Consider the following 141,410-nt stretch of genomic DNA (forward strand, 5'->3'; position numbering starts at 1 on the left):
CCAGTTCCTGGGGACTCCTTGGAGGCTGGGACCCCCTGGGGCCCCCTGCAAAGCCTGGTCCATAACTCAGCTTTTTCAGAACAGGAATGGCGGTACCTTCCCTTCCCTCTCCACATTCCCACCTCCATTCATACAGGAGAATTCCTGTACTTGAGGGGACAACAGATCCAGGAGGGACACAAGGGTCCTCAAAGTGGGGAAACAGTTCCCTCCACGGTGTTCACACACACATCGGGCCTGGACTGGGAGAGGATCCGGGAACTTGGGATTCTCCTCCCACAACTGTTTTTATTCCTCACCGTAACAGGGTGTGGTGGGGAGTCCAGTCCAGAGTCCAGTGCTCTGTCCTGTTCTACTTTCACTTCCACAGTGGCTGGTTGGGGTGGGGTGAGGTGGTAGCCTTCTACTAAGAACCAGTTCCCGGGGACCCTTTGGGGGCTGGGACCCCCTGCAGAGCCTGGTCCATAACTCAGCTCTGTAAGGCTCCTGCATCCCTGCCCAGATGCTGGAGATGACAAATGGAGACACAGGAAACATCCCAAAGCTCCTGCTGACCTTTGACCTCCGTTCCCAAACCACCAACTCTCAGGTCAGTGTCCTGCAGCTGTAAATGCCCAGGAGATCCTGGCCAAGGGGCTGGAGCCCTGATCCCACTGCCCATGTTGGAATGAAGAGCAGATTCAGGCTGTCTCTCTGACTCACCCTGAGGGACAGAGACTGTGAGTTGTCTGGCATGGATGTGGGAGTGTTGGGGATTGATATCTGGGTGCCTGGGGTATGAAAGTTGGTTTGGGACATTTGGTGACACATGTGACAGGAAGCTGATCTGTACCAGTGTCAGATCCAAGAGTCTTCCACTGCTTTGTGCCTCACCTCCCAGCCTTGGTCGGGCTCTCTGATGGTGAGTGACAGGTTTTGAATGAGCCACTGTTTTCTCTCTGTGGCCCCAGAGATGGAGAACATGGCAGGATTGCCAGAATCCTTCGCATCCAGGTTCCTCATCATCCTCCTCTTCCTCCAGCTGTTCACAATGGGTTCAGGTAGGAATTTCTTCCCCATTTCACTACCCCATAAGGATGTCTCAGAGGGAGAAAATAAATTCCCCCAAGGGTGACCAGTGTGAATGTTTCTCTCAGAGATCACAGCCGAGGGGATTGTATTTCCTCTCAGTCAATCAAGTGTATTAATTGAACACTTACCATGTGCAAAGCTCTGTCCTAAGCACTTGGGAGAGTATAACAGAGTTGGTAGACACTTTCCTTGCCCACAAAGAGCTTACAGCCTAGAGGGGGAGATGGACATTGAAATAACTAAATGAATTACAGATATGTACATAAATTTTGCGGGGCTGGGGGTGAGATTAATAAACGTGGCAAATCTAAATGGAAGAGTGATGCACAAGGGAATGGGAGGAGGGAAAATGAGGGCTTTATTGGGAAAGGCTTCTTGGAGGAAATGTGCTTTTAATAAGCCTTTGAAATCAGGGAGAGTAATCATCTATCAGATATGAAGGGGAAGGGGGTTCCAGGCCAGAGGCAGAATGCGGGTGAGAGTTTGGTAGTGAGATTGAGGTACAGTGAGTAGGTGGGCATTAAAGGAGTGAAGTGTGCAAGCTGGATTATGGAAGGAAATCAGGAAGGTAAGGTAGGAAAGGGCAAGCTGATTGAATGTTTTAAAGCTGATGGTAAGGAGTTTCTGCTTGACATGGAGGTGGAGGGGCATCTACTGGAGGTTCCTGAGCAGTGGGGAAACATGGAAGGAACATTTTTGTAGAAAAATGATTGGGGCAACAGAGCCAAGTAGGACTGAAGTGGGCAGTGACAGAAGGCAGGGAGGTCAGCAAAGAGGCTGATGCAGTAATCATGGCTGGATAGGATGAGTGCTTAGATTAAAGTGGTAGCAGTTTGGGTGGGGAGGAAAGGGTGGATTTTAGAAATGTTGCAAAGGTTGCACTGACAGGATTTGGTGATATATTGAATATGTGTGTGGAATGAGAAAGCTGTGTTGAGAATAATGCCAAGATTATGGGTTTGTGAGATAGGGAGGATGGTGTTGTTGTTTACAGTGATGGGAAAGTCAGTGGGAGGACAGGGTTTGGATGCGAAGATAAGGAGCTCTGTTTTGGGCATCTTAAGTGTGCGGTATCTGTGGGACATCCAAATAGAAATGTCCTGGAGGCAGGAGGAAATGTGAGATTGCAGAGAAGGAAAGAGATCAGGGCTGGAGATGGAGATTTGGGAGTCATCTGCATGGAGATGGTAGTTGAAGCCATGGGAGCAAATGAATTATCCAAGGGACTGGGTATAGATGAAGAATAGAAGGAGACTGGAAATTCTGAGGCCTTCAGGGAGCAGTCAGCGGGCAGCTCTGTCCTTCATCTGGAGATATGTGTCTCCCCCTCCCACCAAAGCCGCAGTCCCAGAACATTTCTGACAGTCCCTCTCTCTCTCTGTTACAGCTCAGTTTTCTGTGATTGGACCTGTTGAGCCTGTCCTGGCCTTGGAGGGGGGAGACGCTGAGATGACCTGTCACCTGAACACTAAGGAAAGTGCTGAGTTTATGGAGGTGAGGTGGTTCCGATCCCAGCCCTCTAACCTTGTGCACTTATACTACAAAGGAAAGGATCTGTGTGGAGAGCAGATGAAGGAGTATCAAGGGAGGACGGAGTTGGTGACAGACGCAATAGATTACGGGAGTGTGGCCATAAGAATACGCAATGTCAGAGTCTCTGATGAAGGAAACTATCACTGCTCTTTCTATGACGACTTTCATGATGACAAAGCCCTTCTGGAGCTGCAGGTGGTTGGTGAGTGGCTATTTTTTTATTTTGACCAGTGGAGGATTTTTCTCTCTCATTCTTATGCAGTCTTACAGACATTCCTGTCCTTACCCAGAATCCCTTACAGTTTCAGCACTCTACAAGGTCCACTCGTTCTGCCCAGAGTCCTATTCTTGTTGCCCCCAACCCCGTACTGGTCCACAGGCAGCACTGCCCGGTGCAGTATTTCCATGGAACATTTTCAGTGGGTCCTGGATCTGTTTCTGGACTGGATTCAAGGTGGAGGGAATGATCGTCTCTTGGATATGAAATGGCAGGGCATCCCAGACCGGAGGCAGGACACGGGTGAGAGATTGGCGGTGAGACAGATGACATCAAGGTTTGAGGAGTCACGTCATTAATGAGTTACTAGATCTTGAATTCCTTGTAGGCATGGATATTGTGTCTATGAAGTCTCTCTTACTATATTTTCCCATCATCATCATCAATCGTATTTATTGAGCACTTACTATGTGCAGAGCACTGTACTAAGCGCTTGGGTAGTTAATACAGTGCTCTTCACTCAGTAAATTCCATTGATTGATTTATTGATAACAGGTGCTTTATCCCCATTCTATAGATAAGGTAATTGAGGTATGGAGAAGTTAAGTAACTTGTCCAAGGTCACACAGCAGGCTAGTAATCGATTCAGGATTAGAACCTAGGTCCTTTGACTCTCTGACTAATGTTCTTTCGACTAGGCCATGTTTCTCTATGGGTTTTCATTAATTCATTCTTTCACTGGTATTTATTGAGCACTTACTGTGTGGACAGCATTGTATTAATTGCTTGAGAGAGTACAATATGACAAACCAGATGCATTCCCTGCCCACATCAAGCTTTTCAAGAGAGGTTTGTGAGCATCACACACTCTGTCATACCCCCCATCCCACACACACATACACACTTGAGTTTTGAAGGGGGAACAGGTCTGGAAGGGGGCAAGGGTCAGGGAAGCAGAAAATGGAGGTATGGAATTAGGTTGCGAGGGAATTTGGGTCCAGGCCAAGGTAAGAACAGAGTACAGGTCTCCTCCCCCTCCCACCCTTCTCCCTCTGGTGAGAAACCCTGGCTGGCTGCACTGCTCCCCCTCTTCCTGCTCCTTCCATGGGGGATGCACTGGTGTACGCACGAGATAATCAGGTCCCATATGGGAAGTAGCATGGCCTAACGGCAACGGCATGGGCTTGGGAGTCAGAGGTTGGGGGTTCTAATCCTGACTTGTCTACTGTGTGACCCTGGGCAACTTACTTCACTTCTCTGTGCCTCAGTTACCTCATCTGTAAAATGGGATGAAGAATGGGAGCCTCATATGGGACAGGGACTGTGTCCAACCTGATTACCTTGTATCTATCCCAGTGCTTAGAACAGTGCTTGGCACATAGGAAGGGCTTAACGTATACCATTATTATTATTATTATTATTAATATCACATGGGATCACATTCTAAGTAAGCAGCGTGGCTCAGTGGAAAGAGCCCAGGCTTTGGAGTCAGAGGTCATGGGTTTAAATCCCGGCTCTGCCACTTGTCAGCTGTGTGACTCTGGGAAAGTCACTTCACTTCTCTGGGCCTCAGTTACCTCATCTGTAAAAGAGGGTTAAGACTGTGAGACCCACGTGGGACAACCTGATCACCTTGTAACCGTCCCAGCACTTAGAACGATGCTTTGCACATAGTAACCGCTTAATAAATGACATTATTATTATTATTAAGTAGGAGAGAGCACAAGTATTTAATCCTCATGTTGCAGAGGGGGGAACTGAGGCACAGAGAAGGTAAGTGATTTGTCCAAGGTCAGACAGAAGACGCGTGGTGGAGTCCAGATTAGAATCCAGGTTATCTGATTCTTAGGTTTGTGCTCTTTCCCCTCTGCTCTGCTGCTTCTCCTGTGCCGGCAGAAAGAATCGAAGCCCAAGAATGGGGATAAGGTGAGCAAGACCTCCAACCGAGGGCACTGGGCTCTCCCTGGGGAATCACAAGAGACTCTTTCTCCTCAATGACTCCCCATCACCTCACCCCAGGGAGGCTTGGCCTGGGAAAGTCTTGCTGTTTGTCCTTCCCTATAGTGTTGTCTGTGCTCCCCAAGCCACTGGGCTCCCAGCCCCGCACCCCACCTTCCTCTGCACACAGGAAGGGAGACCAGGGGTCAGTGTCTCTGCTCTGGGCTCTCAGCATGACCTGGAGCAAAGACACAGTGAAGACCTGGGGCCCCTGGTCACGCCTCCTCCTGTGTGGTTCTAACTCTTGCAGAACTATGGGAAAGGCCAAACTTGCCCCATGATTCCCTCTGATGATATTTTTGGGAATTCTATTTCAGCTCCCCTCTTCCCGACTGCTTTGTCTTTGATGGTGGCCCTGGGAGTGACCCTCTCTGTGCTGGGACTGCTCATCGCTGGGGGTCTTTATCTCTCCTGGAAACAGCACAGGGACAAAGGTAAAGGAGCGAGAATATTTCAGAGACATCTTCCTTGTGACAGGGAAGACAGTAGACCAGACAGGGAGGGGAAAGACAGAGAGGTCAGAGGTCAATGCCCCCACATACCTGGAAAAGACAGATCCCCCCCCCCCCCCGCCAACCTCACACACATGACCCTCAACCTGACATTTTCCCCAGAGAATGGATCAACTGATCCTGTATCTGTGCCAACTGTTACTCATGGGGGTGGGAAGGCAATAGGGAGTAGAAACCCCAGCCCCTGCTGATTGAGCTCAGACTGGAACCCACCATCTCCCTTACATTTTTTGCTGTCCCCCCAGCCCCCACCAAGTGCAACCACAATCGCAGAGGAGCTGGGAGATCAGTTTTGAGAAAGGTCGACGGGTCACAATCAACAAACCCTTCCTGGAGATTTCAGGGACAATGGTCACCATTCCTGGTCCATGGATCCTTCTCTGGGCAGTGGGGATTCTTTCTGCAGGTCATTCATTCATTCATTCATATTCATTGAGCGCTTACTGTGTGCAGAGCACTGTACTAAGCACTTGGGAAGTACATGTTGGCAACATATAGAGACGGTCCCTACCCAACAACGAGCTCACAGTCTAGAAGGGGGAGACAACAAAACAAAACATGTAGACAGGTGTCAAAATCATTAGAATAAATAGAATTATAACTTTATGGACACCATCATTAACAAAATATATAGAATAGTAAATATGTACAAGTAAAATAGAGTAATAAATCTGTACAAATATATACAAGTGCTGTCGGGAGGGGAAGGAGGCAGGGCAGGGGGGATGGGAGGAGGAGAGGAAAAAGGGGGCTCAGTCTAGGAAGGCCTCCTGGAGGAGGTGAGCTCTCAGTAGGGCTTTGAAGGGAGGAAGAGAGCTAGCTTGGTGGATGTGCGGAGGGAGGGCATTCCAGGCCAGGGGGAGGATGTGGGCTGGGGGTCGACGGCGGTACAGGTGAGAACAGCCACAGTGAGGAGGTTAGCGGCAGAGGAGCAGAGGGTGTGGGCTGGGCTGTAGGAGAGAAGGGAGGTGAGGTAGGAGCAGGGGAGGTGATGGAGATTCTTGAAGCCGAGAGTGAGGAGTTTTTGCTTGATTCATAGGTTGATAGGCAACCACTGGAGATTTTTGAGGAGGGGAGTGACATGCCCAGTGTGTTTCTGTACAAAGATCATCCGGGCAGCAGAGTGAAGTATAGACTGAAGCGGGGAGAGACAGGAGGATGGGAGATCAGAGAGGAAGCTGATGCAGTAATCCAGTTGGGATGGGATGAGAGATTGAACAAGCAAGGAAGCGGTTTGGTTGGACAGGAAAGGGTGGATCTCGGCGATGTTGTGGAGGTGAGACCTGCAGGTTTTGGTGACGGATTGGATGTGTGGGGTGAATGAGAGAGTGGAGTCGGGTCCAGTCCCCTGCCACATGTCCCAGAAACTGACTCCTCAACCCCATTTCATTCCCCTGCAATCCACCCCCAGTTCTCCTGTTCCGGAGGGTCTCTGACTTATTTGTTCCTTTTCAGAGAAACTCCAGAGGGCGCTCAGTAAGTTCTGTATTTCTTCCATTTTTGTCAGTTTTCTCATGTTGATGTTTGTGTTCCCTCCACCAGCCCTGTGACGTCTCCTCTCTCTGTTCCCTTGCAGGGTGGAATTTGTTCCAATTATACGAGGGTAAGTGACCCTGAAATTCTCTGGGGTCCCTGAAGCCCAAACCCAGGGCCATAGCAAGATCCCTCGGTGGCCTCCTCCTTCTCCCCTACCTCTTCCTCCCTGCTGCTGTCAGGGGCCCCAGGAGCCACCTGGAATGGCTGGACTAGAGTAGGGGGGGACACAGGGGAGGTGAAGGCCGAGGCTGGGTCCGGAGCCGGGCGCGATGCTGTCACCATCCGTGTCCTGTCCAGAGGGAGGAGCATGTGTCCGTTCCCCAGGGGGCTCCTTGGTCCCCGCCGCCCCCTCCGGGCAGCCCTCCCGGTGTCCACGGAGGGGCCGCTCCCGCGCTCCGCCCCGCCCGCTCCTCTCCCCGCGGGCCCCAACACTCACACACATGCTCTGTCCGCAGCCAACATCACTCTCGATCCAGACACGGCTTATCGCTTTCTCGTCCTGTCCGAGGATCAGAAACGGGTGATGCATGGAGACACAGAGCAGGACCTGCCCGACAACCCGGAAAGATTCAATCATGATTCCTGTGTGCTGGGCCGCGAGCGCTTCACCTCCGGGAGACATTGCTGGGGGGTGGAGGTGGGAGACAGGGATTGTTGGGATGTAGGGGTTTGTAAGGAGAATGTGAGGAGAAAAGGGGCGATCTCGGAATCACCTGAGCATGGATTCTGGGCTGTGGAGAAAGATGAGGGTGAATACCGGGTTCTCACTTCTCCCCGCACCCGTCTCCCCCTGAGCACAGCCCCCAGCCGGGTGGTGGTTTTCCTGGACTACGAGGCTGGAGACGTCTCCTTCTACAGTGGCACTGACGGATCCCACATCTACACTTTCCCCCGCGCCGACTTCTCGGGGACTCTCCGACCTTTCTTCTACCTTTGGTCTCAGGATCCAACCCCTCTGACCATCTGCCGAGTGCCCAGTGGGGCTGGGGGAGACCCGGTCCCTGCCACCTCTCAAGACACCTCAGTGACTCCCCCAGAGAAGAATCCAGACTCAGCCACTGTAGATGGGGATCGCCTCCCTGAGTCTGATGCCCTATTGCTCCCCCCCCAACCCCAGCCGATCCTCCCACCCCTTAGAGACCTAATACTCAGCCGTTGATTTCTGACCCCTTCAGGTCTTCGTCCCCTCCTAGGGTTGCAGCTGCTGGTGTCCCCAGCTCCTCTACTGTGGAATGGGCGGGGAGGAAGAAGCAAATGTGGAAAATTGTGTGAGGAAAACCCAGCAGGATTTCGTAGCAGCTTGGAGAAACAGCATGTCCTTATGAGCAGAGGGCCTGAGAATCGGAGGATCTGGGTTCGAATCCCTGGTCGACCACTGTCTGTTTGTGACCTTGAGCGAGTCATTTCACTTCTCTGGGCCTTAGTTACTTCATTTATAAAATGTGGATAAAGACTGTGAGCTAAGGGGGGGCATGCACTGTGTACAACCAGATTATCGTGTATAATAATAATTTTTGTACTTGTTAATTGTTTATTGTGTGCCAAGTACTGTTCTAAGTACTGGATTATATACAAGTTACTCTGGTTGGACACAGTCCCTATTCCACAAAGGGCTCACAGTCTAAGTAGAGAAGCAGCGTGGCCTAGTGAAAAGAGTGTGGCCTGGGAATCAGAAGGACCTGGGTCTAATCCCTGCTCCACCACTTGTCTGCTGTGTGACCTTGGGCAAGTCACTTCACTTCTTTATGCCTCAGTTAACACATCTGTAAAGTGGGAATGAGACTGGGAGCCATATGTGGGACAGGTACTATGTCCATCCCAGTTATCTCGCATCTGCTCTATCCACTACGCCATGCTGCTTTGGCTGCTGCTGCTGCTGCTGCTACCCTAGCAACAGCTGTCATTCATAGCCCTCCCTCATCATCTAACTGGACCCTTAAATGATCCAACACACAGATGGCAGCTGGGTCTGTGTTTTAGTGAAAAGGTGATGATGGTTGGAGGCGGGTGGTTAACAGTGAGTTGATTCCAAATCCATTCAATGGATATTTATCTAAATTAAAGGCAGAATTTAAAATCAGAAAGCTTATTTGCTTTCCTTTCACAGATTTGACCTACATTCTCTTATGAGATCAGGCCAAACTCTAGAGCTAAACATACCTGAGGCTATATTTTGTCCAAGCACTGAGAAATGCCAGAATTAAACAAAATATCAGCAGTAATTGCTGTTAGGTCATTATTAGATTTTACACTCCTTGGGGGCAAGGAACACATCTTTTACTTCTATTTTATGTTTTCCAAGCACTTAGAACGAAGCTCTGTACACCTTAGGGGCTCTGCTCAATAAATGCTGATGGCAGTGATGATGACCTAATTTAAATATGTGCTTAATAGTACACTATGGTCTGAGAAAATAAATGTGCATTTTATTGCATTTGCTATACCAGTAAAAACATAACAACTTGAATTTTCACTCTGCATGTTGCACTGTTGCATTGCAGGTAGATGGGCTATGTCTGTCCATTTGTGCCTCAGGTTTATTTATACTTTGTTAATCAAAGCTGGTTTAGGGTAAGCTTATTTTTTTGGCCAAATTGTAGGTCTCAAAAATAGACAGAACTTTCTTTTTAAGGTGCCTCCATTCTGGTCTACATACCACATTGATACTGCTTCGTCTCACTCATTCATTCATCCAGTTGTATTTACCGAGCACTTACTGTGTGCAGAACACTGTACAAAGCACTTCACTGTGGGCAGGGAGTGTGTCTACCAACTCTGTTACACTATGCTCTCCTAAGCACTAAGTACAGTGCTTGACATTTGGTAATCACTCAATAAATATGATTGATTGGCGAAACTGCTTATTCGATGTGTAGATTGCCGGTGCTTCTTGGGCACTAGTGAAACTGCTCAAGAAGCCAGATGTTGTTTTGACAGGTCAAGCATCAGAATCTTGCAAAGGATTGGGCACCACCATGTTTGATGAGAAACATTATGGTACCAACTTGGTTCTTACCCAGGTAACTGTCTCACCTCTCACCTCTGATCCCATGCTCATACACTTTTTGCCTGGAGCTCCCTCTCCTTTCATATAGTCTCAAAAGCACAGCTCTCTTCCATTTTTAAAGCCCCCTGAAATCCCACCTCCTCCAGAAGGCTTTCCCTGGTGAATTTCTTCTCAGCACTTACACACCCAAAGTCACCTGTATTACTTATGCATATACAAGTTTATTTACTCTACTTTTCATGTGTCTACGTCCATCTTTCCATTCCCTTCTAACTTCCCATCTGTAAATAATTTTGTTTCTGTTTCCCCTACTCGAATGATCTTCGAGAGCAGGATCATGTCTTGTAATTCTACTCTTTCTTCCAAACACTATTGTTATCTGGCCTCTCAAGGAAAATAGTGGCCTTCTTGATTTGTTTTCTACCTGTGTTGGTGCATGAGACAATATACTGCTTTAGCAGGAGAATTCATTGACAGCTTTCAGCTTTCTTGGCCCGTGTATACCATTTCCCAAGTGCAAGTTGATGCATAACCTCAGTGAATCTCAAATTTACTATCCATCCGTGGCATTATTTAGGTCTAGAAAATGGGATTTTATTATTTTCACGTTTTGTATAAGTGTACTTTCAGTAGTCACTGACGTCCAGTAGCTCCCGGTTGACTATCTCTGGGAGTTTGCTGCTATGTACAGACACCAATTTTTATGACCACTATTACATCTTCAAGTGGGACTGAATAAAATATTTAGCATCAGTCCCTAGTGGAAAACTACTTGATGGTGATGTTGATGATAATGATGGTATTTATTAAGTGTTAATTGTGTGTCAAGCACTGTTCTAAGCACAGGGGTAGACACAAGACCATCAGTTTGGAGAGAGTCCCTGTCCCATGTGGGGTTTACAGTCCCAATCCCCATTTTACAGATGAGGCAACTGAGGCACAGAGAATAATATTAATGATAATGATTGTGGTATTTATTAAGTGCTTACTGTGTGCCAGGCATTGTACTAAGCGCTGGGGTGGATACAAGCAAATCAGGTTGGACACAGTCCCTGTCCCACATGGGGCTCACAGTCTGATTCCCCATTTTACAGATGAGGTAATTGAGGCCCAGAGGAGTGAAGTGACTTGCCCAAGGTCATACAGCAGACAAGTGGATTGGAACTCATGACCTTCTGAGTCCCAGGCCCCTGCTCTATCCACTACACCATGCTGCTTTCGCCCAAGGACACACAGCAGACAAGTGGTGGAGCTGGAAAAGAAGCATAATGTAGTGGATAGAGTATGGGCCTGGGATTCAGAAGGTCATAATAATAATAATAATAGCATTTATTAAGCGCTTACTATGTGAAAAGCACTGTTCTAAGCACTGGGGAGGTTACAAGGTGAACAGGTTGTCCCACGTGGAACTCACAGTCTTAATCCCCATTTTCCAGATGAGGTAACTGAGGCACAGAGAAGTTAAGTGACTTGCCCAAAGTCACACAGCTGACATGTGGCAGAGGCCGGATTTGAACTCATGACCTCTGACTCCAAAGCCCATGATCTTTCCACTGAGCCACGCTGCTTCTGGGTTCTAATATCAGCTCTGCCATTTGTCGGCTGTGTGACCTTGGGCTAGTCATTTCATTACTCTGTGCCTCAGTTACTTCGTCTGTAGAATGGGGATTTAGACTGTGAGACCCTCATGAGACAAGGACTGTGTCCAGCCCAATTTGCTTCTATCCACTCCAGTGCTTAGTACAGTGCCTGGCATACAGTAAGCACTTAACAAATACCACTATTATCATTATTATCATTTTATTATTATTAAGTAGGAGGGAGTAGGATTAATCCTCATTTTATAGATGAGGAAACTGAGGCCCAGATAAAGTAAGTGGTTTGTCCAAGGTAACACAGCAGACACATGGCAGAGCTGGGATTAGAACCCATGTCCATCTACCCCCCAGCATTTAGTACAGTACCTGGTACACGAAAACTACCTAATAAATATCATAAAAAGAATGGCGGGCCCGAAATAAGAGGAAGAAGACAGAGAGCAGACAAAGATGACACCGAGGTTGGGAGCTTCTGGAAACTGGTGATCAGGGGATTGCAGCTGCCCAGCAACCTAACATAATGATAATAATAATCATAATAATAGTAAGGGAAATTGTGGTATTTGTTAAACAGTTACTAGGGGCCAAGTCATCTGTATTACTTATGCATATATCAATTGACTTACTCTACTTTTCATGTTTCTATGTCCACTTAGTTTCTAAGTCACTTAACTTCTCCATGGCTCAGTTACCTCATCTGTGAAATGGGGATTAAGACTGTGAGCCTTATGTGGATCATGGACTGGGTCCAACCTGATTATCTTGTATCTACCCCAGCCCTTAGTACTGTGCCTGGCACACAGTAACTCTTCCAACTGCCTCTGGGGAGTCCTGCCAGTGATTGATAACACATTGAAATGCCACCTTTCTGTCGGAGGGTGGTTCCCACCAGGGTCAAGTCCTGGAACTGATCCTGCAAAAGGAACTTCAGGTCCTGGTGAGGAGAGCCTGGCTGCCACCAAACAGCAGAGAATCTGCCCTCCTGCCGGGGCTGCCGGCTGTGACAGCCCAGGGAGGACCTGGGCTGGTGAGTCTGAGAGGACCCTGCCCTCCGGGGCTGGAGCCGAATTCTGGGGTAACTCTCCTGGAAACTGGAGGGGCATGGGGGTAACCGCAGGATGTAGAGGGCCATGTGCAGGGTAGATGGGAATTGTCTTGAGGGCTGCCCCTTCCCCAGGACAGGTAGAGGTAGGGTGGCTGGAATAGGGGGTGCCCACAGGAACAGAGTGGAGGGGAAAGATCCAACACCCCACACTCCCTAAACTGGGTGGGCTCTCTCCTCCCCCTGACATTGACCACAGTCCTGGGTTGTTCCTGTAGCCTCCAGTCCACGCTGCCCTCATGAGGGTTGAGGGAGGGGAGGAAGGTTGGGTAATATGGGGGATGGTGGGAAGCAGGGAGAAGAAGAGATGGGGGAAAGACCCTTACTTGGCCCCATGAACCTGATCCTGCTGTCCCCAGAATAGGGAGGGTGGGTCCCTCTCCTCCCCCTCCTCCCCTCCCCCACAGAAATGCTCACCCATTCTCAGTTGGGGCACGGGGAGGCAAGAGGCATAATACCCAGGCTGACCCACTATCCAACCCCAGCTTCCTCCCCCACCCTGGGGGCTTCTGGGAACCAGTTGAGTGGTCTGGGGAGACAGTGGGAAGGCTGGAGAGGGAACAGGCAGAAGGAAGGGGCTGTCCAGAGGGGCCAGAGTCCAGTGTCCTCCTGCACCTCAGTTACCTCTGGTAGCCCTCAGAGGGCAGGAGTTGGGTGAGGGAAGGGTAGCATAGGGGTGCAGAGAAAAACAAAGCATCTGTTGACCACACTGATGACCCCAGCCCCACACTACCAGGGAGACCTGGAGGGAGCCATGGAGAAGAAGGACGGGCAGAGGGGCAGAAAGATCAAGGTGCGAAGCTGTATTGTTGCCCACCATCCTCTTGGGGCAATGGGGAAAGAAGAGGGGGGAATTTGGCTGTACTTAGGGGACCCTTGGATTCTGAATCCGGTTGAAACTCATTACCCACTTTTTGCCCAGAAAGGCACCGGGCAGACAGACTCCAGAGCTTGGGGTTAAATGATCCTGACTCTCCCCATCAAAGCCTTCCTGCCCCCAGGAGAACCTTGCCTCGATCCCTGCTTGGCGTGGAAGGAGTGTGGCCTAATGGAAAGAGCCGGGCCAGGGGATCAGGAGAGCTGGGATCTAATCCTGGCTCCACTACTTGCCTGCTGTGTTACCTTGGGCAAGTCACTTCATTTCTCTGGGTCTCAGTTTTCACATTTGTACAAAGGGGATAAGATAACTTTTCTCCCTCCCCATCAGACTGTGACCCTATGAGGGACAGGGATTGTGTCCAATAATAATAATAATGATGATGATATTTTTCTGATCTCTTTATTGGATATCTACCCCAGTACTTACTGCAGTAAATGCTTAACAAATATCACAATTATTATTATTATTATTATCATTAAGGTCCCTTAATGACAGTGTGCAAATGTTGCTGCAGGTGGAACCATGTTCTGGAAGGTTTGTGGGTGCTGGACTCTCTTGTTTCTTCCCTGTTTTTAAAACCCCCTGCTTCCAGTAACTACCAGATGGGAAATTTAAGTGATTTGCTCAAGATCACACAGCAGACAAGTGGGAGAGCCTGGATTAGAACCCAGTTTCTTGTTTTCCCCTCCACAAAGCTCATTGTGGGCAGGGAACATTTCTATTAACTCGGCTATATGGAACTCTCCCAAGCATTCAGTACAGTGCTTTGCACACAGTAAGCACTCAATAAATAGGATTGATTGATCAATCCAGCAACTTGGTATTCTCCTCCTTCATTCATTTCTATTCCTCAGCATCACAGGGAGTGGTGGGGATTCCAGACCAGAGCCCATTTCTTGTCCTGTTCTACTTTCCCTTCCATAGTGACTGTTTGGGGAAGGGAAAAGTAGCAGCATTCTGCTAAGAACCAGTGAACTGGTGGGCCCCTTGTTGTCTGAGACCCTCTGCAGGCCCCGGTTCACATCTCAGCCCTGCAAGGCTCCCTCACCCCTGCCCGTCCTCTAGAGATGTCAGATGGAGGCAAGGGAACTGTAACAGAGCCCCTGCTGACCTTTGGCCTTTGATCCACCTCCATATCAAACAAAAACTCCTTCACCATTGGCTTTGAAGCACCCCATCACCTCGACCCCTCCTACATCACCTGACTTCTTTCCTTCTACAACCCATTCCACACACTTTGTTCCTCTGTAGCTAACCTTCTTACTATGAGTCGATCTTGCCTATCTTGCCACCGACCCCTGGCCCAAGTTCTACACCTTGACTGGCATGTGTTCCCTCCTCAAACCCTCCAGACAATTACTCTCCCACCCCCTTCAAAAAACTACTGAAGGCACATCTCCTCCAAGAGGCCTCCCCAGACTAAAGGCCCACTTTACCTCATCTCCCACTCCCTTCTGTGTTGCCCTGACTTGCTCCCTTTGCTCTTCCCCTCTCTCCCTGCCCCACAGCACTTGTGTATGTATCCGTAATTTTATTTATTTATATTGGTGTCTGTTTATATGAATTGATGTCTGTCTCCTCACCTCTAAACTGTGAGCTCGTTGTGGGTAGGGACTGTCACTCTTTATTGCTGTATTGCACTTTCCCCAGTGCTTAGTACAGTGCTCTGCACACAGTAAGTGCTCAATAAATATGATTAAATGAATTAAGTGAATGAATGAGTGAATGATCTCAAATCACCAACTCCCAGGTCAGTATTCTGTAGCTCTCAGTGTCCAGGAGATCCCGGTTGAGGTGCCCGTGTCAGAGCGAAGAGCAGATCCAGGTCATCTCCTTCACTCATTCTGAGGGACAGAGACAGTGAATGGTCTGGGGGAAGGTGGGGCATGTTGGGTGTTGGGGTGGAGGTTTAGTTTGGGACCGCTGGTGTCACATGTGACAGGAATCTCTTCTGTACAGATGTCAGGTCCTGGAACATCCCGCTACTGTGTGCCCCATGCCCCAGCCCCTGCCTGGCTCTCAAATGGCCACCATTGTCTCTCTATGGCCCCAGTGATGAAGAAGATGGCAGTTTTCCCAGAATCCTTCACATCAAGATTCCTCGTCTCCTTCCTCTTTCTCCAGCTGCTCACAATAGGTTCAGGTAGGAGTTTCTTTTCCATTTCATTGTTCCTTGGGGTTATCACAGAGAGAGAGAAGAGATCTCCCATGGGATGCCAGTGTGAACATTTCTTTCCATAGATCAGAGCTGAGGGGATTGATTGTAGAGAAGCAGCATGGCTCAGTGGAAAGAGCAAGGGCTTTGGAGTCAGAGGTCATGGGTTCAAATCCCGGCTCTGCCAACTGTCAGCTGTGTGACTTTGGGCAAGTCACTTAACTTCTCTGTGCCTCAGTTACCTCATCTGTAAAATGGGGATTAAAACTGTGAGCCCCCTGTGGGACAACCTGATCACTTTGTAACTTCCCCAGCGCTTAGAACAGTGCTTTGCACATAGTAAGCGCTTAACAAATACCATCATTATTATTATTATTGTATCTTTCTTCAATCAGTGGTGTTAATTGAGCACTTACTGTGTGCAAGGCACCGTAGTAAGCACTTGGGAGAGGACACTATAACAGAGTTGGTAGACATATTCTTTGCCCACAAGGAGCTTAGAGTCTAGAGAGGGAGACAGACATTAAAATAAAGAAATGAATGGCAAGTATGTACACAATTGATGGGGGGGCTGAGGGTGGGGAGAATAATTGGTGCAAATCCTTATGAGGAAGGGAATGATAGGAGAGGATAGGAGGGCTTGGTCAAAGAAAGCTTCTTGGAGGAAATGTGCTTTTAATAAGGCTTTGGGAAGTGGGGCCAGTGATCATCTGAGAGATGTGAAGGAGAACGTGGGCAATGGTTCGGTGGAGAGACTGAGGTATAGTGAGGTGGTTGGCATTACAGGAGCAAAGTGTGCAGACTGGGTTATAGTTGGATATCAGAAAGGTAGGGTAGGAGGGATGAGCTGACAGGGCTTTGAAACAGATGGTAAATTGTTTCTGCTTGGTTGTTACCAAACCATTGCCCACGTTCTCCTTCACATCTCTCAGATGATCACTGGCCCCACTTCCCAAAGCCTTATTAAAAGCACATTTCCTCCAAGAAGCTTTCTTTGACCAAGCCCTCCTATCCTCTCCTATCTCGGTAAGTGGGTAAGTTCTCGGTAAGTGGGGAAACAGTGACTAAATGTTTTTTTGTAGAAAAATCATTCATGTAGAGAAGCAGCATGGCTCAATGGAAAGAGCACGGGCTTTGGAGTAAGAGGTCATGGGTTCAAATCCCTGCTCTGCCAATTGTCGGATGTGTGACTTTGGGCAAGTCACTTAACTTCTCTGTGCCTCAGTTACCTCATCTGTAAAATGGGGATTAAGACTGTGACAACCTGATCCCCTTGTAACCTCCCCAGTGTTTAGAACAGTGCTTTGCACATTGTAAGCACTTAATAAATGCCATTATTATTATTATTATTATGTAGCAGAGTGAAGTATGGACTGAAGTGGAGAGAAACAGGAAGGAGGGAAGTTGGCCAAGAGGCTGATGTGGTAATCAAGGTGGGATAGGAGAAACGCTTGGATTAATTTGGTAGCAGTTTGGTTGGATTTTAGCAGTCTTGTGAAGGATGAACTGACAGGATTTGGTAACAGATTAAATATATGTGTTGAAAGAGGGAGATGGGTTGAGGGTAATGCCAAGTTCATGGACTTGTGAGAGGCAGGATGGTTTACAATGGTTTACAGTTTACAATGATGGGAAAGTCAAGGGGAGGACAAGATTTGGGTGGGAAGATAAGGAGCTCTGATTTGGACATGTTAAGTTTGAGTTATCTTTGGGTCATCTAAGTAGAGATGTCCTGAAGGGAGGAAGAAATGTAAGATTGTAGAGAAAGAGAGAGATCAAGGCTGGAGATGGAGATTTAGGGATTGTCTGCACGGAGCTGGTAGTTGAAGCCATGGAAGCAAATGAGTTCTCCAAGGGACTGGGTGTAGATGGAGAATAGAAGGGAACCAGATACCCCATGGTCCTTCAGAGGACAGTCAGGGAGCAGGTCTGCCCTAACCTTAGGGATGTGTCTCCTCCTCCCAGCAAATCCCCAGTTCCAGCTCCTCTCTCACTGTCTCTCTTTGTTACAGCTCAGTTTGTTGTGATTGGACCTGCTGAACCCATCCTGGCCTTGGAAGGGGGAGATGCTGAATTACTTTGTCACCTGAACCCTAAGCAGAGTGCTGAGTTCATGGTGGTGAGATGGTTCCGATCCCAGCCATCTAACGTCCTACACCTGTATGGGAATGGAGAGGAGCTATTTGGAGAGCAGATGGAGGATTATCGAGGGAGGACGGAGTTGGTGACAGATGCCATGGATTATGGAAGTGTGGCTGTGAGATTACACAATGTCAAAGCCTCCGACGAGGGAAAGTATCACTGCTCTTTCTATGATGGCCTGCAAGACAACCTAGCCCCTCTGGAGCTGCAGGTGGTTGGTGAGTGGCTGGTTTTTCATAGTGACCAATGGAGGATTTTTCTCTCTCATTATTACATAGCCTCACAGATAGTCCTGGCCTTACCCAGAATCCCTTACAGCTTCAGCACTCTACAGTGTCCACTCTTCATTCATTCATTCAATCATATTTATTGAGTGCTTACTGTGTGCAAAGCACTGTACTAAGTGCTTGGGAGAGTACAGTATAACAATAAACAGCTACTTTCCCTACTCTCCACTCTTCTTGCTCAAGGTCCTGTCCTACTGCCCCCAACCCCCTGCTAGCCCACAGGCAGCATTGCCCAATGCAGCGCTTCCATGTAACATTTTTCATGGGTCAGTCTCTTCCTGGGTCTGTTTCCAGACTAGATTCCTGTGATTTTGAATAGCCTGGGGCTAAGATACGGTGCAAGACAGGACACCCCCTCTCACCTGCTGGACAGGATTTTCCCAGGAAACATTCATGTTTTCTAATGAATAAATAAATAATGGTGGTATTTGTTAAGCGCTTATTATGTGTCAAGCACTGTTCTAAGCACTAGGGTAGATACAAGGTAATCAGGTTGTCCCACGTGTGGCTCACAGTCTTAACCTCCATTTTATAGATGTGGTAACTGAGGCACAGAGAAGTTAAGTGACTTGCCCAAAGTCAAACAGCTGACAAGTGGTGGAGCTGGGATTAGAACCCATGACCTCTGATTCCCAAGCCCGTGCTCTTTCCACTAAGCCACGCTGTTTCCCATGGAGGGACCTCTCCTGATGAGGGGCAGGGTTGAGGCAGGACCTGGTTTTGGTGGTCCCAGCTTAATCTGATTGGGATGGGGCAAGGCCCCTCTGGGTCTGGATATGCTCCATCATATATGGACTGGTCAGGGGTCACATGGAGTCAGGGAGGGTTTGGTGGAGGTGGGGTAAGGTGAGGTCAGGTTGGTTGGGGAAGGGTCTATGGGGGAAGGGACAATAGGAGTAGTAATAATACTAAAAATAATAATAATAAAATTTGCATTTATTAGGTGCTTACTATTTGCCAAGCACTTTACCAAGCCCTGTGGTAGATAACATTGGGTAGGGACCGTCTCTATATGTTGCCAACTTGCACTTCCCAAGCGCTTAGTACAGTGCTCTGCACACAGTAAGCGCTCAATAAATACAATTGAATGAATGAATGAATGAATAACAGCATAAGCAGATCAACAAAATCTGTCTCCCACATGGCTTCCCTGTTTCAAGTTGGATAGAAGGAGAGGTTTTAAGGCTCTCAATCAACTCTCCCTTTCCTACCCAGAAACAGAGGATAGAAAATGGGCTTGGAAGTCAGAAGGGCCTGGATTCTAATCCCAGTCCACCAGTTGTCTACTTGTCTACCTTGGGCAAGTCACATAACTTCTCTTTGCCTCAGTTACTTCATCTTTAAAATGGGGATTAAAACTGTGAGCCCAATGTGGGACAGGGACTGTGTTCAACCCCTAGAACCTGGCCCTTCTCCTCCATATTGGCTTACCCAAAGAGTGTAGCTTAAAAAATGGAATGATAATGATATATTATCTATCATTCTATTTATCTATTCTGATGCTATTGATGCCTCATTTTGTTGTCTGTTTTCTCCTTCTAGACTGTGAACCCATTATTGGGTAGGGGTTGTCTCTATCTGTTGCTGAATTGTACTTTCCAAGTGCTTAGTACAGTGCTTTGCACACAGTAAGTGCTCAGTAATGAATGAATGAATGATAAGCTTGTATCTACCCCAGCACTTAGAAAAGAGCCTGAAACATAGTAAACACTTAACACATACAATTATTATTATTATTACTCACTTTCCTCCTCAAATGCCAACCTACTCTATATAACTCAATCCTGTCCCTCTTGATGTCGCCCAATGTTCGTGTCATCCCTCCCTATTCATTTTTATAGAACTCCCTCCGTATTCGTTATTATTATTATTACTGTTGTTATTATTACTATTATTGTTGTTAAGCACATACTACCTGCAAAGAGCTGTTCTAAGCACTAACATAGATAGATACAAGGCTATTAGGCTTAGGCTGGACACAGTCCCTGTCCTGCATGCGGCTCACAGCCTACATAGGAGAGAGTAGGATTTATTCTGCATTTTATAGATGAGGGAACTGAGGCACAGAGAATTCAAGTGAGTTGCCCAAGGTCACACAGCAGACAAGTGGTGGATCCAGAATTAGCATCCAGGTTCTCTGTTCCCAGGCTCGCCTTCTTTCCCCTAGGATGCGACCTTAATAATGCTTTAAAGGTGGAGAGTGGTGGTCTGGCTTATATGGAGGGGGAGAGAGTTCCAGGCTAAGGGGAGGATGTGAGAAAGGGATTGGCAGCAAGATATTCATTCGTTCATTCATTCAGTTAAGGGATTGTCACTATTTATTACTGTATCATCCTTTTCCAAGTGCTTAGCACAGTGCCCTGCACATTCACTGCAAGTCACCCCCTTCCTCAAAAATCTCCAGTGGTTGCCTATCAACCTCCATATCGAACAAAAACTCCTCACTCTTGGCTTTAGAGCTCTCCATCACCTTGCCCCTTCCTCCCTGATGCTGTTTACTTGGTTTGATGTCTGTCTCTTTGCCCTCTAGACTGTAAGCCTGTTGTGAGTGGGGATTGTCTCTCTTTATTGCTGTATTTAATGTACTGTCCAAGCGCTTAGGACAGTGCTCTGCACACAGTAAGCATTCATTAAATACAATTGAATGAATGAATGTCTCCTCCCACACAACTCTAACTCCCCCAGACCCTGGGAAAAGGCTGGAATTGCCCCATGTTTGCCGCTGATGATATTTTTGGGAATTCTATTTCAGCTCCCCTCTTCCCGACGGCTCTGTCCTTGATGGTGGCCCTGGGTGTGACCCTCCCTGTGCTGGGACTGCTTATCGCTGGGGGTCTTTTTCTCAACTGGAAACAGCACAGATACAAAGGTAAAGAAGACAGAATATTCCCGTAACATCCCCATTACTCAGGGAAAGGCAGGAGTCTAGATGAGGAAGGGAAAGACAGGTCAGAGGTCAGAGCTCCCAAATTCCCAGGAAAGACAGGTCCCCAACCTCACACACACGACCCATAACTTGACATTGTTTCCCCCAGAGAAATGACCAACCGACTCCTGTGTCCATGCCAATGGTCACTCATGGGGGTGGGGAGACAATAAGGAGTAGAAACCCTTACTCCAATGACCAGAACCAACCACTCACCTTGCACTTTCTACTGCCACCCTCAATCTCCCCAGAGCAGCCGCAATCTGAGCGGAGGCGGGAGAGACGTGAGCTCTGGGAAACACCGACTGGTCACAAACAACGGGCTCTTCCTGGAGATTCCGAGGACAATGATCACCATTCCTGATCCACGGATCATTCCCTGAGCAGTAGGGATTCTTTCTGTGGGGCCAGTCCCCTGCCACATATCCGAGAAGCTAACCCCTCCAACCTCATTTCAACCCCTGCCAGCCCACCCCCAGTTCTCCCATTCCGGAGGGTCCCTGACTTATTTCTGTTCATTTTCAGAGAAACTCCTGTTGGAACTCAGTAAGTTCTGTGTTTCTTCCATTTCTGTCATTTTCTCACGTTGGTGTTCGCGTTCTCTCCATCAACCTGGTGACGTCTCCTCTCTCTGTTTTCTTTGCAGGGCAGACACTGGTAGAGTTACGCCCCAGTAAGTAACCCTAACAAGCTCTGTGATTTCTGCTCCTTCCCACCTCGGGGGTCCTGGCCCTCCTTGGCTCCCACCCTGAGGCCCAGACTCAGGACCTTGTCCGAGCCTTCGGGCAGGTTCTGTGTGAGCGCGGCAGTACCCGGGGGGTCCCGCGGGGAAGGGGCCACAGCTCCGGAGCGGCCCCCTCGACTCCCCCCCGGGGGGCTCCTCTGTCCCTGCCGCCCCCTCCGGGCAGCCCTCCTGGTGTCTGCGGCGGGGCCGCTCCCAGGCTCTGGCTCTGAGCCCCCAACGCTCACCCACACACTCTGTCCACAGCCCATATCGTTCTCGATCCCGACACGGCGCATCCCCTGCTGGTCCTGTCGGAGGATTGGACACGGGTGACACTGCAAGACACCTGGCAGAAGCTGCCCAACAACCCGGACAGATTCACTGGTTCTACCAGTGTGCTGGGCCGCCAGCGCTTCAACTCCGGGAGACATTGCTGGGCGGTGGAGGTCGGAGAGAAAAAAATTTGGTATCTGGGGGTTTGCAGGGAAAATGTGAGGAGAGCAGGGGGAATCTCAGTGTCACCTGCGGATGGATTCTGGACCGTGAAGAAAGAGGAAGTTGAATACTGGGCGCTCACCTCCCCTCGCGTCTTTCTCCCCCTGACCACACCCCCTAGCCGGGTGGTGGTTTACCTGGACTACGAGGCTGGAGACGTCTCCTTCTTCAGTGGCACTGACGGATCCCACATCTACACTTTCCCCCGCACTGCCTTCTCTGGAGCCCTCCGACCTTTCTTCTGGCTTTGGTCTCGTGATCCAACCCCCCTGACCATCTGCCCTGTGCCCAGTGGGGCTGGGGGAGACCCGATTCCTGTCCCCTCTCAAGACACCTAAGTGACCCCCCTCCTCCCAGGGGTGGGACCAGCCTCAGCTGCTGGGGAGTGGGATCCCCTCCCTGGGGCCGATGCCTCATTACTCCCTCCACCCCACCCCAGTCCATCCCTAGGGTCCCTCCTGCCCCTTATGGAGCTGCCCAGCCCCTGCTCTCTGACCCCTTCAGTTCTTCCGCCCCTCCTAGGGTTGCAGCTGCTTATGTCCCTGGCTCCTCTGCTGCTCCCCCAGGGCAGGCCCAGGCTGGGGATCTGTGTCTACCACTGCTCTTGGTGCAGAGAGAGTGTCCTTGCTGTGGGCAGTAAAGCAGCCGCTGTGACTCTGGTCCATCAGTGGAGGTTTCCCAAGTGCCACTGCCCCTCCTGCTGCTGCCACCTCCCCTGGACCCTGAACTCCGAGAGCAGAGGGGCAGCTCGCCTCCACCACCACAATGTTTGGAGGCTCCGATTCTCCCCACTCCTCCACTCATGGCGGTGGGACAGCTTGGAGCTTCGGTCTGTCAGTCAGTCCATCGTATTTATTGAGTGCTAATTGTGTGCAGAGCATTGTATTAACTGCTTGGGGGACTACAATATAACTATATAACTGACACATACCCTCCCCACAGCTAGCTTACAGTCTAGAGGGGGAGACAGACAATGTAAATAAATGAATTATGGATACATACATAAGTACTATGGAACTGGTGGGGGGCAGGGATGCATAAACAGAGCAATCTCAGCATTTAGTGCAGTGCTCGGCACATAGAAAGCACATAACAAATACTATTTAAAAAAAAACAAAGTGACAGACCTAAAGTGGGAAGAAGAAGACAGAGAGCAGACAAAGATCACACCAAGGTTGTGAGTTTCTGGAAGGTGGTGACTGGGGAACAATTGTTGCTCACTTACCTTGCACAATAATAACAATGGTAATAATAAAATAATAATAATAAGTACAACTGTGGTATTCATTAAGAGCTTACTAGGTGCTAAGTACAGATAAGTAGCATGGCCTCGTGGATAGGGCACAGGGTTGGGAGTTAGATTGGGGTACTGATCACCTCTTTGCCACTACTGTGTGACTTTGGGCAAACCATATAACCATATGCCTCAGTAATCTCATCTGTAAAATGGGGATTAAGACTGTGAACCCCATGTGGGACAAAGACGGTGTCTATCTTGATTAGCTTAGTACAGTGCCTGGCACATAGTAAGTGCTTTACAAATATCCTTTTTTTTAAAAAAAAAAAAAAACACTGTTATAAGTGCTGGAGCAAATCCAGTCCAATCAGGTTTGACACAGTCCCTACCCCACCTGTAGGTCATAACCATCTCTCTCCACCCCAGACGGTTGGCTGTTGTTATCATCCATGCATTCACAGAGAAGCTTGAGATTGTCAGGTTGGCACTCCCTCTCACTCTTCCCTTTGCCTGTCCCCCACCCCTTCCCCCCCCTCCTGTTCCCCAACCCCTTCCTCCATTGTTCTCCCATCTCCCCTTTCCTCCCAACTCTGATCAGCACTTTGCCATTCCTCCAGCCCTAAACGTGCCACTTATTTCCCTTCTACAACTCTGCCTGAAAATTCCTCTGCATCCTTGTGCTCTCATTGGCGCTCATTTTCTCTACGCGTTTGGTGTTTCTGTATTCACCCTTTCCTCATGTGCCCATCACTGTTCCCATCCCTTTCCAGCTGGAAGCACTGCTCAACAACACCTGGGAAAGCAGTGTGGCCTAGTGGAGAGAGCCCAGGCCTGGGAGCCAGAGGACCTGGGTTCTAGTTACTGCTCCACTACATACCCACTGTGAGACCTTGGGCAAGTCACTTCACTTTTCTGGGCCTCAGTTACCTCAACTGTATGATGGGTTTAAAACTGAGGGCCCCATGTGGGATATGGACAGTGTCCAAGTTAATTATCTTCCTCCTACCCCTGGCTTAGTGATTTTCTGACATGTAGTAAACACTTAACAAATACCATCACAATATTTGGAATCCTCTTGGGCTTCCAAGTTCTTCTTAAACCCTACTAACGGTTCTTGGTGGAAGCTCTGCCTATAAGGTGGTTAGGCTTGCATCCTGTGGTATATAAGTGGAGGAAGGAGGCAGATTCAGCCCTCGGAACCCCCCCGTTGACTCCAGAATTCCCAGTGGGGGAAAGACCCTGAGAATTAGGGAGTGGATTTGGGGTTGCAATAGGGAAGACAGATGAGGGAAGAGGTAAAAAATATCTGGCAGACTCGTCGAGGAGAGATGAGAATTTTAAAGAGAGACGGGAGGGGAAGGAGAAGACCTGGGCGTGGTTCATGGGTGGAGTGTCTGTGGAGCTCCCTCAGCTCATCTGGGATGAAATGATAACTCTGCTTTGTGGCCAAATAAAATTTAGACATTTACAAATAAAATTCAGACTTGTTACTTTTGATCCTTTTGAAATACTCTAACTCTCCAAAGGCAGATCCTTTGCACACTTCACTCTTCTAATGCCAAGCTACGCACTCTACCTCAGAATCATCTATCTTGCGATCAACTTCTCACCAATGTCTTGCCTCTGGCCTGGAAAGTCTGCCCTCTTCATATCCGACAGTTCGTCTCCCTCCCTTCGAAACCTTACTGAAAGAACCTCTCCTTTAAGAGACCTTCCCTAACTAAGCCCTCATTTCCTTTTTCCCCCTTTTCCTTCTGTGTCACCCTGACTTGCTCCCTTTATTCACCCCATGTTCCCGCCAGCCCCTCAACACTTATGTCAATATATATAATTTCTTTATAAAAATGTCTGTCTCCTCCTTTAGACTGATTGATCACTGAGGGCAGGGAATGTGTTCTATTGTAGTGTTGTAGTCTCCCACGTGAGAAGCACCATTCACTAGTGGATAGAGCATGGGTCTGGGAGTCAGAAGAGCTGGGTTCTAGCTTCTCTGTGCCTCAGTTACCTCATCTGTAAAATGGGGATTGAGGCTGTGAGCCCCATGTGGGGCCAGTCTGAAACACTTGTATCTCACTCTAAGCTTAGTACAGTGGCTCACACATAGGAAGCACTTAACAAACACCATAATTGTTCATTATTATGATTATCTGATATCTACTCCAGTGCTTAGTACAGTGACTGGCACATAATAAGCTTTTAACAAATACCATTAAAAAAGCACTTTAGTACAGTGCTCTGCACATAGTAAGTGCTCAATAAATACAACTGACACTGACTGACTGATTCCTACTTAGAGGCACAAGAAATCATCCTTTTATGCATACTGCAATCTAGGCTTTATATTTGTGGTACAGATAACTTATGATTCAGGCAGATCTCTCCCTCCCAAGCCATGGGCTCCTTCCCTCACACTTGCCTGGGGGAGCAGGAGGACAGAGGGATCCAGCTGGGGTGCATGTTGGCTGGATGGTCCCTGGAGCCCCAGGTGTGATGGACAGATGCCAGGGGAGAGACAGTCTCTGTCCAAATTCCAATCTGGCAATGGCCTGTTTGGTGTGGTGGCATCCATGATCATCCGAGAAGGCTCTGTGGATACCATGTCCTGCTCCGTCCAGAATGCCCTCCTCAGACAGGAGAAGGGGACAGGGATTTCCACAGGAAATCCCCCAGAAATGGAGAATTCCATGGGGAAAGTCCTGGCCAGTATACCCCTGGCCCAGTGGTGATGGAGGGGAAGCAGACTCGCCTTGACTCCATGAGGATTCTGTTTTGGCAGGAACTGGCCAAGCACAGCAGGGGTGGAATCAGGGAGAAGCCAGAAATTCAAACAAAGAACAAGGCCCTTCCCTTCTTCCCCAGTCCTTGGATGGAGATGGGGAAAGAGGAGCTGGGGATCATGGCATATAGTGACTGAATGAAGAGACCATTTTGTCTCCTCCTCCCCATAGCAGGAAGAAGAGTGGAGGCTTCACTGTGTTTTCTTTTAGACTGTGAGCCCACTTTTAGACTGTGAGCCCACCTTTTAGACTGTGAGCCCACCTTTTAGACTGTGAGCCCACTGTTGGGTAGGGACTGTCTCTATGTGATGCCAATTTGTACTTCCCAAGCGCTTAGTACAGTGCTCTGCACATAGTAAGCGCTCAATAAATACGATTGATTGATTCTGGGGACACTCGGGATATCTGGGTGCAGAGACACAGGTTGGACCTGAAGCCCTCTCTCAGAAGGCTCCCCTCCCCTCTCCCTCCTCCTCACCTTCTAGAAGGGCTGTAGTCCTCTCCAACTCCTTGGGATCACACTCATCACTGAATGCGACTCTTGTGAATTCCTCAGCAGAGCCCTTCTTCCCAAAAACTAATCTCTGAAAGAGAGCTACAATTGTGATCCTCTCAATTCTGGGATTTTTCATTTTTCTAATGGTATTTGTTAAGTGCTTACTATGTGCCAGGCAGTGTACTAAACTCTTGGGTAGACACAAGTTAATCAGGTTCGACACAATTAATGTTCCACATCAGGGTCACAGTCTTAATCCCCATTTTACAGGTGAGGTAACTGAGGCACAGAGAAGTGAAGTGACTTGCCCAAGGTGACACAGAAGACAAGTAGTGGAGCTAGGATTAGAATAAGGATCCTCTGACTCCGATGCCCATGCCCCTTCCACTGTGCCATGTTTAGTCTCATAATCGCTGTCTGTATGACTTTTATTTGGTTGTTCCATTATTAACTCCAGGGCAGCTGACAAACGAGGATGAAGCAGGAGAAAATGAAGAGACTGCAACGCAAAGAGGCAAAGAAGGAATCTAATCCTTTCTGGTTAAGCCTGACTCCTTTATATTGTCAGCCCATCAATTATCCTTTACACGAACATGGATATTGATTGATTAATTTATCTATTTATTTTTGACATTTCGGCTCTCCCCAACTGTCAAAGACCTTCTGAAATCCCACCTCCTCCAGGAGTTTTTCTCTGATTAATTTTTCTTCTCCCCAGTTCACATCCTCCAAACTATCAGCTCAGCACACTGGTACTCACAACTTACTTACTTCCCTGTACCTGGAAATTATTTCAGTGTCTTTCTCCCCCATTAAAATGTAATTTCTTTGAGGATAGAGATAGTGTCTATTAATACTAGTGTGCATTTCCCAGCAATTAGTACAGTATGATGCCCAGGATAATCTCTCATTAACATCATTTATTGATGGATTGATATTGTACACAACAATTTATGTAATGGCATGGCCCTTAAGAGCTTACTGTGTGCCAAGCACTGTTCTAAGAACAGGGGTAGATGCAACCTAATCAGGTTGGACACTGTCCTTGTCCCACATGGGGCTCAGAGTATAGGAAAGCAGTGTGGCTTAGTGGAAAGAGCACGGGCTTGGGAGTCAGAGGACGTGGGTTCTAATCCCAACTCTGCCACTTACGAACTGTGTGACTTTGGGCAAGTCACTTAACTTCTCTGTGCCTCAGTTACCTCATCTGTAAAATGAGGATTAAGACTGTGAGCCCCACATGGGACAACCTGATTATCTTGTATCTACTCTAGTGCTTAGAACAGTTCTTGGCACATAATAAGTGCTTAGCAAATACCACAGTCATTATTATAATTTAATATACTCTATCATTCAATTTTGAACAATACCAGTTCATTGGTTTCCCTCTCAGTCTTCCAACTGCCTCGGGTGAGTTCTGCCAGTGGCCGATAAGACATTCAAATGCGGCCTTTCTTTTGGAGGGTGGTGCCCTTCAACACCAAGTGTTGGAACTGATCTTGGAGAAGCAGCTTCAGGGCTCAGTGAGGTGAGCCTGACTAGCCACCAAATAACGGAGAATCTGCCCTTCTGTCGGGGCTGCCGGCTTTGACGGCCCAGGGAGGAGTCGGGCTGGTGAGTCTGGGGGTATCCTGCTCTCAGGGGTGGGAGCTGAATTCTGGGGAAATTCTCCTGGACATTGGACAGGAGTAGGTGTGAGTACAGGATGTAGAGGGGCATGGGGGGTGGGAGATGTTATGAAGGCAGCCCCAGCCCCAGAACAGCTAGAGGAAGGGATGGCTGGGTTGGGGGTGCCCACAAGGAGGGATTGGAGGGGAAAGATAGAATATCCCAAACTCCCTGGAAAGTCAGTCAGTCAATCATATTTATAGAGCACTTACTGTGTGCAAAGCACTTTACTAAGCACTTGGGAGAATACAATAACAGACATATTCCCTGCCCACAAAGAGCTTAGAGTCTAGAGGGGGAGACAGACATTAATATAAATAAATTACAGAATTAATAAGGCGGGGGGGAGTCAGGGTGACACAGAAGGGAATTGAAGGTAAGGAAAAGAGGGCCTAGTCAGGGAAGGCCTCTTGGATGAGATATGCGTTCAGTAAGGCTTTGAAGTGGGGGAAAGTAATTGTCTGTTGGATATGAAGAGGGAGGGCAGTCCAGGCCAGAGGTAAGACGTGGGCAAGACATTGGTGGTGAGATAGAAGAGATCGAGGTACATTGAGAAGTTAATATTAGAGGAGTGAAGTGTGTGGGCAGGGTTATAGTAGGAGATTAGCGAGGTGAGGTAGGAGGGGGCAGCATGATTGAGTGTTTTAAAGTCGATGGTGAGGAGTTTCTGTGTGATACAGAGGTGGATGGGTAACCACTGGAAGTTCTTGAGGAGTGGGTGAACATGTCCTGAACGTTTCTGTAGAAAAATTATCCGGCAGCAGCGTGAAGTATGGACTGAAGTGGGGAGAGAAAGGAGGCTGAGAGGTCAGCAAGGAGGCTGATACACTAATCAAGGTGGGGTAATATAAGTCATTGGATTATCATTATAAGTAATAATAATAATAATAATGGTATTTGTTAAACACTTAACTAAGTGCCAGGCATTCTACTAAGAGCTGGGGTGGATACAAGCAGATAGGGTTGGACATAGTCCCTGTCCCACCTGGGGCTCACAGTTTCAATCCCCATTTTACAGATGAGGGAACTGAGGCCCAAATAAGTGAATTGACTTGCCCAAGGTCACACAGCAGACAAGTGGCAGAGCCGGGATTAGATTCCATGACCTTCTGACTCCCAGGCCTGTGCTCTATTCACTACAGCATGTGACAACCCAGGGAGGAGTCGAGCTGGTGATTCTTGGGGGACCCTGCTGTTGGAGAGGGACCTGAATTCTGGGGAAATTATTCTGGACAGAGGTGGTGGGGTAGGGGCCTGCACAGGATGTAGAGGGCAATGTGGGGGGATGGGAGATGTCCTGAGAACTGCCCCTCCCCCAGAAGTACGAGGTGGCTGGGGTTGGGGTACTCTCAGGAAGGGGGCAGAAGGGAAAGACTGAACACCCCAAACTCCCTGGAATGGGTAGAGTCTCTCCTCCTCTACCCATTAACCCCAATCCCTGGATTGTTCTGGTAGCCCCCTACCTGTACTCCTCCTGACCCCTGAATAGGGAGGGCTGGTCCTTCCTTTACCCCACAGAAGTCCTCACCCTGTGCCTGGGGAAGCAGGAGGCAGAGAACCCAGGCTGACCCACTGTCCAGCCTCAGCTTCCTCCCCAACCTGCTGGGGGAGGGTGAGTGGTCTGGGGAGACAGCAGGCAACTGGGGAGAGAACAATCAGAAGAGGGAGGCTGTGGAGAGGGGCTGGGGGCCATCAACCCCCTGCCCCTCTATTCCCACCTGAAGACTTCAGAGGGGAGTAGTGGATGGGGGAGGGAACATGAGGGTGGGGAACTGAGAGGAAAGAGGGAGCATTCACACACTGCAGTGCTGACCCCAGATCCACGAAGTTGAGGAGTCCTGGAGGGAGCTGCAGAGAAGCAGGGCCAGTAAAGGGGCAGTAAGGTCAAGGTGTGAAGTTATACTGTTACTCACCATCCTCTGGGGCACAGGGGAAGAGGAGGGGTGATATAACTGCACAGAGGGAACCAATGGATGCTGGAACCTGACAAAACTCATTGTCCATATTGAAGCCCAGAAAAGCAACTGTCAGACAGACTCCAGAGCCTGGAGTTTAATCATCCTGATTCTCCCCATCCCAGCCTTCCTGCTCCCAGGGGAATCTTCCCTTGAATCCAGCTGGGCATGGGCAGGGGACAGGAGGAACCCAGGTCTTCAAGTCAGAAGAACTGGATCTAATCCTGGCTCCACCACTTTCCTACTGTGTTACTTTGGGCAAATCACTTCACTTCTCAGGGCCTCAGTTTTCACATTTGAAAAATAGGGATAAGATAACTTTTCTCCTTGTCCATTAAAGTGTGAGCCCTGGGTGGGACACAGACTGTGTCCAATTTGACTACAGGGTGTCTATGTCAGTATTTAGTGCAATACACTTAGTGTTTTATAAATTTCATTATTATTGTTGTAGTTACTATTATTATTACTATTAGCTCTCAGTAAACATGTGCAGGGACTGCTGCATTTGGTACGATGTTGTCAAGGGGGCTGGGCCCTCCCCCTTCTTTTTCACTCTCCCACACCCCCAAACTGCCCCCATCACTCTGGCCTCACACTGGTCTGGGGAAGGCGGGGTGGGGATGGGGACAGAGGAGGGAGTTCTCCCTTGGTGGATGTGTTCTCCCTTGGAGAACTCAAACACTCCCATAAGCTTCAACTAATAATAATAACAATAATAATAATAATAATAATAATAATAATAATAATAATGACATTTATTAAGCGCTTACTATGTGCAAAGCACTGTTCTAAGCGCTGGGGAGGTTACAAAGTGATCAGGTTGTCCCACAGAGGGTTCACAGTCTTAAACCCCATTTTACAGATGAGGTAACTGAGGCCCAGAGAAGAGAAGTGACTTGCCCAAAGTCACACAGCTGACAATTGGCAGAGCCGGGATTTGAACCCATGACCTCTGACTCCAAAGCCTGCGCTCCTTCCATTGAGCCACGCTGCTTCTACCACCTCTATGCAAATGATTCCCAAATCTCCATCTCCAGCTCTGATCTCTCTCCCTCTCTGCAGTCTCACATTTCTTCCTGCCTTCAAGTCATGTCTACCTGGATGTCCTGCTGATACCTGAGACTTAACATGTCCAAAACAAAAAAACTCTTTTTCTTCCCACACTAACCCTGTGTCCCCGCTGACCTTCCCACCACTGTAGACAGCACCACCATCCTTCCTAACTCACAAGCCTGTAACCTTGATGTTATCCTTGATCCTCTCTTTCATTCCGCACATGTATTTAATCTATCACTAAATCCTGTTGGTTCAACCTTCACAATGCTGCCAAAAATCCCTCCTTTCCTTTCCATCCAAACTGCTACCTTGTTAATCCAAGCACTTATCCTATGCCGCCTTGATTACTGTATCAGCCACCTTGCTGACCTCCCAGCCTTCTGTCTCTCCCCACTCCAGTCCATTCTTAATTCTGCCACCTGTATCATTTTTCTACAGAAACATTCAGTCCATGTTTCCCCACTCCTTAAAAACCTCCAGTGGTTGCCCACCCACCACCTCATCAAACAGAAACTCCTTACCATCAGCTTTAAAGCACTCAGTCACCTTGCCCCCTTCTACTTCACCTTGATACTCTCCTACTATAACCCAGCCTGCACCTTTCACTCACCTAATGCTAACCTTCTCACTGCATCTCAATCTCGTCTATCTTGCCGCCGACCTCTTGCCCACATCCTGGCTCTGGGCTGGAATGCCCTTCCTCTTCTTATCCGACAGACAATTACTCTCCTGATCCTGGATCCTCCCCTACTCTTGTCCCAACTGGGTCCATTATGGCTGCCGAGGACCCGGGAGGGACTCAGGGGTCCTCAAAGTGGGGAAACAGTTCTTACCATGGGGTTCACATGGATCTAGTCTGGGTCCAGGAGAGGAGGATCCTCCCACCATCATTTTTATTATTCAACAAAACAGAGTGCAGTGGGGAGTCCAATCCAGAGTCCAGCCCTCAACCTGTCCTACTTTCACTTCTACAGTGGCTGGTTGGGGCAGGGTGATGTGGTAGGAGTCTACTAAGAACCAGTTCCCAGGGTCCCCTTGGGGGCTGGGACCCCTTGAAGTGCCCAGTCCACAACTCAGCCCTGCAAGGCTCCCACACCCCTGCTCCGACACCGGAGATGCAAGATGGAGACAAAGGAAACCTCCCAATCCTTCTGCTGACATTTGACTGCTAATCTCAAACCACCAACTCTCAGGTCATTGTCCTGAAGCTGTGAAGGTCCAGGAGATCCTGGCCAAAAGGACGGAGCTCTGACCCTCCTGCCTGTGTTGAAGTGAAGAGCAGATTCAGGTCACCTCCCTTACTCTGAGGGACAGAGACTGGGAGAGGTCTGGGATGGGAGGGGGTGTTGGGGATTTATATCTGGGTGCCTGGGGCAAGAAAGTTGGTTTGGTGACACACGAGACAGGAAACTGACCTGGACCAATGTCAGGTCCAGGAGTCTTCCACTACTGTGTGTCTCATGTCCCAGCGCCTGTCTAGCTCTCCGATGGTTAGTGACAGGTATTGACTGAGCCACCATTTTCTCTCCATGGCCCCAGTGATGAAGAAAATGGCAGGTTTCCCAGAATCCTTCATGTCCAGATTCCTCCTCCTCCTCCTCCAGCTGCTCACACTGGGTTCAGGTAGGTGTTTCTGTTTTATTTCACTGCCCCTTGGGAATGTCTTAGAGGGAGAGAAGAAATTCCCTGTGAAACACCAGTGTGAATGTTTCTCTCCAGAGATCAGAGCTGAGAGGATTGTATGTCCTCTCAATCAATCAGTAGAATTAATTGAGCACTTACTGTGTGCAAGACACTGTAGTAACTTCTTGGGAGAGTACAATGTAACAGAGTTGGTAGACACATTCCTTGCTCACAAGGAATTTACAGTCTTGAGGGAGAGACAGACATTAGTATGAATAAATTAATTGCAAAGATGTATATAAGTGCTGTGAGGCAGAGGGTGGGAAGAATAAAGGATGCAAATCCAAGTGCAAAAGTGATACAGAAGGGAATGGGAGGAGAGGAAATGAGGGCTTGGCCAGGGAGAGCCTCTTGCAGGAAACGTGCTTTTAATAAGTCTTTGAAATCAGGGAGAGTGATCATCTGTCAGATATGAAGGGGAAGGGGATTCCAGGCCAGAGGCAGAGGGAGGGTGAGGGGTCGGTGGGGAGATAGATGAGATTGAGGTACAGCGAGTAAATTGACACTAGAGGAGCAAAGTGTACAGACTGGGTTGCAGTAGGGAATCAGGAAAGTAAGGGAGGTGGGGGCAAGCTTATTTTAAAACTGATGGTGAGAAGTTTCTGCTTGATATGGTGGTGGATGGGCAAACACAGGAGATTCTTGAGGAGTGTGGAAACATGGACTGAATGTTTTTGTAGAAAAATGATCTGAGAAGCAGAGTGAAGTATGACTGCAGTGGGGTGAGACAGGAGGCAGGGAGGTTAGCAAGGAGGCTGATGCAGTAATCACAGCAGGATAGGATAGGTGCTTGGATTAATGTAGTAGCAATTTGGGTGCAGGGGAAAGGGTGAATTTGTGAAGATTGAACTGGCAGAATCTGGTGACACATTGAATATGTACATTGAATGAGAGAGACTTGTCAAGGATAATGCCAAGTGAGACAGGGAGGATAGTGGTCCTGTTTACAGTGATGGGAAAGTCGGGGGAAGACAGGATTTGGGTGGGGAAGATAAGGAGTTCTGTTTCAGAATGTTAAATTTGAGTATATGTGGGACATCCAAGTCAAGATGTCCTGAAGGCAGGAGAAATGTGAGATTACATTTGATTACAATCAATAAATATGATTGATTGATTGATTGATTGATTGATTACAAAGAAGGAGAGAGATCAGTCAGGCAGTCAGTCAGTCAATCATTTTTCTGGAGTGCTTACTGTGCAAAGAGCACTGTACTAAGCACTTGGGAGAGTACAATATAATAATAGACACATTCTCTGCCTACAACAAGCTTACAGCCCAGGAAGGGAGGCAGACAGTAATATAAATGAATAAATTACAGACAAGTACATAAGTGCTTTGGGACTGGGAAGGGAGATGAATAAAGGGAGCATGACTGGGAAGGGAGATGAATAAAGGGAGCATGACTGGGAAGGGAGATGAATAAAGGGAGCATGTCAAGGCAGTGTAGAAGTGAGTGGGAGAAGAGGGCTTAGTTGGGGAAGGCCTCTTGGAGGAGATGTGCTTTCAATAAGGCTTTGAAGTAGTAGAGAGTAATCATCTGTCAGATATGAGGAGGAAGGGCTTTCCAGGCCAGAGGCAGGAGATGAGGGAGAGGTCGGCGGTGACATAGGCGAAATCTAGGTACAGTGAGAGGTGTGATGCCTGTTTACTTGTTTTGATATCTGTCTCCCCCTTCTAGACTGTGAGCCTGTTGTTGGGTAGGGACCATCTCTATATGTTGCCAGCTTGTACTTCCCAAGCGCTCAGTACAGTGTTCTGCACACAGTAAGCACTCAATAAATACAATTGAATGAATGAGTGAATGAATGCTCTGCACACAGTAAGTGCTCAATAAATACGACTGAATGAATGAATGAATTAATTAATGAAAGTGTGCAGGCTGGGTTGTAGTAGGAGAGTAGTGAGGTAAGGTAGGAGGAGGCAAGGTAATTGAGTGCTTTAAAGGCAATAGTGTGGTGTTTCCGTTTGATGCAGAGTTGGATGGGCAACCACTGGAGTTTCTTGAGGAATGAGGAAACGGCCTGAAGATTAGGGCTGGAAATGTAGATTTGGGAATCATCTGCATGGAGATGGTAGTTGAAAGCCATGGAAGAGAATGAGTTTTCCAAGGGAGTGGGTATAGATGGAAAATAGAACAGGACTGGATACCCCTGAGGTTGGTTTCACCTTCACAACTTCACTAAAATCTGCCCTTTCCTGTCCATCCAAACTGCTAATCTAATCAGTTATCCTATCCTGCCTTGATTACTATATCAGCCTCCTTGCTGACCTCCCAGCCTCCTATCTTGCCCCGCTCCAGTCCTTACTTCACTTTGGTGACTAGATCATTTTTTACAAAAACATTCAGGACATGTTTCGCCTCAAGAAACTCCAGTGGTTTCCCATCCACCTCTGCAACAAACACTGCTCACCACTGGCTTTAAAGCACTCAATTAACTTGCCCCTCCCTACCTCACCCCGCTACTCTCTTACTAAAACCCAGCCCACACGCTTCATTCCTCTAATGCTAACTTCTTACCACAACTCAATCTCGTCTATTTTGCCTCTGTGCCCTCATCCACATCCTGCCTCTGGCCTGGAACTTCCTTTCTCCTCAAATCTGACAATTATTCTCCCCCTCTTCAAAGTCTTATTGAAGGTACATCTCCTCCAAGAGGCCTTCCCTGACTAAACCCTCCTTTCCTCTTCTCCCACTCCCATCTGCATCACCTTGATTTGCTCCCTTCATTCATCCTTCCTTCCAGCCTCACAGCGCTTATGTCCATATCTGAAATGTATTTATTTATATTCATGTCTGTCTCCCCCTCTAGACTGTAAGCTCATTGTGGGCAAGAAACATGTTCATTTATTGTTATATTGTACTTATCCAAGTGCTAAGTACAATGCTCTGCACACAGTAATCGCTCAATAAATATGATTGAATGAATGAATGGAATGAATGAAAGATCTACCTTCCCCTGGTAGGGGTGTCCCCCCCCTCCCACCAAGCCACGGCTCCAACTCCTCTCTGACTGTTTCCCTTTGTTACAGCTCAGTTTTCTGTGATTGGACCAGCTGAGCCCATCCTGGCGTTGGAGGGGGGAGATGCTGAGATGTCCTGTCACCTGAACACTAAGGAGAGTGCTGAGGACATGGAGGTGAGGTGGTTCCGATCCCAGCTTCCTAACATTGTGCACCTGTACCAGAATGGAAAGGACCAGTTTGGAAAGCAGATGGAGGAGTATCGAGGGAGGACAGAGTTGGTGAAAGATGCCATGGATTATGGGAGCGTGACTTTGAGAATACACCATGTCAGAATCTCTGATGCGGGAAACTATCACTGCATTTTCATTGATGGCAGGGGGTATGATGACGAAGCCCCTCTGGAGCTGCAGGTGGTTGGTGAGTGGCTGGTTGTTCATTGTGACCAATGGAGGATTTTTTACTCCCATTCTAAGGCAGCCTCTCATACAGTCCTGTTCTTACCCAGAATCCCTTACAGCTTCAGGAATCTACAATATCCGTTCATCTTTCCCAGAGTCATATCCTACTGCCTCCAACCCCTTGCTAGTCCACAGACAGCACGGCCTCGATCACTGTTTCCATGGGTCAGACTCTTCCTGCGTTGGTTTGCAGACTGGATTCCTGTGATTTTCAATAGCATGGTGCTAAGACGGATCTCAGGGCAGTACACCTCACTCTCACCTACTGGGCAGGCTTTTCCCAGGACACATTCATGTTTTCTAATGTTAGGGTCTCTCCTGACCCAGGGACTGTCAGGGTCGGAGCAGGACTCTGTTTTAGTGGTCCCAGCACAGTCTAGTTGGGATGGGGCAGGGCCCCTTTTGGGTCTGGTTATGCTCCATCATTGCGGGGACCAGTCAGGGGTCACATCAAAAGAAGTAAACAGGCATCAATATAAATAAATATAATTATAGATATATACACAACAAAACAAGTAAACAGGCAGTGAGTCACTAATAATAATAATAATAATGATAGCATTTATTAAGCACTTACTATGTGCAAAGCACTGTTCTAAGCACTGGGAAGGTTACAGAGTGATCAGGTTGTCCCACGGGGGGCTCACAATCTTCATCCCCATTTTACAGATGAGGTAACTGAGGCACAGAGAAGTTAAGTGACTTGCCCAAAGTCACACAGTTGACAGTTGGCGGAGCCAGGATTTGAACCCATGACCTCTGACTCCAAAGCCCGGCCTCTTTCCACTGAGCCACGCTGCTCCCTGTGAGCAGCGTGTATTATTAGACTGTGAGTTTCTTGTAGGCATGGATCCTGTCTATGAACTCTATTGTACTATACTTTTCCAAGTACTTAATACAGTCCTCTGCATTCAGAAAGTACTCAGTAAATACCACTGACTGATATATTGATAATAGTTGTTTTATCCCCATTTTATAGATGAGCTAATTGAGGTACAGAGACATTAAGTAACTTGTCAAAGGTCACAAAGCAGGATCCAGGATTAGAATCCAGTTCCTCTGACACACAGCCTCATGCTCTTTCCATTATGCCTCTCTTCTCCATTGGTTACCAGCAGAGGTTTGTGAGCATCACACACTCTGTCATACAAACACAAACACATATACATGCATACAAACTTGAGCAATGAAAGAGGAACAGTCTGAGTGGGGGCTCAGGTCATGGAAGCAGAAAATGGAGGTATGGAGTGAGGTTGGGAAAGAATTTGGGGTCCAGGCCAAGGTAGCAACAGAGTTCAGGACTCTCCTCACCCCTCCTGCCCTTCTCCCCCTAGTTAGAATCCCTGGGTGCTGCACTGCTGCTCCTCGCCCCACTCCTTTCCCAAAGGAAGCACTGGCAGGGTGGACACAGACAGCGGGAGCACCAGGGGAAGAGATATTTTCTTGGTTCCATGGGGATCCTGTACTGGAGGAAACAGTCAAAGTCCGAGAATGGGGAAAAGGGAAGTGAGACTCTCATGTTGAGCACACAGCTCTTCTTGGGGAATCACAAGAGTCTCTTTCTCCTCCCCAAACCCACTGCCCCCCTCACCACAGCCCAGTCTGGCCAGGGAAACTCTTGACCTTTGTCCTTCCGTAAAGTGCTCTTGGTGCTACTCAAATCACTGGGGTGCCAGCCCTGCACCTCCTCCTTCTCCCAGACACAGGAGGGGAGACCAGGGGTCACTGCCCCTGCTCTGGGCTCTCAGCATGTCCTGGAGCAGAGACACAGTGAGGAACTGGGACCCCTGGTCATTCCTCCCCCAGAGCCCAGGAAAAGGCCATACTTGCCTCACGTTTCCCTCTGATGGTATTTTGGGGATTTCTATTTCAGCTCCCCTCTTCCCGACGGCTTTATCCTTGAAGGTGGCCCTGGGTGTGAACCTCCCCGTGTTGGGACTGCTGATCGCTGGGGGCCTTTATCTCATCTGGAAACAGCACAGGGACAAAGGTAAAGGAGTGAGAATGTTTCTGAGACATCATCCTTGTAGGAGGGGAAAGGCAGTAGACCAGACAGACAAGGGAAAGAGAAGTCAGGGGTCACTGCCCCCAGTTGCCTGGCAAAGACAGATCTCCAACCTCACACACACAACCCATAACCTGACATTTCCCCCAGAGGAAGGACCAACCAACCCTGTGTCTGTGCCAACTGTTATTCATGGGGGTGGGGAGACAATAGGGAGTAGAGACCCCGGCTCCCGCTGATCTAGTTCAGACTGCAGCCCACTAATGCCCTTGCATTTTCCTATTGCCACCCCCAGTCCCCAGTGCAGCCACAATCCCAGCAGAGGGGGGAGACCTGAGCTCCGGGAAATGCAAACTCAACACAATCAACAGGCTCTTCCTGGAGATTCTGGGGACAGTGGTTACCATTCCTGATCTGTGGATCATTCCCTGGGAAGTGGGAGTCTTTCAGAGGGTCCAGTCCGCTGCCACATGCCCCAGAAACTAAACTCCTCCAACCCCATTTCATCCCCTGCCAGCCAACCCCCAGTTCTTCCCTTCTCGAGGGTCCCTAACTTATTTTTGTTGCTTTTCAGAGAAACTCCTGATCGAGCTCGGTAAGTTCTGTTTCTCCCACTTCTGTCAGTTTACTCAATTTGGGGTTTGTGTCCTCTCCACCAGGCCCATGACGTCCCCTCTCTCTCTCTTTCCTTGCAGGGTGGAGCCGGGCCCAGATACACCAGAGTAAGTGACCCTGACATTCTTTGTGGTGCCTTCTCCCTCCCACCTCGGGGGTCGTGGCCCTTCCCATCTCCATCCTTAAGAGACTGACCCAGGGCCATTCCCAGATTCTTCTGCGACCTCCTCCTCCTCCCCCTATTTCTTTCCCTCCTCTTTCTCCTCCTCCCTGGTGCTGTCAGGAGCCCCAGAAGCCTCCTGGAATGGCTGGACCAGAATAGGGGGGCACAGGGGAATTGAAGCCCCAGGCAGGAACTGAGGATCGTCAGCAGAGACCCCAGGGGTCCTGAGCCCTGGGGGCGGGGAGGAGCGATGACGTTGTATGCGGTGTTTTGCGGGGGAGGGGCGAGTCCTGGGTGAGCGAGGCGGGGCCACAGCCCCAGAGGGCCGATCCCTGCCGCTCAGAACGGTCCAGTCCAGCCGAGGGGGTGTCGTTCCCCCCCCCCATCTCCCCGGGGGGGCTTCTCGGTCCCCGCCGCCCCCTCCGGGCAGCCCTCCGGGGCTCCTCTCCGCCCGCTCTTCTGTCCGCAGCCCCCAACGCTCACACACACGCTCTGTCCGCAGCCAACGTCACTCTCCATCCAGACACGGCGCATCCTTATCTCGTCCTGTCCGAGGATCAGAAACGGGTGACAATGGGACACACACTTCAGGACCTGCCCTCCAACCCGGACAGATTCAGTCGTTCTCCCTGTGTGCTGGGCCGCCAGGGCTTCACCTTCGGGAGACACTGCTGGGAGGTGGAGGTGGGACAAGCGACTGTGTGGTACGTGGGGGTTTGTAGGGAAAATGTGTGGAGAAAAGAGTGGATCTCAGCGACCCCTGCGTATGGATTCTGGACCTTGGAGAAAGATGGAGATAGATACTGGGCCCGCACTTCTCCCCTCACCCGTCTCCCCCTGACCAGAGCCCCCCTCCGGGTGGTGGTTTACCTGGACTACGAGGCTGGAGACGTCTCCTTCTACAGTGGCACTGACGGATCCCACATCTACACTTTCCCCCGCGCCGCCTTCTCGGGGACCCTCCGACCTTTCTTCCACCTTTATCGCATCGATGACTCCCTGACCATCTGCCCTGTGCCCGATGGGGCTGAGGAAAGCCATGTCGTCCCCCCGCCAGGGAGACCCCAGTGACCTCCCCCCCCCCCCCCCAAGGGGTGGGACCAGCCTCAGCCCCTGGGGATGGGGTTCCCCTCCCTGGGGACGATGCCCCATTGCACCCCCCCCCCTCCCCAGCCCAGCCCCAGGGTCCCTCCTGCCCCTTAGGGAGCCGCCCGGCCCCTGCCCTCTGCTCCCTGCAGCTCCCCGGCCCCTCCCAGGGCTGCAGCTCCCTGTGTCCCCGCCTCCTCCGCTGTGGAATGGGTGGGGAGGAAGAAGAATGGGGAAAATAGTGTGAGGAAAAGCCAGCAGGATTTAGTGGCAGCGTGGAGAACCGGTGTGGCCTTATGAGCAACGGGTCAGAGGATCAGCGTTCGAATCCCCACCAACCGTTTTGTGACCTTGGCACTTCTCTGTGCCTCAGTTAACTCATTTGTAAAATGTGGATAAAGACTGAGCTCCATGTGGGACTTGCACTGCGTCCAACCTGTTTATCCTGTATGATCATAATTTTGGTACTTGTCAAGTGCCAACTCTGTGCCTAGCACTGTTCTAAGCAATGGGGTAGATACAAGTTAATCAGGTTGGACACAGTCCCTGATCCACACAGGGCTCACAGTGTAAGTCGAGAAGCAGTGGGGCCTAGCAGAAAGATTATGAGTCTGGGAATCAGAAGGACCTGGGTTCTAATTCCTGCTCTGCCACTTCTCTGCTGTGTGACCTTGGGCAAGTCACTTCACCTCTTTGCACCTCAGTTAATTTATCTATAAAATGGGAATGAGACTGGGAGCCCTATGTGGGATGGGAACTATATCCAGCCCAATTATCTTGCATCTAACCTAGCGCTTAGTACAGTTCTTGGCACATAGTAAGCGCTTTAAAAACCCCCACTATTACAGAAGCAACGAGGCTTAGTGGATAAAGCATGGGCCTGGGAGTCAGAAGGACCTGAGTTCTAATCCAGCCTCTGCCACATGTCTGCTGTGTGACCTCGGGCAAGTTCACTTCACTTCTTTGTGCTTCAGTGATCTCCTCTGTAAAATAGGGATAAGAGTAATAACGATTATCGTGGTATTTGTTAAATATGTACTGTGTGCCAGGCACTGTACTAAAGGCTGGGGTGGATACAAGCAAATTGAGTTGGACGCAGTCCCTGTCCCGTGTGGGGCACACAATCTCAATCCCCATTTTACAGCAGTATGGCTCAGTGGAAAGAGCATGGGCTTGGGAGTCAGAGGACGTGAGTTCTAATTCCGGCTCTGCCACTTGACTGCTGTGTGGCCTCGGGCAAGTCACAACTTCTCTGGGCCTCAGTTACCTCATCTGTAAAATGGGGATTAAGACTTTGAGCCCCATGTGGGACAACTTGATTACCTTGTTTCTACCCCACTGCTTAGAACAGTGCTTGGCACAAAGTAAGTGCTTAACAAATACCATCATTATTTTTATTATCATTTCACAGATGAGGTAACTGAGGCCCAAAGAAGTGAATAACAATAATAATAATTGTGGAATTTGTTAAGCGCTTACTGTGTGCAAGACACTGTACTAAGCACTGGGATGGATTCGAGCAACTCAGTTGGACACAGTCCCTGTCCCATATGGGGCTCACAGTTTCAGTCCCCATTTTACAGAAGAGGAAACTGAGGCACAGAAAGGTGAAATGATTGGCCTAAGGTCACACAGCAGATACGTGGTGGAGCCAGAACTAGAACGCTTGTCCTTCTGAGACCCAGGCTTGGGCTCTGTCCACTACGCCATGCTGCTTTGGCTGTTGCTGCTGCTACCTAACAACAGCTTCCATTCTCATCCTTCCCACATCAGCTAACTGGACCCTCAAATGATCCAGTACACAGATGGGAGCTCAATCCATGTTTTAGTGTAAGGTGATGATGGGGGATTAACGGTGAGTTCGTTCCTATTCCATTCAGGATATTTAGCTAAATTAAAGGCAGAATTTAAAATCAGAAAGTTTATTTTCTTCACTTTCACAGATCTGACCTACGTTCTCTTATGAGATCAGGCTAAACTCAAGAGCTGAACATACCCGAGGCAATATTTTGTCCAAGCACTGAGAAATGCCAGAATTAAACAAAATATCAGCAGCACTTGCTGTTAGGTCATTATTAGATTTTGCTTTCCTTGGGGACAAGGACTGCATCTTTTAGTTCTATTTTATGTTTTACAAGCATTTAGAACAAAGCTCTGTACACCATAGGGACTCGGCTCAATAACTGCTGATGACAATGATGAGGACCTCATTTAAATGTATACACAATAATAAAATATGGTTTAAGAAAATAAATGTGCCTTTTACTGTATTTGCTACACTAATAAAAATATGACAACTTTTGTTTTCACTCTGCTGTTGCATTGCTACATTGCAAGTAGATGGGCTATGTCAGCCCATTTCTGCCTCAAGGTCTATTTGTGAAATGTTGATCAAAGCTGGTTTAGGATGAGGTTACTTTTTTGGCCAAATTTTAGGTCTCAAGAATCGAGGGAGCTTTCTTTCAAAGGTGTCCGCATTCTCGGCTACATACCACATTGATGCAGCTTCATCTCATCCATTTATTCAGTTGTATTTATTGAGCGCTTATTGTGTGTAGAGCACTGTACAAAGTGCTTCCTCATGGCCAGGGAAAGTGTCTACCAACTCCATTACATTGTACTCACCTAAGTGTTTAGTTTAGTGCTTGGCACACGGTAAGCGCTCAATAAATACGATTGATTGATGAAACTGCTTATTAGAATTTGATGTGTAGAGTGCTTTCTGGGCACTAGCAAAACTGCTCAAGAAGCCAGATGTTGTCTTTGATAGGTCGAGCATCAGAATCATGGGAAGGATTGGGCACCATCACATTTGGTGAGAAACACAATGGTACTAACTTCATTCTTACCCAAGTAACCTTCTCACGGTATCTCGTTCTCATCTCCCTCACCTCTGATCCCATGGTCACACACTTTAGCAAAACGGCATGGCATAGTGGATTGAGCAGAGGCCTGGGAGTTGGAAGGTCATGGGTTCTAATCCCTATTCACCATTGTCTGCTGTGTGATCATGCGCAAGTCACTTCACTTCTCTGTGCCTCAGTTCCATCATCTGTAAAATGGGGATTGAGACTGTGAGCCCCACATGGGACAGGTCCAATCCAATTTGCTTGTATCCATCCCAACACTTAGTACAGTGCCTAGAACATAGTAAGTGCTTAACAAACACAATTATTATTATTATTATTATTATTATTATTCAGTTTTTCCTGGAGCTGCCCCTCCCTTTGTACAATAATAATAATGGCATTTATTAACTGCTTACTACATGCAAAGCACTGTTCTAAGCGCTGGGGAGGTTGCAAGGTGATCAGGTTAATCCCCATTTTACAGATGACATCACCGAGGCACAGAGAAGTTAAGTGACTTGCCCAGAGTCACACAGCTGACAATTGGCAGAGCTGGGATTTGAACCCATGATCTCTGACTCCAAAGCCTGGGCTCTTTCCACTGAGCCACGCTGCCAAACCACAGCTCCCTTCCATTTTTAAAGCCCCTTGAAATCCCACCTCCTCCAGGAGGCTTTCCCTGATGAATATTTCTTCTCAGCACTTACACACTCAAAGTCACCTGTAGTACTTATGCATATACTAATTTATTTACTCTACTTTTCGTGTTTCTCTGTCCATCTTTCCATTCTCTTCTAACTTCTCAAATGTAAATAATTTTGTTTGTTTCCCCTACTCAATTGATCTTTGAGGGTAGGATCACATCTTCTCATTCTACTCTTTCTTCCAAACACTATTGTTATCTCGCCTCTTGAAGAAAATGGTGGTCTTCCTGATGTGTTTTCTACCCGTGTTAGTACATGAGATGATACACTGGTTCAGCAGGAGAATTCATTGACAGCTTTTGGCTTTCTTAGCATGTGTATACCATTTCCCAAGTACAAGTTGGTGCATAACCTCAATGTATTTCAAGTTTACTACCATCCACGACATTACTTAGATCTACCAAATGGGTTTGTATTATTTTCACATTTTGTATAAGTGTACTTTCAGCCATCATTGATGTCCAGTAGCTCCTGGTTGACTATCTCTGGGAGTTTGCTGCTATGTACAGACACCTGTTTTTATGACTATTGTTATATCTTAGTATAGTGCTCTGTGTACAATCAGCGCTCAATAAGTACGATTGAATGAATCTTCAAGTGGGGCTCGATAAAATATCAGTCCCTAGTGGCACACTATTTGATGATGATGATGATGATGATGATGATGGTATTTGTTAAGTGCTTACTGTGTGTCAAGCACTTTCTATACCCAGGGGTAGACACAAGGTCATCAGTTTGGAGGCAGTCCCTGTCCCACATGGGCTCACAGTCCCAATCCCCATTTTATAGATGAGGCAACTGAGGCACAGAGAATAATAACAATAATAATAATGATTGCGGTATTTATTAAGCATTCAGCTGTGTGCCAGGCACTGTACTAAGTGCTGGGGTGGATACAAGCAAATCAGGTTGGACACAGTCCTGTCCCACATGGGGCTCACAGTCTCATTCCTCATTTTACATATGAGGTAACTGAAGCTCAGAGAAGTGAAGTGACTTTCCCAAAGTTACACAGCAGACAAGTGGCAGAGCAGGGATTTGAACCCATCACCTTCTGAGTTCCAGGTCCCTGGTCTATCCACTACAGCATGCTGCTTCTGCCCAAGGAGACAGCAGACAAGTAGTGGAGCTGCAGAAACTGCATGGTATAGTGGATAGAGTATGGGCTTGGGAGTCAAAAGGTCATGGGTTCTAATCCCAGTTTTGCCATTTCTCTGCTGTGTGACCTTGGGCAAGTCATTTCATTTCTCTGTGCCTCAGTTACTTCATCTGTAAAATGGGCTTTCAGACCACGAGCCCTACACGAGACAGGGACTGTGTCCAGCCCGATTTGCTTGTATTCACCCCAGATGGAGAAACTAACAAGACTGAATCATAATCACTGCTACAGACAAAACTTGACCTTCCGTTATACTTTGCCATCTCCTCCTCGCCTCCCTCCCTCCAATCAATCAATCAGTTGAATTTATTACTGTTACTATCACTGTGTGCCAAGCAATGTACAAGCACTTAGGAAAGTACCATCTAACAGAGTTGGTAGGCAAGTTGGCTACCCACAAGGAGTTTATAGTCTAGAAGTCTAGAGAAGCAGCATGGCTCAGTGGAAAGAGCACGGGCTTTGGAGTCAAAGGTCATGGGTTCAAATCCCAGCTCCACCAATTGTCAGCTGTGTGACCTTGGGCAAGTCACTTAACTTCTCTGGGCCTCACTTACCTCATCTGGAAAATGGGGATTAAGACTGTGAGCCCCATGTGGGACAACCTGATCACCTTGTAACCTCCCCAGTGCTTAGAACAGTGCTTTGCACATAGTAAGCACTTAATAAATGCCATTATTATTATTATTATTATTATTATTATTATTAATAATATTATTAGAAGGGGAGAAAATGTTGGCACTTTAGAGATAGAAAAAAACTCTCCCGGAACTGTGGGAGTGCTTGGCACTGTTGTCCACCCTAGCCACATACTCCAGAAGAAACAGGCACTGACTGCATTTTCCCTAAAGGCTTAGCATAACAGACTCCACTGTATGCAGGGTTTAACAGGATATGTGAGGAATAGGTGCCGGCCCCGCAGAAGATACTGTAATGGGGAGGCCTGACACTGATCAAAGCGGCTACGCCGTGTCCAAAACAACCCCATCCTGTATGGGCGATGACTCCTCATAACATTTCCTGACAACAGGGTGCCAAAGTTTCACACGCCCGGGAATTCTTTGTGTAGCTCAGATGGGGAAGCAAATAAAAGGGAAGAAGTGGCTGGGATTGGGGCTGTTCGTCCCTCGTACCTCTCAGGAGGTGAACGGGCGAGCAGTCAGCTTTCCTACCTCTACTGCTGTATCTGAACTCATGTCTCCGAATCATTTTACCTATCTGCGTCACCACCTTGGGTTCTCAAACCCTGCAGCCGATTTACACCAGGTAACTTGTCGATAACAGCACCAAATGTGGATTTCCTTTTTCCAGAAAGTAGAGCCCCAGAGAGTTTGTGAAATTCTGCCTGCACCAGGTGACTCCTCCTTGGAGGTCACAGGGCAGCAGGGCAGCCTAACTGACACACAAACTTGGCAAACAAGCTGCATTTACTGTTCACCAGTTTCCCTTTCATTTTCCTAACACTGTCGGTGAGTTCTGCCCAGTGACTGATGAGACATTCAAATGCTGCCTTTCTGTTGGAGGATGTATCCATACGAGTCAATTTTTCCAACTGATCCTGCCCAAGGAACTTCAGTCCCTGGAGAGGTGATCCTGGCTGCCACCAAACCATGGAAAATCTACCCTGCTGCAGGGGCAGCTGGCTGTGACAGCCCAGGGAGGAGTCGGGCTGGTGAGTCTAGGGGGACCCTTTTCTTGGGGAGGGACCTGAATTTTGGGGAAATTCTTCTGGACTGAGGAGGTGGAGTAGGGATATTAACAGGATGTAGAGGGTGATGTGGGGGGATGGGAAATGTCCTGAGGGCTACGCCTCCCCAGAACAAGTAGAAGTAGGGGGTGCTAGGGTTGGGGGTGCCCTCAAGAAGGGTGTGGGAGGGAGAGACTTAACCCCCCAAACTCCTTGGAATGGGTAGGGTCTCTACACCCCCACCCATTGACTCCAATCCCTGGACTGTTCTGGTTGCCAAATACCCGTAATCCTCCTGAACCCTGAATAGGGAGGGCTGGTCCTTCCTTTCCCCCACAGAACTCCTCACCTCGGGAAGCAGGAGGCAGAGAACCTAGGCTGACCTACCGCCCAGCCCCGGTTTCCTCCTCAACCTGCTAGGGGTGGGCATGCGGTCTGGGGAAACAGCAGGGCGTCTGGGGAGGGAACAAGAACAAGCTGTGGAGAGGGGCCAGGGTCCATCATCCCCCTGCCCCTCTATTCCCACCTGAGACTTCAGAGGGCAGTGGTGGTTGGGGGACAGAACTTGGGGCTGGGGAGCTAAGAGGAAAGAAGGAGCATCCACAGACCACACTGCTGACCCCAGGCCCAGGCGGTTGAGGGATCCTGTAGGAAGCTGCAGAGAAATAGGGCAGGTAGAGGGGCAGAAAGATCAAGGTGTGAAGTTGTGTTGTTACCCACCGTACTCTGGGGCACAGGGGAAGGAGAGGGAGAAATTGACTGCACATAGGGAACCTGTTGAGGCAGGATCCTGGCAAACTTGTTGCCCATAGTAAAGCCCAGAAAGGCACTGGGCAGTCATCTTGATTCTCCCCCTCCCAGCCTTCCTGCCCCCAGGGGAACCTTCCCTGTACTCCTGCTGGGCACTGGGACAGTGTGGCCTAGTGGGAAGAGCCCAGGTCAGCCAGTCAGGAGGCCCAGATCTAATCCAGGCTCCACCACTTACCTGCTTTGTTACCTTGGGCAAGTCACTTCAATTCTCTGTGCTTCAGTTTTCTCATTTGAAAAATGGGGAGAAGGTAACTTTTCTCTTTCTCCACAAATGGTGAGCCCTATGTGGGACAGAGATGGTGTCCAGTCTGACTATAGAATATCTACCTCTATCTAGTGCAGTCCACATATTAAGTACTTTACACATTTTATTGTTATTATCACCCAGTAAATGTGTGCAGGGGCTGCTGCAGATAGTACTGTGTTATTGAGGGTGCAGGGTCCTCCCCCTTTTTGTCTGCCTTCCCACCCTCCAAACCTGCCCCCGACACCCCGGCCTTGACTGGTCTGGGGAAGGTGGGGTGGGGATGGAGCTGGAGGTGGGGATTTGGCTTTAACTACCACCTCTATGTGGATGATTACCAAATCTATACCTCCAGTCCTGATCTTTCTCCCTCTCTGCTGTCTCACATTTTCTCCTGCCTTCAAGACATCTCTACCTGGATGTCCATCTGACACCTCAAACTTAATATGTTCAAAACAGAAAACTCTTTATCTTCCCCAACAAACCCTGACCTCCCACTGACTTTCCCATCACTGTAGGCCTCACCACAATCCTTCCTATCTCAAAAGCTGGATGTCAACCTTGACTTCTGTCTCTCATTCAATTCACATATTCAATCTATCACTAAAGCTTGTCGGTTCAACCTTCATGACACTGCTAAAATCCATCCTTTTCTCTCCACCCAAACTGTTACCATGTTAATCCAAGCATTTACCCTACCCTGCCTTGATTACTGTATCAGCCTTCTTGCTGACCTCCCTGCCTCCTGTTTCTCCCCACTCCAGCCCAGACATCACTCTGATGCCTGGATCATTTTTCTACAAAACCATTCAGTCCATATTTCCCCACTCCTCAAGAACCTCCAGTAGGTTACCATCCACCCCTGTGTCAAACAGAAGCTCCTTACCATCGGCTTTAAAGCACTCAATCACCTTGCCCCCTCCTACCTCACTTTGCTGCTCTCCTCCTATAACCCATACCACACACTTCGCTCCTCTAATGCCTACCTTCTCACTGTACCTCAACCTCATCTATCTTGCCCCAGATTTCTTGACCTGTCTCTGGCCTGGAAAGCCCTCCCTCTTCATATCCAACAGACAATTACTCACCCTTACTTCAAAGGCTTATTGAAGGCACATCTCCTCCAGTAGGCCTTCCCTGACTTAGCCCTAATTTCCTCTTTTCCCACTCCCTTCTGTGTCATCCAGACTTGCTTCTTTTATTCACCACCTCCACCCCAAGTCCCACAGTACCTATATAAATACGCCTAATTTATTTATATTAATGTCTGTCTCTCCCTCTAGACTGTAAGCCCTTTGTGGGCAGGGAATAAGTCTGTTACATTCTTGTGTTGTCATCTCCCAAGCACTTAGTACAGTGCCCAATAAACAGTAAGCACTCAATAAATATGCTTGATTGCTTGATTGACTGATTGGAGCTGGGGCATCCCCTTCTTCTCCCCCTCTTGGGTTAGTAACATTGTGGGGTTAGAGGGATCTGTTGGGGGATTAAGCTTGGCCTCACCCATCCCTGTTCTGGGCACCAAGGGGGCTAAGGAATCTGGCACATTGTGGAGTTGGGGGAATCTTATTCCTTTCTCTCCTCCTCTTGCCTCCCCACCCCTTCCACCCTGACTAATACTTCTGGGGGTCAGGGGCACAGGGGAGGTGGAAGGAAAAAGGGGGTTGGGGGGCAGTGGCAATGCCCCAACTCTAACTTTCCCAGAACAGGGATGGTGGTCTCTTCCCTTCCCTCTCCACACCCCCACTTCCATTGTTGAGGATAATCTCTGTACTCACGGGGACCCTGGCTTCTCCCACATTCCCTGCCCAGCTGGTGTCTGTCATGGATGCCGGGACCCCGCAAGGACACGAAGGTCCTCAAAGTGGGGAAACAGTTCCCACCACATGGTTCACACAGGTCCGGTCTGGGTCTGGAAGAAGATCCAGAAACTGGAGAGTCTCCTCCCACAACTGTTTTTATTGCTGACTGTAATAGGGCGTGGAGGGGAATCTAGTCCAGAGTCCAGTCCCCGCTCTGTTCTACATTCACTTCCACAGTGGCTGCTTGGGGCAGGGTGAGGTGGTAGTATTTTACCAAGAACCAGTTCACGGGCACCCCTTGGAGGCTGGGACCCCTTATAATAATAATGATGGTATTTGTTAAGTGCTTACTATGTGCCAAGCACTGTTCTAAGTGCTGGGGTAGATACAGGGTGATCAGGTTGTCCCACATAGGGCTCACACTTTTAATCCCCATTTTACAAATGAGGTAACTGAGGCCCAGAGAAGTTAAGTGACTTGCCCAAGGACACACAGCAGACCAGTGGTTGAGGTGGGGTTAGAACCCACATCCTCTGATTGCCAAGCCCGCTCTCTTTCCAATAAGCCACCCCTTGAAATGCCCAGTCCATCACTCGGCTCTGCAAGACTCCTGCACCCCTGCCCAGACTCTGGAGATGCTGAATGGGGACAAAGGAAGTATTCCAAAGCTCTTGTTGATCTTTGACCTCTGTTCTCAAACCACCAACTCACAGGTGTACCGCAGCTGTAAATTTCCCAGGAGATCCTGGCCAAGGGGCTGCAACCCTGACCCAGCTGCCCATGTTGAAGCGAAGAACAGATTTTGGTCATCTCCCTGACCACCCAGAGGGACAGAGACTGTAAGTTGTCTGTCAGAGAGTGGGTGGTGGTAGGGAGGGGGTGTTGGGGATTGGTATTTGGGGGCCTGGGGTAAGAAAGTTTGTTTTGGATATTTGGTGACACATGTGACAAGAAGCTGATGTGTACCGGTGTCAGGTACGGGAGTCTCCCACTGCTGTGTGCCTCATGTTCCAGCCTTGGCCTGGCTTTCAGATGGTGAGTGACAGGTTTTGACTGAGCCGCTCTTGTCTCTCTATGGCCCCAGTGATGAAGAACATGGCAGGTTCTCAGAATCCTTCACATCCAAGCTCTTCGTCATCCTCCTCTTTCTCCAGCTGCTCACAATGGGTTCAGGTAGGAATTTCTTCCCCATTTCATGGTCTCATGAGGACATCTCAGAGGGATAAAATAAATCTCCAGCGGGTCATCAGTGTGACTGTTTCTCTCAGTGATCAGAGTCGAGGGGATAACATGTCCTCACAATCAATCATGTTCTTATTGAGCACTTATTCTGTGCAGAGCACTGTACTAAGCGCTTGGGAGAGTATGGTATGACAGAGTTAGTAGACACATTCCTTGTCCACAAATTGGTTACAGTCTAGAGGGGGAGACAGGCATTAAAATTAAATAGATGAATTATGGATATTATGTAATATCCATATTACTCTATTACTCTATTTATTACTCTATTTATTTTACTTGTACATATTTCCTATTCTATTTATTTTGTTAATGATGTGCATCTAGCTTTATTTCTATTTATTCTGATGACTTGACACCTGTCCACATGTTTTGTTTTGTTGTCTGTCTCCCCCTTCTAGATTGTGAGCCCGTTGTTGGGAAGGGACTGTCTCTATATGTTGCCAACTTGTACTTGCTCTGCATACAGTAAGCGCTCAATAAATACGATTGAATGAATGAATTAATGTAATAAATGAACTAGGGTAAGTGCTGTGGGGTTGAGGGTGGGATTAATGAAGGTGGCAAATCCAAGTGCAAGAGTGACACAGAAGAGAATGGGAGGAGAGAAAATAAGGCCTTGTTGGGGAAGGCCTCTTGGAGGAAATATGTTTTTAATAAGTCTTTGAAAGCAGGGGGCTTGATCATCTGTAAAATGTGAAGGGGAAGGGGGTTCCAGACCAGAGGCAGAATGTGGGCCAGGGTTTGGTGGTAAGATTGGGGTACAGTGAGTAGACTGGTATTAGAGGAGCGAAGTGTGCAGGCTGGCTTGTAGTAGGAAATCAGGAAGGTACTGTAGGAGAGGGCGAGCTGATTGAATGTTTTAAAGCTGATGGTAAGGAGGTTCTGTTTCACCTGTAGATGGATGGGCATCTATTGGAGGTTTTTGAGGAGTGGAGAAACATGGACTAAATGCTTTTGTAGAAAAATAATCCGGGCAGCAGAGGGAAGTATGGACTACAGTGGGGAGAGACAGAGAGGTCATCAAGGAGGCTGATGCAGTAATCAAGGGGGGATAGGTTAAGTGGTTGGATCACTTTGGTAGCAGTTGGGATGGAGAAGAAAGTGCAGATTTTAGCAATGTTATGAAGGTTGAACTAACAGGGTTTGGTGACAAATTAAATATATGTGTACAATGAGAGAGATATATTGAGGATAATGCTAAGTTACATACTTGTGTGACAAGGAGGATGGTGGGGAGGATGATGGGGCTGTTTACAGTGATGGGAAAGTCAGGAGGAGGACAGGGTTGGAGTGGGAAGACAAGTTTTTTTTTAATGTTAAGTTTGAGGTATCTGCGGGACATCCAAGTAGAGATGTCCTGAAGGCAGGAGAAAATGTGAGATTGCAGAGAAGGGGAGAGATAAGGGCTGGAGATGAAGATTTGGGAATCTTTTGCATGGAGATGGTACTTGAAGCCATGAGAGTGAATGAGTTCTCCAAGGGAGTGGGTGTAGATGGAGACTAGAAGGGGACCAGAAGCTCTAGGGCCTTAAGAGGACAGACAGGGAACAGCTCTGCCCTTCCTCTGGAGACTTGTGTCCCCCTCTCATTCAACCAATCAATCAATCAATCGTATTTATTGGGCACTTACTATGGGCAGAGCACAGTACTAAGTGCTTGGGAAGTACAAATTGGCAACATATAGAGACAGTCCCTACCCAACAGTGGGCTCACAGTCTAAAAAGGGGAGACAGAGAACAAAACCAAACATACTAACAAAATAAAATAAATAGAATAGATATGTACAAATAAAATAAATAAATAAATAGAGTAATAAATATGTACAACCATATATACATATATACAGGTGCTGTGGGGAAGGGAAGGAGGTAAGATGGGGGGATGGAGAGGGGGACGAGGGGGAGAGGAAGGAAGGGGCTCAGTCTGGGAAGGCCTCCTGGAGGAGGTGAGCTCTCAGCAGAGCCTTATTCATTCATTCATTCAATCATATTTATTGAGCGCTTACTGTGTGCAGAGCACCGTACTAAGGCTTGGGAAGTACAAGTTGGCAACATACAGAGACGGTCCCTACCCAACAGCAGGCTCACAGTCTAGAAGGGGGAGACAGACCACAAAACAAGGCATATTAACAAAATAAAATAAATAGAATAAATATGCACAAATAAAATAGAGTAATAAATACATACAAACATATATACATATATACAGGTGCTGTGGGGAGGGGAAGGAGGTAAGGCCGGGGGGATGGGGAGGGGGTTGGGGGAGAGGAAGAAGGCGGCTCAGTCTGGGAAGGCCTCCTGGAGGAGATGAGCTCTCAGTAGGGCTTTGAAGGGAGGAAGAGAGCTAACTTGGCGGATATGCGGAGGGAGGGCATTCCAGGCCAGGGGGAATGAGCCCCAGTACCAGCTCCTCTCTGACAGTCTGTCATTGTTACAGCTCAGTTTTTTGTTATTGGACCTGCTGAGCCCATCCTGGCTTTGGAGGGGGGAGATGCTGAAATCCTCTGTCACCTGAACACTAAGGAAAGCGCTGAGGACATGGAGGTGAGATGGTTCCGGTCCCATCCCTCTAACATCGTGCATCTGTATGAGTACGGAGAAGAACAGTTTGGAAGGCAGATGGATGAGTATCGAGGGAGGACAGAGTTGGTGAAAGACGCCATAGATTACGGGAGTGTGGCTGTAAGAATACGCAATGTCAGAGTCTCTGATGAGGGAAAGTATCACTGCTTTTTCTATGATGGCATTTACGATGAAGAAGCCACTCTGGAGCTGCAAGTGGTTGGTGAGTGTCTGCTTTTTCATTGTGACTAGTGGAGGATTTTTCTCTCTCATTCCTTCACAACTTCATAGACAGCCCTGTCCTTACCCAGAATCCCTTTCAGCTTCAGGGTTCTACAGTGTCCACTCCTCTTGCTCAGAGTCCTATCCAAGCTGCCTCCAACCCCGTGTTGATCCACAGGCAGCACTGCTCGGTGCAGTATTTCCCTCAAACATTTTCCATGGATCAGCCTCTTCCCCGGTCAGTTTCCGGACTGGATTCCCGTGATCCTGTATACCTTGGGGCTAAGATAAGGCTCAGGGCAAGGCACTCCCCTCTCACCGGCTGGACAGGTTTTTCCCAAGAAACATTTATGTTTTCTGATGTTGGGTTCTCTCTTGATTCAGAGGCTATGCAGGGTTGGGGCAGGACCCTGTTCTGGTGGTTCCAGCCCAGTCTGGTTAGGATGAGGCATGGCCATACGTGGGCCAGCTTACATTCCATTTTTATTTTTTAAAAGTATTTATAAGCACTTACTAACTGTATGACCTCGGGCAAGTCACTTCACTTCTCTGTGCCTCAGTTACCTCATCTGTAAAATGGGGATTGTGACTACGAGCCCCACGTGGGACAAGGATTGTGTCCAACAAGATTTACTTGTAGTCACCCCAGCGCTTAGAACATTGTCTGGCACATAGTAAGCACATAAAAAATACAACTATTATTATTATTGTTATTATTACCCAGACTTCCTACCCATCCATTTTGCTCCTCCAACGCCAACCTACTCACTGTACTTTGATTGTGTGCCTCTCACTGTCACCTCTTGTTCATGTCATCCCTTCTCCCTGGAATTCCCTCCCTACTCTTTATCATTATCATTATTATTACTATTGTTACATTTATACATTGTCCGCTCCTCCGCTGCTAATCTCCTCACCGTACCTCGTTCTCGCCTGTCCCGCCATCGACCCCCGGCCCATGTCATCCCCCGGGCCTGGAATGCCCTCCCTCTGCCCATCCGCCAAGCTAGCTCTCTTCCTCCCTTCAAGGCCCTATTGAGAGCTCACCTCCTCCAGGAGGCCTTCCCAGACTGAGCCCCTTCCTTCCTCTCCCCCTCGTCCCCCTCTCCATCCCCCCTTCTTACCTCCTTCCCTTCCCCACAGCACCTCTATATATGTATATATGTTTGTACATATTTATTACTCTATTTATTTATTTATTTATTTATTTTACTTTACATATCTATTCTATTTATTTTATTTTGTTAGTATGTTTGGTTTTGTTCTCTGTCTTCCCCTTTTAGACTGTGAGCCCACTGTTGGGTAGGGACTGTCTCTATATGTTGCCAATTTGTACTTCCCGAGTGCTTAGTACAGTGCTCTGCACATAGTAAGCGCTCAATAAATACGATTGATGATGATGATGATGATGATATTTGATAAGCCCTGATGCACCCCGAAGGAGCAGGTTTGTCCTTGAGCACTTAGATCCAGGAATGGAAGACTAAAACAAACAGACTCACTGAGTTTTGCTACTAAAGCCACGACTTTAATGCATAAACCTATGAGAAAGCTATGGCTATGGCTTTAATGCATAAACCTATGAAAAAAAGCTATGGTTTTAAAATCTATAAACCTAAGAAAAAGCTATGAATCCAATAAACAAAACATGCCCAAACCTTGAACAAAAGTATTACATCCCCCAGGGTCCCAAAAGCAAAGTTACCCAAACCTGGAACAAAAGGTATTACACTCCCCTAGGTTCTCAATGTCTTGCCCCACCACTGAGCAGTTCATGCGCATCCATGAAACTCTATACCAGATGGAGAGATCCTCGAACTCCTTTGCCTCTCTAGTTCTCAGTGGGTCCTTTTCGGAGCTTCGGGCCAGGCATCGCCGGGTCAGCTGAGCACACTCTGGGCTGTACTAGCCTCCGCTCCGGGTTGCAAGGGCAGCAGTTAGCCCAGGTGCACAGGGCTTTTATTGCAGAGGGGGCGTGGAAGTAGAAGCTGGGCATTTGTATTCCCCTGACCAACCGGGCAAGTAAATCATATCACTGCCATGTTTTGGAACAGATTATCTCCCTGCAACGTGAAACATTAAAGCTTCTTCCGCATGACCACTAATCACAGGCAGGGTGGACACAGGGAGTGGAAGCCTGAGGGGAAACAGTTTTTTCCTGTTCCATGAGGATCCTGTGGTGTAATAAAAACAATTTTGGTATTTTTTAAGTGCTTACTTTGTGCCAAGCACTTTACTGTTAGACTGTGAGCCCCCAGAGGGACATGAACTGGATTTAATTCTCAACTGTGTATCCTCTTCCATTCATTCATTCAATCATATTTATTGAGTGCTTACTGAGTGCAGAGCACTGTACTAAGCGCTTGCAAAATACAATACAGCAATGAAGAGAGACAATCCCTGCCCACAATGGGCTCACAGTCTAGAGGGAGGGAGACAGACATCAATACAAGTAAACAGGCATCAGTATAAATAAATAGAATTATAGATATACACATATATACACAAGTGCTGTGGGGCGGGGAGGTGGGGGGAGAGCAAAAGGAGCAAGTCATGGTGACGCGGAAGGGACGGGGAACTGAGGAAAAGTGGGGCTTAGTCTGGGAAGGCCTATTGAAGGAGGTGCGCCTTCAGTAGGGCTTTGAAGTGGGGAAGAGTGATTGGTGGATTTGAGGAGGGTGGGCCTTCCAGGCCAGAGGTAAGATGTGAGCCAGAGGTTGGCGGTAAGACAGGCGAGATCGAGGCACAGTGAGAAGGTTAGCCCCAGAGGAGCAGAATGTGTGGGCTCGGATGTAGAAGGAGAGAAGGGAGGTGAGGTAGGAGGTGGCAAGGTGATGGAGAGCCCTAAAGCTTCCAGTGCTTAGTACAGCGCTCTGAACCCAGTAAGCTCTTAATAAATACTGCTCCTATAATCCCTGGGGTACATACAAGATAATCAAGTCCCGCATGGGGCTCACATTCAAATTAGGAGGAAGAACAAGTATTTAATCCCCATTTTGCAGCTAGGGAACTGAGGCACAGAGAAGTTAAATGACTTTCCCAAGGTCACACAACAGACAAGTGGTAGAGTCCGGATTAGAACCCAGGTTCTCTGATTCCGAGGTCCATGCTCTTTCCCCTCTACCACATTGCTTCTCCTCTGCAGACAGAAATAATTAAAACCCAAGAATAGAGATGAGGGGAGTGAGACCCTCCAACAGAGAACACAGCACTTTCCCTGGGGAATCACGAGAGGCTCCTTTTCCTCCCTGACTCCCCCGTTGCCTCACCCCAACCTGGCTTTTGTCTTTCCCCCCAGTAGTCTCTGTGCTATCCAAACCACTGTGTCCCCAGAGACAGGAGGGAAGACCAGGGGTCACTGCCCATGCTGTGGGCTCTCAGTATGTTCTAGAGCAGAGACACAGCAAGGACCTGGGCCCCTGGTCATGCCTCCCCCCGCCATGCCACTCTAACTCCCCCAGAGTTATTTAGAGGGCCATACTTGCCCCATTTTCCCTCTGATGATATTTTTGGGAATTCTATTTCAGCTCCCCTCTTCCCGACAGCTTTCTCCTTGATGGTGGCCTTGGGTGTGACCCTCCCTGTGCTGGGACTGCTCATCGCTGGGGGTCTCTATTATCTCATCCGGAAACACCCCAGGGACAAAGGTAAAGCAGCGAGAATATTTCTGAAATATCTTCCTCGTGGCAGGGAAAGGCAGTAGACCAGACTGGGAAGGGAAAGACAGGTCAGAGGTCAGTACCCCCAGATACCTGGCAGAGACAGACCTCCAACACTGCACACACAACCCACAGCCTGACATTGTGTTTCCCCCAGAGAAAGGACCAACCGACCCTGTGTCTGTATAACCTGTCACTCATGGGGATGGGGAGAAAATGGGGAGTAGAAACTCCAGCCCTTGATCTAGTTCTGACTGGAGCCCATCAATACCCTTGTATTTTTCTGCAGTTCCCCTAGTACCCCCAGGGCAGCCACAATCCCAGTGGAGCAGGGAAACCTGAGCTCTGGGAAATCCCGACTAGTTACAACCAACAGGTTCTTCCTGGAGATTCCGGGGACAATGGTCACCATTCCTGATCCATGGATCACTCCCTGTGCAGTGAGGAGTGTTTCTGAAGGGCCAGTCCCCTGCTGCATGTCATAAAAACCAACTCCTCCAAATCCCTTTCATCCCTGCTAGCTCACCCCCGGTTCTGTTGTGGAGGGTCCCTGACTTATTTCTGTTCCTTTTCAGAGACACTCCTGATCATGCTCAGTAAGTTCTGTGTTTCTTTAACTTCAGTCATTGTCTCATACTGGTGTTCGTGTCCATTTCATCAGCCCAAGTGACGTCTCCTTTCTCGGTTCTCTTTGCAGGGCAGACGCTGGTAGAGTTACGCCCCAGTAAGTGACCCTAACATGCCTTGTAATATCGGCTCCCTCCCACCTCGGGGTCTGGCCCTCCTTGGCTTCTGTCCTGAGGCCCAGTCCCAAGGCCCTTCCCAGAACTCTTTGTGGCTTCTTCTCCCTTCATTCATTCAGTCGTATTTACTGAGCTTTTACTGTGTGCAAAGCACTGTACTAAGCGCTTGGGAAAGTACACTATATCATCAGACACATTCCCCGCCCACCACTCCTCCCACTCTTCTTTCTCCTCCCTCTCCTACTCCTCCCTGCTGCTGGCAGGGGCCCCAGGAACCTCTTGGAATGGCTGGATCAGAGTTGGGAGGGGGGTCACAGTGGAGGTGAAGGCCGAGGCCAGAATGGGGGCTCCCCAACGGAGGCCGGGTGAGGCCGGGTCCGGATGCCGGGGCTCTTCGGTCCCCGCTGCCCCCGCCGGGCAGCCCTCCTGGTGTCCACGGAGGGGCCGCTCCCGAGCTCCGCCCCGCCCGCTCCTCTGCCCGTGGCCCCCAGTGCTCACACATACGCTCTGTCCGCAGCCAACGTCACTCTCCATCCAGACACGGCGCATCGCTATCTCATCCTGTCCGAGGATCGGAAACGGGTGACACTGACATTCACATGGCAGGAACTGCCCGACAACCCGGACAGATTCACTGATAGTTACTGCGTGCTGGGCCGCGAGCGCTTCAGTTCAGGGAGACATTGCTGGGAGGTGGAGGTGGGAAGAGCTAATGTCTGGTATCTGGGGGTTTGTATGGAAAATGTGAGGAGAAAAGGGGCGATCTCGGAGTCACCTGCAGATGGATTCTGGGCTGTGAAGAAAGATGGAAATGGATACTGGGCGCTCACCTCTCCAACCGTCCCTCTCCCTCTGACCACAGCCCCCCTCCGGGTGGTGGTTTACCTGGACTATGAGGCTGGAGACGTCTCCTTCTATAGTGGCACTGACGGATCCCACATCTACACTTTCCCCCAAGCCGCCTTCTCGGGGACCCTCCTACCTTTCTTCCACCTTCATGGCTTCTATGGCTCCCTGACCATCTGCCCTGTGCCCGGTGGGGCTGGGGAAAACCCCATTCCTGTCCCTGCCCCCGCCAGAGAGACTCCAATGACCGCCCCAGGAGTGGGACCAGCCTCAGCCACTGGAGATGGGGATCCCCTCCCTGGGGCTGATGCCCCATTGCTCGCCGCCCAGCCCAGCTCAGGGGTCCCTCCTGCCCCTTAGGGAGCCGCCTGGCCCCTGCCCTCTGACCCCTGTATCTCTCCATCCGCTCCCAGGGCTGCAGCTGCCTAAGTGCCCTCCTTCTCTGCTGTGGAATGAGTGGGGAGGAAGGAGTGAATGGGGAAAACAGTGTGAGGAAAAGCCAGCAGGATTTAGTGGCAGCATGGAGAAGCAGCATGGCCCTATGATCAATGGGTCCGAAAGTCAGAGGATCTGGGTTCGAATCCCCACTCAGCCACTGCCCGTTTTGTTACCTTGGGTAAGTCACTTCTCTATGCCTCAGTTAACTCATTTATAAAATGTGGATAAAGACTGAGCACCATGTGGGACATGCACTGTGTCCAACCTGATTATCTTGTATGATCATAATTTTAGTACTTGTTAAGCACGTACTCTGTGCCAAGCACTGTTCTAAGCAATGGGGTGGATACAAGTTAATCAGGTTGAACACAGTCCCTGTTCCACACAGGGCTCACAGTCTAAGTAGAGAAGCAGCGTGGCCTAGTAGAAATTTTATGGGTCTGGGAATCAGAACTACCTGGGTTCAAATTCCTGCTCTGCCACTTCACTGATGTGTGACCTTGGGTAAGTCACTTCACTTCTTTGCACCTCAGTTAATTTATCTGTAAAATGGGAATGAGACTGGGAGCCCTATATGGGACGGGGACTATAGGTTAAGTAACTTGCCCAAGGTCACATAGCAGACATATGGCGGAGCCGGGATTAGAACCCATGACCTCTGACTCTCAAGCCCTTGTTCTTTCCACTGTGCCACGCTGCTTCCCACTGCTTAACAAATACCATCATTATTGTTATTATCATTTCACAGATGAGGTAACTGAGGCCCAAAGAAGTGAATAACAATAATAATAATTGCGGCATTTGTTAAGTGCTTACTGTGTGCAAGACACTGTACTAAGCGCTGGGGTGGATTCAAGCAACTCAGTTGGTCACAGTCCCTGTCCCATATGGGGCTCACAGTCTCAGTCCCCATTTTACAGGAGAGGAAACTGAGGCACAGAAAGGTGGAATGATAGGCCCAAGGTCACACAGCAGGTATGTGGTAGAGACAGAACTAGAACGCTTGTCCTTCTGAGACCCAGGCTTGGGCTCTGTCCACTATGCCATGCTGCTTTGGCTGTTGCTGTTGCTACCTAACAGCTTTCACTCTCATCCCTCCCGGATCATCTAACTGGACCCTTAAATGATCCAATACACAGATAGGAACTCGATCCATGTTTTAGTGATAAGGTGATGATGGGAGATAAACGGTGAGTTGGTTCCTGTTCCATTCAATGGATATTTATCTAAATTAAAGGCAGAATTTAAAATCAGAAAGTTTTTCTTCCCTTTCACAGATTTGACCTACATTCTCTTATGAGATCAGGCCAAAATCAAGAGCCATACCCGAGGCTATATTTTGTCCAAGCACTGAGAAATGCCAGAATTAAACAAAATATCAGCAGCAATTGCTGTTAGGTCATTATTAGATTTTACACTCCTTGGGGACAAAGACTGGATCTTTTAGTTCTAGTTCTATTTTATGTTTTATAAACATTTAGAACAAAAGTCTGTACACCATAGGGACCCTGCTCAATAAATGCTTATGACAATGATGGAGACTCACTTAAATATATGTGCAATAATAAAATATGGTCTAAGAAAATAAATATGTATTTTACTGTATTTGCTACACTAATAAAAATATGACAACTTTTGATTTCACTCTGCTGTTGCATTGCTACATTGCAGGTAGATGGGCTGTGTCAGCCCATTTCTGCCTCAAGGTCTATTTGTAAAATGTAAATCAAAGCTGGTTTAGGATAAGCTTGTCTGTCTCCCCCTTCTAGACTGTGAGGCCGTTGTTGGGTGGAGACCATCTCTATATGTTGCCAACTTGTACTTCCGAAGTGCTTAGTACAGTGCTCTGCACACAGTAAGCGCTCAATAAATATGATTGAATGAATTAATGTGTATATATCTATAATTCTATTTATCTACTTTGATGCTATTAATGCCTGTCTACTTGTTTTGTTTGGTTGTCTCCCCCTTCTAGACTGTGAGCCTGATGTTGGGTAGGGATTGTCTCTACTTGTTGCTGAAATGTACTTCCCAAGCACTTAGTACAGTGCTCTGCACACAATAAGCACTCAATAAATATAATTGAATGAATGAATGTGCAAGCATGGGCTTGGGAGTCAGAGGACGTGGGTTCTAATCCCAGCCCAGCCACTTGTCAGCTGTATGACTTTGGGCAAGTCACTTAACTTCTCTGTGCCTCAGTTACCTCATCTGTAAAATGGGGATTAAAACTGTGAGACCCACATGGGACAACCTGATTACCTTGTATCTACCCCAGCGCCTAGAACAGTGCTTGTCACATTGTAAGTGCTTAACAAATACCATCATTATTATTAGAATATATAATTGAATATACTCTATTATTTCATTTTGAACAATTTCTGTTCATCGCTTACCCTCTCACTCTTCTAACTGCCTCGGGTGAGTTCTACCAGTGGCGGATAAGACGTTCAAATGTCACCTTTCTTTCGAAGGGTGGTGCCCTTCAATGTCAAGTGTTGGAACGATCCTGGAGAAGGAACTTCAGGTCCTGGTGAGGTGAGCCTGACCAACCACCAAATAATGGAGAATCTGCCCTTCTTCCGGGGCTGCCGGCTTTGACGGCCCAGGGAAGAGTCAGGCTGGTGAGTCTGGGGGGACCCTGCTCTCAGGGGTGGGAGCTGAATTCTGGGGAAGTTCTCCTGGACATTGGACAGGAGTAGGTGTGAGTACAGGATGTAGAAGGCTTTGGGGGGTGGTGGGAGGGGTGAGAGATGTTATGAAGGTGGCCCCTGCCCCAGAACAGCTAGAGGAAGGGATGCAGGCTGGGTTGGGGGTGACCACAAGAAGATTGGAGGGGAAAGATAGAACATCCCAAACTCCCTGGAATGTTAGTCCATCATATTTATTGAGCACTTACTGTACGCAGCCCACTTTACTAACCACTTGGGGCAATACAATAACAGACATATTCCCTGCCCACAACCAGCTTAGAGTCTAGAGGGGGAGACAGACATTAGTATAAATGAATTACAGATATGTACACGAATGCTGTGGGGCTGGAAGGGAGGATGAATAAGGGGAGGAAGTCAAGGTGATATAGAAGGGAATTGAAGATAAGGAAAAGAGGGCTTAGGAAAGGCCTCTTGGATGAGATATGGGTTCAGTAAGGCTTTGAAGTGCGGGAGAGTAATTGTCTGTTGGATATGAAGAGGGAGGGCACTCCAGGCCAGAGGTAAGATGTGGGCAAAGCGTTGGTGGTGAGAGAGAAGAGACTGAGGTACAGTGAGAAGTTAGTATTTAGAGGAGTGAAGTGTTTGGGTTGGGTTGTTGTAGGAGATTAGTGAGGTGAGGTAGGAGAGGGCAGCATGATTGAGTGTTTTAAAGCCAATGGTGAGGAGTTTCTATTTGATATGGGGGTGGATGTGTAACCATTGGAGGTTCTTGAGGAGTGGGGGAACATATCCTGAACATTTGTGTAGAAAAATGATCCGGTCAGCAGAGTGAAGTATGGACTGGAGTGGGGAGAGACAGGAGATTGAGAGGTCAGCAAGAAGGCTGATACAGTAATAAAGGTAGGGTAATATAAGTGATTGGATTAATGTGGTAGGAGTTCGGATGGAGAGGAAAGGGCAGATTTTAGCGATGGTGTGGGGGTCATCATCATCATCATCATCATCAATCGTATTTATTGAGCGCTTACTATGTGCAGAGCACTGTACTAAGCGCTTGGGAAGTACAAATTGGCAACATATAGAGACAGTCCCTACCCAACAGTGGGCTCACAGTCTAAAAGGGGGAGACAGAGAACAAAACCAAACATACTAACAAAATAAAATAAATAGAATAGATATGTACAAATAAAATAAATAAATAAATAAATAAATAGAGTAATAAATATGTACAAACATATATACATATATACAGGTGCTGTGGGGAAGGGAAGGAGGTAAGATGGGGGGGATGGAGAGGGGGACGAGGGGGAGAGGGGGAAACTGACAGGATTTAGTGATGGAATCAAGGCAAGATTGGATAAAAATTTCATGGAGAAGGGGGTGGTCTACAGAGCTGAAGGAAGCTGAGAGGTCCAGGAGGATTTGGATAGAGAAGAAGCTGTCAGATTTGGCAAGAAGAAGGTCACTGGTGACCATAGCGAGGGCTGCTTTATTTGAGTGTTGGGGATCTGTCCCAAGGTGACCCTTGGGTACCAGCCATCTCAAGGTCTATGCTATCTCGGGGCCACCTGAGCCAGCAGGCGGAACTCGGAAGTGAGGGTGGTATACCGCCCCCACACTCAAAACTGCTAGATTGACAGCACAAGCTGGTAATACAGAAGGTGTCCCTCGCCCCCATGCCAACCAAACTAGGTATGGAGGAGGGAGAGGGCAGAGATTGGATAAACTAAGGCTGGAAGCTGGAATGGCCTAGGAGCACAGGTGATAAATACCTGCAGCCTCTGGACCTCTATGCAGAGGATGGAGACTTGCAGCAGATGGCTGCAGGGTGCCTCTGTCCAGAGAGTGAGAAGCCTGCTCTGCCTGCACCAAGTGAAGAGCCCTGGGTTGGGGAAGTGTCCCGTCCGCTCGTGGGACTGGAAGCCAGGAGCTTCGCCATGGGTCTGTGACAAATGAATGGATTCCTCCCAAATGGAAAATCCTCGTGGGTGGGAGCTAGGGGCTTCCCCCACAGGTATGTAACTCAAGCGGATTCCTCCAGAGTGGGAAGTGCACCTGAGTGCAAACAAACTAAAGGAGTTCCACCTGGATGGGACCTGGGGGTTCTGCCACGTGTGAGTAATGTATACGTTTGTTCTCTAATATTGCTAATTGATTACATTCCTCCTGAAAGGGAAGTTCAATCCATCGTGCCTAAAAAATTAAATAATTCAATTCGCTTCACGGAATAAGTTTTATATAAAACTCAGGCTTTCCATCCCCAGCCTCCCTCTCTCTCTCTCTCGCCACACCGATTACTGAATGAACCTGTCTCCGGACGACGGGTGACATAAATGGCGACGAGGGTGGGATCGGCGATAGGAGACAGAGAGTCAAGAGGGCTGTTTGAATTCCTCGCGGATCAGGGATGGAAACCCCCGAGATGGGACAGCCGCTGGGTGGAGGACCACTGGGAGGACCCTGCCAATCTGGTGAGGGAATTTTGTGATTGGCAGGAGGCTACACAAATCAGGAGAAAGAAAGGAAAGACCGCCCTCCTCAGTCTCCTAGCAACGGTGCTGCAGGCCACCGCCCAGGACCGCTGACGATGGCGGCAGGAAAGGGCAGACCTAGAGGCAAAACTAAAGGAACGTGACACGAAATGCCTCTTACTGCAGACAGCGGTGGAGGTAAAAATGCAGCAGGCGATCTTTATAGAGAAAAATTGGCACCCCGGGTGGCTAAAGAGTTAGAAGAACGGAGGAAACTTCTTATAACTGAGCAGGAGGTCAAGCGAGTCATAATAATAATAATAATGGCATTTATTGAGTGCTTACTATGTGCAAAGCATTGTTCTAAGCGCTGGGGAGGTTACAAGGTGATCAGGTTGTCCCACGGGGGGCTCACAGTCTTAATCCCCATTTTGCAGATGAGGTAACTGAGGCACAGAGAAGTTAAGTGACTTGCCCAAAGTCACACAGCTGACAATTGGCAGAGCCAGGATTTGAACCCATGACCTCTGACTCCAAAACCCGGGCTCTTTCCACTGAGCCACACTGCTTCTCCTACTCAGAGCTGGGTGGGAAGAATTCCTCCGAGGAGGAGAAGGGGGATCCAGATCCCTTACCACAACTGGAACTGCCTTCTTCCCCGCGGGATTGGGAGGTGTCCCCGCAGAACCCCTGGGGGCAGCCCCAACCCCTCTACCCTATTATCAAGGAAGAGTGGAATCCTAAGGGAAAGGTCACCGCCCAAACTACAAGCTTCACAGCCACTGAGCTCAGGCAGCTCTCTAGAGAGTTTTCCTGGGGAACCGATGATAGGCTGGCTGGCCAAGGTATGGAAGGGAGCAGCCGCCCAGGTGGACCTAAGCCCAAATGAAACCAGCCACCTGGATTTGGGCCCAGGGGTGGATGTGACCCACACTCACACTCAAGGTCAAACCCTCTGGACCCTCGTGGTACATTGGGCCTGGACAGTCCCCCAGAGTGAACAGGGAAGGGCTGGTACCCTCCGGTGGACCGACTCCGCTACATTAAACTAGCATCTCCTGGTGCTTGGAATTGAACAACTCCTGGATGAGAGGGAGAAAACTCAGGAACCTAGTCCCTGGTCCTTCCCCACCCAAGAGGGCCTACTTCACGCAATAGTAATGGGTGCACCCCCAGGGCCTGAACGCGGGCTGGCCTACCGTTTGAGGGATAGGGCTACTGGGGTACAAACCTGGAGCACTTCGGCCAATGTGGTCAACAGTGACTGATCCCTATTCCAGTCCCCTGAGGTGCTGATTACCCGGCGTCTAGCAGCTATGATCAGGAAAGGCCTGGGATTCAGGAGGAAAAAGCCAGTTCCAACGAATACTAAAAGGGACACCCACCGACCCCCCACAGCAGGTGGGCTCAGGAAGATTGGGCCCAGGAGAATGGGTGGCCATGTGGCGGGAGGTAAGGGAGAAGGACTTTCCTATGGATGAACTGGATGGGCTGCCCACCCATATCCTGAAGCTGCTCACTCAGGAAAGTAGACCAATGGCCCCAACCACCACGGAGCTGGGAAACAAGAAAGGGGATCTGCCAAGCCTGGCCAATGGACGGCGGCCGTGGCCCTCTTACAACCCGAGTGCTCCCCGCATATGACCGTCCTAGTACATGATCATCAGGAAGTCTCCTTCCCGGTAGACACCAGGGCCCAGATATCTATGATTAGGAATGATGCTTGGCAAGGGGGCCAACCATCAATTATGGGAAATGTTGCCATATTTGGGGTCACCGGGAAATGGGGGACCCTCCCCCTCACCCAAGCACCCAGCTGCTTGCAAGAATTTTACAAGGCCTGGGGGTAGGAAACTTAACCAATTTGCCTTCAGGACTAGAACTATCAGTTTGGAAGATCAAAGGGGAATTCCTTTGAGAGAAGGCATCACCCTCCAGCAAAGAGTTCCATCAGGTCTGACCTCCCCAAAGTCACTCCCCCACCTCCAACCCCCCGGCTCTCAACACTCTCTGCTACTCTCCCATCCTTCCCAGCAGTATCCTCAGAGGAGCTCTACTCCCTCCTCTCTAGTGCTACTCCGGCCACCTGTGCTTCTGACCCCATTCCCTCTCATCTCATGAAATCTCTTGCTCCATCCCTTCTCCCCTCCTTAACTTCCATTTTCAACCGCTCACTCTCCACTGGTTCCTTCCCCTCTGCCTTCAAACATGCCCATGTCTCTCCCATCCTAAAAAAACCCTCTCTTGACCCCACCTCACCTTCTAGTTATCATTCTAGTTCTAGTTATCGCCCTATCTCCCTCCTACCATTCCTTTCCAAACTCCTTGAATGAGTCGTCTACACGCACTGCCTCAAATTCCTCATTGCCAACTCTCTCCTCGACCCCCTCCAATCTGGCTTCCGTCCCCTACGTTCCACGGAAACTACCTCCTCAAAGGTCACCAATGACCTCCTGCTTGCCAAATCCAACGGCTCCTACTCTATCCTAATCCAGGATAGTGTCTACCAATCAATCTGCGCATCAGGCAGAAACTCCTCACCCTCAGCTTCAAGGCTCTACATCACCTCGCCCCCTCCTACCTCACCTCCCTTCTCTCCTCCTACAGCCCAGTCCGCACCCTCCGCTCCTCCACCGCTGATCTCCTCACCGTACCTCGCTCTCGCCTGTCCCGCCATCGACCCCCGGCCCATGTCATCCCCCGGGCCTGGAATGCCCTCCCTCTGCCCATCCGCCAAGCTAGCTCTCTTCCTCCCTTCAAGGCCCTGCTGAGAGCTCACCTCCTCCAGGAGGCCTTCCCAGACTGAGCCCCTTCCTTCCTCTCCCCCTCGTCCCCCTCTCCATCCCCCCATCTTACCTCCTTCCCTTCCCCACAGCACCTGTATATATGTATATATGTTTGTACATATTTTTTTACTCTATTTATTTATTTATTTAATTTATTTGTACATATCTATTCTATTTATTTTATTTTGTTAGTATGTTTGGTTTTGTTCTCTGTCTCCCCCTTTTAGACTGGGAGCCCACTGTTGGGTAGGGACTGTCTCTATATGTTGCCAATTTGTACTTCCCAAGCGCTTAGTACAGTGCTCTGCACATAGTAAGTGCTCAATAAATACGATTGATGATGATGATGATGATGGAGGTCATGGGGCAGCTGGGCAGCCTAACTGACATCCAGACTCGGCAAACAAGCTGCATTTCCTTTATAGCAGTTTCCCTTTCGTTTTCCTAACTGCTTCGGTGAGTTCTGCCCAGTGACTGATGAGACATTCAAATGCCGCCTTTCTATTGGAGGGTGGTATCCATACCAGTCCATTTTTGCAACTGATCCTGCACAAGGAACTTCAGTTCCTGGATAGGTGATTCTGTCTACCACTAAACCATGGAGAATCTGCCCTGCTGCCGGGGCTGCCGGCTGTGACAGCCCAGGGAGGAGTCGGGCTGGTGAGTCTGGGGGAACCCTGCTCTTGGGGAGGGACCTGAATTTTGGGGAAATTCTTCTGGACAGAGGAGGTGGGGTAGGGGTATGCACAGGATGTTGGGGGTGATGTGGGGGATGAGAGACGTCCTGAGCACTGCCCCTCTCCCAGAACAAGTAGGAGTAGGGGATGGCTGGGGTTGAGAGTGCCCTCAGGAAGGAGGCAGAAGGGAAAGACTGAACACCCCAAACTCCCTGGAATGGGCAGGGTCTCTCCTCCCCTACTCATTGACTCCAATCCCTGGATTGTTCTGGTAGCCCCCTACCTGTAATCCTCCTGACCCCTGAATAGGGAGAGCTGGTCCTTCCTTTCCCCCACAGAAGTCCTCTCCCTGTGCCCGGTGAAACAGGAGGCAGAGAACCCAGGCTGACCCACCACCCATGCCCGGCTTCCTCCCTGACCTGCTGGGGGAGGGCAGTGGGCTGGGGAGACAGCAGAGCGACTGGGCCACCATCCCCCTGCCCCTCTATTCCCACCTGCAGACTTCAGAGGGCAATAGTGGGTGGGAGAGGAAACATGGGTGTGGGGAGCTGAGATGATTGAGGACCATCCAAGGACCGCACTGTTGACCTCAGCCCCGCATGCCTGAGGAACCCTGGAGAGAACTGTGGAAAAGCAGGGCAGACAGAGCGATAGAAAGATCAGAGTGTGAAGTTGTCTTGTTACCCACCAACCTCTGGGGCACAGGGGAAGGGGAGGGGGGATTTGACTGTACAGAGGGAACCCATGATGCCGGATCCTGAGGAAACTCATTTCCCATGTTGCAGCCCAGAAAGGCACCAGAAAGAGCCTGAGTTTAATTATTCTGATTCTCCCCATCACAGGCTTCCTGCCCCTAGGGGAACCTTCCCTGGATCACTGCAGGGCATGGGAACAGTGTGGCCTAGCGGGAAGAGCCCAGGTCTGCAATTGAGATAACTGGATCTAATCTCGGCTCCAATACTTACCTGCTTTGTTACCTTGGGCAAGTCACTTCACTTTTCTGAGCCTCAGTTTTCTCATTTGGAAAATAGGGATAAAACAACTTTACTCCTTATCCATTAAACTGTGAGCTGTGGGTGGGACAGACAGTGTGTCCAATCTGACTATATGGTATCTACTTCAGTATTTAGTGCAGTACATAGTAAGTGCTTTACAAATTCCATTATTATTATTATTATTAATTTTCCAGTAATTGTATGCAGGGGCTGCTGCAGGTGGTGCCATTTTGTTGAAGGTGCTGGGCCCTCCCCCTTCTTTTCCACACTCTCTCTCCTCCCCCACCCCCAACTTGCCCCCATGACCCCAGCCTCAAACTGGTCTGGGGAAGGTGGGGTGGAGATGGGAACAGAGGTGGGAGTTCTCCCTTGGCGTCAACTACCACCTCTATGTGAATGATTACCACATCTACATCTACAGCCCTGATCTCCCTCCCGCTCTGCAGTCTCACGCTTCCTCCTGCCTTCAAGACATGTCTACTTGGATGTCCTGTGACCCCTCAAACTTAACATGTCCAAAACAGAAAACTCCTTATCTTCCCACCCAAGCCCTGTTGTCCCCATGACTTTCTCATTACTTTAAACAGCACCACCAACCTTTCAATCTCACAAGCCAGTAACCCTGATGTTCTCCTTGACTTCTCTCTCTCATACAGAAGCAGCGTGGCTCAGTGGAAAGAGCACGGGCTTTGGAGTCACAGGTCATGGGTTCAAATCCCCGCTCTGCCAATTTTCAGCTGTGTGACTTTGGGCAAGTTACTTAACGTCTCTGTGCCTTAGTTACCTCATCTGTAAATGGGGATGAAGGCTGAGAGCACCCCCCATGGGACAATCTGATCACCTTGAAACCTCCCCAGTGCTTAGAACAGTGCTTTGCACATAGTAAGCATTTAATAAATGCCATTATTATTATTATACAGCCCACGTATTTAATCTATCATTAAATCCTGTTGGTTCAACCTTCACAACATTGCTGAAGTCCCTCCTTTCCTCTCCATCCAAACTGCTACTATGTTAATCCAAGCACTTAACCTATCCTTTCATTCATTCAATCGTATTTATTGAGCACTTACAGTGTGCAGAGCACTGTATTAAGCACTTGGGAAGTACAAATTGGCAACATGTAGAGACGGTCCCTACCCAACAACAGGCTAACAGTCTAGAAGGGGGAGACAGGCAACAGAACAAAACAAGTACATAGGCATCAATACCATCAGAATAAATAGAATTATAGCTACATACACATTATTAATAAAATAAAATAGAGTAATAAATATGTACAGATATGCACAAGTGCTTTGGGATGGGGAAGGGGGTAGAGCAGATGGAGGGAGTAGTCGCGTTGGGGAGGGGAGGAGGAGCAGAGGAAAAGGAGGGCTCGGTCTGGCAAGGCCTCCTGGTGGAGGTGAGCTCTCAGCAGGGCTTTGAAAGGGGGAAGAGAGCTAGTTTGGTGGATGTGTGGAGGGAGGGCATTCCAGGCCAGAGGTAGAACGTGGGTCAGGGGTTGACGGCGGGACAGATGAGAATGAGGCACAGTAAGAGGGTTAGTGGCAGAGGAGCGGAGTGTACGGGCTGGGCTGTAGAAGGAGAGAAGGGAGTGAGGTGATGGAGAACCTTGAAGCCGAGAGTGAAGAGCTTTTGCTTGATTCGAAGGTTGACAGGCAACCACTGGAGATTTTTGAGTGGGGAGTGACATGCCCAGATCGTTTTTGTCGAAAGATAATCTGGGCAGCAGAGTGAAGAATAGACTGAAGTGGAGAGAAACAGGAGGATTGGAGATCAGAAAGGAGGCTGATGCAGTAATGCAGTAGGGATAGGGTGAGAGATTGAACCAGCAAGGTAGCGGTTTGGATGGAGAGGAAAGGGCGGATCTTGGTGATGTTGTGGAGGTGAGACTGGCAGTTTTTGGTGACAGATTGGATGTGTAGGGTGAATGAGAGAGTGGAGTCAAGGATGACACCCAGGTTGCGGGTTTGTGAGATGGGAAGGATGGTAGTGCCGTCCACAGTGACGGGAAAGTCAGGGTGAGGACAGGGTTTGGGAGGGAAGATTAAGAGCTCAGTCTTGGACATGTTGAGTTTTATTACTGTATCACCTGTCTTGCTGACCTCCCTGCCTCCTGCCTCTCCCCACTCCAGTACATACTTCATTCTGCTTCCTGGTTCATTTTTCTACAGAATCATTCAGTCCATGTTTCCCCAGTCCTCAAGAACCTCCAGTGGTTGCCTGTCCCCCTTTGCATCAAACAGAAACTCTTCACCATCAGCATTAAAGCACGCAGTCACCTACCTACCTCACACACCTACCTCCTACCCTCCTACCCTCCCCTCCTACTTCCCCTTGCTACTCTTCTACTATAACTTGTCCTGCACACTTCACTCCTCTAATGACAACCTTCTCACTGTACCTCAATCTCACCTATCTTGCCACAGACCTCTTGTCCGGTCTCTGGCCTTGGAACGCCTTCCCTCTTCATATCTGACAGACAATTACTCTCCTCTACTTCAAAGGCTTATTGAAGGCACATCTCCTCCAAGAGGCCATCCCTCATTTCTTCTTTTCCCACTCCCTTCTTTGTTACTCAGACTTGCTACCTTTATTCACCACCTCTGCCCCCAGACCCACAGCACCTATGTAAACCTCCTTCCTTTATTCATATTAATGCCTGTCTCTTCCTCTAGACTGTAAGCACGTTCTGGGCAGGGATTGCAGGTGTTATACTGTTGTGTTTTACTCTCCCAAGCACCTTAGTACAGTGCCCCACAAACAGTAAGCACTCAATAAATATGATTAACTGATTGACTGTTTGGAGCTGGGTCACCCCTTAGTTCTCCCCAACTTGGGTTAGAGGCATTGAGGGGTCAGAGGGAGCCGTTGTGGGATTAGGGTTGGCTCTCTCCTCCCGGTTCTGGCACCCTGTCCATTCTCCCATCACAGCCTCACCCACTGACACCCCCAGCCACTGGGGCAGAGAGGGAGAGAAGAACCCCACACATCTCTGCTCTGGATAGGGAGGGAGCTAATGGATCTGGCACGTTGCTGAGTTGGAGAAATCTGATTCTTCTCTCTCCTCCTCTTCCCCCCCCGCCCCCCGCTAGCAAAACCTAACAGTTTTGGGGAATAGAGGCAGAAGTGAGGTGGGAGGAGCAAGGGATGGAGGGAAGGAGGGCAATGCCCTAACTCGAGCTTTCCCAGAACAAGAATGGTGGTCCCTTCTCTTCCCGCTCCACACTCCCACCTCCATCGCCCAGAAGAATTCCTGTACTCAAGGGGACAATGGATCCAAAGGGACACGAGGGTCCTCAAAGTGGGGAAATAGTTCCCACCACGGTGTACACACATTCTGGTCTGGGTCTGGGAGAGGATCTGAAACTAGGGATTCTCCTCCCACAACCGTTTTTATTCCTCACTGTAACAGGGTGTGGTGGGGAGTCTAGTCCAGAGTCCAGTCATTGTCCTGTTTTACTTTCACTTCCACAGTGGCTCTTTGGGGCAGGGTGAGGTGGTAGCCTTCCACTAAGAACCAGTTCCTGGGGAGCCGTTGGGGGCTGGGATCCCCTGCCAGGCCCGGTCCATAACTCGGCTCTGCAAGGCTCTTGCACCCCTGCCCAGATTGTGGAGATGTCAAATGGAGACAAAGGAAACATCCCAAAGCTCCTGCTGACCTTTGACCTCTGCTCTCAAATCACCAACTCTCAGGTCAGTGTCCTGCAGCTGTAAATGCCCAGGAGATCCTGGCCAAGGGGCTGGAGCCCTGATCCCGCTGCCCATGTTGGAGTGAAGGGCAGATTCAGGTCATCTCCCTGACTCATCCTGAAGGACAGAGACTGTAAGTTGTCTGGCAGAAAGAGGGTGGGGGTAGGGGGGGGGGTGTTGGGGATTGGTATCTGGGTGCCTGGGGTAAGAAAGTTGGTTTGGGACCTTTGGTGACACATGTGACAAGAAGCTGATCTGTACCTATGTCAGATCCAAGAGTCTTCTACTGCTGTGTGCCTCATGTCCCAGCCTTGGTTTGGCTCTCTGATGCTAAGTGGGACAGGTTTTGACTGAGCCACCATTGTCTCTCTGTGGCCCCAGAGATGGAGAACATGGCAGGTTTCCCAGAATCCTTCACATCCAGATTCCTCGTCATCCTCCTCTTTCACCAGCTGCTCACAATGGGTTCAGGTAGGAATTTCTTCCCCATTTCACTGCCCCATGAGGATATCTCAGAGGGAGAAAATAAAACCCCCGTGGGTCACCAGTGTGAATATTTCTTTCAGAAATCAGAGCTGAGGGGATTGTATGTCCTCTCAATCAACCAAGTGTGTTTATTGAACATTTCATTCATTCATTCACTCGTATTTATTGAGCAGTTACTGTGTGCAGAGCACTGTACTAAGCGCTTGGGAAGTACAAGTTGGCAACATATAGAGATGGTCCCTACCCAACAGCGGGCTCACAGTCTAGAAGAGGAAGACAGACAACAAAACAAAACATATTAACAAAATAAAATAAAGAGAACAGTACATATGTGCAAGTAAAATAGAGTAATACATATGTACAAACATATATACAGGTGCTGTGGGGAGGGGAAGGAGGTAGGGCTGGGGGGGATGGGAAGGGAGATGAGGGGGAGAGGTAGGAGGAGGCTCAGTTTGGGAGCCCTTACCATTGTGCAAAGCAATGTCCTAAGCACTTGGGAGAGTACAATATAACAGAGTTGGTAGACACATTCCTTGCCCACAAAGAACTTACAGTCTAGAGGGGGAGATGGGCATTGAAATAAATAAATGAATTACAGATATGTACATAAATGCTATGGGGTCTAGGGTGGGGTTAGTAAAGGTGGCAAATCCAAGTGGAAGAGTGATGCACAAGGGAATGGGAGGAGAGAAAATGAGGGCCTGGTTGGGGAAGGCTTCTTGGAGGAAATGTGCTTTTAATTAGTCCTTGACAACAGGGAAAGTGATCATCTACCAGATATGAAAGGGAAGGGAGTTCCAAGCCAGAAGCAGAATGTGGGTGAGGGTTTGGAAGCGAGATTGAGGTACAGAGAGTAGTTGGGCATTAAAGGAGCAAAGTTTGCAAGCTGGGTTATAGTTGAAAATCAGGAAGGTAAGGTAGGAGAGAGCAAGCTGATTGAGTGTTTTAAAGCTGATGTTAAGAAGTTTCTTCCTGACGTGGAGGTGGAGAGGCATGTACTGGAGAGAGGCATGTACTGGAGGTTCTTGAGTAGTTGGGAAATATGGACTGAATGTTTCTGTAGAAAAATGATCAAGACATTCGAGCAAAGTATGAACTGAAGTGGGTAGAGACAGGAGGCAGGGAAATCAGCAAGGAGGCTAATGCAATAATCATGGCAGGTTAGGATAAGTGTTTAGGTTAGTGTGGTAGCAGTTTTGGTGGAGAGGAAAGGGCGGATTTTAGCAATGTGCAAAGGTTGCACTGACAGGATTTGCTGATAGATTGAATATGTGTGTGGAATGAGAAAGATGTGTTGAGGACAATGCCAAGATAACAGGGTTGTGAGATGGGGAGGATGGTGGTGCTGTTTATAGTGATGGGAAAGTCATTGGGAGGACAGGGTTTGGGTGCAAAGATAAGGGGCTCTGTTTCGGACATGTTAAGGGTGCGGTATCTGAGGGACATCCAAGTAGAAATGTCCTGAAGGCAGGAGAAAATGTGAGATTGCAGAGAAGGAGAGAGATCAGGGCTAGAGATGGAGATTTGGGAATCATCTGCATAGAGATGATAGTTGAAGCTATGGGAGCGAATGAGTTCTCCAAGGGAGTGGATATAGATGGAGACTAGAAGGGTACAGGACACTCTGGGGCCTTCAGAGTGAGGACAGGGGGCAGGCTTGTCTTTCCTCTGGAGATGTCTCTCCCGACCACCAAAGCCACAGTCCCAGCTCCTTTATGACATTTTCTCTCTTTCTCTGTTACAGCTCAGTTTTCTGCGATTGGACCTGCTGAGCCTGTCCTGGCCTTGGAGGGGGGAGACGCTGAGATGCCCTGTCACCTGAACACTAAGGAAAGCGCTGAGTTTATGGAGATGAGGTGGTTCCGATCCCAGCCCTCTAATGTCGTGCACCTGTACGATAATGGAGAGGAGCTGTTTGGAAATCAGATGAATGAGTATCGAGGGAGGACGGAGTTGGTGACAGACGCCATAGATTATGGGAGTGTGGCTGTAAGAATACGCCATGTCAGAGTCTCTGATGAGGGAAACTATCACTGTGCTTTCTATGATGTCTTCCATGCTGACAGAGCCCTCCTGGAGCTGCAGGTGGTCGGTGAGTGGCTGGTTTTTCATTTTGGCCAGTGGGGGATTTTACTCTCTCATCCGTATGAAGCCTTACAGACAATCCTTTCCTTACCCAGTATTCCTTACAGCTTCAGCACTCTACAATGTCTACTCTTCTTGCCATGTTTGTGAGCATTGAACAATGTCATACGCCCCCTCCCACACACACATACACACTTGAGTTTTGAAGGGGGAACAGGTTTGGATGGGGCAAGGGTCAGGGAAGCAGAAAATGGAGTTGTGGAGTGAGGTTGGGAAGGAATTTTTGGTCCAGACCAAGGTAAGAGCAGAGCACAGGACCCTTGTCCCCCTCCTGTCCTTCTCCCCCAAGTGAGAACTCCTGGTTGCTGCACTGCTGCCCCTCTTCCCGTGCCTTCCGTGGGGGAAGCACTGGCAGGGTGGACACAGGGAGTCTAAGCCCGAGGGGAAGCAGCATTTTCCTGGTTCCATGGGGATCCTGTTTTGTAATAATAATGATAATAATAATAATAATAATTTGGGTATTTGTTAATTGCTTACTTTGTGTCCAACACTGTATTAAGCACTGGGGTATGTACAAGATAATCAGGTCCAATATGGGAAGCAGCATGACCTAATGGCATGACCTAATGGCAACAGCATGAGCTTGGGAGTCAGAGGTTGTGGGTTCAAATTCTGGCTCCCCCTCTTGTCTGCTGTGTGACCTTGGGCAAGTCACTTCTCTGTGCCTCAGTTACCTCATCTGTAAAGTGGGGAATAAAAATGTAAGCCTCATGTGGGATAGGGACTGAGTCCAACCTGATTATCTTATATTTACCCCGGTGCTTAGAACAGTGCTTAACACATAGCATTTAACAAATACCATTATTATTATCATTATTATTAATATCACATGGGGCTCACATTCTAAGTAGGAGGGAGCACAAGTATTTAATCCCCGTTTTGCAGATGGGGGAAATGAGGCACAGAGGAGGTAAGTGACTTGCCCAAGGTCCCACGGAAGCATCAAGCAAAAACTCCTCACTCTCGGCTTCAAGGCCCTCCATCACCTTGCCCCCTCCTACCTCACCTCCCTTCTCTCCTTCTACAGCCCAGCCCACACCCACTGCTTCTCTGCCGCTAACCTTCTCACTGTACCTCGTTCTCGCCTGTCCTGCTGTCGACACCTGGCCCACGTCCTCCCCCTGGCCTGGAATGCCCTCCCTCCACACATCCGCCAAACTAGCTCTCTTCATCCTTTCAAAGCCCTACTGAGAGCTCACGTCCTCCAAGAGGCGTTCCCAGACTGAGCCCCCTTTTTCCTCTCCTCCTCCCCATCCCCCCACCCTACCTCCTTCCTCTCCCACAGCACATGTATATATGTTTGTACAGATTTATTGCTCTATTTATTTTACTTGTACATATTTACTATTATATTTTATTAATGATGTGTATATAGCTATAATTATATTTATTCTGAGATATACATATATATATATATATATATATATATAAAATGGCATTTATTAAGCACTCACTGTATTGCCACCTCTTTGTTTTGTTTTGTTGTTTGTTTCCCCCTTCTAGACTGTGAGCCCGTTGTTGGGTAGGGACCGTCTCTGTATGTTGCCAACTTGTACTTCCCAAGCACTTAGTACAGTGCTGTACACACAGTAAGCGCTCAATAAATATGATTGAGTGAATGAATGAATGAAGTGGTGGAGTCCAGATTAGAACCCCAGTTGTCTGATTCTGAGGTTTGTGCTCTTTCCCCTCTGCTACACTGCTTCTCCTGTGCTGGCAGAAAGAGTCAAAGCCCGAGAATGGGAGGCGGGGAGCGAGACCCTCCAACCGAGGACACAGCGCTCTCCCTGGGGGAATCACGAGAGGCACCTTCTCCTCCGTGACCCCCCTGTCACCTCACCCCAGCCAGGCTTGGCCTTCGAAATGCTCGGCCTTTGTCCTTACCTACAGTGCTCACTGTGCTCCCCAAATCACAGGGTCCCCAACCCTACACCCCTACTTTCCATTTAGAGACAGGAAGGGAGACCAGGGGTCACTGCCCCTGCTTTGGGCACTCAGCATGTTCTGAAGCAAAGACACAGTGAGGACCGTAGGACCCCTGGCCATGTCTCCTCCCTGTGGATCTAACTCCCCCAGAGCTATGGAATAGGCCATACTTGCCCCATGTTTCCCTGTGATGATATTTTTGGGAATTGTATTTCAGCTCCCCTCTTCCAGACGGCTTTGTCCTTGATGGTGGCCCTGGGAGTGACCCTCCCTGTGCTGGGACTGCTCATCGCTGGGGGTCTTTATCTCATCTGGAAACACCCCAGGGACAAAGGTAAAGGAATGAGGATATTTCTGAGACCTCTTTCTTAAAGCAGGGGAAAGCAGTAGACTAGATGGGGAAGGGAAAGACAGACAGATCAGAGGTCTGTGCCCCCAGATACCTGGCAAAGACAGATCCCCAACCTCACATGTGCAACCCACAACGTGACATCATATTCCCCAAGAGAAAGGGCTGACTAGCCCTCTGGCTTTGTTATCTGTCACTCATGGGGTGGGGAGACAATAGGGAGTAGAAAGCCCAGCCCCCAGATGTAGCGCTTAGTACAGTGCTCAGCACACAGTAAGCGCTCAATAAATACGATTGAATGTAGTTCAGACCGGAGCCCATCAATATCCTTGCATTTTTCTGCCACCACCCAAGTCACCCTAGTGCAGCTGCAATCCCCGCAGAGCCGGGAGATCTGAGATCTGGAAATAGCGACTGGCCACGATCAACTGGCTCTTACTGGCAATTCTGGGGACAATGGTCACCATTCCAAATCTATGGCTCATTCCTTGGGTAGAGGTTATCTTTCTGAGGAGCCAATTCCCGGCTGTATGTCCGAGAAACTGACTTCCTCCAACCCCATTTCAACCCCTGCCAGCCCTCCCCCAGTTCTCCTTTCCTGGAGGATCCCTGACTTATTTCTATTCATTTCCAGAGAAATTCCTGTTGGAGCTCAGTAAGTTCAGTTTTTTTCCTTTTCTGTCATTTTTCTCATGCTGGTGTTTGTATCTCCACGGTCAGCCCTGGTGACGTCTCCTCTCTTTGTTCTCTTTGCAGAGCAGACACTGGTACAGTTACATCCCAGTAAGTGACCCTAACATGCTCTGTGATACATCTGCTCCCTCCCACCTCGGGGGTCCTGGCCCTCCTTGGCTTCTGGCCCGAGGCCCAGACCCAGGGCCCTTCCCAGAACCCTCGGCGGTCTCCCCCACCTCCATTCATTCCTTCAATCATATTTATTGAGCGCTTCCTGTGTGCAAAGCACTGTGCTAAGCGCTTGGGAGAGTACACTATAACATCAGACACATTCTCCGCCCACCACTCCTCCCGCTCTTTCTCCTCCCCCTCCTGCTCCTCCCTGCTGCTGCCAGGGGCCCCAGGAGCCTTCTGGAATGGCTGGACTAGAGCAGGGGGGACACAGGGGAGGTGAAGGCCGAGGACGGAATGGGGGCTCCCCAGCGGGGGCCGGGGGAGGCCGGGCCCGGAGCCGTGGGGGCGGGGCGGGGCGATGCCGTCACCGTCCGTGTCTCGTCCAGGGGAAGGGGCGTGTGTCCGCCCTCCGGGGGCCTCCTCGGTCTCCGCCGCCCCCTCCGGGCAGCCCTCCTGGTGTCCGCGGAGGGGCCGCTCCCGGGCTCCGCCCCGCCCGCTCCTGTGCCCGCGGCCCCCAACGCTCACACACACGCTCTGTCCGCAGCCATCGTCACTCTAGATCCAGACACGGCGCATCCCAACCTCGTCCTGTCCGAGGATCGGAAACAGGTGACGCGGGGAAACACATGGCAGGACCTTCCCAACAACCCGGAAAGATTCAGTGATTGTGGCTGTGTGCTGGGCCGCGAGCGCTTCACCTCCGGGAGACATTGCTGGGAGGTGGAGGTCGGGGAGAAAGGAGCCTGGGATCTGGGGGTTTGCAGAGAAAATGTGAGGAGAAAAGGGTGGATTTCAGCGTCCCCTGCGGATGGATTCTGGACTTTAATGAAAGATAAAGATAGATACTGGGCCCGAACTTCTCCCTGGACACCGCTCTCCCTGAGCACCCGCCCCTTCCGGGTGGTGGTTTACCTGGATTACGAGGCTGGAGACGTCTCCTTCTTCAGTGGCACTGACGGATCCCACATCTACACTTTCCCCCGCGCCGCCTTCTCGGGGACCCTCCGACCTTTCTTTTGGCTTTGGTCCCGTGACCCAACCCCCCTGACCATCTGCTCTGTGCCCGGTGGGGCTGGGGGTGACCCGGTCCCTGCCCTCTCTCAAGACACCTCGGTGACCCCACCAGGGGTGGGACCAGCCTCAGCCGCTGGGGACGGGGATCCCCTCCCTGGGGCCGATGCCCCATTGCTCCCCGCCCAGCCCAGCCCCGGGGTCCCTCCTGCCCCTTAGGGAACCGTCCTGCCCTCTGACCCCTGCAGCTCTTTGTCCCCTCGAGGGCCGCAGCTACCTGTGTGCCCGCCTCCTCTGCTGTGGAATGGGTGGGGAGGAAGGAGCGAATGGGGAAAATTGTATGAGGAAGAATCAGCAGGATATAGTGGCAGCGTGAAGTAGTGGCACAGCCTTATGATCAACGGGCCGGAGAGTCAGAGGATCCAGGTTGAAATCCCAGCTCTGCAACTGTCCGTTTTGTGACCTTGGGCATGTCACTTCACTTCTCTGAGCCTTAGTTTGTAAAATGTGGATAAAGACTTTGAGCTCCATGTGGGACATGCACTGTGTCCAACCTGATTATCTTGTATAAAAATAATAATTTTGGTACTTGCTAAGTGTGTACTCTGTGCCGAGCACTGTTCTAGGCAATGGGTTGGATACAAGTTAATCAGGTTGGACACAGTCCCTAATCCAAACAGGGCTCACAGTCTAAGTAGAGAATCAGCATGGCACAGTAGAAAGATTATGGGTCTGGGAATCAGAAGGACCTGGATTCCAATTCCTGCTCAGTCACATCTCTGCTGCGACACCTTGGGCAAGTCACTTCAGTTCTTTATGCCTCAGATAACGCATCTGTAAAATGGGAATGAGACTAGGAGCCCTATTTGGGACAGGGACTATATCCAACCCAATTATTTTGCATCTACCCCAGTGCTTAATACAGTTCTTGGCACATAGTAAGCGCTTAAAAAAACCCCGCTATTAGAGAAGCAACGTGGCTTAGTGGATAAAGCAAGGGCCTGGGAGTCAAAAGGATCTGAGTTCTAATCCAGTCTCTGCCGCATGTCTGCTGTGTGACCTTGGGCAAGTCACTTCACTTCTCTGTGCCTCAGTGACCTCCTCTGTAAAATGGGGATAAGAGTAATAATAATAATTGTGGGATTTGTTAAAAGCTTACTGTGTGCCAGGCACTGTACTGAGGGCTGGGGTGGGTACAAGCAAATAATATTAATAATTACAGTCCCTGTCCCATGTTGGGGCTAACCATCTCAATCCCTATTTCACAGATGAGGTAACTGAGGCCCAAATAAGTGAATAATAATAATGATAACTGTGGTAATTGTTAAGCGCTTACTGTTTGCCAGACACTGTACTAAGCGCTGGGGTGGATTCAAGCAAATCAGTTGGACACAGTCCCTGTCCCAAGTGGGGCTCCCAGTCTCAGTCCCCATTTTACAGAAGAGGCAACTGAGGCACAGAAAGGTGAAGTGACTTGCCCAAGGTCATACAGAAGATACATGGTGGAGCTGGAATTAGAAAACTTGTCCTCCTGAGTTCTGTGCTCAGAGCCTGTGCTCTATCTACTACGCCATGCTGCTTTGGCTGCTGCTGCTGCTGCTACACTAGCAACAGCTCTCATTCTTAGCCCTCCCCCATCATCTAACTGGACCCTTAAATGATCCAACACACAGATGGGAGCTCGATCCGTGTTTTAGTGATAAGGCAATGATGGGGGATTGGCAGTGAATCAGTACCAATTCCATTGAATGGATACTTACCTAAATTAAAGGCAGAATTTAAAAACAGAAAGTTAATTTTCTTTCCTTTCACAGCTTTGACCTACATTCTGTTATGAGAGCAGGCCAAACTCAAGAGCTGAACATACTTAAGGCTATATTTTATCCAAGCACTGAGAAATGCCAGAATTAAACAAAATATCAACAGAAATTTCTGTGAGGTCATTATTAGATTTTAAGCATCTTGGGGGCAAGGACCACATCTTTTACTTCTATTTTATGTTTTCCAAGTACTTAGAACAAAACTCTGTACACTATAAGGGCTCTGCTCAGTAAATGCTGGTGACTAATGATGAAGACCTAATTTAAATATACACATAATAGTAAAATATGGCCTGAGAAAATGAATGCATTTTATTTCATTTTTTACACTAATAAAAATGTAACTACTTGCGTTGTCACTCTGCGTGTTGCATTGCAAGTAGATGGGATGTATCAGCCCATTTGTGCCTCAAGGTTTATTCATAATACATTAAAGCTGGTTTAGGATAAGCTTATTTTTTTGGCCAAATTTTAGGTCTCAAAAATAGACGGAGCTTTCTTTCAAAGGTGTCCCCATTCTGCACTATATACCACATTGATGCAGTTTCATCTCATTCATTCATTCCTTCATCATTCATTCATTCATTCATTCAATTGTGTTTATTGAGCACTTACTGTGTGCAGAGCACTGTTCAAAGCACTTCATCGTGGGCAGGGAAAGTATCTACCAACTCTGTTCTGTTACATTGTACGCTACTCAGTGCTTGGCACAAGGTAAGCGCTCAATAAATATGATTGATTGATGAAACTGCTTATTGGAATTCGATGTGCAGATTGCCGGTGCTTCCTGGGCACTAGTGTAACTGCTCAAGAAGCCAGATGTTGCCTTTGATAGGACGACCATCAGAATCATGGGAAGGATTGGACACCACCACGTTTGGTGAGAAACATGATGGTACCAACTTCATTCTTACTCAGGTAATCTTCTCAGAGTACCTCGTTCTCATCACCCTCACCTCAGATTCCATGGTCACATGCATTCTTTTTCCTGAAGCTGCCTCTCCCTTCATATAGTCACCAAACCACAGCTCTCTTCCATTTTTAAAGCCCCCTGAAATCCTACCTCCTTCAGGAGGCTTTCCCTGATGAATATTTTTTCTCAGCACTTACACACTCAAAGTCACCTGTAGTACTTTCTTCGCATATATCAATTTATTTACTCTACTTTTCATGTTTCTCTGTCCAACCTTCCATTCTCTTCTAACTTCCCATCTGTAAATAATTTTGTTACTGTTTCCTCTACTCAATTGATCTTTGAGGGCAGGATCCTGTCTTCTAATTCTACTCTTTGTTCCAAACACTATTGTTATCTGGCCTCTCAAGGAAAATAATGGTCTTCCTGATTTGTTTTCTACCTGTGTTAGTGCATGAAACAATATACTGCTTCAGCAGGAGAATTCATTGACCAGCTTTCATCTTCCTTGGCCTGTGTGTACCATTTCTCAAGCGCAAGTTGATGCATAACCTCAATGTATTTCAAATTTACTATCCATCCATGGCATTACTTAGGTCTAGAAAATGGGTTTGTATTATTTTCACATTTTATATAAGTGTACTTTCAGCAGTCACTGACGTCCAGTAGCTCCCGGTTGACTATCTGTAGAAGTTTGCAGCTATGTACAGACACCAGTTTTTATGACTACTGTTACATCTTCAAGTGGGGCTGAATAAAATGTTTAGCATCAGTCCCTAGTGGCAAACTACGTGATGGTGATGATGATGATGATGGTATTTGTTAAGTGTTCATTGTGTGTCAAGCACTGTTCTAAGCACAGAGGTAAACACAAGGTCATCAGTTTGGAGGCAGTCCCTGTTCCACATGGGGCTCACAGTCCCAATCCCCATTTTACAGATATGGCAACTGAGGCATAGAGAATAATAATAACAATAATAATAATGATTGTGGTATTTATTAAGTGCTTACTGCGTGCCAGGCAGTGTACTAAGCACTGAGGTGGATACAAGCAAATCAGGTTGGACACGGTCCCTATCCCACATGGGGCTCACAGTCTCATTCCCCATTTTACAGACGAGGTAACTGAGGCCCAGAGAAGTGAAGTGACTTGCCCAAGGTCATACAGCAGACAAGTGGCAGAACATGGATTGGAACCCCTGACCTTCTGAGTCCCAGGCCCCTACTCTATCCACTACACCGTGCTGTTTCTGCCCAAGGACACACAGCAGCACACACAGTGGTGGAACCAGAGAGGCAGCATGATGTAGTGGATAGAGTATGGACCCGGGTGCCAGAAGGTCATGGGTTCTAATCTCTATCCTTACTGAACAAAGCACCCACATCACCCCATCCTCTGGAGGGGGGGCACTCAAACTGGGGGTGATAAGGTTGGGCTGAAGAAAGAAAGATTGTAAGAAGGAGCTCAAAATGGTTAAAGAAGTTGGAGGTGGGACATGGTGGGTGGTAGGTGACCGATACTAGAATATGGAATGGGTGGTAGAGGTGGATGATATGGGTTTCAAAGCAAGGGCAACTAAGGATGGGGGAAGTGGAATGGTGTGAAAGTGGGACTGGGACATGGGAAAGGAGGCCAACAACTTCTCCTTTCCCAATGAGACTGGGTGAGTGGGAGAAGATGAGGCCCCCTCTGGAGAGAGCAGCTGGGAAGACTGTGTCATCTCAGAGGAGCCAAGTTTCAGTGAGGACAAGGAGCCCCAATTGGGGCAGGGAGAAGCACCGTGGCTCAGTGGAAAGAGCACGGGCTTTGGAGTCAGAAGTCATGGGTTTGAATACCGACTCTGCCACTTATCAGCTGTGTGACTTTGGGCAAATCACTTCACTTCTCTTTGCCTCAGTTCCCTCATCGGTACAATGGGGATGAAGACTGTGAGCCCCCCGTGGGACAACCCGATCACCTTGTAACCGCCCCGGTGCTTAGAACAGTGCTTTGCACATAGAAAGTGCTTAGTAAATTCCATTTAAAAAAAAAACAGGGACCGGGTCCAGCCTGATTATATTGTATCTACCCCAGGGCTGTACAGTGCTTGGCACGTAGAAAGAATTAGCACGGCCTAGTGGAATAGAACATGGGCCTGGAAGTGAGAAGGACCTGGGTTCTAATCCCAGTTCCACCATTTGTCTGCTCTGTGACCTTGGGCAAGTAGTCACTTAATTTCTCCATGGCTCAGCTACCTCATCTGTAAAATGGGGATTAAGACTGTGAGCCTTATGTGGGTCATGGAGTGGGTCCAACCTGATTATCTTGTATCTACCCCGGCACTTAGTACTGTGCCTGGCACACAGTAACTCTTCCAACTGCCTCTGGTGAGTCCTGCCAGTGAACGATAAGACGTTCAAATGCCGCCTTTCTCTCGGAGGGTGGTGCCCACCAGGGTCAAGTCCTGGGACTGATCCTACAAAAGCAACTTCAGGTCCTGGTGAGGAGAGCCTGGCCGCCACCAAACAGCAGAGAATCTGCCCTTCTGCTGGGGCTGCTGGCTGTGACGGCCCAGGGAGGAATCGGGCTGGTGAGTCTTGGGGGGACCCTGCCCTCCTGGGCTTGAGCTGAATTCTGGGGAAATTCTCCTGGAAACTGGAGGAGGGTGGAGATAACCACAGCTTGTAGAGGGTCATGTGTGAGGTGGGTGGGAAATATCCTGAGGGCTGCCCCTTCCTCAGGACAGGTAGAGGAAGAAGTGACTGGGATAGGAGATACCCACAGGAACAGTGTGGAGGAGAAAGTCCCAACACCGCAAACTCCCTAAACTGGGTGGACTCTCTCCTCACCCTGACATTGACCACAGTCCCTGGGTTGTTCCTGTAGCCTCCAGTCGATGCTGCCCCCAGGACCTTTGGGCACATGAAGGTCGGTTGGCGGGGAAGGTGGGAAGGTTAGGTCACATGGGGGATGGTGGGAAGCAGGAAGATGGTGGGAAGCAAGAAGATGAAGATATCTCACCATCACCTCGCCCCCTCCTACCTCACCTCCCTTCTCTCCTCCTACAGCCCAGTCCGCACCTTCCACTCCTCCACCGCTGATCTCCTCACCGTACCTCGCTCTCGCCTGTCCCGCCATCGACCCCCGGCCCACGTCATCCCCCGGGCCTGGAATGCCCTCCCTCTGCCCATCCGCCAAGCTAGCTCTCTTCCTCCCGTCAAGGCCCTGCTGAGAGCTCACCTCCTCCAGGAGGCCTTCCCAGACTGAGCCCCTTCCTTCCTCTCCCCCTCGTCCCCCTCTCCATCCCCCCATCTTACCTCCCTTCCTTCCCCACAGCACCTGTATATATGTATATATGTTTGTACATATTTTTTTTACACTATTTATTTATTTAATTTATTTGTACATATCTATTCTATTTTATTTTGTTAGTATGTTTGGTTTTGTTCTCTGTCTCCCCCTTTTAGACTGTAAGCCCACTGTTGGGTAGGGACTGTCTCTATATGTTGCCAATTTGTACTTCCCAAGCGCTTAGTACAGTGCTCTGCACATAGTAAGCGCTCAATAAATACGATTGATGATGATGATATGGAGGAAAGACCCTCATTTGACCCCCTGAACCTGATCCTTCTGACCCCAAAATAGGGAGGGTGGGTTCCTCTCCCTCCCTCCCCCACAGAAGAGCCTACCCATTAATAATGATAGCATTTATTAAGCGCTTACTATGTGCAAAGCACTGTTCTAAGCGCTGGGGAGGTTACAAGGTGATCAGGTTGTCCCACGGGGGCTAACAGTCTTAATCCCCATTTTACAGATGAGGTAACTGATACCCAGAGAAGTTAAGTGACTTGCCCAAAGTCACACAGCTGACAATTGGTGGAGCCAGGATTTCAACCCGTGACCTCTGACTCCAAAGCCTGTGCTCTTTCCATTGAGCCATGCTGCTTCTCACTCTGTGCCTGAGGCGGCAAGAGGCAGAATACCCAAGCTGATCCACTACCTAACCCCAACTTCCTTCCCCACCCTGGGGGCCTGCTGGGAGCCAGTTGAGTGGTCTGTAGAGAGAGTGGGGAGGCTGGAGAGGGCAGAAGTAGGGGGCTGTGGAGAGGGGCTAGAGCCCTGTGTCCTACTGCACCTCTCCCGAGGCCCTCAGAAAGCAGTAGTCGGTGTAAGAAGGGGAGCAGGGGAGTGGAGAGAAGAACAAAGCATCCATTGACCACACTGCTGACCCCAGCCCCATATGACCAAGGAGCCCTGGAAGGATCTGTGGAGAAGCAGGGCAGGCAAAGGGGAAGTAAGGCCAAGGTGTGAAGTTGTGTTGTTGCCCACCATCCTCTTGGGGCAAAGGGGAAAGGAGAGGGGGATTTGGCTACACAGAGGGGACCAATGGATTCTGAATCCTGATGCAACTTGTTGCCAATATTGTTACCCAGAAAGGCATGGGGCAGACAGACTCCAGAGTTTGGGGTCTAATGATCCTGACTCTCTCCATCACAGCCTTCCTGCCTCCAGGAGAACCTTGCCTCAATTCCTGCTTGTCATGAGAGCAGTGTTTCCTAATGGAAAGAGCCAGCCAGGGGATCAACGGATCTGGGTTCTAATCCTGGTTCCTCTACTTGCCTGCTGTTTTGCCTTGGGCAAGTCACTTCATTGTTCGGGGCCTCAGCTGTCTCATTTGTAAAATGGGGATAAAATAACTTTTCTCCTTCCCTATCAGACTGTGAGTCCTATTTGGCACAGGGACTGGGTCTGATCTGAATATAGGGTTTCTACACCAATTCTCACTGCAATGTTGGGCATGTAGTAAGCGCTTCACTAATTCTCCTATTATTATTACTAGTATTAGGCCTGACCAGTGACTGTGTGCAAAGCACCACGGCACCATGTTCTGGGAGATTTGGGCCCTCCTCATTTTTCCTTGTTCCCCCCACCCCCTGCTCCTGTTACCTTGGCTTTGCACTGATCTGGGGAAGGTGGGAGGAAGAGGAAAATAGAGCTGGGTCATCCCCTTCCTGTCCCCCACATGGGTTAGAGGGACTGTGGGGTTAGAGGAGCTGTTGGGATATTGGACTTGGCTCCCCACCTCCTTCCCCCTGCACCCCAAAACTTCCCCCATTACTGCCTCACCCACTGGCCTCTGGGGCAAAGGGAGAGAGGAACCTTCTCCATCACTGTTCTGGAGACAGAGGGCACTATGGGATCTGGCATCTGGTTCCTCTCTCTCCTCCTCCTGCCCCACCCCTGCCACTCTGGGGAGCAGGAGCAGAAGGGAGGAGGGAAGAGCAGCGGGAGTGATGCCCCAAATCGATCATTCCCAGAAGAGGAGTGGTGGTCACTGCCCCTCCTCCTTCACAGCCTGCCTACATTATCCAGAACAATCCCTGTTCCCATGGGGACCCTGGCTCCCCTCCTAGTCTGCCCAGCTGGGGTCTGCCATGGCTGCCAAGGACCAGGGAGGGACATGAGGATCCTCAAAGTGGAGAAACAGTCCCCACCACGGGGTTCACTCAGGTCCAGTCTAAGTCCTTGAGAGGATCTTATTTCCCATTCTTCCACACCCTTCTACATCTGCCTTGAATGTGGATTTACTCCCTTTTCTCACTCCTCCTTTAGCCCCACACAACTTAAATAATACGCAACCATTATTTCTACTGATGATAATAATAACAATCGTGGTATTTGTTAAGCACTTGGTATGTACCAGGCAGTGTACTAAGTGCTGGGGTGGATACCAACACATCAGATTGGACACAGTCCCTGTTCCATATAGGACTCATACCCTTACTCCCCATTTTACAGATGAGGTAATAATAACGATAATTATGGTACTTGTAAAGTACTTACTAAGTGCCAAGCACTATTCTAAATACTGGGGTACATACTAATTTAACAAGTTGGACACAGTCCATTTCCACTGGGGGCTCACACTCTTAATCCCCACTTTACAGATGAAGTAACTAAAGCCCAGAGAAGTAAAGTGACTAGTCCAAGGTCACACAGCAGACAAGTGACAGAGTCTGGATTAGAACCCAGGTTCTTGTTTCCCCTTCTACTCTGTAAGCTCACTGTGGGCAGAGAATGTGTCTTCCAAATTTGTTATATTGTACCCGCCTAAGCAATTATGTGTTTAGTACTGTGCTTTGCACACAGTAAGCGCTCAAATAATAAGATTGATTGATTAATTAATCCAGGGACTGGGTATTCTCCTCCCTTATTCGTTTTTAGTTCTCACTATCACAAGGTGTAGTGGGGAGTGCAGTCCATAACCCAGTCCCCACCCTGTTCTACTGTCACTTCCACCGTGTTCATTTGGGGCAAGAAGAGGTAGTAGAATTCTGCTAAGAACCAGTGGCCTGGTGGGTCCTTTTTGGTCTGGGCCCCTCTGCAGTTGCTGATTTACACCTCAGACCTTCAAGGCTTCTTCCTCCCTGCCTGGACTCTAAAGACCTTAGGTAGATACACCGGAACCATCTCGGAGCCCCTGCTGACCTTTGACCTTTGGTCTCAAGCCACTAACTCCCAGGTCAGTGTCCTGTAGCTGTGATCCCAGCCTGTGGTCTGGAGCCCTAACCCTTCCAAACTTGTTGGAGCAAAGAGCAGATCCAGTTCGTGTCCCTGACTCATCCTGAGGGACAGAGCAAGTGAATGGTCTGGACGCGGCTGGCGGGTATTGAGGATTGGTATCTGGCACCTAGGGGCAGAGATTTGGTTTGGGAGAGTAAGTGACATGTGAGAGGAAGCTGACCTGTACTGATATCAGGTCCTGGAGTCTTCCACTGTTGTGTTCCCCTGGCCCAGCCCCTGCCTGACTCTTTGATGGTAAGTGACAGGTATCAACTGAACCACTGTTGTCTCTCTATGGCCCCAGTGATGAAGACGATGTCAGGTTTCCCAGAATCCTTCACATCCAGGTTCCTCATCCTCCTCTTTCTTCAGCTGCTCACGATGAGTTCAGGTAGGAGTTTCTTTTCCATCTCACTGCTCTTTGGGGACATCTCAGAGTGAAAGAATAAATCCTCCATGGGTCACCATTCATTCATTCATTCAATCGTATTTGTTGAGCGCTTACTGTGTGCAGAGCACTGTACTAAGCGATTGGGAAGTACAAGTTGGCAACATATAGAGACAGTCCCTACCCAACAGTGAGCTCACAGTCTAGAAGGGGGAGACAGAGAACAAAACAAAACATATTAACAAAATAAAATAAATAGAATAAATATGTACAAATTAAATAAATAAATAAATAAATAAATAGAGTAATAAATATGTACAAGCATATATACATATATGCAGGTTCACCACTGTGAACATTTCTCTCCGGAGATCAGAGCACAGAGCAGAGTGAATTGACCTCTAAATCAACTGTGGGTTTAACTGAGCACTTACTGTGTGATATGAAAGGGAATGGGAGGGGAGGAAATGAGGGCTTGTTCAGGGAAGGCCTCTTGGAGGAAATGTGCTTTTAATAAGCCTTTGAAAACAGGGAGAGTGATCATCTGTCAGATATTAAAAGGAATGGGGTTCCAAGCCAGAGGCAGAACGTGGGCAAAGGATTGTTGGAGACATTGAGGTGCACTCAGTAGGTTGGCATTAGAGGAGTGAAGTGTACAGGCTAGTTTGTAGTAGGAAATCAGGAAGGTAAGGTAGGAGGGGGAGATCTGATCAAGTACTTTAAAACTCAGGGTAAGCCATTTCTGCTTGACATGGAGGTGGATGGGCACCGACTGGAGGTTCTTGATAAGTGGGGAGACATGTAGGGAATGTTTTTGTAGAAAAATGATCCATGTAGCAGACTGAAGTATGGACTGGAGTGGAGAGAAACAGGAGGGAGGGAGGTTAGCAAGGAGGCTGATGCTGTAATCAGAGGGGGATAGGACAAGTGCTTGGATTAATAATAATAATAATAATAATAATGGTATTTATTAAGCACTTACTATGCACGAAGCACTGTTCTAAGCGCTGGGGAGGTTACAAGGTGATCAGGTTGTCCCACGGGGGGCTCACAGTCTTAATTCTCATTTTACAGATGAGGCCCCAATCTCCTGAAAGCAGGACTCGCGTTCCCCAAATGCCACTTTGCCCCAGTTCTGCGCGTTGCCCCTCTCCCCGGCCCTGTATGCCTTGGGGGCGGTTGTGTTAGCTGTTTGGATGGAGAGGAAAAGATGGATTTTAGCAATGATGTGAAGGCTTTGGTGACAGGTTAAATGAGATAGCTGTGTCAAAGATAATGCCAAGTTTATGGGCTTGTTAGACAAGGAGGATAGTGTTGCTGTTTACAGTGACGCGAAAGTCGGGGAAAGAAAGGGTTTGGAAAGGAAGATAAGGAGTTCTGTTTTGGACACATGAAGTTTGAGGTCTGTGGGTCATCCAAGTGTACACGTCCTGAAGGGAGGAGGAAATGGGAGACTGCAGAGAAGGAGAGTGATCAGGGCTGGAGATGGAGATTTGGGAATCATCTGTATGGAGATGGTAGATGAAGCCATGGGAGCAAATGAGTTCTCCAAGGGAGTGGGTGTAGATGGAGAATAAAAGGAACTAGTCTTTCAGAGGGCTGACATGGGGCAACTCTGCCCTTCCCACCAAAGCTCCAGCTCCAGTTCCTCTCTGACTGTCTCCCTTTTTTACAGCTCAATTTACTGTGATTGGACCTGCTGAGCCCATCCTGTCTTTGGAGAGAGGAACTGCAGTTACCTTGTCACCTGATCCCTAAGATGAGTGCTGAGTTCATGGAGTTGAGGTGGTTCCGATCCAAGCTCTCTAGCGTCGTACACCTGTATGAGAATGGAGAGGACCAGGTAGGAGAGCAGATGGAGGATTATCGAGGGAGGACGGAGTTGGTGAAAGACACCGTGGATTATGGGAGTGTGGCTGTGAGAATACACAGTGTTGGAGTCTCTGCTGAGGGAAAATATCACTGCATTTTCTATGATGGCCAAGGGAATGATGACAAAGCCCCTCTGGAGCTGCAAGTGGTCGGTGAGTGGTTGGATTTTCGTTGTGACAAATGGAGGATTTTTCCTCTCCCACTCTTAGGCAGCCTCACAGACAGTCCTGTCCTTACTTACAGCTTCAGGACTCTACAGTATCCACTCGTCTTTCCCAGGGTCCTGTCCTGCTGCCTCCAACCTCTTGCTGGTCCACAGACAGCACTGCTTGGTTCATTGTTTCCCATGGATCATTTTCTGTGGCTCAGTCTCTTCCTGGGTCTGTTCACAGACTGGATTCCTGTGATTTTGCATAGCTTGGGGCTCAGATGGGGCTCAAGGCAGGACACTTCACTCTCACTTACTGGACAGGCTTTTCCCAGAGGCACTGCTGTCCCTCTCCCCACTCCTTCCCCAGGGGAAACACTGATTGGGTGGACACAGGGAGTGGGAGGCCAAAGGGAAGCAGTGTTATCCTGGTTCCATGGGGATCCCATTCCGGAGGGAACACTTGAAGCCCAAGAATGGGGAGAAGGGGAGTGAGACCCGTTAAGTAAGGACACAACACGTTCCCAGAGAATCACGAGAAGTTCCTTCTCCTCCTGACACTGCTGTCCACTCATCCCACCCTGGCCAGGGAAACTCTCACTCTTTGTCCTTCCCCACAGTGACTCTGAGCTTTCTGTGCTCCCCAAACCACTGGGCTCCCACACCCCCACCTTCCCCAGGAGACAGGAGGGGAGATTAGAGGTCACTGCTCCTATTCTGAGCTCTCAGTGTGGCTTGGAACAGAGACGCGGCAAGGACCCGCCAGTCATGCTTCCTCCCATACGGCTCTAATTCCCCCAGAGCCCAGCAAAAGGCTGGAATTTCTCCATGTTTCCATCTGAAATTATTTTTGGGAATTCTGTTACAGCTCCCCTCTTCCCGACGGCTCTATCCTTGATGGTGGCCCTGGGTGTGACCCTTCCTGTGCTGGGACTTCTCATTGCTGGGTGTCTTTATCTCATGTGGAAATATGCCAGGAACAAAGGTAGAGGAGTGAGAATATTTCTGTGACAACTTAACTGTGGCAGGTAAAAGCGGTAGATAAGATTGAGAAGGTAAAGACAGACAGTTCAGAGATCTGTGCCCCCAGATGTCTGGGAAAGACAGGACTATAACTTTATGCACATGACTCACAACTTGATGTTTCCCCCAGAGAGAGGACCGACCAACCTTGAGTCTGTGCCAACTGTCACCCTTGGGGGTGGGGAGACAACAGTGAGTAGTGACCCTAGCCCCCACTAATCTAGTTTAGACTGGAGCACACCATTCCCCTTGTATTTTCCTGTAACCGCCCTCAGTCCCCCCAGTGCAGCAACAATCCCAGCGGAGCAGGGAAATCTGAGCTCTGGGAGATTCCAGCTGATCACAACCAAATGACTCTTCCTGGAGATTCTGGGGACAATGGTCACCATTCTGGATCCATGGATCTTTCCAAGGGGCATTCTTTCGGAAGGGCCATTCCCCTGCTACATGTCCCAGAAACCAACTCCTCCAAACACATTGCATCCTCTGCCAGCCCACCCCCAGTTCTCCCGTTCTGGAGGATCCCTGACTTATTTCTGTTCCTTTTCAGAGAAACTCCAGATCGAGCTCAGTAAGTTCCATGTCTCTTTCATTTTTGTCAGTTGTCTCATGTTGGTATTCATGTCCTTTCCACCGGTCCAGTGACGTCTCCTCTCTCTGTTCCCTTGCAGGGTGGAGCCGGGCTCAGTTACACGAGGGTAAGTGACCCTGTCATTCTCAATGGGTCTCAGGGTCTCAGTTCTCACCCACCCCAGGGGGTCTGGCCTTTTCTGGATGCATCCCTGAGGCACAGACCCAGGAGCATTCCAAGAACCCCATAGGGTGACCCCCCTCCTCCCTCTTCTCCCCTTTTCTTCCCTCTCCCCTTCTCCTCCTTCTCCCCCTCCCTGCTGTTGTCAGGGGCCCCAGGAGCCAACTTCAATGTCTGTACCAGAGTTGGGGTCGGGGGGACGACATATGGGAGCTGAAGTCCCAACCATCATTTGGGGATCCCCAGCAGAGATTAGGGGACCCTGGGTCCTGAGCCCTGGGGGGAGGGAAAGAGCACAGCACAATGACATCATAAGCCATGTCTTGGGTGGGAATGGGCATTTCTGAGCCTCCAGAGGGTCCTAGGCAAGCTTGGAAGTGCCTGGGAGGTCCCTCGGGTTGTGTGCCATAGCTCCAGAGTGGACCCCAACCCAGAACCATCCAGACCTGCCGATGGGGTCTGAAGCCCCCCTCTGGGGGATTCCTCTCTCCCCACCACCCCGTCCAGCCAACAGCTCCCATTCTCCATGGGGGGATGCATGCGGGCCCCATCCTGCCCCGCTGGAGCCCTGGGATCTCCAGTGTCACCCCACCACCACGCAACCCAGAGGGGATGCAAGAAGGGGTGGGGTCAGGTGGGCATGGATGGCGAGGGCCAAGGGGTAGTATGTAGTATGGATGTAGTATGTAGTAGTAGGGGTACCAGCCATCTCAAGGTCAAATGCTATCTTGTGGCCACCTAAGCCAGCAAGCCAAACTCAGAACTGAGGGTGGGATACCACCCCCACAACCAAAACTGCTGGAATGACAGCCCAAGCCGGGAATACAGAAGGTGTCCCTCGCCTCCCATGCCAATCAAATTAGGTATGGAGGAGGGAGAGGGGAGAGATTGGATAAACTAAGGCCGGAAGCTGGAATGGGTAGGAGCACAGGTGATAAATATCTGCGGCCTCTGTCCCTCTATGCAGAGGATGGAGACTTGCAGCAGATGGTTGCAGGGCGCCTCTGTCTGGAGCGTGAGAAGCCCGCTGTGCATGCACCAAGGGAGGAGCCCTGGGATAGAGAAGTGTCCCGTCCCACCTGATCCTCGTGGGGCTGGAAGACAGGTGCTTCGCCATGGGTATGGAACGAATGAATGGATTCCTCCCAAATGGAAAATCCTCCTGGGTCGGAGGTAGGGGCTTCCCCCACGGGTGTGTAACTCAAGTGGATCCCTCCCGAGTGGGAAGTCCACATGAGTGCAAACAAACTAAGGTAATTCCACCTGGGTGGGACCTGGCGGTTCTGCCATGCATGAGTAATGTATACGTGTGTTCCTTCTGTTAGGGAAGCTCTAATATTGCTAATTGATTACATTCCTCCCAAAAAGGAAGTTCAATCCATTGCGCCTAAACAATTAAATAATTCAATTTGCCTCGCTGAATAAATTTTATGTAAAACTCAGACTTTCCATGCTCGGCCTCCCTCTCTCTCTCGCCGATTACTGAATGAACCCGTTCCTGGATGACTGGTGACAGGATCAAAGCTAGATTGGAGGGAATCAAGGAGAGAATTGGAGGAGAGGAGGTGGAGACAGCTGGTATATACAACTCTCTCAAGTCTTTTGGAGAGAAATGGTAGGAGGGTGATGGGGTGATAACTGGAGGGAACCGTGGGGAGGATTTTTTTAGGATTGAGGATAATTATGTTCGAAAGAAGTAGTGAAGAAACTTGGAAAGTGAACAGTTGAAACTGGCAGTCAAGGAGGGAAGAAGAGAGGGGTTGAGTGTTTTGAAAAGGTATGAGGAGTGGGGCGAGAAGCACAGGTGGAGGGGGTTTGTCGCTTGCCTGCTGTGTGGTGCTGAACAAGTCATTCAACTTCTCTGTGCCTCAGTTTCCTCAGCTGTAAAATGAGGATGAAATAACTCTTTTTCCCCCCCCACCTAGACTGTGAGCCCCTTGTGAAACAGGGACTGCGTCCAGCAGTCTGATTGACTTGTATCGACATCAGAGATTAATACAGTGCTTGGCACATAGCAAGAACTTAACAAATTTCACAATTTTTATGGTTGAGATCCATAATGTAAAAATGAAAGTTTCATACAAATTTCAATGTAGTACTATTATTATTCCATCCCAGAATCTCAGATGGAGAAATTAACAAGACTGAATCATAATCACTGTTAAAGACAAAACCTGAACTTCCCTTATACTTTGCCATCTCCTCTTCGCCTCCCTCCCTCCAATCAAGCGATCAATCAGTTGAATTCATTAGGTGCTTACTGTGTGTCGAGCAGTGTACAAGCTTTTAGGAGAGTGCCATCTAACAGAGTTGGTAGGCACGTTGGCTACCCACAGGAAGTTCATAGTCTAGAAGAGGAGACAATGTTGACATTTCAGAGATTAAAAAAAAAAGAAACAAAAGACAAAACACTCCCGGGATTGTGGGATTGTTTGGCACCAAATGTGGATTTCCTTATTCCAGAAAGTAGAGCCCTGGAGAGTTTGTGGAATTCTGCCTACCCCAGGTGACTCCTCCCTGGAGGTCATGGGGCAGCTGGGCAGCCTAACTGACATCCAGACTCGGCAAACAAGCTGCATTTCCTTTATAGCAGTTCCCCTTTCATTTTCCTAACTGCTTCGGTGAGTTCCGCCCAGTGACTGATGAGACATTCAAATGCTGCCTTTCTATTGGAGGGTGGTATCCATACCAGTCCATTTTTGCAACTGATCCTGCACAAGGAACTTCAGTTCCTGGATAGGTGATCCTGTCTACCGCTAAACCATGGAGAATCTGCCCTGCTGCCGGGGCTGCCGGCTGTGACAGCCCAGGGAGGAGTCGGGCTGGTGAGTCTGGGGGAACCCTGCTCTTGGGGAGGGACCTGAATTTTGGGGAAATTCTTCTGGACAGAGGAGGTGGGGAAGGGGTATGCACAGGATGTTGGGGGTGATGTGGGGGATGAGAGACGTCCTGAGCACTGCCCCTCTCCCAGAACAAGTAGAAGTAGGGGATAGCTGGGGTTGAGAGTGCCCTCAGGAAGGAGGCAGAAGGGAAAGACTGAACACCCCAAACTCCCTGGAATGGGCAGGGTCTCTCCTCCCCTACTCATTGACTCCAATCCCTGGATTGTTCTGGTAGCCCCCTACCTGTAATCCTCCTGACCCCTGAATAGGGAGAGCTGGTCCTTCCTTTCCCCCACAGAAGTCTTCTCCCTGTGCCCGGTGAAACAGGAGGCAGAGAACCCAGGCTGACCCACCACCCATCCCCAGCTTCCTCCCTGACCTGCTGGGGGAGGGCGAGTGGGCTGGGGAGACAGCAGAGAGACTGCCCCTCTATTCCCACCTGCAGACTTCAGAGGGCAATAGTGGGTGGGAGAGGAAACATGGGTGTGGGGAGCTGAGATGATTGAGGACCATCCAAGGACCGCACTGTTGACCTCAGCCCCACATGCCTGAGGAACCCTGGAGAGAACTGTGGAAAAGCAGGGCAGACAGAGCAATAGAAAGATCAGAGCGTGAAGTTGTCTTGTTACCCACCAACCTCTGGGGCACAGGGGAAGGGGAGGGGGGATTTGACTGCACAGAGGGAACCCATGATGCTGGATCCTGAGGAAACTCATTTCCCATATTGCAGCCCAGAAAGGCACCAGAAAGAGCCTGGGTTTAATGATTCTGATTCTCCCCATCACAGGCTTCCTACCCCTAGGGGAACCTTCCCTGGATCACTGCAGGGCATGGGAACAGTGTGGCCTAGCAGGAAGAACCCAGGTCTGCAATTGGGAGAACTGGATCTAATGTCGGCTCCAACACTTACCTGCTTTGTTACCTTGGGCAAGTCACTTCACTTTTCTGATCCTCAGTTTTCTCGTTTGGAAAATAGGGATAAAATAACATCTCCTTATCCATTAAACTGTGAGCTGTGAGTGGTACAGAGAGTGTGTCCAATCTGACCATAGGGTATCTACTTCAGCATTTAGTGCAGTGCATAGTAAGTGCTTTACAAATTCCATTATTATTATTATCTCCCAGTAATTGTATGCAGGGGCTACTGCAGATGGTGCCATTTTGTTGAAAGTGCTGGGCCCTCCCCCTTCTTTTCCACACTCTCTCTCCTCCCCCACCCCCAACCTGCCCCCATGACCCTAGCCTCAACTGGTCTGGGGAAGGTGGGGTGGAGATGGGGACAGAGGTGGGAGTTCTCCCTTGGCACCAACTACCACCTCTATGTGAATGATTACCAAATCTACATCTACAGCCCTGATCTCCCTCCCGCTCTGCAGTCTCATGTTTCCTCCTACCTTCAAGACGTGTCTACTTGGATGCCCTGTTGACCCCTCAAACTTAACATGTCCAAAACAGCAAACTCCTTATCTTCCCAAACAAGCCCTCCCACACAAGGAGGTACATATTTATTCTATTTATTTTATTTTGTTAATATGTTTTGTTTTGTTGTCGGTCTCCCCCTTCTAGACTGTGAGCCCGCTGTTGGGTAGGGACTGCCTCTATATGTTGCCAACTTGTACTTCCCAAGCACTTAGTACAGTGCTCTGCAAACAGTAAGTGCTCAATAAATACAATTGAATGAATGAATGAATGAAAGCCCTGTTCTCCCCATGACTTTCTCATCACTTTAGACAGCACCAACAACCTTTCTGTCTCAGAAGCCAGTAACCCAGATGTTATCCTTGACTCCTCTCTCTCATACAACCCACGTATTTAATCTATCATTAAATCCTGTTGGTTCAACCTTCACAACATTGCTAAAGCCCCTCCTTTCCACTTCATCCAAACTGCTACCATGTTAATCCAAGCACTTATCCTATCCTTTCATTCATTCATTCAGTCGTATTTAGTGAGTGCCTACAGTGTGCAGAGCACTGTACTAAGTGCTTGGGAAGTACAAATCGGCAACATGTAGAGACGGTCCCTACCCAACAATGGGCTCACAGTCTAGAAGGGGGAGACAGACAACAAAACAAAACAAGTAGACAGGCAGTCAGTACCATCAGAATAAATAGAATTATAGCTATATATACATCATTAATAAAACAAATAGAGTAATACAAGTGTTGTGGGGAAGGGGAAGGGGATAGATGGTGGGGGCGTTGGGGAGGGGAAGAGGAAGAGGAGAAGAAAAAGGGGGGCTTAGTCTGGGAAGGCCTCCTGGAGGAGGTGAGCTCTCAGTAGGGCTTTGAAGTGGGGGAGAGAGCTAGTTTGGTGGATGTGTGGAGGGAGGGCATCCCAGGCCAGATGTAGGACGTGGGTCAGGGGTCAATGGCAAAACAGGCGAGAATGAGGCACATTGAGGAGGTTAGCGACAGAGGCGGAGTGTGCGGGCTGAGCTGTAGAAGGAGAGAAGGGAACGAGGTGATGGAGAGCCTTGAAGCCTAGAGTGAGGAGTTTTTGCTTGATTCGAAGGTTGATAGGCAACCCCTAGAGATTTTTGAGGAGTGGAGTGACATGTCAAGAGCATTTCTGTAGAAAGATAATCCAGGCAGAAGAGTGAAGTATAGACTGAAGTGGGGAGAGACAGGAGGATGGAAGATCAGAAAGGAGGCTGATGCAGTATTCCAGTCAGGATAGGATGAGGGATTGAATCAGCAAGGTAGTGGTTTGGATGGAGAGGAAAGGGCAGATCTTGGCGATGTTGTGGAAGTGAGACCGGCAGTTTTTGGTGACGGATTGGATGTGTGGGGTGAATGAGAGAGTGGAGTCAAGGATGACACCAAGGTTGCGGGTTTGTGAGATGGGAAGGATGGTAGTGCCGTCCACAGTGACGGGAAAGTCCAGGAGAGGACAGGGTTTGGGAGGGAAGATTAGGAGCTCAGTCTTGGACATGCTGAGTTTTATTACTCTATCACCTGTCTTGCTGACCTCCCTGCCACCTGTCTCTTCCCACTCTAGTACATACTTCATTCTGCTTCCTGGATCATTTTTCTACAGAAACATTCCGTCCATGTTTCCCCACTCTTCAGGAACCTCCAGTGGTTGCCTATCCCCCTTCGTGTCAAACAGAAACTCCTTACCTTCAGTATTAAAGCACAGTCACCTACCTACCTCACACACCTACCTCCTCCCCTCCTCCCCTCCCCTCCTACTTCCCCTTGATACACTTCTACTATAACTTGTCCACTTCACTCCTCTAATGCCAACCTTCTCACTGTACCTCAATCTCGTCTATCTTGCCGCAGACCTCTTGTCCTGTCTCTGGCCTTGGAAAGCCATACCTCTTCATATCTGACAGACAATTACTCTCCTCCACTTCAAAGGCTTATTGAGAGCACATCTCCTCCAAGAGGCCTTCCCTAACTAAGCCCTCATTTATTCTTTTCCCACTCCCTTCTGTGTCACTCAGACTTGCTTCTTTTATTCACCACCTCAGCCCCCAGCCCCACAGCACTTATGTAAACCTCCCTCATTGATTCAAATTAATGTCTGCCTCTCCCTCTAGACTGTAAGCATGCTGTGGGCAGGGAATTTGTGTATTACACTGTTGTGTTGTATTCTCCCAAGCAACTTAATACAGTGCCCACAAACAGTAAGCACTCAATAAATATGATTGACTGATTGACTGGAGCTGGGTCATCCCTTAGAATCATTCAATCATATTTACTGAGCGCTTACTGTGTGCAGAGCACTGTACTAAGCGCTTGGGAAGTACAAGTTGGCAACATATAGAGACGGTCCCTACCCAACAGCAGGCTTACAGTCTAGAAGATCTCCCCGATTTGGGTTAGAGACACAGTGGGGTCAGAGGGAGCCATTAAGGGATTAGGGTTGGCTCCCACCTCCCGCTTCTGGCACCCTGTCCATTCTCTCATCACAGCTTCACCCACTGACACTCCCAGCCATTGGGGCAGAGAGGGAGGGAAGAACCCCGCAAGCCCGCAACCTTAGTGTCATCCTCGACTCCACTCTCTCGTTCACCCCTCACATCCAATCTGTCACCAAAACCTGCCGGTCTCACCTCCACAACATTACCATCATCAATCGTATTACCAAGATCCGCTCTTTCCTTTCCATCCAAACCATTCCCCTGCTCATTCAATCTCTCATCTTATCCTGGCTAGCTTACTGCCTCCTCTCCGATCTCCCATCCTCCTGTCTCTCCCCACTTCAATCCATACTTCACGCCACTGCCCGGATCGTCTTTGTGCAGAAACGCTCTGGGCATGTTACTCTCCTCCTCAAAAATCTCCAGTGGCTACCAATCAACCTACACATCAGGCAAAAACTCCTCACCCTCAGCTTCAAGGCTCTCCATCACCTCACCCCCTCCTACCTCACCTCCCTTCTCTCCTTCTACAGCCCAGCCCGCACCCTCCGCTCCTCAGCCACTAATCTCCTCACTGTGCCTCGTTCTCACCTGTCCCTCCATCTACCCCCAGCCCACGTCCTCCCCCTGGCCTAGAATGCCCTCCCTCCGCACATCCGCCAAGCTAGCTCTCTTCCTCCCTTCAAAGCCCTACTGAGAGCTCACCTCCTCCAGGAGGCCGTCCCAGACTGAGCCCCCTGCTTCCTCTCCCCCTCCTCCCCCTCTCCACCCCCCGCCTTACCTCCTTCCCCTCCCCATAGCACCTGTATATATGTATATATGTTTGTATGTATTTATTACTCTATTTTTTGTTTGTACATATTTATTCTATTTATTTTATTTTGTTAATATGTTATGTCTTGTTGTCTGTCTCCCCCTTCTAGACTGTGAGCCCGCTGTTGGGGAGGGACTGTCTCTATATGTTGCCAACTTGTACTTCCCAAGTGCTTAGTACAGTAGTGCTCTGCACACAGTAAGCGCTCAATAAATACGATTGAATGAATGAATGAATCCCTGTTCTGGGCAGGGAGGGAGCTAGTAATAACAATAATGGCATTTATTAAGTGCTTACTATGTGGAAAGCACTGTTCTAAGTGCTGGGGAGTTTACAAGGTGATCAGGTTGTCCCACGGGGGGCTCACAGTCTTAATCCCCATTTTACAGATGAGGTAACTGAGGCACAGAGAAGTTAAGTGACTTGCCCAAAGTCACACAGCTGACAGTTGGCGGAGCCTGGATTCGAACCCATGACCTTGGACTCCAAAGCCTGAGCTCTTTTCACTGAGCCACACTGCTTCTCTGGATCTGGCACATTACAGAGTTGGAGGAATCTGATTCCTCTCTCTCCTCCTCTTCCCCCCAACTCCGACCTTCCCAAACTGACTAACACTTTTGGGGACCAGAGGCAGAAGGGAGGTGGGAGGAGCAAAGGGTAGAGGGAAGACGGGCAATGCCCCAACTCAAGCTTTTCCAGAACAGAGAAGCAGCATGGCTCAGTGGACAGAGCACGGGCTTGGGAGTCATAGGTCATGGGTTCTAATCCCAACTCTGCCACTTGTCAGCTGTGTGACTTTGGGCAAGTCACTTAACTTCTCTGGGCCAGTTTCCTCATCTGTAAAATGGGGATTAAAACTGTGAGCCCCATGTGGGACAAACTGATTACCTTGTATCACCCCCCACCCCCACCCCCGCAGTGCTTAGAACAGGGCTTGGCACATAGTAAGCGCTTAACAATTGCTATTATTGTTATTATTATTAACAGGAATGGTGGTCCCTTCTCTTCCCTCTCCACACTCCCACCTCTATCGTCCAGGAGAATTCCTGTACTTGTGGGGACAACGGATCCAGGAGGGACACGAGGGTCCTCATGGTGGGGAAACAGTTCACACCACAGTGTTCACACACATCTGGTCTGGGTCCGGGAGAGGATCTGGGAACTGGAGATTCTCCTCCCACAACCATTTTTATTCCTCACCATAATAGGGTGTGGTGGGGAGTCCAGTCCAGAGTCCAGTCATTGTCCTGTTCTACTTTCACTTCCACAGTGACTGCTTGGGACAGGGTGAGGTAGTAGCCTTCTACTAAGAACCAGTTCATTCATTCATTCATTCATTCAATCGTATTTATTGAATGCTTACTGTGTGCAGAGCACTGTACCGAGTGCTTGGGAAGTACAAATTGGCAACATATAGAGATAATCCCTACCCAACAACAGGCTCACAGTCTAGAAGGGACTGTGATCTAGAAGGGACTGTGACTTCCCCAGTTCTCAGGGATACCATGGGGGCTAGGCCCCCCTGCAGAGCCTGGTCCATAACTCAGCTCTGCAAGGTTCCTGCAACCCTGTTCAGATGCTGGAAATGCCTAATGGAGACAAAGGAAACATCCCAAAGCTCTTGTTGACCTTTGACCTCTGTTCTCAAACCACCAACTCTCAGGTCAGTGTTCTGTAGCTGTAAATGCCCAGGAGATCCTGGCCAAGGGACTGGAGCCGTGATCCCGCTGCCCATATTGGAATGAAGAGCAGATTCAGGTCATCTCCCTGACTCACCCTAAGGGACAGAGACTGTGAGTGGTCTGGCATGGGTCTGGGAGTGTTGGGGATTGATATCTGGGTGCCAGGGGTAAGAAAGTTGTTTTGGGACATTTGGTGACAAATGTGACAAGAAGCTGATCTGTACCAATGTCAGATCCAAGAGTCTTCCACTGCTGTGTGCCTCATGTCCCAGCCTTGGCCTGGCTCTCTGATGGTGAGTGACAGGTTTCGACTGAGCCCCTGTTGTCTCTCTTTGGCTCCAGTGATGAAGAACATGGCAGGTTTCCCAGAATCCTTCAAATCCAGGTTCCGTATCATCCTCCTCTTTCTCCAGCTGCTCACAATGGGTTCAGGTAGGAATTTCTTCCCCATTTCACTGCCCCATGAGGATGTCTCAGAGGGAGAAAATAAATCCCCCATGGATTGCCAGTGGAATGTTTCTCTCAGAGATCAGATCTGAGGGGATTATATGTCCTCTCAGTCAATCATGTGTATTTACTGAACACTTACCATGTGCAAAGCACTGTCCTAAGCACTTGGGAGAGTATGATATAACAGTGTTGGTAGACACATTTCTTGCACACAAAGAGTTTACAGTCTAGAGGGGGAGATGGGCATTGAAATAAATAAATGTTTTACAGATATGTACATAAATGCTATGGGGCCGAGGGTGGGATTAGGAAAGGTGGCAAATCCAAGTGGAAGAGTGATGCACAAGGGAATGGGAGGAGAGAAAATGAGGGCTTGGTTGGGAAAGGCTTCTTGGAGGAAATGTGCTTTTAATAAGGCTTTGACATCAGGGAGAGTGATCATCAATCAGATATGAAGGGGAAGGGGATTCCAGGGCAGAGGCAGAATGTGGGTGAGGGTTTGGTAGTGAGATTGAGGTCTAGTGAGTATTAAAGGAGCAAAGTGTGCAAGCTGGGTTATAGTAGAAAATCAGGAAGGTGAGGTAGGAGAGAGCAAGCTGACTGAGTGTGTTAAAGCTGATGGTAAGGAGTTTCTTCTTGATATGGAGGTGGAAAGACATCTACTGGAGGTTCTTGAGGAGTGGGGAAACATGGACTGAACGTTTTTGTAAGAAAATTATCGGGACAACAGAGTGAAGTATGAACTGAAGTGGGTAGAGACAGGAGGCAGGGAGGTCAGCAAAGAGGCTAATGCAGTAATCATGGTGGGATAGGATAAGTGCTTAGGTTAATGTAGCAGTTTGGGTGGAGAGGAAAGGGTGGATTTTAGCAATGTTGCAAAGGTTGTACAGACAGGATTTGGTGATAGATTGAATATGTGTGTGGAATACTAAAAATGATGGCATTTGTTAAGTGCTTACTATATGCAAAGCACTGTTCTAAGCGTTGGGGGGATACAAGGTGATCAGGTTGTCCCATGTGGGGCTCATAGTCTCAATCCCCATTTTACAGATGAGGTAACTGAGGCTCAGAGAAGTTAAGTGACTTGCCCAAGGTCACACAGCAGACATGTGGCAGAGCTGGGATTAGAACCCATGACCTCTGACTCCCAAGCCCATGTTCTTTGCCATGCTGCTTCCCTGAGAATGAGAATGAGAAAGACGTGTTGAGGATATAATGCCAAGATTACAGGTTTGTGAGACAGGGAGGATAATGGTGCAGTTTTTAGTGATGGGAATGTCATGGGAAGAAAGGGTCTGGGTGTGAAGATAAGGAGCACTGTTTTGGACATGTTAAGGGTGAGGTATCTGCGGGACATCCAAGTAGAAATGTCCTGAAGGCAGGAGAAAGTGTGAGATTGGAGAGAAGGAGAGAGACCAGGGCTGGAGATGGAGATTTGGGAATCATTTGCATCGAGATGGTCGTTGAAGCTATGGGAGTGAATGAGTTCTCCAAGGGAGAGGGTATAGATGGAGAATAGAAGGGAACCGGACACTTTGGGGCCTTCAAAGAGCAGACAGGCGGCAGCTCTGTCCTTCCTCTGGAGATGTCTCTCCCGCCCACTAAAGCCCCAGTCCCAGCTCCTTTCTGACAGTCTCTCTCTGTTACAGCTCAGTTTTCTGTGATTGGACCTGCTGAGCCTGTCCTGGCCTTGGAGGGGGGAGACACTGAGATGCCCTGTCACCTGAACATTAAGGAAAGCGCTGTGTTTATGGAGGTGAGGTGGTTCCGATCCCAGCCCTCTGACATTGTGCACCTGTACGTTAATGGAGAGGAGCCGTTTGGAGAGCAGATGGAGGAGTATCGAGGGAGGACGGAGTTGGTGAGAAACGACATGGATTATGGAAGTGTGGCTGTGAGACTACACAATGTCAGAGTCTCTGATGAGGGAAAGTATCATTGTTCTTTCTATGATGGCACTTTTGATGAGGAGGCCCCTCTGGAGCTGCAGGTGGTTGGTGAGTGGCTGGTTTTTCATTGTGACCAGTGGAGGATTTTTCTCTCTTATTCTTAAGCAGCCTTACAGACAATCCTGTCCTTACCCAGAGTCTCTTACAGCTTCAGCACTCTACAAGGTCCACTCTTCTTGCCCAGGGTCTTATTCTTGTTACCCCCAACCCTCTGCTGGTTTACAGGCAGCACTGCTCATTGCAGTATTTCCATGGAACATTTTCCATGGGTCAGTCTCTTCCTGGTTCTGTTCCCGGATTGGATTCCTGTGATTCTGAATAACTTGGGACCAAGATGGAGCTCAGAGCAAGACAACCCTCCATCACCTACTGGACAGGCTTTCCCCAGGAAACATTTATGTTTTCTAATGTCAGGGGTCCCTCTGATCTGGGGACTATGCAGGGTCGGGACAGGGCTCTGTTCTGGTGGTCCCAGCTCAGTCTGGTCAGGATGGAGCAAGGCTACCTCTGGGCCTGATTATGCTCCATTGCTGTGGGGACTAGTCAGGGGTCACAAGGGGTCAAGGAGGGTTGGGTTGAAATAGGGTAAGGTGAGGTCAGGCTGGTTTGGGCAGGGTCTGTGAAGGTGGACAGTAGGAGTAATAATAACATTACTAATAATAAAATTGTCAGTTTTTAAGTGCTTACTATGTGCCAAGCACTTTACTAAGCCCTGTAGTAGATGCAGCATGAGCAGATCAGATAAAATCCCTGTTGCACATGGCATCACCATCTAAGGAGGGGCTTTAAGTCTCTCAATCAGCTTTCCCTTTCCCACCCAGAAGCAGCTTGGCCTAGTGGTTAGAGAAGGGGCCTGGGAATCAGAAGGAGCTGGGCTTTAATCCTGGCTCCGCTAATTATCTGCTGTGTGACCTTGGACAAGTCACTTAACTTCTCTGTGCCACAGTTCCCTTATCTTTAAAATGGGGATGAAGACTGTGAGCCCTATGTGGGACAGGAACTTTGTCTAACCCAATTAGCTTGTATCTGCCCCAGCTCTTGGAACAGTGCCTGGCTCATAGTAAGCACTTAACAAATACAGTCATTATTATTATTACCCAGACTTCTTACCCACCCACTTTTCTCCTTCAACGCCAATCTACTCCCTGTACCTCAATCCCATGCCTCTCACTGTCAACCCTGTTAATGTCATCCCTCCCAATTCATTATTATGGAACTCCTTTCCTATTCATTATCATATTTTTTATTATATTTGTTAAGTGCTTACTATGTGCCAAGCACTGTTCTAAGCATTAAGATAGATAAAAGGTTATCAGGCTGGACACAGTCCCTGCATGGGGTTTACAGTCTGTGTAGGAGGAAGTAGGATTTATTCCCCATTTTACAGATGAGGGAACTGAGGCACAGAGAATTTAAGTTAATAGCCCAAGGTCATACAGCAGACAAGTGGTGGATACAGGATTACCATCTGGGTCCTCTGTTCCCAGGACCATGTTCTTTCCACTAGTCCACACTGTTTTTCGTTCATGTCCACGTCCAACGGATCACATCTCTCTCCATTTTCAAACCTTACTAAATTCAACCAATCAGTCGATGAATCAATCATATATATTGAGTGTTCACTATGTGCAGAGCACTGTACCAAGCACTTGGGAGAGTACAATACAAAAGAATTAGCAGACATGTTCCTTGCCCATAATGAGCTTACAGTTTAGACGGGGAGACAGACATTGATATGTATAATTTAAATATATATCCATGGGTGCTGTAGGGCTGATGGGTGGGCTGAATTTCAAATGTCCCGAAGTCACATATCCAAGTGCATAGATGACAAAAAAGGGAGAGCAAGCTGGGGAAAAGAGGGCTTAATAAGGGAAGGCCTTTTGGAGAAGATGCATTCATTCATTCAATCATATTTATTGAGTGCTTACTTAGTACAGAGCACTGTACTAAGCGCTTGGGAGGTTACAATACAACAATAAACACACTTTCCCTGTCCCCAGTGAGCTTACAGTCTAGAGGGAACTTATGCTTTGAAGGTGGAGAGAGTGGTGGTGTGGCATATTTGGAGGGGGAGGGAGTTCCCGGCTAGGGGTAAGGATGTGGGAAAGGGGTCAGTGGAGAGATAGACGAGATTGGGGCAAAGTGAGCAATCTGGGCTTTAGTAGATTAGTGACGTGAGGTAGGATGGGATGAGCTGATTGAGTGCTTCACAGCTCCTCCAATGTTTGCTCTCCCTTCCACCCTTCCTTTGCACTTGGGTCTGTTCCCCTGACACACTTTAATGATCACCCTATCCCAGCCCCATAGCACTTATGTCCATCCTCTCATACTCAGCTGATTCCCCTATCTGTTATGTATTTTATTTTCTGTTTTCCCCACTTTCAGTCGTATTTACTGCATCAGCCTACTCTCTGATCTCCCATCCTCCTGTCTCTCCCCACTTCAATCTATACTTCACGCTGCTGCCCGGATCGTCTTTGTGCAGAAACGCTCTGGGCATATTACTCCCCTCCTCAAAAATCTCTAGTGGCTACTAATCAACCTACGCCTCAGGCAAAAACTCCTCACTCTCAGCTTCAAGGCTCTCCATCACCTTGCCCCCTCCTACCTCACCTCCCTTCTCTCCTACAGCCCAGCCCGCAGCCTCTGCTCCTCTGCTGCTAACCTCCTCACTGTGCCTCGTTCTCGCCTGTCCCACCATCGACCCCCAGCCCACATCCTCCCCCTGGCCTGGAATGCCCTCCCTCCGCACATCTGCCAAGCTAGCTCTCTTCCTCCCTTCAAAGACCTACTGAGAGCTCACCTCCTCCAGGAGGTCTTCCCAGACTGAGCCCTCTGCTTCCTCTCCCCCTCCTCCCCCACCCCATCCCCCAAGCCTTACCTCCTTCCCCTCCCCACAGCACCTGTATATATGTATATATGTTTGTACATATTTATTACTCTATTTAACTTGTACATATTTATTCTATTTATTTTATTTTGTTAATATGTTTTGTTTCGTTGTCTGTCTCCCCCTTCTAGACTGTGAGCCCACTGTTGGGTAGGGACCGTGTCTACATGTTGCCAACATGTACTTCCCAAGCGCTTAGTACAGTGCTCTGCACACAGTAAGCCCTCAATAAATATGATTGAATGAATGAATGAATTTATGAAGCATTTACTGTGTGTAGAGCACCGTACTAAGCACTTGAGAGAGTACAATATAACAGAATTGATCGACACGCTCCTTGCCCACTACAGGCTTACATTACAGTCTAGAGGAGGAGACATATTAATATAAATAAATACATTACAGATATGTACAAAAGGGCCGTGGGACTGAGGGAGGGGTGAATAAAGGGTGTGAATCCAAGTGCAAGGATAAAGCAGAAGGCAGTGGGAGAAGAGGAAATGAGGGCCTAGTCAATGAAGTTCTCTTGGAGGAGATGTGTCTTCAATAACGTTTTCAAGGTGGAAAGCGTGATCGTCCGTTGGATATGAAGTGGCAGGGCATAACCAGGCCAAAGGCAGGACATGGGTGAGAGGTCGGCAGCAAGATAGACAACATCGAGGTGTGGGGAGTCACATCACTAGTGAGTTACTAGACTGTGAATTCCTTGTAGGCAAGGATATCGTGTCTATGAACTCTTACTAAATACCATCGACTGATTTATTGATAACAGGTGCTTTATCCCCATTCTATAGATGAGTTAATTGTGGTACCGAGAAATTAAGTGACTTGTCCAAGGTCACTAGCAGCAGGCTAGTGGTGGATCCAGGATTAGAACCCAGGTCCTCTGACTCCCTGGTCAATGCTCTTTCAATTAGGCCATGCTTCTCTATTGGTTTTCATTCATTCATTTATTCAATGGTATTTAATGAGCACTTACTGTGTGGACCACATTCATTCATTCATTCAATCATATGTATTGAGCTTTTACTGTGTGCAGAGCACTGTACTAAGCAATTGGGAGAGTACAATGTAGCAACAAACATTCCACGTCCACATAGAGCTTTCTAACAGAAGTTCATGAGCATCACACACTCTGTCATTCCCCCCCCTCCCACACACACATACACACTTGAGTTTTGATGGGGGAACAGCTCTGGATGGGGGCAAGGATCAGGGAAGCAGAAAATGGAGTTGTGGAGTGAGGTTGGGAAGGAATTTGTGGTCCAGGTGAAGGTTAAGAACAGAGCACAGGACCCTCCTCCCCTTCCTCCCCTTCTCTCCCAGGTGAGAACCTCTGGGTGCTGCACTGCTACCCCTCTTCCCGTGCCTTCCGTTGGGAAAGCACTGGCAGGGTGGACACAGGGAGTCAAAGCCCGAGGGGAAGCAGCATTTTCCTGGTTCCATGGGGATCCTGTGTTGTAATAGAGAAGCAGCATGGCTCAATGGAAAAAGCCCAGGCTTGGGAGTCAGAGGTCATGGGTTCTAATCCCAGCCCTGCCAATTGTCAGCTCTGTGACTTTGGGCAAGTCACCTAACTTCTCTGGGCCTATTACCTCATCTGTAAAATGGGGGTGAAGACTGTGAGCCCTATGTGGGACAATCTGATCACCTTGTATCCTCCCCAGTGCTTAGTACAATGTTGGACACATAGTAAGCAATTAACAAATACCAAAATTATTATTATTATTATTATTATTATTATTAATAATAATAATAATAATAATAGTATGTATAAGATAATAAGGTCCCATATGGGGAGCAGCATGGCCTAATGGCAACAGCATGAGCTTGGGAGTCAGAGGTTGTGGGTCCTAATCCTGGCTCCCCCTCTTGTCTGCTTTGTGACCTTGGGCAAGTTACTTCACTTCACTGTGCCTCAGTTACCTCATCCGTAAAGTGGGGATTAAAAATGTGAGCCTCATATGGGATAAGGACCGTGTCCAACCTGATTAATTTATATTTACCCCAGTGCTTAGAACAGTGCTTGGCACATAGTAAGTGCTTAACAAATAATAATAATAATAATAATAATAATAATGGCATTTATTAAGCGCTTACTATGTGCAAAGCACTGTGCTAAGCGCTGGGGAGGTTACAGGGTGATCAGGTTGTCCCCCGGGGGGCTCACAATCTTAATCCCCATTTTACAAATGAGGGAACTGAGGCACAGAGAAGTTAAGTGACTTGCCCAAAGTCACACAGCTGACAATTGGCAGAGCCTGGATTTGAACCCACAACCTCTGACTCCAAAGCCCGTACTCTGTCCACCAAGCCACAAGGGGCTCACATTCTAAGTAGGAGGAAGCACAAGCATTTAATCCCCATTTTGCAGATGGGGAAATGAGGCACAGAGAAGGTAAGTGACTTGCCCAAGGTCACACAGAAGACAAGTGGGGGAGTCCAGATTAGAACTCCAGATGTCCGATTCCGAGGTTCGTGATCTTTCCCCTCTGCTACACTGCTTCTCCTGTGCTGGCAGAAATAGTCAAAGCCTGAGATTGGGGAGAAGGGGAGTGAGACCCTCTAACTGAGGACACAACACTCTCCCTGGGGGATCATGAGGGGCACCTTCGCCTGCGTGACCCCCCTGTAACCTCACCCCAGCCTGGCCTGGTCCAGGAAATGCTCGGCTTTTGTCATTCCCCACAGTGCTCACTGTGCTCCCCAAACCACTGGGTCCCAACCCTACACCCCCACCTTCCCTTCAGAGATAGGAAGGGAGACCAGGGGTCACTGCACCTGCTCTTGGCACTTAGCATGTCCTGAGGCAAAGACACAGAGAGGACAATAGGACCCCTGGTCATGCCTCCTCACCTGTGGATCTAACTCCCCCAGAGCTATGGCCATACTTGCCCCATGTTTCCCTCTGATATTTTTGGGAATTGTATTTCAGCTCCCCTCTTCCCAACGGCTTTGTCCTTGATGGTGGCCCTGGGAGTGACCCTCCCTGTGCTGGGACTGCTCATCGCTGGGGGTCTTTATCTCATCTGGAAACACCCCAAGGACAAAGGTAAAGGAATGAGGATATTTCTGAGACCTCTTTCTTGCAGCAGGGAAAGGCAGTAGACTAGATGGGGAAGGGAAAGACAGACAGATCAGAGGTCAGTGCCCCCAGATACCTGGCAAAGACAGATCCCCAACCTCATACGTGCAACACACAACCTGACATTTTATTTCCCCAAGAAATACAAGAAATTTCCCCAAGTAATTTCCCCAAGAGAAAGAACCAACCTCTGACTTTGTTACCTGTCACTCATGGGGTGGGGAGACAATAGGGAGTAGAAATCCCAGCCCTCGGATGTAGCACTTAGTACAGTGCTCGGCACACAGTAAGCGCTCAATAAATATGACTGAATGTAGTTCAGACCGGAGCCCATCAATACCCTTTCATTTTTCTGCCACCACCCAAGTCACCCTAGTGCAGCTGCAATCCCAGCAGAACCGGGAGATCTGAGATCTGGAAATAGCGACTGGCCACAATCAACTGGCTCTTACTGGCAATTCTGGGGACAATGGTCACCATTCCAAATCTATGGCTCATTCCTTGGGTAGAACGTATCTTTCTGAGGAGCCAGTTCCCCGCTGTATGTCCGAGAAACTGACTTCCTCCAACCCCATTTCAACCCCTGCCAGCCCTCCCCCAGTTCTCCTTTCCTGGAGGATCCCTGACTTATTTCTATTCATTTCCAGAGAAATTCCTGTTGGAGCTCAGTAAGTTCAGTTTTTTTCCTTTTCTGTCATTTCTCTCATGCTGGTGTTTGTATCTCCACGGTCAGCCCTGGTGATGTCTCCTCTCTTTGTTCTCTTTGCAGAGCAGACACTGGTACAGTTACATCCCAGTAAGTGACCCTAACATGCTCTGTGATACATCTGCTCCCTCCCACCTCGGGGGTCCTGGCCCTCCTTGGCTTCTGCCCCGAGGCCCAGACCCAGGGCCCTTCCCAGAACCCTCGGCGGCCTCTTCCCCCTCCATTCATTCAATCATATTTATTGAGCGCTTCCTGTGTGCAAAGCACTGTACTAAGCGCTTGGGAGAGTACACTATAACATCAGACACATTCTCCGCCCACCACTCCTCCCGCTCTTTCTCCTCCCCCTCCTGCTCCTCCCTGCTGTTGCCAGGGGGGCCCAGAAGCCTCCTGGAATGGCTGGACTAGAGTAGGGGGGACACAGGGAAGGTGAAGGCCCAGGGCGGAATGCGGGCTCCCCAGCGGAGGCCGGGGAAGGTGGGGTCCAGAGTCGTGGGGACGGGGCGGGGCGGAGCGCGGCGCGATGCCGTCACCGTCCGTGTCTCGTCCAGGGGGAGGGGCGTGTGTCCGCCCCTCGGGGGCCTCCTCCGTCCCCGTTGGTCCCCGCCGCCCCCTCCGGGCAGCCCTCCTGGTGTTCGCGGAGGCGCCGCTCCCGGGCTCCGCCCCGCCCGCTCCTCTCCCCGCGGGCCCCAACGCTCACACACACGCTCTGTCCGCAGCCAACGTCACTCTCGACCCACACACGGCGCATCGCTTTCTCGTCCTGTCCGAGGATCGGAAACAGGTGACGTGTGGAAACACACGGCAGGACCTGCCCGACAACCCGGAAAGATTCAGTTATGATTCCTGCGTGCTGGGCCGCGAGCGCTTCAACTCGGGGAGACATTGCTGGGAGGTGGAGGTCGGGGAGAAAAGAGGCTGGGATCTGGGGGTTTGCAGGGAAAATGTGAGGAGGAAAGGGCGGATCTCAGCGTCCCCTGCGGATGGATTCTGGACTTTAATGAAAGATATAGATGGATACTGGGCCCGAACTTTTCCCAGAACCTATCTCTCCCTGAGCACCCGCCCTCTCCGAGTGGTGGTTTACCTGGACTACGAGGCTGGAGACGTCTCCTTCTACAGTGGCACTGACGGATCCCACATCTACACTTTCCCCCGCGCCGCCTTCTCGGGGACCCTCCGACCTTTCTTTTGGCTTCGGTTCGGTGACCCAACCCCCCTGACCATCTGCTCTGTGCCCGGTGGGGCTGGGGGTGACCCGGTCCCTGCCCTCTCTCAAGACACCTCAGTGACCCCCCCAGGGGTGGGACCAGCCTCAGCCGCTGGGGACGGGGATCCCCTCCCTGGGGCCGATGCCCCATTGCTCCCCGCCCAGCCCAGCCCCGGGGTCCCTCCTGCCCATTAGGGAACCACCCTGCCCTCTGACCCCTGCAGCTCTTTGTCCCCTCGAGGGGCCGCAGCTACCTGTGTGCCCGCCTCCTCTGCTGTGGAGTGGGTGGGGAGGAAGGAGCGAATGGGGAAAATTGTGCGAGGATGAATCAGCAGGGTATAGTGACAGCGTGAAGTAGTAGCGTGGCCTTATTATCAATGGGCCGGAGAGTCAGAGGATCTAGGTTGGAATCCCAGCTCTACAACTGTCCGTTTTGTGACCTTGGGCATGTCACTTCACTTCTCTGAGCCTTAGTGTGTAAAATGTGAACAAAGACTTTGAGCTTCACGTCGGACATGCACTGTGTCCAACCTGATTATCTTGTATAAAAATAATAATTTTGGTACTTGTTAAATGTGTACACCGTGCCGAGCACTGTTCTAGGCAATGGGTTGGATACAAGTTAATCAGGTTGGACATTGTCCCTAATCCAAACAGGGCTCACAGTCTAAGTAGAGAATCAGCATGGCATAGTAAAAAGATTTTGGGAATCAGAAGGACCTGGATCGTAATTCCTGCTCTGTCACATCTCTGCTGCGACACCTTGGGCAAGTCACTTCACTTCTTTATGCCTCAGATAATGTATATGTAAAATGGGAATGAGACGGGGAGGCCTATTTGGGACAGGGACTATATCCAACCCAATTATTTTGCATCTACCCCAGTGCTTAGTACAGTTCTTGGCACATAGTAAGCGCTTAAAAAAACCCACTATTAGAGAAGCAATATGGCTTAGTGAATAAAGCAAGGGCCTGAGAGGCAGAAGGATCTGAGTTCTAATCCAGTCTCTGCCACATGTCTGCTGTGTGACCTTGGGCAAGTCACTTCACTTCTCTGTGCCTCAGTGACCTCCTCTGTAAAATGGGGATGAGTAATAATAATCATTGTGGTATTTGTTAAAAGCTTACTGTGTGCCAGGCACTGTACTGAGGGCTGGGGTGGGTACAAGCAAATAATATTAATAATTACAGTCCCTGTCCCATGTGGGGCTCACCATCTCAATCCCTATTTCACAGATGAGGTAACTGAGGCCCAAATAAGTGAATAATAATAATGATAACTGTGGTAATTGTTAAGCGCTTACTGTTCGTCAGACACTGTACTAAGCGCTGGGGTGGATTCAAGCAAATCAGTTGGACACAGTCCCTGTCCCAAGTGGGGCTCCCAGTCTCAGTCCCCATTTTACAGAAGAGACAACTGAGGCACAGAAAGGTGAAGTGACTTGCCCAAGGTCATACAGAAGATACGTGGTGGAGCCGCAATTAGAACACTTGTCTTCCTGAGTTCTGTGCTCAGAGCTTGTGCTCTATCCACTACGCCATGCTGCTTTGGCTGCTGCTGCTACACTAGCAACAGCTCTCATTCTTAGCCCTCCCCCATCATCTAACTGGACCCTTAAATGATCCAACACACAGATGGGAGCTCGATCCGTGTTTTAGTGATAAGGCAATGATGGGGATTGGCAGTGAATCAGTACCAATTCCATTCAATGGATACTTACCTAAATTAAAGGGAGAATGTAAATACAGAAAGTTAATTTTCTCTCCTTTCACAGCTTTGACCTACATTCTGTTATGAGATCAGGCCAAACTCAAGAGCTGAACATACTTAAGGCTATATTTTATCCAAGCACTGAGAAATGCCAGAATTAAACAAAATATCAACAGAAATTTCTGTGAGGTCATTATTAGATTTTAAGCATCTTGGGGGCAAGGACCACATCTTTTACTTCTATTTTATGTTTTCCAGGTACTTAGAACAAAACTCTGTACACCATAAGGGCTCTGCTCAGTAAATGCTGGTGACTAATGATGAAGACCTAATTTAAATATACACATAATAGTAAAATATGGCCTGAGAAAATGAATGCATTTTATTGCATTTTTTACACTAATAAAAATGTAACTACTTGTGTTGTCACTCTGCGTGTTGCATTGCAAGTAGATGGGATGTATCAGCCCATTTGTGCCTCAAGGTTTATTCATAATACATTAAAGCTGGTTTAGGATAAGCTTATTTTTTTGTCCAAATTTTAGGTCTCAAAAATAGACAGAGCTTTCTTTCAAAGGTGTCCCCATTCTGGACTATATACCACATTGATGCAGTTTCATCTCATTCATTCATTCCTTCATCATTCATTCATTCATTCAATTGTGTTTATTGAGCACTTACTGTGTGCAGAGCACTGTTCAAAGCACTTCATCGTGGGCAGGGAAAGTATCTACCAACTCTGTTCTGTTACATTGTACGCTACTCAGTGCTTGGCACAAGGTAAGTGCTCAATAAATATGATTGATTGATGAAACTGCCTATTGGAATTCGATGTGCAGATTGCCGGTGCTTCCTGGGCACTAGTGTAACTGCTCAAGAAGCCAGATGTTGCCTTTGATAGGACGAGCGTCAGAATCATGGGAAGGATTGGACACCACCACGTTTGGTGAGAAACATGATGGTACCAACTTCATTCTTACTCAGGTAATCTTCTCAGAGTACCTCGTTCTCATCACCCTCACTTCAGATTCCATTGTCACACGCTTTCTTTTTCCTGAAGCTGCCTCTCCCTTCATATAGTCACCAAACCACAATTCTCTTCCATTTTTAAAGCCCCCTGAAATCCTACCTCCTTCAGGAGGCTTTCCCTGATGAATATTTTTTCTCAGCACTTACACACTCAAAGTCACCTGTAGTACTTTCTTCGCATATATCAATTTATTTACTCTACTTTTCGTGTTTCTCTGTCCAACCTTCCATTCTCTTCTAACTTCCCATCTGTAAATAATTTTGTTACCGTTGCCCCTACTCAACTGATCTTTGAGGGCAGGATCCTGTCTTCTAATTCTACTCTTTCTTCCAAACACTATTGTTATCTGGCCTCTCAAGGAAAATAATGGTCTTCCTGATTTGTTTTCTACCTGTGTTAGTGCATGAAACAATATACTGCTTCAGCAGGAGAATTCATTGACCAGCTTTCATCTTCCTTGGCCTGTGTGTACCATTTCCCAAGCGCAAGTTGATGCATAACCTCAGTGTATTTCAAATTTACTATCCATCCATGGCATTACTTAGGTCTAGAAAATGGGTTTGTATTATTTTCACATTTTATATAAGTGTACTTTCAGTAGTCACTGACGTCCAGTAGCTCCCGGTTGACTATCTGTAGAAGTTTGCAGCTATGTACAGACACCAGTTTTTATGACTACTGTTACATCTTCAAGTGGGGCTGAATAAAATGTTCAGCATCAGTCCCTAGTGGCAAACTACGTGATGGTGATGATGATGATGATGGTATTTGTTAAGTGCTCATTGTGTGTCAAGCACTGTTCTGAGCACAGAGGTAAACACAAGGTCATCAGTTTGGAGGCAGTCCCTGTTCCACATGGGGCTCACAGTCCCAATCCCCATTTTACAGATAAGGCAACTGAGGCATAGAGAATAATGATAACAATAATAATAATGATTGTGGTATTTATTAAGTGCTTACTGTGTGCCAGGCACTGTACTAAGCACTGAGGTGGATACAAGCAAATCAGGTTGGACACGGTCCCTGTCCCACATGGGGCTCACAGTCTCATTCCCCATTTTACAGATGAGGTAACTGAGGCCCAGAGAAGTGAAGTGACTTGCCCAAGGTCATACAGCAGACAAGTGGCAGAACATGGATTGGAACCCATGACCTTCTGAGTCCCAGGCCCCTGCTCTATCCACTACACCGTGCTGTTTCTGCCCAAGGACACACAGCAGCACACACAGTGGTGGAACCAGAGAGGCAGCATGATGTAGTGGATAGAGTATGGACCCGGGTGCCAGAAGGTCATGGGTTCTAATCTCTATCCTTACTGAACAAAGCACCCACATCACCCCATCCTCTGGAGGGGGGCACTCAAACTGGGGGTGATAAGATTGGGATGAAGAAAGAAAGATTGTAAGAAGGAGCTCAAAATGGTTAAAGAAGTTGGAGGTGGGACATGGTGGGTGGTAGGTGACCGATACTAGAATATGGAGTGGGTGGTAGAGGTGGATGATATGGGTTTCAAAGCAAGGGCAACTAAGGTTGGGGGAAGCGGAATGGTGTGAAAGTGGGACTGGGGCACGAGAAAGGAGGCCAACAACTCCTCCTTTCCCAGTGAGACTGGGTGAGTGGGAGAAGATGAGGCCCCCTCTGGAGAGAGCAGCTGGGAAGACCGTGTCATCTCAGAGGAGCCAAGTTTCAGTGAGGGCAAGGAGCCCCATGTAGGGCAGGGAAAAGCAGCGTGGCTCAGTGGAAAGAGCACGGGCTTTGGAGTCAGAAGTCATGGGTTTGAATACCGACTCTGCCACTTATCAGCTGTGTGACTTTGGGCAAATCACTTCACTTCTCTGTGCCTCAGTTCCCTCATCGGTACAATGGGAATGAAGACTGTGAGCCCCCCGCGGGACAACCCGATCACCTTGTAACTGCCCCGGTGCTTAGAACAGTGCTTTGCACATAGAAAGTGCTTAGTAAATTCCATTTAAAAAAAAAACAGGGACCGGGTCCAGCCTGATTATATTGTATCTACCCCAGGGCTGTACAGTGCTTGGCACGTAGAAAAAATTAGCACGGCCTAGTGGAATAGAACATGGGCCTGGAAGTGATAAGGACCTGGGTTCTAATCCCAGTTCCACCATTTGTCTGCTCTGTGACCTTGGGCAAGTAGTCACTTAATTTCTCCATGGCTCAGCTACCTCATCTGTAAAATGGGGATTAAGACTGTGAGCCTTATGTGGGTCATGGACTGGGTCCAACCTGATTATCTTGTATCTACCCCGGCACTTAGTACTGTGCCTGGCACACAATAACTCTTCCAACTGCCTCTGGTGAGTCCTGCCAGTGAACGATAAGACGTTCAAATGCCGCCTTTCTCTCGGAGGGTGGTGCCCACCAGGGTCAAGTCCTGGGACTGATCCTACAAAAGCAACTTCAGGTCCTGGTGAGGAGAGCCTGGCCGCCACCAAACAGCAGAGAATCTGCCCTTCTGCTGGAGCTGCCGGCTGTGACGGCCCAGGGAGGAATCGGGCTGGTGAGTCTCGGGGGGACCCTGCCCTCCTGGGCTTGAGCTAAATTCTGGGGAAATTCTCCTGGAAACTGGAGGAGGGTGGGGATACCCACAGGTTATAGAGGGTCACATATGAGGTGGATGGGAAATATCCTGAGGGCTGCCCCTTCCTCAGGACAGGTAGAGGAAGGAGTGGCTGGGATAGGAGATACCCACAGGAGCAGAGTGGAGGGGAAAGTCCCAACACTGCAAATTCCCTAAACTGGGTGGACTCTCTCCTCACCCTGACCTTGACCACAGTCCCTGGGTTGTTCCTGTAGCCTCCAGTCTACACTGCCCCCAGGAAATTTGGGCACATGAAGGTCGGTTGGCGAGGAAGGTGGGAAGGTTAGGTCACATGGGGGATGGTGGGAAGCAGGAAGATGAAGATACAGAGAAAAGACCCTCATTTGACCCCCTGACCCTGATCTTTCTGACCCCAGAATAGGGAGGGTGGGTTCCTCTCCCTCCCTCCCCCACAGAAGAGCTCACCCATTAATAATGATGGCATTTATTAAGCACTTACTATGTGCAAAGCACTGTTCTAAGCGCTGGGGAGGTTACAAGGTGATCAGGTTGTCCCACGGGGGCTGACAGTCTTAATCCCCATTTTACAGATGAGGTAACTGAGGCCCAGAGAAGTTAAATGACTTGCCCAAAGTCACACAGCTGACAATTGGTGGAGCTGGGATTTGAACCCGTGACCTCTGACTCCAAAGCCCGTGCTCTTTCCATTGAGCCACGCTGCTTCTCACTCTGTGCCTGAGGCAGCAGGAGGCAGAATACCCAAGCTGATCCACTACCTAACCCCAGCTTCCTTCCCCACCCTGGGGGGCTGCTGGGAGCCAGTTGAGTGGTCTGGAGAGAGAGTCGGGAGGCTGGAGAGGGCAGAAGTAGGGGGCTGTGGAGAGGGGCTAGAGCCCTGTGTCCTTCTGCACCTCTCCCGAGGCCCTCAGAAAGCAGTAGTCGGTGTAAGAAGGGGAGCAGGGGAGTGGAGAGAAGAACAAAGCATCCATTGACTACACTGCTGACCCCAGCCCCATACGACCAAGGAGCCCTGGAGGGATCTGTGGAGAAGCAGAGCAGGCAAAGGGGAAGTAAGGCCAAGGTGTGAAGTTGTGTTTTTGCCCACCATCCTCTTGGGGCAAAGGGGAAAGGAGAGGGGGATTTGGCTACATAGAGGGGACCAATGGATTATGAATCCTGATGCAACTCATTGCCCATATTGTTACCCAGAAAGGCATGGGGCAGACAGACTCCAGAGTTTGGGGTCTAATGATCCTGACTCTCTCCATCACAGCCTTCCTGCCTCCAGGAGAACCTTGCCTCAATCCCTGCTTGTCATGAGAGCAGTGTTTCCTAATGGAAAGACCCAGCCAGGGGATCAAGGGATCTGGGTTCTAATCCTGGTTCCTCTACATGCCTGCTGTTTTACCTTGGGCAAGTCACTTCATTGTTCGGGGCCTCAGCTGTCTCATTTGTAGAATGGGGATAAAATAACTTTTCTCCTTCCCTATCAGACTGTGAGCCCTATTTGGCACAGGGATTGGGTCTGATCTGAATATAAGGTTTCTACACCAATTCTCACTGCAATGTTGGGCATGTAGTAAGCGCTTCACTAATTCTCCTATTATTATTACTAGTATTAGGCCTGACCAGTGACTGTGTGCAAAGCACCACGGCACCATGTTCTGGGAGATTTGGGCCCTCCTCATTTTTCCTTGTTCCCCCCACCCCCTGCTCCTGTTACCTTGGCTTTGCACTGATCTGGGGAAGGTGGGAGGAAGAGGAAAATAGAGCTGGGTCATCCCCTTCCTGTCCCCCACATGGGTTAGAGGGACTGTGGGGTTAGAGGAGCTGTTGGGGAATTAGACTTGGCTCCCCACCTCCTTCCCCCTGCACCCCAAAACTTCCCCTATTACTGCCTCACCCACTGGCCTCTGGGGCAAAGGGAGAGAGGAAACTTCGGAGGGCACTATGGAATCTGGCATCTGGTTCCTCTCTCTCCTCCTCCTGCCCCACCCCCGCCACTCTGGGGAGCAGGAGCAGAAGGGAGGAGGGAAGAGCAGGGGGAGTGATGCCCCAAATCGATCATTCCCAGAAGAGGAGTGGTGGTCCCTGCCCCTCCTCCTTCACAGCCTGCCTACATTATCCAGAATAATCCCTGTTCCCATGGGGACCCTGGCTCCCCTCCTAGTCTGCCCAGCTGGGGTCTGCCATGGCTGCCAAGGACCAGGGAGGGACATGAGGATCCTCAAAGTGGAGAAACAGTCCCCACCACGGGGTTCACTCAGGTCCAGTCTGAGTCCTTGAGAGGATCTTATTTCCCATTCTTCCACAGCCTTCTACATCTGCCTTGAATGTGGATTTACTCCCTTCTCTCACGCCTCCTTTAGCCCCACACAACTTAAATAATACACAACCATTATTTCTACTAATGATAATAATAACAATCATGGTATTTGTTAAGCACTTGCTATGTACCAGGCAGCGTACTAAGTGCTGGGGTGGATACCAACACATCAGATTGGACACAGTCCCTGTTCCATATAGGACTCATACCCTTACTCCCCATTTTACAGATGAGGTAATAATAATGATAATTATGGTACTTGTAAAGTACTTACTAAGTGCCAAGCACTATTCTAAATACTGGGGTACATACTAATTTAACAAGTTGGACACAGTCAATTTCCACTGGGGCCTCACACTCTTAATCCCCACTTTACAGATGAAGTAACTAAAGCCCAGAGAAGTAAAGTGACTAGTCCAAGGTCACACAGCAGACAAGTGACAGAGTCTGGATTAGAACCCAGGTCCTTGTTTCCCCTTCTACTCTGTAAGCTCATTGTGGGCAGGGAATGTGTCTACCAAATTTGTTATATTGTACTCTCCTAAGCAATTATGTGTTTAGTACTGTGCTTTACACACAGTAAGTGCTCAAATAATAAGATTGATTGATTAATTAATCCAGGGACTGGGTATTCTCCTCCCTCATTCGTTTTTAGTTCTCACTATCACAAGGTGTAGTGGGGAGTGCAGTCCATAACCCAGTCCCCACCCTGTTCTACTGTCACTTCCACAGTGGTCATTTGGGGCAAGAAGAGGTAGCAGAATTCTGCTAAGAACCAGTGGCCTGGTGGGACCTTTTTGGTCTGGGCCCCTCTGCAGTTGCTGATTTACACCTCAGACCTTCAAGGCTTCTTCATCCCTGCCTGGACTCTAGAGACCTTAGGTAGATGCACAGGAACTGTCCCAGAGCCCCTGCTGACCTTTGACCTTTGGTCTCAAGCCACCAACTCCGAGGTCAGTGCCCTGTAGCTGTGATCCCAGCCTGTGGTCTGGAGCCCTAACCCTGCCAAACTTGTTGGAGCAAAGAGCAGATCCAGTTTGTGTCTCTGACTCATCCTGAGGGACAGAGAAAGTGAATGGTCTGGACGCGGCTGGGAGGTGTTGGGGATTGGTATCTGGCACCTAGGGGCAGAGATTTGGTTTGGGAGAGTAGGTGACATGTGAGAGGAAGCTGACCTGTACTCATATCAGGTCCTGGAGTCTTCCACTGTTGTGTTCCCCTTGTCCCAGCCCCTACCTGGCTCTTTGATGGTAAGTGACAGGTATCGACTGAACCACTGTTGTCTCTCTATGGCCCCAGTGATGAAGAAGATGTCAGGTTTCCCAGAATCCTTCACATCCAGGTTCCTCATCCTCCTCTTTCTTCAGCTGCTCACGATGAGTTCCGGTAGTAGTTTCTTTTCCATCTCACTGCTCTTTGGGGACATCTCAGAGTGAAAGAATAAATCCTCCATGGGTCACCATTCATTCATTCATTCATTCAATCATATTTGTTGAGCGCTTACTGTGTGCAGAGCACTGTACTAAGCACTTGGGAAGTACAAGTTGGCAACATATAGAGACAGTCCCTACCCAACAGTGGGCTTATAGTCTGGAAGGGAGAGACAGAGAACAAAACAAAACATATTAACAAAATGAAATACATAGAATAAATATGTACAAATAAAATAAATAAATAAATAGAGTAATAAATATGTACAAACATATATACATATATGCAGGTTCACCAGTGTGAACGTTTCTCTCCAGAGATCAGAGCACAGAGCAGAGTGAATTGTCCTCTAAATCAATTGTGGGTTTAACTGAGCACTTACTGTGTGATATGAAAGGGAATGGGAGGGGAGGAAATGAGAGCTTGTTCAGGGAAGGCCTCTTGGAGGAAATGTGCTTTTAATAAGCCTTTGAAAGCAGGGAGAGTGATCATCTGTCAGATATTAAAAGGAATGGGGTTCCAAGCCAGAGGCAGAACGTGGGCAAAGGATTGTTGGAGAGATTGAGGTGCACTCAGTAGGTTGGCATTAGAGGAGTGAAGTGTACAGGCTAGTTTGTAGTAGGAAATCAGGAAGGTAAGGTAGGAGGGAGAGATCTGATCAAGTACTTTAAAACTCAGGGTAAGCCATTTCTGCTTGACGTGGAGGTGGATGGGCACCGACTGGAGGTTCTTGATAAGTGGGGAAACATGTAGGGAATGTTTTTGTAGAAAAATGATCCATGTAGCAGACTGAAGTATGGACTGGAGTAGAGAGAAACAGGAGGGAGGGAGGTTAGCAAGGAGGCTGATGCTGTAATCAAAGGGGGATAGGGCAAGTGCTTGGATTAATAATAATAATAATAATAATAATAATAATAATAATAATAATAATGGCATTTATTAAGCGCTTAGTATGTGCAAAGCACTGTTCTAAGCGCTGGGGAGGTTACAAGGTGATCAGGTTGTCCCACGGGGGGCTCACAGTCTTAATTCTCATTTTACAGATGAGGCCCCGATCTCCTGAAAGCAGGCCTCGCGTTCCCCAAATGCCACTTTGCCCCAGTTCTGCGCGTTGCCCCTCTCCCCGGCCCTGTATGCCTTGGGGGCGGTTGTGTTAGCTGTTTGGATGGAGAGGAAAAGATGGATTTTAGCAATGATGTGAAGGCTTTGGTGACAGGTTAAATGAGAGAGCTGTGTCAAAGATAATGCCAAGTTTATGGGCTTGTTAGACAAGGAGGATAGTGTTGCTATTTACAGTGACGCGAAAGTCGGGGAAAGAAAGGGTTTGGAAAGGAAGATAAGGAGTTCTGTTTTGGATACATTAAGTTTGAGGTCTGTGGGACATCCAAGTATAGATGTCCTGAAGGGAGGAGGAAATGGGAGACTGCAGAGAAGGAGAGTGATCAGGGCTGGAGATGGAGATTTGGGAATCATCTGCATGGAGATGGTAGTTGAAGCCATGGGAGCAAATGAGTTCTCCAAGGGAGTGGGTGTAGATGGAGAATAAAAGGAACTAGTCTTTCAGAGGGCTGACATGGGGCAACTCTGCCCTTCCCACCAAAGCTCCAGCTCCAGTTCCTCTCTGACTGTCTCCCTTTTTTACAGCTCAATTTACTGTGATTGGACCTGCTGAGCCCATCCTGTCTTTGGAAAGGGGAACTGCAGAGTTACCTTGTCACCTGATCTCTAAGATGAGTGCTGAGTTCATGGAGTTGAGGTGGTTCCCATCCAAACTCTCTAGCGTCGTACACCTGTATCAGAACGGAGAGGACCAGCTTGGAGAGCAGATGGAGGATTATCGAGGGAGGACGGAGTTGGTGAAAGACGCCGTGGAATATGGGAGTGTGGCTGTGAGAATACACAGTGTTGGAGTCTCTGATTAGGGAAAATATCACTGCATTTTCTATGATGGCCAAGGGAATGATGACAAAGCCCCTCTGGAGCTGCAAGTGGTCGGTGAGTGGTTGGATTTTCGTTGTGACAAATGGAGGATTTTTCCTCTCCCACTCTTAGGCAGCCTCACAGACAGTCCTGTCCTTACTTACAGCTTCAGGACTCTACAGTATCCACTTGTCTTTCCCAGGGTCCTGTCCTGCTGCCTCCAACCTCCTGTTGGTCCACAGACAGCACTGCTTGGTTCAGTGTTTCCCATGGATCATTTTCTGTGGCTCAGTCTCTTCCTGGGTCTGTTCACAGACTGGATTCCTGTGATTTTGCATAGCTTGGGGCTCAGATGGGGCTCAAGGCACAACACTTCACTCTCACCTACTGGACAGGCTTTTCCCAGAGGCACTGCTGTCCCTCTCCCCACTCCTTCCCCAGGGGAAACACTGACTGGGTTGACACAGGGAGTGGGAGGCCAAAGGGAAGCAGTGTTATCCTGGTTCCATGGGGATCCCATTCTGGAGGGAACATTTGAAGCCCAAGAATGGGGAGAAGGGGAGTGAGACCCTTTAAGTAAGGACACAACACTTTCCCTGAGAATCACGAGAAGTTCCTTCTCCTCCTGACCCTGCTGTCCCCTCATCCCAGCCTGGCCAGGGAAACTCTCACTCTTTGTCCTTCCCCACGGTGACTCTGAGCTTTCTGTGCTCCCCAAACGACTGGGCTCCCACACCCCCACCTTCCCCAGGAGACAGGAGGGGAGACTAGAGGTCACTGCTCCTATTCTGAGCTCTCAGTGTGGCTTGGAACAGAGACGCAGCAAGGACCCGCCAGTTATGCTTCCTCCCATATGGCTCTAATTCCCCCAGAGCCCAGGAAAAGGCTGGAATTTATCCATGTTTCCATCTGAAATTATTTTTGGGAATTCTGTTACAGCTCCCCTCTTCCCAACAGCTTTGTCCTCGATGGTGGCCCTGGGTGTGACCCTCCCTGTGCTGGGACGTCTTATTGCTGGGTGTCTTTATCTCATCTGGAAATACGCCAGGGACAAAGGTAAAGGAGTGAGAATATTTCTGTGACATCTTCACTGTGGCAGGGAAAAGCGGTAGATAAGATTGAGAAGGTAAAGACAGACAGGTCAGAGATCTGTGCCCCCAGATGTCTGGGAAAGACAGGACTATAACTTTATGTACATGACTCACAACCTGATGCTTCCCCCAAAGAGAGGACCGACCAAACTTGTGTCTGTGCCAACTGTCAACCTTGGGGGTGGGGAGACAACAGTGAGCAGTGACCCTAGCCCCCACTAATCTAGTTTAGACTGGAGCACACCATTCCCCTTGTATTTTTCTGTAACTACCCTCAGTCCCCCCAATACAGCCACAATCCCAGCGGAGCAGGGAAATCTGAGCTCTGGGTGATTCCGGCTGATCACAACCAAATGGCTCTTCCTGGAGATTCTGGGGACAATGGTCACCATTCTGGATCCATGGGTCTTTCCAAGGGGCAGTGGCAATTCTTTCTGAAGGGCCATTCCCCTGCTACATGTCCCAGAAACCAACTCCTCCAAACACATTTCATCCTCTGCCAGCCCACCCCCAGTTCTCCGATTCTGGAGGATCCCTGACTTATTTCTGTTCCTTTTCAGAGAAACTCCAGATCGAGCTCAGTAAGTTCCATGTCTCTTTCATTTTTGTCAGTTGTCTCATGTTGGTATTCATGTCCTTTCCACCGGCCTGGTGACGTCTCCTCTCTCTGTTCCCTTGCAGGGTGGAGCCGTGCTCAGTTACACGATGGTAAGTGACCCTGTCATTCTCAGTGGGTCTCAGGGTCTCAGTTCTCACCCACCCCAGGGGTTCTGGCCTTTCCTGGATGCATCCCTAAGGCCCAGACCCAGGAGCATTCCAAGAACCCTCTAGGGTGTCCCCCTCCTCCCTCTTCTCCCCTTTTCTTCCCTCTCCCCTTCTCCTCCTTCTCCCCCTCCCTGCTGTTGTCACGGGCCCCAGGAGCCAACTTCAATGTCTGGACCAGAGTTGGGGGGGCGGGGGGGGGGGGCATACGGTAGCTGAAGTCCCTACCATCATTTGGGGATCCCCAGCAGAGATTAGGGGACCCTGGGTCCTGAGCCCTGAGGAGAGGGAAAGAGCACAGCACAATGACATCATAAGCCATGTCTTGGGTGGGAATGGGCATGTCTGAGCCTCCAGAGGGTCCTGGGCAAGCTTGGAAGTGCCCGGGAGGTCCCACGGGTTGTGTGCCATAGCTCCAGAGTGGACCCCAGCCCAGAACCATCCAGACCTGCCGATGGGGTCTGAAGCCCCCCTCTGGGGGATTCCTCTCTCCCCACCACCCCCTCCAGCCAACAGCTCCCATTCTCCGTGGCGGGGATGCACGCGGGCTCCATCCTGTCCCGCTGGAGCCCTGGGATCTCCTCTTCCCTGAGCCCCCAGCACTCACCCCAGGATTTTCTCTTCAGCGGACATCACTTTGGATCCAGACACGGCTCACCCCCAACTCATCCTGTCTGAGGATCGGAAATGGGTGACATGGGGAAACACGGAGAAGAATCTGCCAGACAACCTGGAGAGATTTGATCACTGTGCCTGTGTGCTGGGTTGTGAGGGCTTCACCTCAGGGAGACATAGCTGGGAAGTGGAGGTGGGAGACCGATTATGCTGGTATCTGGGGATTTGTAAGGCATGTGTGAGGAGAAAAGCATGGCTCTTCATATTACCTGATGATGGATTCTGGGCTGTGAAGAAAGATGACGATGGATACTGGGCCCTCACTTCTCCCCACACCCATCTCCCCCTGACCAAACCACTATTCCGGGTGGTAGTTTACCTGGACTATGAGGCTGGAGATATCTCGTTCTACAGTGGGTTAGATGGATCCCACATCTACACTTTCCCCCGCATCACCTTCTCTGGGACCCTCCACCCTTTCTTCTGGCTTTATTCTACTGACGCAACACCCCTGACCATTTGCCCTGTGTCTAGCGGGACTGGGGGAGCCCCTGGCCCTGCCTACTTTCAGGAAACCCCAGTGAACCCCCCAGGGGCCAATGCCCGATTGCTCCCCCTCCAGCCTGGCCCCGAGGTCCTTCCTGCCCCTTAGGGATCTGCCCAGCCCCTGCCCTCTGAACCCTGCACCTGCCTTTGCCCCCCACAGTCCCTCGGCTGTACCCCTTGGGCAGTCCCAGGCTGGGGGTCTCTGTCGGCTGCTGCTTCTGCTGATGGGGGAGGGTCCCCATTGAGGAGGGGCTGGGAGGCATTAAAGTAGTTGCTGCAGCTTTGGTTTGTCAATGGGAGTTTCTCAAGTGCCAATGCCCTTACTGCTGCTGCCACCACATCCACTGGACCCTGAACTCGCAGGGCAGAAAGACAGCTTGCCTCCACGGTCCTGGTGGTCACAGACTCCAGATCTTCCCTACCCTCCTGCTCATGGCAGCAGGAGAGCTCGGAGCCTCCCTTCAGCACCTCCATATGCGTCTGGAAATAACTTTTCCCTAAGAAACTTGAAAGCCAAAAATCCTTTTGTTTCATTCACTGATTCACCTGACCCCTTCTTTTGTTCCATTGGATGGAGCCCTGAGCTGGGAACCAGGAGTCTTGGGTTCTACTTCCAGCTGGGCCTGGAGCTGACTACCATGGGCACAGATCACAGCTGCACTTCATAATAATAATAATGATGACAATGGTACTTTTTAAGTACTTACTATGTGCCAAGCACTGTTATAAGTACTGGGGGAGATAAAAGGTTAGAAGGTTGTCCCACATGGGGCTCCCAGTCTAAATCCCCATTCTACAGATGAGTTAACTGAGGCACAGAGAAGTTAAGTGACTTGCCCAAAGTCACATAACTGATAAGTGTCAGAGCCAGGATTAGAACCCATGACCTCTGACTCCTAAGCCTATGCTCTTTCCACTAAGTCATGCTGCTTCTTTTCATGTGCTGTGCCCCTGCCTGCCAACTCCCTCACTGCTCTCTCTGCCCCCACGGGAATACAACAGGCAGGATAAGAGAGTGTGAGAGGCACCAGGCAACATCAGCACTAGAATCAACTCCTCCAATGCACGTTCTCATGCTGAAGTCTCAGAGCTGAGGCTCATTCATCATTCCTCTAATGGAGACTCTGTCCCTGGGCGCTTACAGTGTGCAGTGCACTCGACTGACATGTATATTTATTCATTCATTCATTCAATCGTATTTATTGAGTGCTTACTGTGTGCAGAGCACTGTACTAAGCACTTGGGAAGTATAAGTTTGCAACATATAGATATGGTCCCCACCCAACAGCGGGCTCACAGTCTAGAAGAGGGAGACAGATAACAAAACAAAACATATTAACAAAATAAAATAAATAGAATAAATATGTACAAGTAAAATAAATAGAGTAATAAATATGTACAAACATATATACATATATACAGGTGCTGTAGGGAGGGGAGGAAGGTAAGGCGTGGGGGATGGGGAGGGGGAGTAGGGGGAAAGGAAGGAGGGGGCTCAGTTTGGGAAGGCCCCCTGGAGGAGGTGAGCTCTCAGGAGGGCTTCAAAGGGAGGAAGAGAGCTAGCTTGGCGGATGTGCGGAGGGAGGGCATTCCAGGCCAGGGGGAGGATGTGTGCCAGGGGTTGACGGCGGGACAGGCGGGAACGAGGCACAGTGAGGAGATTAGCAGCAGAGGGGCAGAGGGTGTGGGATGGGCTGTAGAAGGAGAGAAGGGAGGTGAGGTAGGAGAGCCTTGAAGATGAGGGTGAGGAGTTTTTGCCTCATACGTTGATTGGTAGCCACTGGAGATTTTTGAAGAGGGAGTAATATGCCCAGAGCGTTTCTGCACAAAGATGATTCGGGCAGCAGCATGAAGTACAGACTGAAGTGGGGAGAGACAAGAAGCATTTCGGAGGGTGCAAGGAGCACTACAGACATCTTGCCTCCCTCCGAGGAGTTTACACTCTCATGGGGGAGAACAGCAGGCAGAAATTGTACAAACAGGTAAATAGATGAAATAAACAATCCAATTTCATCCTAGGACTACGTTTGCCAGTTGAGGTGACATGACTGGGGAAGTGGGGGATCAGCTGGGGAACGGGTCCTGGAGGAGGGGTGTTTCCAGGGGGACTATGTAGCATTGAAGGGGAGACAGGCCCAGTGTTTTGGAGGTTTCAGAGGTGAAAGGAAGATACAGTAAGAAGGTTGGCTTGGACAACTGAAGAGTGTGAGTATGAGTGATTGAGGACACCGGGAAGGTAAGAAGGAGACAGCTGGGGGAGAGCCGAAATCCAAAGAGCAGAAAAGTTTGTTTTTTCTGCAGAGAAATGGGTTATCATTGGAGGGTTTTGGGGAGCTGAGTGAAATGTTCTGAATATCATTCATTCATTTTAAGAAGATGATTCATTCATTCATTCAATCGTATTTATTGAGCCTTTACTGTGTGCAGAGCACTGTATTAAGCGCTTGGGAAGTACAATTTGGCAACATATAGAGACGGTCCCAACCCAACAGTGGGCTCACAGTCTAGAAGATGATCCTGGCAGTGGAATGTAGAACAGACTGGCTGGGGGAGAGGTAGGAGGGAGGAAGACAGGAGAGATGCAGTAATGTAACCCGGAGTTTGCAAGGACTTGGTCCAGCCTCGTGGTTGAATGAGTGGGGAAGAAGGGAAGAATGTGGAAAATACTACGGAGAAGAACCAGCAGGGTTTAATTATAGACCTGAGGTGGGCGGGAAAAGACAGAGATGGGAAAAGCCACACTGAGACCTCAGAGTAGGAGCAGACAAAGATGGCACCAAGGTAAATAACTTCTGGAAACTGGTCATCAGTGGACTGCAGTTGTTTAGCAACCTGATGGAAGAATAATAATGTGATGATAATGATAATAATAATAATAATAATAATAGCAATGATAAGTGCTACTGGGGCCAAGCTCTGTTCTAAGGCTAGGGCAACTATAATGCAATTGCGTTTGAAAGAGTCCCCATCCCATACAAGGCCCACAGTCATCTCTCTCCACCTCAAAGATAAGTGCAGGAATGAGGTATTTAGGTAAATGCCTCCAGCTACGAGCTCACCCATTGGCTCCCAGCCCTTCCCCTCCCACACCCCCATTAGTCAGTGGAATCCTGGTGGTCCATGGACCCTGCTCTCCTGCTTATGGTTTTGTCCATGTGTGCTCTCCTGCTTATGGTTTTGTCCATGTGTCCATGGGTGAAGACTGAGAGTGTCAGGTTGAAGTTCTCTCTCACTCTTCCCTTTTCTTGCCACCCATCTGTTTTCCCAGCTTGTCTCCTGAACTTTCCTTATCCTTTGCCATTTCCTCCTCTTCTCCCTCCCTTCAGTCAGCCAATCAATTGTATTTATTAAGCACTTACAGTGTGCAGAGCACTGAACTAAGCACTTAGGAGAGTATGATATAACAGAGTTGGCAGACAGGTTGCCTACCCATGAGTACCTTATAGTCTAAAAGGGGAGATGATGTTAGGCACTTCAGAGATAAAGAAATCAGAGGGACTCAGCCTGTGTCCAGGACTGTAGGAGTGTTTGCCACCACATATGGACTTCTTTTACCCAGAGAGTAGAGCCCTGGAGAATTTGTAGAGTTCTGCCTGCATCAGGTGACTCCTCCCTGGAGGTCATGGGGCACCAGGGCAGCATAACTGATACTCAAACTAAGCTCACATGCTGCAATTCCTGTTCATCAGTTTCCCTCTCACTCTTCCAACTGCCTTTAGTGAGTTCTGCCAGTGACCGATAAGACTTTCAAATACCGCCTATCTATCAGGGTGGAGCTCATCAACTCCAAGTCTTAGAACTGAACCTGGAGAAGAAACTTCAGTTCCTGGTGAGGTAAGCTTGGCTGCCATCAAATAGCAGAGATCTTCCTCACTGCTGAGGCTGCTGGCTTTGAGGTGACAGGCTGGTGAGTCTGGGGGGACTCTGCTCTAGTGGGTGGGAGCTGAATTCTGGGGAAAGTTTTCAGGAAACTGGAGGGGGCAGGGGTATCCACAGGATGTGGATGACAATTTTGGGGGGGACGGGATATGTCTTAAGGGATGCCTCTTCCCCAGAAAAGCTAGAGGAATGGGTGGCTGGGGTTGGGGGGTAGTCCCCACAGGAAGGGAGTGGAGAGGAAAGATAAACCACTCAAACTCCCTGGAATGGGTGGGGTCCCTTCTCCCCCCATATTGACTACAGTCCCTGGATTGTTTTGGTAGGCCCTGTTCCATGCTGCTCCCATGGGGTTTGTTTGAAGGGTAGCATGGGGAATGGTGCGAAGCAGGGGAAAGGAGATGTTGGGGAAATACCTTTACTTGGCCCCCTGAACTTGATTCTCCCAAACCCTAGTAGGGAGAGCAGGTCCCTCTTCTGGGTTTGTTTGACGTTCTGGGTATCATACAGAATAGTAGGAATCAGGGGAAAGGAGAAGTCGGGGAAGTTTATTCATTTATTCAATCTTATTTATTGAGCACTTACTGCATGCAGATCACTGTTCTTAGAGATTGGGAGAGTACAAAACAACAACAATAATAATAATTATTATGGTATTTGTTAAGCACTTACTAGGTGCCCAGCACTTCTCTAGGCCTCAGTTTTCTCATCTGTAAAATGGGGATTAGATAACTTTTCTCCTTCCTCATTAGACTATGAGCCCTATGTGGGACAGGGACTGTGACCAATTTATTTATATAGTATCAACCCCAGTACTTACTGCCACACTTGGCACATAGCAAGTGCTCAACAATTAGCATAATTATCATTATTTTCAGTAGGGTCTCCCAGGTACTGTGTGCAAGGGCTGCTGCAGAAGTCACCATGTTCTGGGAGATTTGGGGGTGCTGAGCCCTCCTCATTCTTCACTGTCCCCATCACATTCCCCTCCACCGCCTGCTTCCACCACTTCAGCTTCTCACTGGTCTGGGGATGGTGGGGAGGGGGAGGGTAAGGAGGTTGGAGCTGGGTTATCAGATTCCTCTCCCTGACGTGCATTAGGGGCACCGGGGGATTGGAGGAGCAGCTGGGGGATAGAACTTGGTTCCTTACACTCTGAACCTTTCCCCATCACCACCTCACCTACTGCTACCACTGGCCTCTGGGGCAGAGAGGGAGAGGGGAGCCCTGCCCAACCCTGTTCTGGGGAAGGAAGAGGCTAAATGATCTGGAGTGTGTGCCGGGAAGAGGCTAAACGATCTGGAGTGTGTGCAGGGGGGAAATCTGGTTCCTCTAGCTCCTCCTCCTGTCTCCCCAAAATGTCCGCACCCTGCCTAACTCTTCTGGGGAGGAGGGGCACAGGGAAGTTGGGAGGAGCCAGTTGGGAAAAATGACCCAGAGGGAAAAATTCCCAAAACCGAGAGGCTGGCCCCTGCCCCTCCCCCTCCATGCTCCCTCCTCCATTGCCCAGGAGAATCCCTGTATCCATGGGTACCTGGTTCTACTTTCATTTCTAGAGTGACTTGTGGAAGCAGGAGTGAAGTCATAGCATTCTGTTAAGAACCAGCTCTCTGGTGGGCCACCTGGGCACCTGGTACCCTTTGCACTCCCCGATTCACAACTCAGTCTTACAAGACTCCTTCATCCCTGCTTGGATTTTGGAGATGTCACATGGAGACATAGAAAACATAGAACAGTGCTTTGCACATAGTAAGGGCTTAACAAATGTCATTATTATTATTATTATTATTGTTATTATTATTATTATTAAAACATCCCAGAGCTTCTGCTGACCTTTGATCTCTGATCTCAAACCACCAACTCTCAGGTCATTGTTCTGCAGCTGTGGGTGCACAGGGGATCCCAGTCAAAGGGGCAAAGCCCTGACCCTGCTGCCCATGTTGGAGCTAAGAAGAGATTCAGGTCATCTCCCTGACTTTCCCTGAGGAAAAGAAGCTGTGGGTGGTCTTGGGGAGACCGGACTGAGTAGGGGTCCTGGGCACTTGGGGGTGGAAATTTGGTTTGGGAGAGTGGGTGACACATGTGACAGGAAGTTGACCTGTACTGGTGTCAGGTCTAAGAGTCTCCCTCTCCTGTGCACCCCGTGTCCCAGACCCTGCCTGCCCTTCTGATGGTGTGACAAGGATTGACTAAGCAACTGTCATCTTTGTATTGACCCCGGTAATGAAGAAGATGATGGGCTACCCAGAATCCTTCACATCCAGATACCCTGTTGTCCTCTTTCTCCAGCTGCTCACACTGGGCTCAGGTAGGAAGTTTTTATTCATCTTACTGATCCATGGGGACATCTAAGACGATGAACAAAATCCCCTGTGAATCTCCAGCCTGAATGTATCTCCCAAGAGAGATCAGAGCTGAGGAGACTGGCCATCCTTTTCAGCTCAGGAGGGCACTCAGCCCTTCAGAGGGGGTGCAAGGGGCGGCTCTGCCTTCCCCCTTTGGGGTAGGGATATCCTCTTCCAACTGAGACCCCAGTACCAGCTCCTCTCTGACTGTCTCCCTTTGTTACAGCTGAATTTTCTGTGATTGGACCTGCCGAGCCTGTCCTGGCCCTGGAGGGGGAAGATGTTGAGTTACCCTGTCACCTAGATCCCAAGTTGAATGCTGAACCCATGGAGGGGAGGTGGTTCCGATTCCATTTCTCTAACATCGTGCACCTGTACATGGACGGAGAGGATCTGCTTGACGAGCAGATGGAAGAGTATCGGGGGAGGACGGAGTTGGTGAGAGCAGCCATGGATTATGGAAGTGTGGCTGTGAGAATTTTCAACGTCAGAATCTCCGATGAGGGAAAGTATATCTGCTCCTTCTCTGATGGGCAAGAACGTGAAGAAGCCATGCTGGAGCTGCAGGTGGTTGGTGAGTGGCTTGTTTTTCACTGTGACCAATGGGGGACATTACTTTCCAATCTACAGCAGCCTCCCCTACTGACCTATTCCTACTCAGAATCCCCTTCTGGTTCAGGACTTTACAGTGACCACTGCTCCTGCTCAGGGTCAGTGCTGCTCCCAACCCCCTGTAGTCCACAGACAGCACTACCTGGTGCAGCCTCTCCATGGAACATTTACCTAGGTTCAGTCTCTTCCCATGTCTGTTTCCCCTAGGGATTAATTTGCTGCCCCTCTCCTTGCTCCTTCCCCAGGGGAAACAGTGCGAGGGTGGACACAGGGATCAGGAGCTCAAGGGGAAGCAGTGTTTTCCTGGTTCCATGGGGATCCTGTCCTGGAGGAAACAGTCGAAGTCCAAGAATGGGGAGAAGGAGAATGAGACCCTCCAACCCTGGGGAATCACTAGAGGCCCTGTCTGTCCCATGCCACTGCCCCTCATTTCAGCCCAGCTTGGACAGGGAAACTCTCCCAGTTTTATTTCCCACGGGGACTCTGAGCTCTCTATTCTCCTTAAACCATTAGGCTCCCCACCCCAACAAACCCTGAGAGGGCAGGGGTGTCCAGGATTCACTGCCTCTGCCCTGGGCTCTTGGCATGTCTTGGAGCAGAAACACAGCCAAGACTTGGGGTCCTTGGACACACCTGCTCCCACCAAGGTCTAACACCACCCTCCCCGACCCCCCAGACAAGCAAATGGCTGGAATTGCCCCATCTTTCTCTCTGAAGGAATTTTGGGGAATTTTATTTCAGCTCCCCTCTTTCCGACGGCTTTGTCCTTGACAGTGGCCCTGGGTGTGACCCTTCCTCTGCTGGGACTGCTCATCCCTGTGGGCCTTTATCTCATTTGGAAACTGCACAAGTATAAAGGTAAAGGAATTAGGATGTTTCCGTTACATCCCCATTCCTGCAGGAAAGGCTGGAGAACAGAATGAGGAAGGGGAGAGCAGACAGACAGGTCAGAGGCCAGAGTTCTCAGCTGCCTGGGGAAGACAACAATTCACAGCCCCAACCTCCCAAAAATGAACCACAACCTGATGCCTCATTCCCCCTCCCCCCCCCCCCCCCCCCCCCCCGCCCCTACAACCCTAAAGAAGGGACTGAATGATACCATATCTGTGCCAACTGCCATATGGGGGTGAGGAAGATTATAAGGAGTTGAAAAACAAGCCCCCGCCACCTTCCAGTTCATACTGTAGCCCATCACTCCCACACCGATTCCTGCCACCATCGCTGTCCTGCCATCCCATTCCCCAGTTCAACCAAAATCCCAGCAGAATGGGAGGTCTGAGTTTAGGGAGATGCTAACTGGTAGCAGACAAACTGGCTCTTCCTGGAGATTCAGGGGACAATGTCATCATTCCGAATTAATGGGTCATTCCCTGGGCAGTGGGAATCCTGTCTATGGGGCCTGTTCCCTGACATGTCCCAGAAACAGGCTCCTCTCACTCCATCACATCCCCTTCCAGCCCAACCCAGCACTCCCATTCTGGAGGGTTCCTGACTTCTTTCTTTTCTTTTTCAGAGAAACTCCAGATTGAGCTCAGTAAGTTCTGTGTTTCCTTCATTTCTCTCAGTTTTCTCATGTTGACATTTGTTTCCCATTCATCAGGCTGGTGATGTCTTCTTTCTCTGTTCCCTTGCAGAGAGGAGTTTGTTCCAGTTATATGAGGGTAAGTTACCCTGAAATTCTCTGGGGTCTCAGCTATGTCCCAGCCCAGGGGCCTAGCCCTTCCTGGCTCTGTCCTTGTAACTCAGACCCAGGGCCATTTCCAGAACCCTCTGCTGCCTCCTACTCCTTCTTCCTGCTGCTGCCAGAGGCCCGAGGAGCATGCTGGAATGGCTTGTCCAGAGAGCAGGAACACCCAGGAGCTGAAGCCTCAGGCAGGATTTGGGGATCCTCAGTTGAGGCCCGGGAACCCTGGATCCTGAGCCCTGTGAGAGGGGTAGAAAGTAGTATGCTGACATCACTCATAGAGTTTTGCAGGGGAGGGTCGGGGCTCCTTCTCCAGGCAGGTCCTGTGTGAGTGTGGCAGTGCCCAGGGGTTCCTGCTTGGTGGGTGCCATAGCTCAGGGGCAGCCCCTCTGCCCAGAGCCATCTGGATCAGCAGATGGGGCCCAGGCCCCCCACGCTACTGGGGGGTTCCTCTGGCCCTGCCACACCCTCTGGGTAGCCACTCCTTTCCTCCACAGAGGGGATGCTCCTGGACTCCATCCTGCCCCACTGGGGCCCTGGGGTCTCCTCTGCCCTGAGCCCCCAGCACTCATCCCTGGACTTTTTCCACAGTCCATTTCACTCTGGATCCAGACACAGCTCATCCTCAACTCATCCTATCTGAGGATTGGAAACAGGTGACATGGGGAGAAAAAAAGCAGAACCTTCCTGACAACCCTGAGCGATTTGATGTGGAGCACTGTGTGCTGGGCCGTGAGGGCTTCACCACGGGGAGACATTGCTGGGCGGTGGAGGTGGAAGAAAAGGATGAATGGATTCTGGGGGTTTGTAGGGAAACTGTGAAGAGAAAAGGAGAAATTTTATTTTCACCTGGGACTGGCTTCTGGACTGTGGGAAGATACATGAATGATTACTGGGCCATTATTCCACCCCGTCCCCGTCTCCCCCTGACCATACACCCCCACCGGTTGGTAGTTTACCTGGACTATGAAGCTGGAGACATCTCATTCTACAATGGGACTGATGGATCCCACATCTTTACTTTCCCCCCTGTGAACTTCTCTGGGACTCTCCGGCCTTTCTTCTTCCTTTCATACTATCCTTCTCAGTCCATCTACCTTGTCCCTGTCTCCTCTCAGGAGACCCCAGTAAACCCCCCAGGGGAGGGGCCAGCCTCAGCCACTGTGGGTGGAGATCGCCTCTCTGAGAGCAATGCTCCATTTCTCCTCTCACAGCCTGACCCTGGGGACACTTCTGCCCCTTAGGAAGCGATCCAGACACTGCCCTTTCCTCACTGCAGCTCTCCATCCCCTCCCAGGGTTGCAGCTGCCTGTGTCCCCGTGTCCTGTGATGCTCTCCGGGGTCAGGCCCAGCCTTGGGGCTGGGGGGCGGGGGGGTTGTCTGCTATTGCTGCTGCTCCCAAGGCAGGGTCCCCAGTCCATCAGTGGGGATTTCCCAAGTGCCGCTGCCCTTTCATTTGCCACCACCTCCATCAGACCCTGAACGTGGAGGTCAGAAGGGTAATCAGCCTCCACCAGACCCTCAAATCAGAGGGCTAAGGGGCAGCCCACCTCCACTGGTCCCTGAACTCAGATGGCAGAGGGGCAGCTCATCTCCACAGCCCCATTGGTCAGAGACTCCATACTTTCCCCACTCTCCAGCTTATGATGACAGGACAGCTCAGAGCCTTCCTTCAGCGCCACCATTCTAACACTAGTGTCGGACTAGGTTCTACTCATCTCAGCCTGGAGCTGGTTATTCTGGGCACAAGCTGGACCTACACTTCACCAAGTAATGACCCCTTCCTGCCAACTCTCTCAGAGCTCTCTGTGCTCCAGAGAGGATGCAACTGGCAGGTCGTGACAGTTTGACTGTGCCCTGCAAGCCACCAGCACTACAGTCAACTCCTCCGTGCATGTTCTCACCCTTAATTCTCAGAGCTGAGGCTCATCTGTCATTCCTGATGGGAGACTCTGAGTCTGAGCACCTATTCTGTGAAGTGCACTCGACTGTGTATGGATTGTTCACAGAGTACTGGAAGAGGTGTTTGGGAGGGTGTAGGAAATATCTCTCTAGACTGTAATATTGTTGTGGGCAGGGAATGTGCCTATCAACTGCTATTTTGTACTCTCCTAAGAACTTCGTTCAGTGCTCTGCACACAGTAAGCATTCAAGACTGTGAGCCCGTTGTTGGGTAGGGACCGTCTCTACATGTTGCCGACTTGTACTTCCCAAGCGCTTAGTACAGTGCTCTGCACACAGTAAATGCTCAATAAATATGATTGAATGAAGGAATAAAAATGATTATTTGATTGATTAGGAGTATACAATGAGAGTTACAGTCATGGTGCCCACCCATAAGAACTTGACAGTCTCAAGGGGGAGAAGAGTAAGCGCAAATTGTACAAATAGGATTAATAGTTGAAATAAACCAATTACAAACATTTGCTAATTGTGTCTTTTGGGGTGACATGACCAAGGAGATGGGGATTGGTCAAAGAATGGGTCTTGGAGGAGGGGGATCTTCAGGAGGGCTCTTCTTTAAGAATGGAGGAAAGAAGGGCTCAACGTTTTGAACATGTCAAGAGGTGAGAGGAAGGCTCAGTAATGAGACAGGCTTGAGAGGAGTGAAGAGTGCGAGTGTGAGTGAGTAAGGACACAGGGAAGGTGAGATAGAGACACCTGGGACAGAGTCTGAAATCCAACAGACAGAAATATTTGTTGTGTCTGGAGAGAAATGAGTTGTCTTTGGAGGGTTTGGGGGAGATGAAATATTCTGAATATCAGTCATTCACTCATTCTAAGAAGATGATTCTGGCAGTGGAATGTAGAACAGACTGGACAGGGGGGAGGCTGGATGCAACAAGACTGGAGAGTTGCAGTAAGGCAACACTGAGTTTGCAAGGACTTGGTCCAGTCTGGTGATTGAATGGTGGGGAGGAAAGGGCAAATGTGGAAAATGCTATGGATGAAAGACCAGCAGGGTTTAATTGTAGACGTGAGGCAGGAGGAGAAAGACAATCCATCAATCAATCAATTGTATTTGTTGAGCACTTACTGTGTGCAAAGCCCTATACTAAGCTCTTGGGAGAGTACAGTATAACAATATAATAGGCATTCCCTGCTCACAAAGAGCTTACAGTCCAGAGGAGACAGACATGCATATAAATAAATCAATCAAGGCTATTTACCTAAGTGCTGCAGGGCTGGAATGGGAAGATGAATGAAGGGAGTAAGGGAAGGTGTTGCAGAAGGGTGTGGAAGAAAAGGAAAAGACTTAGTCAGCTAAGGTCTCTTGGAGGAGATGTGCCTTCAATAAGACTTTGAAGGCAGGGAAAGTGATTGTCTGTTATGAAAAGGGTGATTATTCCAGGCCAGAGGCAGGACGTAGGCAAGAGTTTGGAGGTGAGATAGATGAGATCAAGGTACAGTGAGTGGGTTGGCATCAGAGGAGCTGAGTGTGTGGGCTGGGCTCTAATAGGAGAGTAGCAAGAGGAGGTAGGAGAGGGCAAGGTGATTAAGGTGCTTTAAAGCCAATGGTAAAGAGTTTCTGTTTGATGTGGAGGTGGATTGGCAATCCCTGGAGGTTCCTGAGGAATGGGGAAACCTAGACTGATCATTTTTGTAGAGAAATTATCTGGGCATCAAAATGAAGTATGAACTGAAGTGGGGAGAGATCTCCTCCAAGATTTGCCCTCCCTTCAGCATTGCCTATGAACTTGGGTCTGTTCTCCTGAAGCCCTTGTTGCTCACACCACCTGCAACAACTCAGCACATATATCGATTTCCTCGTACTCTGATGTTTCCCCTATCTATAATTTATTTTAATGTTTTGTCTCCCCTCTACACTGTAAGGTGCTTGTGAGCAGTGATGATGTCTACCAACTCTATCGTATTCAACTTTCCCAAATACTTAGTATGGTGCTCTGTACTCATTCACCACTCAATAAATAAAATTGATTGAGGTGAAGGTATAGTATCCACATATGCACAGGAGGTAACTGAGTCACAGAGAAGTTAAGTTGTTTACTCAACATCACAGAGCAGGTGAATGTCATAGTCAGGATTAGAACCTGGTTCTCTGATTCCCAGGCCTATGCTCTTTCCACCAGGGTAAGTTTCTCTATAGGTTTTTCAACAGAGGGTTTTGACTATCATACACTCTATCATGAATCACCCTCCCCCCCCAACACACACACATACACACACATACACACATTCATACAAGCTATAGTTGTGAAGGGGGCACAGGTCAGGGAAGCTGAAAATGGAGGTGTGAAGTGAGGTTGGGAGGGAATTTGGGGCCTAGGTCAAGGCAGGAACAGAGTACAGGGCCTCCTCCCCCTCCCACCCTTCTCCTCTGAGTGAGATCACTTAAGTGTTGCACTGCTGTCCTTCACCCCGTTCGGTCCTAGAGGGAAGCACTGGCAGGGTGTTCACAGGGAGTGGGACCCCGGGGGGAAACAGCATTTTTCCTGGTTCCATGAGGATCCTGTGCTCGAGGAAATAGTCAAAGACTGAGAGAGAAGGGCAGCAAGACCCTCCAACTGAGGACATAGCAATTTCCCTGGGGATTCATGAGAGACCCTTTCCCCTTCTTGACCCCACTCTCCCTTCACCTCAGCCCAGCCTGGCCAGGGAAACACTTGCCCGTTTTCAATCCCCAAGGGTACTCTAGGCTCTCTGTGCTCCCCAAACCATCAGGTTCCCTTCCTCCACAACGCTGGAAAGGGGAGGGGAATCCAGGACTCACTGCACCTGCCCTGGGCTCTGGGCATGGCTTGGAGCAGAGACACAGCTAGGACCTGAGGCCCCTGGACACACCCCTTCTCCCAAAGGGCTCTAATCCCCTGATGCCAAAGAAATGGCTGGAACTGCCACATGTTTTTCTCTGAAGGTATTTTTGTGAATTCTATTTCAGGTCTCCCCTTCCCAACGGCTTTGTCCTTAACGATAGCCCTGGGTGTGACCCTCCCTTCGCTGGGACTGCTCATTGTTGGGGGTCTTTATCTTATTTGGAAACTGCACAGGGATATACGTAAAGGAATGAGAATATTTCTGTGATATCCCCATTTCTGCAGGAAAGGCTGGAGGACAGAATGTGGATGGGGAGGGCAGACAGACAGGTAAGAGGCCAGAACTCTCAGCTGTCTGGGGAAGACACCAACACACAGCCTCAACCTCCCACAAATGACCTACAACCTGACGTCCTTTTCCCCCCCAAAGAAGGGACTGACTGGTCCCGTGTCTGTTCCAACTGACACACGGGGGTGGAGATGACGATAAGGAATAGAGAACCCAGTACCACCCACTTCCAGTTCACACTGAAGTCCACCCCTCCCTGCTCATTCCTGAAACCACCCTTGTCCTGCCATCCCCTTCCCCAGTGCAGCCACAATCCCAGCAGAGTGTGAGGGGTGGCCTGAGCTCTGGGAGTTGCCAACTGTTAACAAACTGGCTTTTCCTGGAAATTCAGGGAACAGTGTCTGTCACCATTCTGATTCCATGATCATTCCCTGGCTAGTGGTGATCCTACTCATGGGGCCAGTCCCCTGCCACATGTGCCAGAAATAGACTCCTCACATCCCCTCCCTGTCCGCCCCAAATTCTCCCGTTCTGGAGGGTCCCTGACTTCTTTCTATTCTTTTCCAGAAAAACTCAAGATGGAGCTCAGTAAGTTCTATGTTTCCTTCATTTCGGTCAGTTTCCTCATGTTTATGTTTGTTTCCCATTCATCATCCCGGTAATATCTCCTTTCTCTGTTCCCTTGCAGGGAAGAGTTTGTTCCAATTACATGAGGGTAAGTGACCCTGACATTCTCTGAGGTCTCAGCTACCTCCCAGCCCGGGTGTCCTGGCCCTTCCTGGTTCTATCCCTGAAACCCAGTCCCAGGGCCATTTCCAGAACCCACTGTGGCCTCCTCCTCCTCCTCCTCCTCCTCCTCCCTGCTGCTATCAGTTGCCCCAGGAGCATCCTAGAATAGCTGGACTAGAGGGGGAACACCCAGGAGCTGAAGCCTCAGGCAGAAATCGGGGATCCCCAGTTGAGGCCTGGGGACCCTGGATTCTGAGCCCTGGGGGAAGGTTGGAGAGCAGCATGTTGACAACATTTGCAGTGTTTTGTGGGTGAGGGGCATGGCTCCTCCTCCAGGTGGGTGAGTGTGGTTGTACCCCGAGGGTCTAGCGGGGCAGGTGCCACAGCTCCAGAATGGCTCCTCTGCCCAGAATCATGTGGATCAGGTGATGGAGTCCAGGCCCCCAAACTCCTGGGGGGTTTCTCTCACCATGCCTGCCTCTCCGGGCAGCTGCTCCTGTTCTCCGCAGTGGGGATGTTCCCGGGCTCCAAACTGCTCTTGCGGGGCCCCGGGGTCTCCTCTGCCCTGAGCCCCCAGCGCTCACCCTGGGACTCTCTCTGCAGCCCACATCTGGATCCTGACACAGCTTATCCCGAACTCTTCTTGGCCAAGAACTGGAAACAGGTGACCCACAGAGCCACTTGGCAGAACCTGCTTAAGAACCCTGAGAGATTCAATAGGATACCCTGTGTGCTGGGCTATGAAGGTTT

General features: G+C 49.2%; 6 protein-coding genes and 3 pseudogenes across 6 annotated transcripts; all 9 read left to right on the top strand.

Moving 5' to 3' along the window:
- Positions 1-946: 946 nt before the first annotated feature.
- Positions 947-14,578, top strand: LOC119946980 (butyrophilin subfamily 1 member A1-like). Its single transcript, XM_038768459.1, has 10 exons — positions 947-1,040; positions 2,459-2,806; positions 5,137-5,253; positions 6,787-6,807; positions 6,908-6,934; positions 7,323-8,021; positions 9,769-9,887; positions 12,365-12,499; positions 13,311-13,367; positions 14,465-14,578. The coding sequence occupies exons 1-10, from the start codon at positions 953-955 to the stop codon at positions 14,576-14,578; spliced, it is 1,725 nt and encodes a 574-aa protein (XP_038624387.1). The 5' UTR covers positions 947-952.
- A 919-nt stretch (positions 14,579-15,497) lies between these two features.
- Positions 15,498-22,823, top strand: LOC119946981 (annotated as a pseudogene).
- Positions 22,824-25,987: 3,164 nt separating this feature from the next.
- On the top strand, positions 25,988-40,589 carry LOC119946982 (butyrophilin subfamily 2 member A2-like). Its single transcript, XM_038768461.1, is given in 10 exon segments — positions 25,988-26,142; positions 28,087-28,200; positions 29,880-29,911; positions 32,912-32,995; positions 36,087-36,437; positions 38,352-38,468; positions 39,058-39,078; positions 39,179-39,205; positions 39,764-40,294; positions 40,297-40,589. Coding segments are annotated over 10 exon segments (1,725 nt in total).
- A 6,066-nt stretch (positions 40,590-46,655) lies between these two features.
- On the top strand, positions 46,656-59,431 carry LOC119947152 (butyrophilin subfamily 1 member A1-like). The gene is made up of 8 exons (XM_038768713.1): positions 46,656-46,728; positions 50,313-50,438; positions 50,684-50,772; positions 53,278-53,625; positions 57,152-57,271; positions 57,859-57,879; positions 57,981-58,007; positions 58,544-59,431. The coding sequence occupies exons 2-8, from the start codon at positions 50,380-50,382 to the stop codon at positions 59,230-59,232; spliced, it is 1,353 nt and encodes a 450-aa protein (XP_038624641.1). The 5' UTR covers positions 46,656-46,728; positions 50,313-50,379; the 3' UTR covers positions 59,233-59,431.
- A 13,198-nt stretch (positions 59,432-72,629) lies between these two features.
- On the top strand, positions 72,630-79,812 carry LOC119946830 (butyrophilin subfamily 1 member A1-like). Its single transcript, XM_038768290.1, has 7 exons — positions 72,630-72,722; positions 72,971-73,060; positions 74,823-75,170; positions 77,367-77,483; positions 78,133-78,153; positions 78,255-78,281; positions 78,892-79,812. Exons 2-7 carry the CDS (start codon positions 72,973-72,975, stop codon positions 79,575-79,577), a joined length of 1,287 nt encoding a protein of 428 aa, XP_038624218.1. The 5' UTR covers positions 72,630-72,722; positions 72,971-72,972; the 3' UTR covers positions 79,578-79,812.
- A 9,117-nt stretch (positions 79,813-88,929) lies between these two features.
- LOC119946828 lies at positions 88,930-92,088 on the top strand (annotated as a pseudogene).
- A 3,446-nt stretch (positions 92,089-95,534) lies between these two features.
- Positions 95,535-112,554, top strand: LOC119946983 (butyrophilin subfamily 3 member A3-like). Its single transcript, XM_038768462.1, has 8 exons — positions 95,535-95,642; positions 102,048-102,177; positions 102,409-102,498; positions 104,166-104,513; positions 110,294-110,410; positions 111,091-111,111; positions 111,213-111,239; positions 111,869-112,554. Exons 3-8 carry the CDS (start codon positions 102,411-102,413, stop codon positions 112,552-112,554), a joined length of 1,287 nt encoding a protein of 428 aa, XP_038624390.1. The 5' UTR covers positions 95,535-95,642; positions 102,048-102,177; positions 102,409-102,410.
- An 8,720-nt stretch (positions 112,555-121,274) lies between these two features.
- Positions 121,275-126,472, top strand: LOC119946827 (annotated as a pseudogene).
- Positions 126,473-132,449: 5,977 nt separating this feature from the next.
- Positions 132,450-139,896, top strand: LOC119946829 (myelin-oligodendrocyte glycoprotein-like). Its single transcript, XM_038768289.1, has 4 exons — positions 132,450-132,534; positions 132,798-133,145; positions 133,925-134,041; positions 139,877-139,896. Exons 1-4 carry the CDS (start codon positions 132,450-132,452, stop codon positions 139,894-139,896), a joined length of 570 nt encoding a protein of 189 aa, XP_038624217.1.
- The last annotated feature ends 1,514 nt before the right edge of the window (positions 139,897-141,410 follow it).

Source organism: Tachyglossus aculeatus, chromosome Y4 (genome assembly GCF_015852505.1).
Source record: "Tachyglossus aculeatus isolate mTacAcu1 chromosome Y4, mTacAcu1.pri, whole genome shotgun sequence".
Taxonomy (NCBI): domain Eukaryota; kingdom Metazoa; phylum Chordata; class Mammalia; order Monotremata; family Tachyglossidae; genus Tachyglossus; species Tachyglossus aculeatus.

Bases quoted from the DNA above. Each gene is read 5' to 3' on its own strand.
- LOC119946980 (XM_038768459.1), top strand. From the start codon at position 953: ATGGAGAACATGGCAGGATTGCCAGAATCCTTCGCATCCAGGTTCCTC. The intron at 5,254-6,786 runs GTAAAGGAGCGA...GTTCCTTTTCAG, and splicing joins GAAACAGCACAGGGACAAAG to AGAAACTCCAGAGGGCGCTC. The intron at 6,935-7,322 runs GTAAGTGACCCT...CTCTGTCCGCAG, and splicing joins TTTGTTCCAATTATACGAGG to CCAACATCACTCTCGATCCA.
- LOC119946830 (XM_038768290.1), top strand. From the start codon at position 72,973: ATGGAGAACATGGCAGGTTTCCCAGAATCCTTCACATCCAGATTCCTC. The intron at 73,061-74,822 runs GTAGGAATTTCT...TCTCTGTTACAG, and splicing joins GCTGCTCACAATGGGTTCAG to CTCAGTTTTCTGCGATTGGA. The intron at 78,154-78,254 runs GTAAGTTCAGTT...TTCTCTTTGCAG, and splicing joins GAAATTCCTGTTGGAGCTCA to AGCAGACACTGGTACAGTTA.
- LOC119946829 (XM_038768289.1), top strand. From the start codon at position 132,450: ATGAAGAAGATGATGGGCTACCCAGAATCCTTCACATCCAGATACCCT. The intron at 132,535-132,797 runs GTAGGAAGTTTT...CCTTTGTTACAG, and splicing joins GCTGCTCACACTGGGCTCAG to CTGAATTTTCTGTGATTGGA. The intron at 134,042-139,876 runs GTAAAGGAATTA...GAAACTGCACAG, and splicing joins GAAACTGCACAAGTATAAAG to GGATATACGTAAAGGAATGA.
- LOC119946983 (XM_038768462.1), top strand. From the start codon at position 102,411: ATGAAGAACATGGCAGGTTTCCCAGAATCCTTCAAATCCAGGTTCCGT. The intron at 111,112-111,212 runs GTAAGTTCAGTT...TTCTCTTTGCAG, and splicing joins GAAATTCCTGTTGGAGCTCA to AGCAGACACTGGTACAGTTA. The intron at 111,240-111,868 runs GTAAGTGACCCT...CTCTGTCCGCAG, and splicing joins ACTGGTACAGTTACATCCCA to CCAACGTCACTCTCGACCCA.
- LOC119947152 (XM_038768713.1), top strand. From the start codon at position 50,380: ATGTTGAAGCGAAGAACAGATTTTGGTCATCTCCCTGACCACCCAGAG. The intron at 50,773-53,277 runs GTAGGAATTTCT...TCATTGTTACAG, and splicing joins GCTGCTCACAATGGGTTCAG to CTCAGTTTTTTGTTATTGGA. The intron at 58,008-58,543 runs GTAAGTGACCCT...CTCTGTCCGCAG, and splicing joins GCTGGTAGAGTTACGCCCCA to CCAACGTCACTCTCCATCCA.